This window comes from Dromiciops gliroides, chromosome 2 (assembly GCF_019393635.1).
Source record: "Dromiciops gliroides isolate mDroGli1 chromosome 2, mDroGli1.pri, whole genome shotgun sequence".
Taxonomy (NCBI): Eukaryota; Metazoa; Chordata; class Mammalia; order Microbiotheria; family Microbiotheriidae; genus Dromiciops; species Dromiciops gliroides.
In genome coordinates this window covers 50262429-50406607 of record NC_057862.1, presented here as the reverse complement: position 1 = coordinate 50406607, position 144179 = coordinate 50262429, and the positions used below count along the sequence as shown (strand labels likewise).

Here is a 144179-nt window from a genome sequence, read left to right as displayed (position 1 = left end):
AGAAGCCCTGATCTAGTCTAATTCTCTTATTTTTACAGAAGGGAAAACTGGGGTCCAGAGAAGTTAAGTCACTTGTCCATGGTTATATACAAGTAGTAAGTAGAAGAGCAGGGATTTGACCCTAGTACCTCTGACCCCTAATCCTCCATGTTGTGTGTCCTCATCTTGGCATTGGTTGGGAGGTCAAGTTCTACCACATGAGAAAGACAGGGAGTGTTCAGGGAGAAGGCACTCATTCTTCGAAATCACTATAGAAATGTGAGCTGTTGTTATTATCATGATTATTATTTAATAGTAAACAGCTCTAGCCTCCTTGGTAGCTGGGATGGGATGATCCCCAACCTCCTCAACTCCCTCATTGGAACCAAAGATCCAAACCTTTGAGCTCTCAACTACACCACCAGCTGGATGTGGGAGCAATAGAAGGTGGGGCAGCCTAATAACCTAGGCCTGCACTAATTATCTCCTCTGTAAACTCAAGATAATGATGGGATCTGGAATGCTGAAGGTGTGAGGAGAACTAATGAATGCTTGCCCAGAACATAAAGAACTCTGTAGATGAAAGAGCATTATTAACCACAAGGTGTTATTAAGAAAAGGGGATGAGAGGGTAGCCAACCATGGAAAACCTGATGACATAAGAAACAAGTATGGGAATCACCTCCCAAGCCCAGGACCATGTGACAGTTCAACATCACCAGAAGGCACAGCTTGACCCAAGGACTCATTTACCAAAGAGCCCCCACTTCTCTCTGCCCTTATGTCCTAAAACCCAGTTAAATTGACTGCATTTTGGCACATTTTCATTAAGAATCTTGGGGGGGGGCAGCTAGGTGGTACAGTGGATAAAGCACCAACCCTGGATTCAGGAGGACATGAGTTCAAATTCGACCTCAAACACTTGACACTTAGTAGCTGTGTGACTCTGGGCAAGTCACTTGACCCTCATGCCCACCCCCAAAAAAAAATCTCTGTGTGTCCAACACCTTTCTAGGTGCTGTGGATCACATGGAGTCAGAGAATCTGAGATATGGAAATTGAGTGCAGCCCAAAGATGAACAGGAATACCCAATAAATGGTCATCTCCAACAGGGTGACATGACAGCCCTAAGAGCTTCTCGTCTCTACTTGACAACCTCCAGGGATAAAAGGTCATCATCATCCCCAAGGCAGCCCATTCCGGTTTGAGGCAGCTCTAATTATCAAGACATTTTGCCTCCTATCGGGTTGAGATTTGCCTCTCTGAAACTTCTGCCCAATGCTCCTGGTTCTGACTTCTGGGGTCAAGCAGAACAGAACTAGTACCCCAACTTGTCAATGTTCCTAAAATATGGTGCTCAGAAGTGAACATGGTCATCTAGATGTGCTCTGCCTAGGTCAGAATGCCATAAGTCCCAGCACCCTCCCTCATTTGGGATTCTATGTATGCTCCAGTTACTATAGCTCAGAAGCCATCTTTGCATTGCCTTGTCCCATCATTGATTCACATTGAACTTCTAGGCAACTGAAACTCTAGATCTGATCACATGGACTGTCGTTCAGCCTCTCCTTTCCTACCCTGTACTTATGTGTTTGATTTTTTTTTAACCCTAGTGCAGGGTTTTACATTTATCACTCTTCAACTTTACCTCAATAGCTTCAGCTCCTTGTTCCAGCCAATGAAGATCTTTTGGGATCCCAGGTTTGCCAACCAAGGATCTTCCTTAAGGGAAGGTACATGGCACAGTGAATAGAGCCCTGGTCCTAGAGTCAGAAAGACCTGGTTTCAAATCTAGCCTCTGACACTAGCTGTGTGAACCTGGGCAAGTCACTTAACTCCTGTCTGTCTCCATTGCCTCAACTGTAAAATGGGGATAGTTACTGCACCAACCCCTCTGGGTTGTTGTGTGAATCAAATGAGATAATATTTGTAAAACACTTACAGTGCCTGGCACAGAGTAGGTGCTATATAAAAGCTTATCACCTTCACTCACCCTATCTAACAAATCTGATGAGCATTCCCTCTACCCCCTTCTCAAAGTCATTCATTTAAAAAAGGGTTTCAAGGAAGGCTCAAAGAATCCCAGAGTTGGAAGGTGCTTTATATATCAATCAACAAAACAGTCTACCAGAATGTATTAAGCACCTACTATGTGTCACTCCAGTGTTGTACACTGAAAATATGGAGACAAAAATTAAACAGTCCCTACCCTGAAGGGGCTTATATTCTATCAGAGAGATAGTATACACACATATATAAAATACTTAAGCACAGCCTTACAAACCCACATGTATTCAGATGACATAAAAATCTAATATTTTGCTAATAAAGATGTCTTCCAATAAAACCTACATATTAGGTATTCATGTGGTTATATTTGTATTTGAAGATCAAATTATCAGACTATTGCAAATTATATCTATATTCTGATTTAACACAGAAATATTTCATTTGTCCTGCTCATTTAATTTCTAAATAAAATGTGCAAAAGGGAAAATAATATCTACATATAAATTTTATAGAGAGTTCATCTGATCTAACCCCCTCATTTGAAGTGACTTGCCCAAGATTACAAAGGAATTACAGAGGTAAAGGAATCTCTGAAGACTCAACTGATAGCTGTGTATCCACCCCCACACTGCTCCTCTGGCCCCTCCACTGCCCTCCAGCTAGCACTGGTGTGTCCATTCCACTACTAAGGAGTCATTAGATTGGGTCTAGAATGATAAACCTTAGGCTATTAGCAACTAACGCCATGGTGGGAAAATGTATGCACTCCTACCTATTCTCATCAGTCTGGAGAGATAAGAAATACACACATGGAGAAGAGAAAACTTAAGATCACCTTCGGTTCATTGTTGAAACATGTTGTCAGGGATTATGGGAAACCCTGGGGTTGGGTCAGGGGGACTTCCTGGAAGTGGTGACATTTTATCTGGGTCGTGAAGGAAGACTGGTATTATGTAGGCAGAGATGTCAAGAAAAGGCATTCTAGGCTTTATAAATGACGGGAACAAAAATGCAAAGTCGGGAACATACTGTGTATGTTTGGGCCATAATGAAGACCCCCTAGTTGTGGAAGAGACTTTATATTCACTTCTCTCCTAATGGTTTTTTTTTTTTTTTTTAGTGAGGCAATTGGGGTTAAGTGACTTGCCCAGGGTCACACAGCTAGTAAGTGTTAAGTGTCTGAGGCCGGATTTGAACTCAGGTACTCCTGAATCCAGGGCTGGTGCTCGATCCACTGCACCATCTAGCTGCCCCTCTCCTAATGGTTTTGAAGTCAAAAGATCTGGGTTGAGCTTTGTCACTTTTCTGTGTGACCTTAAGCAAATCAATTAACTTCTCTAGGTCTCAATTTCTGAATTGGACTAATTGACATCTAAGGATGATCTTCTAGTCAGCCCCTGTCCAGGGTCCTGGCCACTCAGGAAGCTGGAGAGGGGGCCAAGTCTGAGCTCAGAGAAGGTGAGAGGGGCACTGCTGAAGAAGCGAGTCACTTTCCTTCTTTGACAGGGAAATTTGCAGCATAATTAAAATGAAATGTTGATGTCTGTGTTGCATGTTGCAATATTGATGTATGGGACGCATAAAACATCCCAGGAAGGCCTGGTTCCACTTGGTGATTTATGACTGCTCCCATCCCAGCACTGGCCGAGAAGCCCAGGAAACAGTGGGTGCTTATCAGGAGAAGGGATTGTGCTTCATCGTTATAAAATAAGGGGATGGAAATAGGCCGAATTAAGTGCAGCCAACGAAGAGACAGCCTCCTGCTTTATGGGCCGAGTGGGAGACTTCTGCTGATGGAGGCAAACAGAGGCTGGGATCCAGACTGACCCTCTACCTCCTCCCCTGCTTAAGACATATCCCATGGGAGATGCTTGAGGAGTAGGTGGGATCTGGTCATATCCGAGATGGACCAGCTCCAGCAGAACCAATCCCACCTAGGCTTTCCTTCCGCCACTCTCCTTTGTCTGCCTTAGCCTATCCTGATTTTTTTTAACTTTCCAGTCCCCTAAAATGGCTGGGGAAGTGGCTTCTTCTGTATATCTCCACCACTGCCACTGGTCTTTGTCCTAGCTCATCACTCATCACCAGTACCTCCCCCTTCCTTCCCGTGGGGCTTCTGAAACAGAGAGTGGCTTTGAAGAAAGGACTTTCTTTTCCTCAGAATTAAGGCAATTAGAATAAAATAAAAATATATCCCAGTGTTCAGAGTTGCCAAGATACAAAAGACATATAAACATATAAACACAAATATATGCACAATCATATGCATACATATGCCAGGAGAATAATATGGTGCCAACTATGTGCCAGGCACAAAGTGCTAAGCACTTTATTTCATTTGATCCTCACCAAGACCCAACCACCCCCTGAATGCATCATTCTTTGGTCACCATTTTGAAACAGCATAATCGTCTCCTTATCATTATGGCTTCTCCACGTGTGCGCTGGTCTATTTGTGGCACACAACCATAATCTCCACATGGGACAACACTGTCTCTTTGGGACTCCCCACCTCCATCCCTAAGCACCCTAAGTTAAAGTTAGAAGGAATATTAGAGATTGTCTGAGCCCAGAAAGAAAGGCCTGGAAAGTTTAGATGATTTGCCCAAAGAAACACAAATAATTGGGTTACAGTTGTGTTACAATTTTTGTATGTTGATGTTGTGTGACAAAGGAATTAGGTCCCCAAATTCAGCACACATTCCAAAGTACCACATTCTGAAATTCAGTTTTGTCATGTGTAAAATGGGGCTAATAATTTCCAGCCTTATTATTACTGGCCTTCTTTCTGTAGCTCACATATGACTCTCCTACACTCATCCCTACACCTGTGTACAGGTTGTCCCCCAAGCCTAAAAAATATCACCCCCTCTCAACCCACCCTCTTAGAATGACTAATTACCTTCAAAGATCAGTTTAAACCACCTCCCATGAGGCCTCTCTGATTGCTCCAAGCCTATTTCACAGAATTACTTCATATATCCAGGGCAGCTAGGTAGCTCAGTGGATAGAATGCTGGGCCTTAAAGTCAGGAAGCCCTGAGTTCAAATCCAATCTGACACTTACTAACTGTGTGAGCCTGGGCAAGTCACTTAACTCTGTTGTTCTCAGTTTCCTCATCTGTCAAATAAGCTAGAGAAGGAAATGGCAAACCACTCAATACTTTTACCAAGAAAACCCCAAATGGGGTCAAAAAGAGTCGAACACAACTGAAACAACTGAATGATGACAGTACCCAGACTTAAACTGGATGAAATAAAACATCTAAACTGGTCTGTGTCCCAGGCCTTGCTTGTTCCTCTGGCCCTGGAGCACTTGGCTCCCTCAGGATCCCAGAAGAGGCTCAAAGGGTTATAGACCTAAAGCTGGAAGGAACTTCAGTGTCTATCTATACCATCCCCCTGATTTTACAGGTGAGGAAACTGAGGCCCAGGGTCACACAAGAGTTAGAGGCAAGGTGGGATTTGAACCCAGGTGCCATGACTCTGGAGCTGGTGATCTTTCCACTCTAATGAGCTGTAGAGAATGGCCTTTTATACCCAAAGCTACTCCGGACAAAGTGACTGAAGTCTGTCTATTGGCCTATCCCACTGTGAGGGTTGGTGGAGGAGGTGGGAGAGGTGGGCCACAGAGAGAACAAGAGAAAAACAGCAGGCTAGATGGCAGAGGAGGGGCAGGGATGACCACCACCTCTCCTGGCTCAACTGTCCCCACAGTCAGACTGTCTCCTATGCCCCTCATGATCCTCCATCATTCTTTGTTCCATTGATGTTTCCATCATCCCCGCAGTGGCCTCCCCTACACACACACACACACACACACACACACATGTTTTTTTCCTAGGTGAAAACTAGTTTCAGCAGCTTAACACCTCTAGGTTAATATGGGATTTGCACACTCAGGGGCCCTGGATCAAGCCCCTTTACCTGTTAAAACATATGACACCCTTTCCCCAACCCCCTCTTCATTCCATCAGGAACTTTCCTGAGGGAAATACTGGCTTGAGGTGTTTTACCCATATTACTGTATAATTGCTGAACTAACCAGGTGTCTTCCTTCCTCCTACCCAAAGAAAAGATAAGGCAATACAAACAGATGTAGATTATATATACATATATGTGTGTGATATATAAATATAATAATAAATATGTATATATATTTAGGGAAAGAGAGAGAAAGACAAAGGGACAGAGGCAGAGAGAGAGAGGGAGAGAGAGGCAGAGGCAGAGAGCTTCAAAAACTGAATTTTGGCTACTCAAAAAATATGCAAAGACAAACCTTGCCTGCCTCCCCCCAACATAGACCATCATGCCTCTACTGGTTAGTAGGTGGTCTCCAAGAGTGGCCATAGCCAGGGAGCATCCGTCATCCTGGAGCATGCTTGGAAGTGAGCCCCTCTGAACTTATTGAGGTTGGGCCTCCAATCAAAGGCACATGGTTCACATCTGGGCTCATACCCAAAGATATTCTAGTTCAGGAGGAGACTCCAGATGTTGGCCCAACATCAGAGAGAAGAGGATCACGTGAGCACCAGTGAGGCATCAGAGGAGGATTTTAGTGGAAGAGGCACAATAATGGTTGACTCATAGTTGACAAATAGCGGTTTAAAGTTTCCAAAGCTTTTCTCAAACCTTAGCTCTTTGATTCTCCAATCAACCCAGTGCAGCAAGTAGTGCAGAGTCAACACCTGGTAAAATCCTACTTATCCCACCTATGTTGACAAGAGGTTAGGTGGTGCGGTGAGAGGAGAGCCAGGCCTTGAGTTCAAATCTGGTCTCAGATATGCTCTAGCTGTGTGACTAGGAAAGTCACTTAGCCATGTTGGCCTCAGTTTCTTTATCTGTAAAATGAGCTAGAGAAGGAAATGGAAAACCTCTCCAATATCTCTGCCAAGAAAACCTCAAATGGAGTCAGATACCACTGAGACAACTAACCTCAACAATGCTAAGATGATGATGATGGAGATACTAACAGCAATAACAATGACAGTGGCATCAAAGGTTCCAGATCACACATTGTCTTCCCATTCTATCAGCACCCACCCCCCAAGATGTGATAGTAACTAATAAACAAGTGAGGGTCACAGAAAGGAAAAACGTGGTGGGATGGTGGGAAGTGGGGTAGGCAGGGCAGGAGGATGGGGGGGGTGGGAAGAGAAGCAAAATAACAGGAAACTGAAGAAGTCTTTCATCTTATATCCCTATCTCTGTGGATGGGAGGTTGCCTCAGGTAATCTGCATGAAGTGACAATATATTTAAATATGTGCATATTCATTCATGTCTACGTATAGCATATAGGACATGCATATGTATGTGTTATTAGTTAATACATGCATATATATTTCAATATTTCAAAGCTCTGAAATTTCATCCATGTGGACAGCCTCTCCGTTTATGCAGATAACAACACCTCCAAGTACACTCAGTTCCCAGTTAACTGAGAAGTGAAGCAGTGTGGTACAATGGGAAGAGCATTGGATTCTGGGGTATAAGAACACCTGGGTTTTGAGTCCTGGCCCAATTACCTGCCAACTGAATGACCATGGGTACTTCTCTGGGCCTTGGTTTCTTTATCTATTAAAAAAGAAAAGGTTGGACTAGGTTCTGTCAAAGATGGCTTCTGTCTCTACATCTCTGACCCTATCTATGACCCATGTTGTACTTCTAAGATGGGGCCAGAGTAAGGAAAGGGCTTTGTGAGCCTTTAAACTCCATATCAATGTGAGTTACTACTTTAAAACCCAACACCTGGTGATCAAATTTTGCCCACAAGCCTCTTTGAACTCAAACAAACTGGTCATTGCTTGGATTCTACTCAAAGACTTTCCAACTTGGTAAGACCCAAGGTCACCTCTGTGACACCATAATCCAGCAGAGGACAGGTATGTAATCAACAAGTATTTGTGAAGCACCTGCTGTGAACAAGGCACCATATATGCTGTCATTTAAGGTAGATTGTGTGTGTGTGTATATTAACAGAAGACCCTTGAAGCAAAATGTTATGAACATATAGGCTTTGGGTAAGCAAAAGACCAGAGCAAGGGTCATGAATTCCCTTCTGAGGTCTATTGATAGATTTCAACAGATCCATGAACTTGGACAGAAAAAAATTGCATCTCTATTTTCACTACCCTCTTAATTGAAATTTACCTTTTCCTTCGATTATGAAGATGGGCAACAAAATGCTCTTCTGAGAATGGTTTGTAGGTTTCACCAGAAGGCCAGAGGAGTCCATGACACAGTCCTTGGACTGGAGTGATTAACCTCAGTCAGTCAGTCAACAAACCTTTATTAATCACTCACTATGTGCCAGATACTGTGCAAAGCACTAGGGATACAAATATGAAAAAGAAAACCAGTCCCTGACTTCAAGGAGCTTACAATTTAATAAGAGAACACAAGACAAAAAAGCAAGCTAAAAAGGGTGGGGGAGACTTTAGAGGTTCTTGCATAGTAGGTTAAATGCTAGAAAGACTAGGTAGACATATCGCCACAAGAACTGTTTTCAACAATTTTACTATGATTTACCATAATTTCTCCTAACTGTGCAAATGTACTTCAAATAAAAATAATTACAAGCAGAATTATAATTTTAGAGAAGCAGCTAGGCTGTTCAGTGGATAGAGTGCTGGGCCTAAAGTCAGGAAGACCTGAGTTCAAATGCAGCCTCATCTGTGTGACCCTGGACAAGTCACTTAACCCCATTGGCCTCAGTTCCCTCATCTGTAAAATAAGCTGGAGAAGGAAATGGCAAACCCCTCCAATACCTTTGCCAAGACCCCTTTGGGGTCACAAAAAACTCAGACAAGACTAAAACAATGACTAAACAACAATTTTAATTTTATTTTGAAATAAAAATGTCCATCCTTCTATCTCTGGTATGTGTAAATGCATGACAGTTGATAGATCTTGTTCCTCTGAGGTATTTTTAATTCCTGGTCTGACTTCAAGGGGATCTTAGACCCTCAATTCTCCCCCAGAGAACAAGGAGAAAAGGGGTTGTTGGTAAGGAGAGTTATTTAGAAGTAGAGAGACCTGTGGATTGGAAAGCATCTAAAGGGAGACCAAGACTGGTCGACTCACTTAGCAAAGTGCAAGGCCCAATGGGCAGAAGTTAGAGGAATTGATTTGGTCTGAGTATCCAGAAAACCTTCCTAACAGTTAGAGTAGTCCAAACATCTCATGGGCCGCTTGGGCAGGGAGAGGCTTCTCCCCTTCTCTGAGCAGGGCCATAAAGGCCAGATGAACACTTGTTGGGGATTTTGGAGGGCAGAGGACTCCAATGGGACCTGTGGGCTGCATCTGGCAGCAACACTACCGTGTACAGCTCAAACTGGATTAAAAGATAATTGGGGGGGGAGGCAGCTAAGTGGAGTCAAGAGGACCTGAGTTCAAATCCAGCCTCAGACACTTGACACTTACTAGCTGTGTGACCTTGGGCAAGTCACTTAACCCCAATTGCTTCACAAACAAAAAAAAACGGCTTGGAAGAGTTGTGAACTAAAAGATAATTGGGAAATATTTAATGAAATAAATTAAAATATGATTAAACATAGGTATTGTTACATTTTAAAATTAAGTGACTATGCAGTGACAGGGATCCTTCTGTATGGATTAGTGACTCTTGTTTCTAGGAAAGTTTGACACCATTTTTGTAGAGCTCATTCTTGTTCAAGTTCAAATTCGACTAACTGACCTCTCAAACCCCTTCAGATTCTAAGACTGAACAGTAATTGGGCATCTAATGACTGAGCTAGCTTCTCAGAGGCTGGGTTCAGCCCTGTTCAGTAAGTGCTTAAGATGGCTAGAGGAGGGTCAGGTGTTTCTAGCCAAGGCAAGTGAGCCCTGGAATAATCCCTGAGACCACAGGACAAGACTTCAGAAAATCTTCTTAAGGGACAGTACTGGTCCTTGCTGGCTGGATGCTACAGGGCCAAAGAAGATACCACCTGCTGGTAACTGTGGAGAGCTAGGGAAGTGATGGGAGATGCATCAACAACTGTCTGACATAGAGAAGATGGTGGGTATCACCTGCCTGGAGCTGCCAACATCTGCAGTCAGCAGCTCATGCTGAGTGAGAATCCCCAAGAAGCCATGCCTGCCAGCTACCCAACCTAGTACAGGGCTGTAAGTGGCCCTGGCTCCCCAAGTCTCTAAGGAGGGCCTGCTTTTGAAGGGTGCCAGTGTTTTCCATGTAAGATTTCTAATGTCTTTCTTAAACTTTGAAAAAAGAAAAAGGAAACCTTGTTTATTTGTTTTTGCTTGGAGCTTGGTGAACCTTGTGCTTGCAAGGGGATTTGGTGAATAATATCCTGGGAGATGCAGAGCAGTGCTTAGATTTTGGGGCGGAGGGAAGAAATCAGAAAAGTGAAAATCCCCCAAAGGTACTTGGGCCCTTCACATCATGTGAAAGGTGCTGATGCAAGAAATTTTTTTGTATGGTGGACTTAGAGTTTCCAGGGACTCCTTCTTCAGACCTGCCCCCCCACCCCTTCCAAGTGAGCTCTCTATGAGGCCAAAGTACAAGCTCAGTTACTTAGTTTAAACCAAAATTCACTGAGAGAACCATGACGGGGAGGGAAATGCCAACTGAACAGTGTGGCAGGCCAAATTTCTGGTAGACAAAAGGTGGGAAGGAAGGTGAGGATAGACAGTGTCTCACCCTTCCTCCTCCTTTCCCTCCGCTTCTTTCCCATCCTCTTCTTTTCTTCCTCCTCCTTTCGTCTCTTCTTCCCTCCTTTCTCTCCCCGTCCTCCTCATCTCCTCCCTTCCTCTTTTTGTCTTCCCTCCCCTTCCTCTTTCTTTCTCTTCCTCCTTCTCTTCCTCCTCCTTTACTCTCTTCTTCCCTCCTTTCTCTCCCCCTCCTCCTCATCTCCTCCCTTCCTCTTTTTGTCTTCCCTCCCCTTCCTCTTTCTTTCTCTTCCTCCTTCTCTTCCTCCTCCTTTATTCTCTTCTTCCCTCCTTTCTCTCCCCCTCCTCCTCATCTCCTCCCTTCCTCTTTTTGTCTTCCCTCCCCTTCCTCTTTCTTCCTCTTACTGTCTCTTCCTCCTTCTCATCTTCCTTTTCCCTTCCTCCCTCGATCTCTCCTGCCCTTATTGCCCCTCCTTTTCTTCTTTTCCCCTTCCCCCTCTTTTCCCTCTTCATCCTCCTGATCTTCCCTTTTCTCTCCTTCTCCTCTTCTCTCTCCTTCTCTCCTTCCTCCTCATCTTCCTCCTCCTCACTCCCTCCTTCCCTGTTGTTGTGCTGAGTTGGACAGAAGCCCCAGAGTGAGCCCCAGTCTGCCCCTCCACTCTGTTGATAATTTACTGCAAATGAGGAGCATTTCTATAATGGAAAAAGGCCTGCCCATCCCACTAGACCCCTGAGGGTGATTTGCTTGGGATCTCTCAATAATGGAAAAGAGAAGCTTCACTCATCAACATTTCCTTAAAGAGCTGCCTGGGGGAAGGGAGGGGAGGGGAAAGTAGGGATGGAGAGGAGAAGCAACAGAGAGGAAGGGAGGAGAGAAGAAACTATAGAAAAGGATCTTGGAAACATGGTGAGAAGGGAGAAGTAGGGAATGGAGAGAAGGGAAGGAACAAGGGGAGGAAACCAGAAAAGCAGGAAAGGGAGGAATGGGGAGGAGGGAGGAGGGGGGATGTAGGGAAGGGAGTGGAGGGGAGAAGAGAAAGGAGGAGAGGGAGGGAGGAGGTGGGAGGAGAGGGAAGGGTGGGGTGGGAAAAAGGAGAGGAGAGCAAAGGAGGAGAGAGACTGGAACATTCCAATGACCTGGGAAAAGAAAGTAAGACAATGAAAATGGGGGAGAAAGAAAATAACCACCAACCACCCCATAGCTAAGAGTTAAAAATAGATTTGTGGAGAAGACTGAATGAGAACAGTTGTCTTAAGAGAGAAAGGAATGGGGATGGAGACAGAGGAAGGAGTTACAGGATAGTTACAAAGGATGAAAAATGACAAAAGAATTTAGGCCGCCTCGTATGTGTCTTCAGGTACCTTAACCCAGGGCTAGAAATTTAATCCATCTGGTTTAGCAGCAATCATGTTTGGCAGACGGTGGGCCTGGCGTCCCTAGAGCCGACTGGGCCTTCCCTGGGACACCAATAGTCCCCCTGAGGTTCAAATAATGACCCCTTCCTGCTGACCCCAGAAACAGACTATCTGGGAAGTTTCCTTCAAAGGCCTCAAAGTTTCCTGAGAAGCAGGTAGTTGGTGGAGGGAGGAGGAGGGGCTTGGGTAGATCTGATTCCACTCATCTTAGCACCAAATCAGTTTCAAAACCAGCCTCCTGGGGCAGCTAGGTGGCACAGTGGGTAGAGCACCGGCCCTGGATTCAGGAGGACCTAAGTTCAAATCTGACCTCAAACACTTAACACTCACTAGCTGTGTGATCCTGGGCAAGGCACTTAACCCCAATTGCCTCACCAAAAAAAAAAAAAAAAAACACCAAAAAAAACCAAAAACGGCTCCTTACACGGGTCTCCACAGCTCAGACCCCACATCCACACTTCAAGGGTAGCTCATTCTAGAAACTTTGGTACCTGGAATTAAGACGTCTGGGTTTAAGTCCAGCCAAAATCACTAAGTCACTTGGTGGCCTTGGACAAGTCACTTCTCTGTAACATGGAAAAGGATGTTTTAAATGACCTCAACAGTCCCAGCTGGTTCTGATCTATCAATTTGAGCTAACGTAACAAACAGTGGCTGCTGGGGCTGAAATCAAGACTAGTTTGAGGATTTCAAAACTAGGAGACCATCCTGCTCTCTGTCTCAGAAGGGTTAAGTATTGTATTCCCCACGGACAGATGAAAAAACTGTTGAGACAATGCAGTGTAGTGGAAAGAGTCCTAGTTCTAGATTCTGAAGATCTGGGCTCAAACCTACCTTGGGAGGGAGCTTAGACCAAATGCAGCCTCACTTCTGACACTCAGCTTCCTCCTCTTTAAAATGAGGGGGTGGGGCTGGAGAATCTCTGAAGCAGTTTCCACTCTTTATACTATTAAGTCCATGGGACCCCAGAGGGAAAGAGACTCACTCAAGGTCACTCATCAGGTCAGGGGCAAAGCCAAGGACTCGCCCTCCTTCTCTTGACTCCTAATATTCGGCTCTAAGACAGGAGTGTCCAACCCAACCCAGGCAAGTATGGCCACAGAAGGAAAGTGCAACAGCCATCAGAAAACCTCAGCTCTCCAGTCTGGGGCATCATCTCCTTTTATAGGTTTAAGAGTCTTTCCTGGGCACCTCCTGAGAGTCTAGTCTCATCCTAAGTGTTGAGGGGGATTAGAAAGACATAGGAGTCACATTCAGTGACTTTGTTGTTCAGTCATTTTTCAATCATGTCCAAATCTTCTTGACCCCATTTGGGGTTTTCTTGGCAAGGATACTGGAGTACTTAGTTGTTTCCTTCTCCAGTTCATTTTACAGATGAGGAAACTGAGGCAAACAGGGCTAAAGTGACTTTACCAGGGTCACAGAGCTAGTAAATGTCTGAGGTCAAATTTGAACTCAGCTCTTCTTGACTCTAGCTCTACTGCACCACCTAGCTACTCAATACTCAGAAAGCCTATAATCCAGACAGACCAAGAAAGATTGAGACACAAATAATCTGCAGATCTATGTGGGATAACCTGATATCTTAGACCCATCCAAGGGTCAGAGGCAGGTTTATCTTTTTAACTATATCCACTGGCAACAGCAAGCATAGACTTCTGGGTGATGAGCTCAAAAATAAACATGGTGGGGGCATCTAAGTGGCACAGTGGATAGAGCACCAGCCCTGGATTCAGGAGTACCTGAGTTCAAATCTGGCCTCAGACACTTGACACTTATTAGCTATATGACCCTCGGCAAGTCACTTAACCCTCATTGCCCCACGAAAAAACAAACAAACAAATCTGGTCTCAGACACTTGCCACTTACTAGCTGTGTGACCCAGGGCAAGTCACTTAACCCCAATTGCCTCACCAAAAATAAATAAATAGACAGACAGATAGACAGACAGATAGATAAATGAATGAATGAATAGATAGATAGATAGATAGATAGATAGATAGATAGATAGATAGATAGATAGATAGATAGATAGATAGATAGATAGATAGATAAACAAACATGGTGTCCATTCCCCGGACCTTTCCCCTTATACAAACACATTAGAACCAGCAGAATTTACAAATAAAAGGAATCATAGAACCCAGATGAGTGGCACACCAGATAGAGCCCTGCACCTGAAGTCAGGAGACTTGAGTTCAAATGTGACCTCAGGCACTTGCTAGCTGTGTGACCCTGGGCAAGTCACTTAACCTTTATCTGTTTCCATTTTATCAACTGCAAAATGGGTGTCATAACAGCACCTACCTCCTAGAGTTATTGGGAGGATTCAATGAGATCATGTTCATAAAATATTTAGCACATAGCAGGCACTTTATACATTTTTGTTCCCTTTCCCCAACCCCTCAATTTTACACAGGATGAAACTTAGATGGAGGGGAAGCGACTTGCCCAGGATTTGCTTCAGTTCAGTTTAACAACCATTGACACAAGGAGGAAGAGACTGAGCCACTTTCAGAAGGCGAGAACTCCAAATCCAGGGTCTTTTCTACATACTGCCCGGCCCCCAAGAGCACAGTCTCTTTGCTCAGCCTGGTCCTGAGCTCTCACACCCTCAGCCTCATTGTGCGGCATCCTGGGAGGGCCACCCCTGCCACAGGCCCATTCGGGAGATTGACGGCTGGAGATCACCCAGAGCCAAGCAGCCGGCTCCGCTGAGCTGAGAAGCAGGAGAACATTCTGTTCCCAGCCGAGCTCCACCCTGAATCTGCTGTGTGGCCTTGTGGGGCTTTGGCCCTTCTCTGGGCCTCTGCTGCCTGGTTTCCAAAGAACCCCAAATGAGCCTGGGTTTCCTCCCCCCAAGCAAGCCTCTCTAATGAACTAATTAGTAGCGTCTCTGCATAGGCAAAGTCCCCCATAAATGCTTAGCGTCATTAGCAGCGGGAGCCTGGGAGTGTGACCAGCTAGCATCAGCAGCCCTGCTGACGGGGCTGGATTCAGTGCCCAGGCAAGGGATGTTATTATTTTTGTTAGGAGTGGGGAGTATTATTAATATTGGATGCTGTTCATAATGCTTTTGCAGAGCCTTGATTCCAGGGGCCTTGAAGTCCTTCAGTGATGAAGATTCCCTGGGAGGCCTGGGCAGGCTCTCTGCTGGGTGGGAAGTGATATACTGGCAAAAGAAAAGACTCCAGACACAGAAAACTTAATTCATTTGGGGAGTTAGAGAGTAAAGGACTGAGATCACAAGTCAGTCTCAGAGACACCCCACTTTTCCTGAATCCAGAAGGGGTCTTAAGGATTGATTCCAAGTCCCTCAGTTTTTTTAGATGTGGAAATTGAGAGGAGGGGAAATGATTTACCCAAAGTCACACAGTAAGGCTCCCATCTAGACTCTCACCCAACTCACCTGATCTCTCCCCGACCCATCCCTACCCCCTATAACTTGAAGGTTTGACATGGGTTTTTTGGGGGGAAAAGGGGACCTTGGGGGTGTTTTGTCAGGGCAATAAGGGTTAAGTGACTTGCCCAGGGTCACAATGCTAGTAAGTGTCAAGTGTCTGAGGCTGGATTTGAACTCAGGTCCTCCTGAAGCCAGGGCCAGTGCTTTAATCCACTGCACCACCTAGCTGCCCCCGATATATTTTATCTCATTTGATCTTCACAACAACCCTGGGAGGTAGACGCTATTATTAGATCCATTTTAGAGTCAATGGTCAACGAGAATTTATTGAGCATTTATTATGTGCCAGGCACCATGTTAAGGTTTTAGGAAAGCAGAAAGAAAGCCTGTCCCTGCCCTCATGGAGTTTATATTCTAATGGAGCAAGAAAATATATAAAAAGAAGCTGAAAAGCGGGAGGATGGTGGAAAAGCCCAGATGAGGAAACTGAGGCAGACAGAGGTTTTAGTGACTTGCTCAGGGTCACACAGCTAGTGAAAGTCTGAGGCAGGATTTGAACTGGGGTCTTCCTGACTCCACAGTGTTCTATCCACTGTGTCAGTAGTAAAAATAAAAACAAAAACAAAACCCAGCCTGGATTCTAGTTCCTCTGATTCCAAATTTCTTTCCACCAGCCCAGACAACTTCTCCCAGATTTAAGAGTAAGCATCAGCATCAGTATCATCAACGAACATTTATTAAGCTCTTGCTACATACCAAGCGCTGCACTGAGCCCTGGTGATACAAAGAAAGGGAATCAGGGAGAAGAACCAAAAGTCAAGATCCCTTTTCCTAGGACCAGCCTTGGTCTATGTAGATGAGGTCAGTGTGGTGAGGTGGAAAGAGCACTGCCCCCGGAGTCAGGAAACCTGAGTTCTCATCTCAGAAGGGCATCGCTTCCCCTCTCTGTGACTCGGTTTCTCCATATGTCAATTAAGGAGCTTGGACTCAGCACCCTCTAATGTTCCAGCTCTCTAAGATCATTTGGTTCTGAGTGGCTTACAGAGGAGGGGTCCTCCCTGTTCTGAGAGTGTTTGCAGTGTGTAGGAACTGGCTTCTGACATCGATAAATATTGATCTCCTGGGCTCTTCTGTTGGGCCTTAGATGAGGGCCATTAGGCATCTGCTTCACAAGGCATTTGTCTCCAAGGTCTCATCAAAGTCCTGGGGGGGGGGGGAAGAGCTCGGATAGACAAGCTCCCCACCCAGCTCAGAACAGGGTCCAGGTTGGAGGGAGCCAGACCCCTTCCACCAGCTCTGCCCAATGCCAGAGTCTGCTAATGAAGATGGACCTGGGGAGCCCAGGGATCCTGGGAACTAATGACAATTATTTAATAGTCAGGAGAAGTGGTGATTAATTAGCAAGAGGAGGAAGGTGATGGCATGGGTTGGCTTGAAAAGAGTGAGATATCTGACACTTTTGCCTGCTTGGTCCCACAGCTTCTCCAGCCATTGGGCTCTCCATGAGATCTCAAGCAGTGCCTGGTACTGTTCCTTCTCCAGGAGGTGCCCAAGCTGCAGCAAAGGAGGAAACACATTCATGATCCCTGTGTCCCTTCACTGGTGCCTCACCCTCCTCACCACTCTGGGACAGACCCGGCTCAGTAAAAGTATCTAAACTGATTTCATGTGTCCTTATATATGAGGACATGTCTCAGAATATAAGCTTCTTAACAGCAGACACCATTGCATTTGGGGCTCTGTATTCCCAACACCTAGCCCAGTGCCTTTCTTTCTTCCTTTCTTCCATCTTTCCTTCTTTCTTTCTTTCGCAGGGCAATTAGGGTTAAGGGACTTAACCAGGGTCACACAGCTAGTAAGTGTCAAGTGTCTGAGGCTGGATTTGAACTCAGGTTCTCCTGAATCCAGGGCTGGTGCTTTATCCATTGCACCACCTAGCTGCCGTGAACATGGTAGATTCTTAATAAATCCTGATTGAGTGAGTGATTGACTGAGGAGAAAAGAAGGATAAAGTAAGGGAGAGGACTGCTTTTGGGGGTAGACAGGGGTGATGATAGCACATAAGAGTCAGCTGATCTGTCAGCAGGCATTTAAAATTCAGTACTTACCTTGTGCCAAGCATTGTGCTAAACACTGTAGATGCAAAGTTTTTTTTTTTTTAATCTATGTGTTCCTCATGGAACTCACATAGTAATTGGGGAGACAACATGTAAATTACTAGGCATATATGAGATATATACAGAGGAGATGAGGTAATGAGAAAGAGGAATCACTAGCAGCTGGGGAGACCAGAAAGTCTTCCTTGGAGCTGTCTTAAAGGAAGCCAGAGAGACTGAACTGCTTAACTCTTAGTTGGCATTACTTTCCTCTTGTAAGGATTGGATTAGAAAGGACAGAATGAGCATGGCGAATAAAGAGCTGATTCCCAGTAGAAACAAGGAGAAATTAAGAGAACCCTGATCTACCCTTGATGAGTTCAAGTCACCAGACTCAGACAGACTCTATCCTCTGATACTGAAGTGGGCAGATGTGATTGCCAATCCACTGGCACCTGTAGAGAAGGGGGTGGTGGATGTTACCCACCTAGAGGAGGGCAAATGTTGTCCTGACTTTAAAGAAAGGTAAGAGAATAAAATCTACAAATATAGGCTCGTGCATGAGAGACACTTCAGCTCCTGGCAAAATACAAGAAGATGTTTATGGTTATAGGGATGAAGAGAGTATATCTAGAAAAGAAAGCAGTGATCCCAAAGAGATGGTTTGACTTCATCAAGGCACAGTCATGCCAATTTAGCCATATGGTCTTTTTTGACAGGGTTAAAAGTCTGGTAGAGCAGAGGAATGCTCCAGATATAGCACATCTAGATTTTAGCCAAACATTTGACAAGTCTTTTGTACTGTTCTTGTGAACATGGTGCATTTCATATGTGTCTTATAAGTAGCTATATATGTACTTGTCTCCATTGTTAGAACACAAACTACTTTTCCCAAAAGGTCACCAAATTGTTCATCTCCTTTGACCAAATGATATCTCTACTAAGCCTATACTCCAAAGAGAACCAGAGTGAGAGGAGGAGAGAGAGCGCGACAGAGACAGAAACAGAGACAGACAGAGATAGAGAGACAGGGAGAGACCAAGAGAGAGACAGACAGAGAAACAGAGATGGACAAGGAGACAGATAGAGACTGTCACTAACAGAGACAGAGACAGAGACAGAGAAAAGAGGCAAATATACAAAAGTATTTATAGCAGCTCTTTTGTAGTGGAAAAAACCCCTAGAAACTAAGTGGGGAGGGGATGCTTGAGCAAAATATACTATATTAATGTAATGAGAGGTCATTGTGCCATAAGAAATTATGAAAGGAAAGGTTCCAGAGAAACCTGCGAGATTTCTGATGTAAAGTGAAGTAAGCAGAAAGAATATAAGTTATATAATAACCACAACATTGTAAAGACAAAAAAAAGACTTAAGAAATGTGATCAATTCAATGACTGAGCATGATCCAAATGACCAAAGATGACTAAATCCTGGGATGATGGAATCAAGATGCAGAATGAGACAGAGATTTTTTTGATATGGCCAATGTAAAAAAATGTTTTGCTTGAATAAACATATTTGTTGCAAGAATTTTTTTCCTTTTTCCAATATGGGAGGAAGGTTGGATGGAGAGAGATTAGGGATAGAGTAGCAAAAAAGAGGATTATGAAACATTTTTCAAATACACAGAACAGAAGGAAACACATGCAGAACATCTATGAAAGTTACAATTAAAATTTATTATATACTTTAAAAGGAAATCAAGCTATATGTAACAGAGATTTGCAGTTTCATATGCAATCCTCTTTTGTGCTACTTTGTATGTAGAAATTCTGCTTTTATTTGATATCAGTTAAGTTCAGAATACATTTTCTTAAAACCTTAAAATAAAAGATTATACAGCTATGGAACAAGAATGTAAGCTTCTTGAAGGTAGTTATTGTTTTGCTTTTGCCTTTGTATCCCTAGCACTTAGTATAGTGTCTGTCACAGAGTAAGTGCTTAATAAATACTGATTGATTGATTGATTGATTGATTGATTGATTGGGGCCAAGCAACAGTACAATCAGGCAGATTCAAAAACAATGAATAGGCAGAGCCAGAAAGAGGATGCCCAGCCTCAGGTATCTGTCCTTGGTCCTACACTGTTCAACACATTTCATCAACAACTTGGATAAAGACACAGATGACATACTCATCAAATTTACAGATGACACAAGACTGAGAGGGATAGCTAACATGCTGTGTGACTGAGTCAGAATGCCAAAGGATCTTTTGATGAGGGTGCTAGGGAGTGGATAAAACACAGGGTGTGGAGTCAGGAAGACCTGAGTTTAAATCCAGGATCAGACACCAGCTGAGTGACCCTGGGAAAAATCACTTCACCTCAGTTTTCTCATCTGTAAAATGGGGATAATAGCACTTACCTCCCAGAGATGTTGTAAGGGTCAGATGAGATCATATTTGTAAAGGGATTAGCACATCGCCTGACACATAGAAAGCACTGTACAAATCTTAGCTGTCATTGTTGCTATTGTTCTTATATTAACAAGGTAGAACATTAGACCAACCAAAGAGGCTAATTCAATGTTGGGCCACACTGAGAGGCACCAAAGACTAAGGAGGTGACAGCCCTGGTCTATTCTGCTTTGGGCAGACCACTTCTGAAATAGTATATTTAATTCCAGGCACCACATTTAAGAAAGAACATTAATAAGCCAGCAGTGACAAGAGCCATAGAACATAGATTTAGAGATGTCATCCTCCCAAGTTCAAATCTGGCCTCAGACACTTACCAGCTGTGTGACCCTGGGCAAGTCATTTAACCCTGTTGGCTTCAGTTTTCCCATCTGTAAAATGAGCTGGAGAAGGAAATGGCAAACCACTCCAGTATCTTTGCCAAGAAAACCCCAAATGGGGTCACAAAGAGTCAGACACTGCTGAAAAATGACTGAACAAAGGTCCAAAACTGAGATCACAAAAGTAAAATGACTTCCCGAGACTCACAGAGGCAGCAAAAAGAGGGTTAGAACACAAATACTCTTCATTCTACCCATCATGTTAAGAGACCTTAAACTTGAACCACAGCAAGACTGATGGACAACACTGAGAATGTTTAACCTAGAAAGGAGCCTTAGTGAGGGAAAAAGCACTTGAAGGGATGTCACACCAAACAATGAACTTGTTCTGCTCTGCCCCACAGCCCAAAGTTAGAAGCAATGGTTAGAAGTTCCAAGAAGCAGGTTTAGGCTTGAGGCAAGGAAAAATTTCCTCATAATTAGAACTACCAAAAAAGTAGAACAGGCTCCCTTGAGAGGTGGTGGGTTCCCTCTCAAGAGAGCTCTTCACAAAAGGGCTGGCCACCCACTTGTCAGGAAGTTGGTCAAGAGTTCTTTTTCGGGTACTAGTTAGATTGGCCAATCCCTGAAGTCCCTTCCAAATCTGAAATTCCTGAATTCTCTTCTTTGATTTCTTCCTCTCCCATGGCTTCTGCCTCCACTTGGATGGCTCCCAAATTTGTATCTCCAGCCCCAACCTCTTCCCTGAGTGTCCATCTCCAACTACCTTCGACATCTCTCCACTTCAGGCTCTCCCAAAATGAACTAGTCATTTCCTCCCCAAACCTGTTCCTCCTCTCAACTCCCCTGCCTCTGTTAGTGCTATCATATCTTTTATCTGGGAGTCCTCCTTCTCCATCACCCTCCACATCAATCACTCACCAGGCCATCACTCTACCTTTGCAATCTCACTTCAAACTTCTTATCTACTTTCATTCCCATTCCCACGGCCCCTGCCACCCCCCTAGTCCAGGCCCCCATCACTTCCACCTCCACCAACAGAAAAGCTTCCTAACTGGCCTCTCTGACTCTAGTCTCTCCCTCTCTCTGATCTGTCCTGCACACTACTCCCCATCATCAACCAAAACACATGTATTAAATGCCTCTAGTATGCAGCTACTAGAGAAAGGAATACACAAGCGAGAGGATCCCAGACCTCAAGAAGAGGGATGTCCACCCATAATCTCGAGATTCATAATTATAAGGTCATATCTCTGATAAGGTCATGTCATAGAGATATCTCTCTCCAAAGTCATCAGCACCTACAGAATCACATCCAAACTCCTTAACCTGACCTTCAAAGCCCTCCATCCCCTTGTCCCAACCTATCTTTCAGACTTGCCTCCCACTATGCCCTTTCATACACTGTAACACTCCAGCCAACCTGGTCTACTTGCCATGCTGGCTCTTTCTGGCATTTGTATCTCTGCTCACACTTTCCCCTTCCCCTGGAATGCACTCATAAGGCAATGAGGTTGGAGTCAGAAAGACCTGGGTTCAAATTCTGCCTCAGACACTTACTAGTTATGTGACCCTGGGCAAGTCATTTAACCCCTAAAAGCTTCAGTTGCTTCATCTAAAAAAAAATGAAGATTTCCTCTAAGGTACCTTACAGCTCTAAATTTATGACTTTCCTAAAGAGGTAAGGTAAATATAATAATAATAATAATGATTAATAATATAATATAAATATGATAATAATAATAATGATTGCATTTATTATGTACCAAGTACTGTGCTAAGTGCTTTATAATTATTATCATCTCATTTCATCTTCAAAACAACCCTGCGAGGTAAGTGCTATTATTGTTCCCATTTTGTAGATGAAGAAACTGAGGCAAACAGCAGTTAAGTGATTTGCCCAAGGTCATGCAGCTAGAAAGCAGTTAAGCCAGGATTAGAACTCAGAGTTCTTCCTGACCCAAGGCCCAAAGCTCTCTATTGGAAGGAGACGAGAAAGCTCATCTAACCCGTTTAGCACTCATCTATCCCAACTCTCTCTTGTTTATAAATGGTGAAAATGAGGCCCGGAGAAGTCTTGTCCAGTGTAATACAATGAGCCAAGACTCAAATCTAAGACAGACAGTTTAGATGGGAGGTAAAGTCTAGGGAAGACAAGGTCGGAGAAATCACTGCATCTGTAATCAGAGAAGCTGAGTTTGAATCCCAGCTCCTAGACTGATGCACTCTGGGTGATGCACTTAACCCCTGCCTCAGTTTCCCCACCTATAAAATGAGAGGATGAGGTTAGATGACTTTTCAGGTCCTTTCCAGCTCTATATCTTATGGAGCAAAGAGTCCTAGTGAAACAAACCCATTAGCCTTCAGTGACCAAGACTGGACTGCGGGCTAGAGAGAAGAAAATGGGGGTCTCCCCAGATGTTGATTGTCTTTTCTCTGGCCCCTGGTGACTAAGATCTAGTCTTTCTGAAGGGAATCCTTCTTAAATTTCCTTGGCCAGCTGTGCCCCCTTGTGGTGAAAGATAAAAGTTGCAGGGCAGTAAGCCTAGTAAACCTTTGGGTGCTTTGTTAAGAAATGTCCGTTTGATTCCCACGTGTTCCATTAGTCAACACCATTGATTCAGCAGTCCCCATTTAGACCACTGAACTAGGCACATGACAGGGAAGAACAGGGAGAGAATAAAGGATCTTCCTCTTTAACTGGAAGAAAGGAAACAAGCATTCATTAGCCACCTAGTGTGTACAAAGCACTGTTCAGTGCTTTACAAATATTATTACTTCCTTTGATCCTCACAATAATCCCAAATGTATGTGCTATTATTCTCCCCATATGAGACACTATTTGAACCTGTCTTCCTGACTGAGTTCCAGCACTCTATACCTAGGGCTACCTACTTGAGGAAAATGATGCAGGGTTATATAGAATGTAGGGGGAACTGAACAGTTCTCAAGATAATTAGAATTTGAGGGCAGCTAGGTGGCGCAGTGGATAAACCACCAGCCCTGGATTCAGGAGAACCTCAGACACTTGACACTTACTAGCTATGTGACCCTGGTCAAGTCATTAAATCCTCATTGCCCCGACCAAAAAAAAAAAAGTAACTAGAATTTTGAAGTTAAAAAAGACCATAAGGTCAACTATTCCAACTTCCCACCCAGTACAAGAATCTTCTCTGCTTCATCATAGATATTTTGCCATTTTTGAGCACTTTCAGAGAGCCCAGTACCTGTCCTGGCAGTAAATTATTCATAGAATTTAAAGTTGGAAAGGTCCTCAGGAACCATTTTAGGCATCATATAGCTTTTCTAAAACCTGAAAGGGACCTTAAAGTTCATCTAGCCCAGCCTCTTCATTTTACTGATAAGGAAACCCAGACCCGGTGATTTGCCCAGGGTCACACATGTAGAGAGAGCAGTCAAATTGGGATTCCAACCACAGAGCTATTCAAGAAGGGACTGAGTGCTTGACCTCCAAAATCCTGTTCCATTTTCACTTTGCTATTCTCCAGGACTCAGTATTGGAAAGGCTTTCCAGTTACTGAGCCAAAATCTGCCCAATTGTAACTTCCGCCCACTGCTCCTCATTCTGTCTTCTGGTGCTACACAGAACAAATCTGACTTCCCTTCTATATCACACACACACACACACACACACACACGTGTATATATATACATATACATGCACATGCATACATACACACACACTATCTTCTTTTTTAAAAACATTTTTCCAATTACATGTAAAGATATCTCTTTGAGTTCCAATTTTTCTCCCACCCTCCCTTCCTGAAACCAGCAATCAATCTGATATAGATTATACATTACAGTCATGTTAAACATATGTCCACATTAATCATGTTGCAAGAATCAGAACAAAAGGAAAAAACAGAAGAAAGAATAAACAATAACAAAAGTGAAAATAGTCTGCTTCAATTTGCATTGAGACTCCATAGTTCTTTTTCTGGATGTGGAGAGCATTTTCCACCATGAATCTTTTCGCATTGTCTTGGATCATTGTATTGTTAAGAAGAGCTAAGTCTATTGCAGCTGATACTCACACACTCTCACAGATCTATGTACACACACTCACACACAATCTCACACATATGTACACATACACATTTCAAATTATCTGAATAGGGTTTTCATGTCTTCCCTGAGTCTTCTTTTCTCCAATAGAGAAAGAACCCCAGGGCCCTTCAGCTGGTCTCCCCCTGAAATGTTTTCTACCTTCTTTGCTCTCTCAGGAGGTCATGATCCTGTGGGCAAGCTCCAGCTTGTCCGTGTCCTTCCCAAAATGCTTCCACCAGAAGGTGGTCCGGCCAGAACAGAGGAGAGCAGCCCTCTGACCAACCTAGCTCCAGACACCATGCTTCCATGAATGCTCCATAAGAATCAAGACCACCTACATCATACCCACTGGGTGGGAGGTTGAACCTGTTCACCTGGGAAGTCCATTTTTATTTCAAATATTCTTGAATCAGCTCCACTCCCTCCTCCACCCCACATAAACTCGCATTGTCTCTGAGCCCAGCTAGGTGGCACCACAGTGTACAGAGTACTGGTCCTGCAGTCAAAAAGACCTGAGTTCAAATATCATCTCAGACACGTACTAGCTGTGTGACCCTGGGCAAGTCATTTATCCTGTGTCTGACTCAGAAAAAAGGAATGAAACTTTTCTGACTGCTCTGTCATACTTTTGGTTCTAATTGAATTTGTAGTACACTAAAACTCTAAGTTCTTTTTCATATAAATTATTATTTAGTCACATCTTCCCCATCTGGCATCAACAGCAGCAGCAGCAACAACAACACTAATATGTTGACATACCTCAAGTTTTACAATTTATAATTTTATAAATTATCTCATTGGATCCTTCATAATAACTCAGTCAAGTTAGATAGAGGGATGGATAGATAGATAGATAGATAGATAGATAGATAGATAGATAGATAGATAGATAGATAGATAGATAGAAGATAGAGACAAAGAGAGACAGAGATGGAGAGAATGTCCATTTTACAGATGAAGCTCAGAGAGATTGCTCCTGGTTACACAGCCAGCATGTGTCACCGGCTGGATTTGAACTCAGGGACCTACTAAACAGGATAAAAGTAGAGAAATCCAGTCTAGAGAGGAAAAGCAGAAAAAGGAGTGATCCCAGACAAGCTAGGTCAGTCTACTTAGACTTATTGAATGAGGTGAATTTTGAAGAAGGGCAGAGACCCCAAATGGTCCAAGGACAACAGTTTTAACAGCCTATTCCCATTCAGGGAAAAAGGCCAATTGGAAAAAAATCAAAAGCCTTGGGAAGTAGGTTAAACTCAGTACTTAAACCTATTTGGGAGAGTTTCATTTCATTAGCTGATGGAGAATGGATTAACAAATGACAAATTACGGAGACTTAAAAGTGAGATGAGAGGCAATGTGGGGCAGTAGGAGGAGCAGTGAGTGTAAAGTCAGGGGAGCCAGGACTGAATCCCAGCTTTGCTAGTTTCTGCCCATGTGACCCTGGACTTGTCATTTCACTTCTCTAGCCTCAGTTTACTCATCTTTAAAATGAGGGGAATTGGGCTATAGTTGACCTATAAGGTCCCCTTCAGCTCTAAAACAGTATTATTGGCCCCGAGGGTTTTAAACCTTCTCTGGAACACTTCAGTAATATCTCATCAAATAAAGGTCTAGGAAGTCAATGGATGGCAGGATTCTCTGGTGACCAAAATATGCACCATTTTTCAAAAGTCACATGAAAATATGCTCTTTATTCTTCCCCAACCCCATCCCAGTACTATACCCCAGACAGCTGACTACTTTGCTTACCCTTAGTCCCAGCTCCTGGCCCTGGGAAACTCTGTGCCTTGGCTCTCTGTGGTGCCCTGTAAGCTATTGATGAGTCCTCCTGGTTACACTATTGCAGGCAAAGGTAGAAGGTCAGTCCCTAGGGCTCAGGTTCCTAGGCACAAGGGTGATAATCCTAGCAGCTAGGTACCACCATGGATAGAGTGCTGGATCTGGAGTCAGAAAGGCCTGAATTCAGGGGGCAGCTAGGTGGCGCAGGGATAAAGCACCAGCCCTGGATTCAGGAGGACCTGAGTTCAAATCCAGCCTCAGACACTTGACATTTACTAGCTGTGTGACCCTGGGCAAGTCATTTAACCCTCATTGCCCTGCAAACAAAAAACAAAGCAAAGACCTGGGTTCAAATCCAACTTCATTTACTTACCTGCTGTATGGTCCTGGGCAAGTCATTTACTTTCTTAGCTGTAGATAGGGATAATAATAGCCCCTATTTCTCAGGGTAGTTGTGAGAATCAAATGAAATGATATTTGTAAAGCACTTTGAAAACCCTGAAGTATCATATAAATGCCAGCTATGATTCTTACTCATTATCACCATAAGGAGGAAGGAACTCAAGATCATTCCATGTGAGCATCCATTGAAGAAAATGGGGCTCTTTCTTCTGGAATGGAGTTGAAGAGAGGATGAAGCATGACAGCTGTCTTCAAGTATTTGCAGGGCTGTCATGTGGAGGAGGGGTCTTGGGTCCCCAGGGCAGCCCCAAGAGCAACAAGTGGAAAAAGGAAAGAGGATAGTTAAGTGTTGACCAGGAAGAGGATGAGAGCTGTCCATGGTGGAAGAGGTGTCATAACCACTCCCCTTCACTGAAAATTTTCAACCAGGGGGGCTAAAGGACCATTTTACAATGGGGATCCCTGTTGAGTGTGGGTTCCATGAAGTGGCCTCTGGGGACCCTTGTGGCTCCGAGATTCTGTGGTTCAGGGTTCCGATTCCAATTCAGTTGGGCCTCCGGAGTCTGATAGCACCATGCATACCCCCACACTCCCAACAGGCTTAGCTCCAGTCATGGATCAATGGAGGAGAAATTTTAAGTAGCTGATATTTGCAAAGCATGTCACAGTTGACAGAACACGTCCGAGTGCCCGGGGCTCCTTTGATCCTCACAGTCCTACGAGGAAAATAGAAGAGGTAAACACTCGTGTTTCACAAAGCTGTGACACTTTCCTCACAACATCCCATGAGGTGGAGGGAGAAGTAGGATTATTTTGTTTTACAGATGAGGGAACTGAAGTTCACAGAGCTTAAGTGACTTGTCCAAAGTCACACAGGTGTTAAGTATCTGGCATGGGATTGAAATCCAGAGAGAAGTGTCCTGTGTGTCCCATGCTGTCCTAGAATGAGCAGAAAGTCAGGGGACCTAGGTTTTTAGTAATAAAGAACCAGGCTAGGGGGCAACTAGGTGATGAAATGGATAAAGCACAGGCCCTGAATTCAGGAGGAACTGAGTTCAAATCCGACCTCAGACACAACACTTACTAGCTGTGTGGCCCTGGGCAAGTCATTTAACCCTCATTGCCCCACAAAAACAAAACAAAACAAAAAAAACAAGAACCAGGCTAGTTTGCTGTGTGACTTTGGACAAGCCCCCTTCCCTCTCTGAAATACAGTTTTATCATCTATATAAGGACAGAGTTGGTTGAAATGATTTGAGGCCCCTCCCAGCTCTAGGGTTGTGTGATTCACTATCTCTGGGCAAGAGTAGGGGTTGTAAATACAGACTGAGCCTCTACTAGGAGAGAGCCCTCCTCTGTTAAACATTAACCCAGGAGAGGGGAACAACCCTGCTCTGATTTCCTGGCCTGGCTCTCTTTTTCTTCCCTCATGCTCAGGTAGAAAAAGGGCTTTTCTGGAAGCTTTGATCAGGAAAGGAGGGGCCCGGGGAGGGCCAGAGAGAAGGAACCTCAGAGACCATCATCCTGCTTAGAAACCAGGGTGGGTCCCTGCAGGAGGGATAAAAGAAGGATAGAGATGGGGGAGCCCATGTTTACACCCAAGACTTTTCAACTGGAAAGAGTCAAGGTTTGAAGCTGGAAGCCCTGGAAAGCCTCGCCCCCTTCTCTGGCCAGGCCTAGTCCCCACCCCAAGGTCCCTCCCCTCCCCTCAGAGCTGGCCCTGGCTGGCTAGGGCAGGAGAGGAGCCAGACAGCTGTTGGCAGGGGGTGGGGTTAAGCCCTTTGCTCCGCCCTCTCCTAGCTGAGCAGCCGGGAGCTTTGGCCTCAAGCTGCTTGAGACTCCCTCCTGTCTCAGCCTTAGTCCTCCTGGGGAATCTCTGGTACACCCACTCCTGACATGGTAAGCAGGCCTCCTGCTGGGCAGGGCTGGCGGGGGGGGGGGGGGGCATTGGTGAAGGGGCTGCCCGAGCCACAGGATTGACTGAGACAAGAGACTCAAGTGTGCCCAGGGCAGAGACACTGAGGGCTGGGAGAGAAGGCAGAACAGCCTGGTCCCTCGGTTAATCAACAGCTCGCTCCCTGCCTGCAGACAGCTCCTGGGAAGGGGAAGGGGGAGGGGGAGAGGCTGGGAATGTCTCTCCACCTGGAGCCTGGCAGAGAACAACTGCTTTGAGGGGCCAGGGACCCTCACTAGGCCAGCTGGGAGGTGGAGAGAGCCGAGACTGAAGCCTCTCTCCTCCCTCACGTGGCGGTCAAAGGGGAATGATGGCAAACCATGCCAACAAAGTGACCTCTGAGACCCTTTCCCGCTCTAAATCCACATCCTAGTGACCACAGAATTGTCCCATATGACAGACAGAACGATAGGGAAGGGACTTCTTAAATGACCCTAAGGAGCGGAGTGATGCTGACAACCCAGAATAAGAATGAAAAAGGAAGAGGTCCTGGGTTCAAATCCAGACTCCACTACTTATAACCTTAAGTATCTCAACCTCTTCCAGGGTCTTAGTTTCCTCATCTATAAAATGGGAGGGATCAGACTAACACAAGGTCCCTTCCCCCTCTAAATGTGTGATCCCAAAGGATGTATTTGGGGAGATGGAGGAAAGCAGCAGACATTGGCCTCCCAAAAGCATGGGTTTCTGAGGGACAAAGGGTCAGTATTTCTGTAAACCTGGTGAGAAGGTGCAGCCCTTGATGCAGAAGGGGCAGCTGGGTAATGTTTGCCTGGATGGGTTTGTAGTGAAGCAGATTGATGGGGGATAGTGTTCCCACACTGGGATCAGTCTCACCCTCATCCATGCTGTGACTGGTGGGGTAAAATAGGGGGTGGGGGGACAGGAATGGACTTAGGAAGCCAGAGAGAGTTCTATACCTGCAGAGGGGGCCAGTGCTGCAAACGGGCATTTGCTGGCTCAAGTTTGAGCCAAAAGGTTTAATCAGAATGTTAGAACTGATATGAACCTTAGAGATAAGCTAGCAAAGCCTTGAAATGGGAGGGGAGAAGAAACAGGGCTAGACAGGGAGAGAGAGGGTCATCCCTACCCGATGAAAGTCTATGTCTAATTGGGAGGACTTGGGGAGGGGGAATCAAACAGGTGGCTGGCTGGTGGAGGGGAGGGGAGTCATTTTTCCTTCCAGCCTTTAACAGCTCAGGATGCTGGACTAAGGTGAATCTCCCTAATTCTCTTTGCAAATGTCGTCACTTCTCTATACTTTGACCTGGAGGTCAGAAAGGTGTTTGTGTCGGGAGGCTAGTGAATCTGGACATCTGGTGGGGGTGAGACAGAAGAGGTAGAGTGAACCTTTCTGAAGAGGAGAGATCACACCCCTTCCAGGGCCAACCCTGAGCCCTGCCTCCCCAACCCCCACTCCCATCCTTACCCTCCAGCTGCTAAAAGACCAGACAGCAGATATTAAGGCTCAGCCTGACGTCTGGTTGCCAAGATACTTGGATGGAGCTTATCAGGCAGCCTGAAAGGGCAGGGGTGACATTTTCTAGATCTGTGTTTACTCTGCATCTTTCCTCCCACCATGGTGTTCCACCATCTCAGCAGCCATCCAATAAGAAAAGGAGGAGGGGAGGGGAGGGGAGAGAAGGATAATTCAATTCAACAAACATTTACTGATCACCAGCTATGTGCAAGACACTGTAGGAGAAACAGAGACTGGTGAGGCACAATCCCTGTTGTGATAATGTTTACAGTCTAGTGGAGATGCTATGCCTTCCCCGTCTATTCGAATCCTGCAAGGTTCATCTCAAGCCCCATCTCCCTGAGGAAGTCTTCCCTGATAACATCAGCCATCACTGATCCCTCCTCTTCCTGAAGAACTCCCCCTCCCTACCTCCCCCCACCCCGTATATAGGATACATCTAGGTATGAGGGGTTTTTACCCCACTTAACACTATACTTCATTAGTGTACTCATTGATCTTCTCCTTCCTGTGTCCAATCGCATTATAAGCTCCTTGAAGGATGGGGCAGCCTCATATTCTTTCTTTGACGCCCACATGGTGCCAGTAACTGGGAGTCCACATGCCTGAAAATAACAGTAGGCTTGGAGACAGAGTAACTGGCTCTGATACTCACTTTGTCATTCAGTCTTGTCTGATTCTCCATGATCCCATTTGAGGTTTTCTTTGAAAAGATATAGGAGTAAAAAAAAAAAAAAAAGACACTGGAGTGGTTTGCCATTTCCCTCTCCAGCTCATTTTACAGATGAGGAAACTAAGACAAACAGGGTTAAGTGACGTGCCCAGGGTAGGTGCTGTTATAATCCCCATTTTACAGTTGAGGGAAACTGAGGCAGCGGTGAATTGACTTTCCCATGGTCACACAACTGGAGATTGGATTTGAACTCAGGTCTTACTGACTCTAGGCCCAGGGCTTTTTCCCCTGGCTTACCTAACTACTTCTAGCTTGTTTTAGACAAGTCTCTTAACCTCTGTGAGCCTCAGTTTCCTCATCTTAAAATAGGGGAGGTGAAAATTGACCTCTAAGGTCTAAACCTATGATCCTGTGATATAAGAGCCATCTATTGAACTATTCTGACTAACTGATTAGTGGGAGAGGAAGGCTGTGTGTGATCACAAGTAAGGCACTGTCCTCACTTGCTTTCTCCAGGCCTCAGTTTCCCTATCTGTAATGAGGGAGCAAACTAAATGGGCCCCAAGATTCTCATCAGCCTATTGTTCTAGGAAATGGGGGAAAGAATGAAGTGGAGCAGGGCAGATCCCTGCCACGGTGAACTATCCAGAGCTCCCTCCTTCTCTGAGCATTTGTGCTGTCTCTCATTTGTGTCTTGCTTCCCCCTGGCTTCTTAGAAGAAGAGCCCTTTCATTTTTGGAGTGTGTGAAGGGTACATTGCAGTAGGAGTTCTGATTTAGCTAGGATTTTTACTACTGTCCTGAGAAGGAAACTGAGGCAGGCCTGGAGGTAGAAAAAAACGGGGACCCAGATGCTGAAGAGACCTCAAGTCATGCTACAAGAGGATCTGGTTAAAGGTGACATGACAACCGGCTCCAAACTGTATGAAAGACTGCCGGGTAGACCTCCGAAGGCTGAAGGACAGCAATAGGAAGAAGCCTAATGTGGAGAGCCAATGTCAGCTCAATGTAAAAAAAAAAAAAAAAAGATCAGGGCAGTCTCAAAGTAGAAGGGGAGTGAGGTAGTGAGCTCCCCATCACTTCCCAGCTCCCCGTTAAGCATTATCTTCCACTCTTAGCATGTAAGCTCCCTAAGGCAGGGCTGTCTTTGATACAGGCTCTCTATCCACCACACCACACCACACCACACCAACATCTATACTAGGGATCATGGTGCCTGGTTGTTGGTTTTTTTCTCTCAGGCAGGAAAAGTCCATAGGCTGAGCGCTGAGGAGAGAGACCAGCTGCTCCCCAACCTTCGGGCCGTGGGCTGGAATGAACTCGAGGGCCGAGATGCCATCTTCAAGCAGTTCCACTTCAAGGATTTCAACCGGGTATGGATGCAGGGGTCTGGTCAGAGAGGGCATCTAGGGTGACGTCTCAAATTCCTCCCGAGGAGCTGCCCAGCTCCGGGAACACACGCCTCTCATCTGGACCCTTTGTGGGAGGGCTCTCTCGGGGGTCTTTGCTAATCCACTTGGATGAGGAAGGTGCTCCCCACACGAGGCTGATAGGGGGAAAACAGGGCGGCTGTGCCTTGCCCCAACAAGGGATCCTGGGCCATCTAGCCTCTAATAAGAATAGCAGCTGACATTTAGATAGCCCCTTGTGGTTTGCAAAACACTTAGCTCATCCTCACAACTTTGTGAAGCAGGTTCTATTATTATCATCTCCATTTAACAGACTGGGAAACTGAGGTAGGCAGCACTTGTGACTCACCCAGGGTCACACAGCTCATAAATGTCTGAAGTCTGATTCCAATTCATCTTCCCGCCCCCAAGCCCAACACTCCATCCACTGCACCAGCCATCACAGAGGGGGATGGTGTACTCTGGGTCCTACCCAGACTGGGGTTTTTAGCCATCCCTTCACCCTAGTCTTCCTGGGGTTTGCACCTCAGGTGGCCAGGTTTGAGAATGTTTCCTCTTCAGGAGATAAGAGGGAAGCTAACATGCTCCTGGGTTATCCAGCCCAAGTCCCTGACTCTGGGGAGGGAATCTTTATCTGACCAGCTCTGTATCCATTCCCATGCCATGGCGACAAGGCTAGCTGGGCTCTCTTCCTTCCTCCCTTAGGCCTTTGGGTTTATGACCAGAGTCGCCCTGCAGGCTGAAAAACTGGATCATCACCCTGAATGGTTCAACGTGTACAACAAGGTGAGCCGTGCTCTTCCTACCCCCTCTGCACCCCCAGCCCAAACCTGGAGCACCTTGGGGCCCTGGCACTCAGGGTCTTCCTCAAGGGACTCTCCCCTCCCTCACAGGCCATTTTACTCAGAATTTGATGTCACTGTCTTTGTATTGCTTCCTGTGTCTTTTCTTCCTAACTAGACTGAACTCTGAAAACCCAGCTCTGTCATCTTTAAAAACTGATCTCCCAGTGCTAGGCACATAGTAGGTCCTCAAGATTTTAAAAAATCTAGGCATGATTTCACAGGAATGTAGGAAACTTCAGGTGTGGAAAAGCCTTCCACTAATTCAGATCAGCAACTTGTCTTCTATATATCAGGTGGCCGACTGACCTATAATCAGTCACGCAGCACAGCGCCACTCGTATGTGTCATTCTTGTGTTTCCAGCATCCTGCACAATGCCTGGCACAGAGTAGCTGCTAAATACTTATTAACCCAGACTGAGAACTTGACTCCAAAGCTAGCATCCCAAGATGTATTTCCCTCAAGGTTGATTGGTTGACAAAATGAGACCCAAAATCACCCTAGGGAGTAAGCCATAGGAATGAAATTCAGCCCAGCGATAGGTCTTCATACAGGCCAAACACCATCAGAGTTGGCTGCTATTTTTCACTTCTCAGCTCCTTCCTCTCCCCCACCCCTTCCAGGTCTCCAACATAAGCTATTTGCATCCATTCTTTGTTTGGATGTTATCTTCCCGTAGATGATTAGCAGCCACGTTAGGGAAAAGGTATGGGTCTCTGTCTGGCACTTGCCCTGTGGGCTCAATGCTAACCGTGGTGGTACTGGGTGCCCAGCATCTAAGGAGCCCTCAGTGGTGTTCATCATAGTGGGAAGAATGGCAAAAACAGCACGATGTTCATTAAAAGTCAGAGAGAAGATATCACAAAGAAGTTGTTAGTTCTATTTTTTTTTACAGGCTTAAGAACAGCCGCCAGTCCCAAAGTAGCAGATGTTCCTGAGCCCCAGGGGTGGGTTGTGGGCTACCACCTTTTACAATGAGTTTAGTTGAGGCCCAAAGAACTCTGGACGCATACACATCTCTTGTGCTCAGAAAGGTTGTGCATGCTGTAACTCTGGCCCAGAGTCAATCAGCCTTCATTCTCTGCTTTTGTTTTTTCAGGTCCACATCACCCTGAGTACCCATGAGTGTGCAGGCCTGTCTGAGAGGGATATTAACCTGGCCAGTTTCATTGAACAAGTGGCCGTGTCTCTGGCTTAGACCTTCTCCCTGTCCCTTCCTCCACCGTCCCTAACATTGGTTGCACTGAGGATGGGGGGAAGGGCAGGGGGGGACACAGGAAACCCTAGACAACGAATGGATAAGACTCAGTGGTTGTAGGAGATGGGTGGGGAATGGACACGGGGGCAATATGTGCAATGTGCAATATTCCCTTGTTCTCAGCCCCAGACCCTGTCATCTTTGTCCCCTCCCTAGCCTTGCCCTATGCTGTGTGCAGAAATCGTGTCAAGTCCAATGGAAAGCAGCTAGATAGTTGGGTCCAGAGGCAACCAAGTTTCTTCCTTTCTCATATCCCATGAGTGCAACAGTGAAGCTGCTTGGCCTGTTTAACATTTCACCATAAGCTACTGGAGTATAACTAGGAGTCAGCTAACAGTGTCCAATCCACTAACATGGAGAGGGGACCCAATTGGAATAGACAAACGTGCCCTCATGCCTCAAATAAAAGCTACCTGTAATGTGCCTGGCCCTGAGCTGTCATCTGCTTTTCTGGAGGTGGAGCCCAAAGCCCCTTGAAGAATCTCTGCCGGGTTGAGGGTGCAGCATTCGGTCCATCATTTTCAGCAGAAGTGAGCTACGAAAGGCCCAGCTTGAAAGCAGGGCCTTTGAGAAGAAACTTGATAAATCCCCTGTATCAGGACCAACTGCTACAGGCACTATTCTTCCTGGGGATGCTGGGATATTAGGGGTCTGTGACAGGTCTTACCCGCATGGCTTCCCCAGGCATAGCGGCTCCCTGTGCCAAATCCCCAGTCCCAATTGCTCACCCTGATCTGCCCTCTGCCAGGCAGGCTGTGAGGAGCAGGGGCTCTGGGTTAGCGTCCTTCTGCTCCACTAACTGGGGGAGCAGAGACAACTCGCTTCACAAGGCAGGGCCTCAGATTGCTCATCTGTAAAGCAAGGTCAGGGCACTGGCTGGGGATTGAGGTCCCTTTCAGCTCAGACTTTCTGTGACCTTCCAAAGGTCTGGTCTCAGGTCGCTCAATTTATCTGGAGATGATGCGGTGGGAAAAGGGTCTAGGGCCAAGGGAGGAAACAGCAATAAACTGGAGGCAGGGGTAGGACCATTTTTTCCACCTGAACAGCCAGTGATGTCGGTTTCCACTGGTCAGTTTCTCTGCTGGTGCCCTTTCTCTAGACAGTGCTATTCATGTACCATTCTCCTGAACACTAACCAGCCTTTTCCAAAGTCTGGCGGGACTCACAAACGCCAAGTGCCCTGACAGGGTTCTCTCTTCCAAGGATGAAGGGGAGAGAGGAGAGATGGTACAAAAGAAGGAGGGCAAGGATGCTGCTAGGCTCTACACCCATAGCTTCCACTCTGCCCTCAGCCCCTAGCATTGTGTTAGCTGAAAATCATTCGCATGTCAGGGAAGCTAGAGAGTGCCCAGGCCTGGGGTCAGGGAAACTCATCTTCCCAAGTTCAAATCTGGAGTGACACTAGCTGTAGGGCCCTGGGAAAGTCATTTAACCCTGTTTGCTTCAGTTTTCTCCTTTGTAAAAGGAGGTGGACAAGGGAATGGCCAACCACTCCAATATCTTTGCCAAAAAAAAAAAAAAAGACAACAACCCATATTGTCATGAAAAGTTGGAACAACATGACTGACAATGACTGGAAAACAACAAAATTCCCAAGTCAGTCAAAAAGGAAAACAGGAACCTCAGTAGTCACTCTATGCTCCCTGATCTCACTTCAGATTGTGAACACCTTCCCAAGACTATGGTCTGCTAAGGGCCATTTCCTGACTGTAAAGTGGAGCTGGATCATACATGCTTCACCAAAGCCCCACCTGAAACCTGTTCTCCTGAGAAATAAGCCCCAGGTCTTTGATAAGGGCGGTGGGAAATGCCCAGTGAGAGGGCACTGGAGTGTGTGGTATAGACTGTGGCATTAAAAGATTCTGTTTCTAGAAAGGTAACTGATAAAAGACAACAGGATTTAAAACTAAAGTTTATTCTACAATTAATCCAAACAGGGATGACAGGGCTGGAGAGACTTTGGGGGATGGGGGGAGGGGGGATAGAGGAAGCCTTTAAAAGAGGAAATACAACAGTGAAGTATTCTAATCAAGGTGAGGACATGGAAACCTATGCACTACTTACAGAGGCTAGGGCTGGTGGATAAGGAGGCCAAAAGGTGTCTCCCAAGGCTCTGCCCATTTTTTCTCCCTCTATCCTAGTCCCCTAGGTGATGGCTCCAGCTCCCATGGATTCATTTGCCATCTCTACACTGAGAATTCTTTGTTTATCCAGTCCTAACCTCTCTGCCAACCTCCAGTGCTATACCTCTAACTGGATGAGCAGACATCCTACACTCAACATGTCCCAAACTCACCTTATTCTCTTCTCTCCCGTCCACCCCTAAACCCTCCCCAAATCTCTAAATTCCCTGTTACTATCAAGGGTTAAAATCCAATTTCCTAGGCCCATAATGGAGGTATCATCATTCTTGAGTCCACTCTCACACAACCCCTCCCACTCCCCATAGCCAATCTGTGCCAAGGCCTGTCGATTTTACCTTCATATCTCTTGCACCTGCTTCCTCTTCTCCCTTGACTCTGCCCCCTCTGTAGCCCGGGCTTTTATCAACTCATACCTGGACTCTATTAACAGCCTGCTGGTGGATCTACCTACCTTACTACCTCCACCCCAGGAGTATGAGGTAGTCAGGAGAACAAGCACCTCTGGTGAAAGGCTTGCAAGCCCTTTTCAAGGCTACTCATCTGCCTTTGGTGTCCACCTATCACCCAGCTCTCACCTGTGTCTCCAAGAAGCTGTAGCATGTGCAGTGGCCACAACCTGGTAAACTGTCTCAGCAGACAGACTAAACCAGGTTGAGAGTAGCCAACAATGGGGGCAGCTAGGTGGTGCAGTGGATAAAGCACGAGCCCTGGATTCAGGAGGACCTGAGTTCAAATCCAACCTCAGATACTTGACACTTACTAGCTGTGTGACCCTGGGCAAGTCACATTGCCCCACAAATAAAAAGGAAAAGAAAAAGAAAGAAAAGGACAAACAATAACCTACCTTAAATCTCTCTCCAAGTCAGCCTCCTAAAGCACAGGTCTATGCCCCGCCCCCCACTCAATAAACCCGTGTCTCCCTATCACCTCCAGGATAAAACATAATACCCCATTTGTCCCTGCTGTCCCCCACCTCTTGGATTCTCTTATTTACGCCTTACACAATAGTAGCAATGGTCCCTTCACAAGATGTTTCCACTGGCCATCCCCCAGGCCTAGAATTCTCTCTCCCCTTCCTGGCTCCTTCGAGTCCCAGCTAAAACCTCTTTTTCTACAAGGAACCTTTCTTGATTCCCCCTTTCAGTGCTCGTGCTTCCCCTCTCCTATTTATCCCAAATATCTTGTTTGTACAGAGCTATTAGCATGCTGTCCAACCCAAGGGACTATGGGCTCCTGGAGAACACACAGTCTTCTGCCTTGCTTTGCAGTCCTACTTCCTGGGCATACCAAGCACTTAATACGTGTTCACTAATTGTACTGTTTTGTCAGGTAAGTCCTTGACATTAGCTTGCTACCACTAGGGGAGGCTATTTCCCTTCCTCTTAGCTTTGGAGAATCATGACAAAGAGCAAAGTATTCATCTTTGAATAGAAAGAGAAGCTCCCCAAATCTACTAAGCCTCAAAGAAGTGGGTCTTCTGAATCCTCCCACTTTGGGGGCGCTATCCCCAAACAAGGTTGTGTATCATCAAGGGAGCAGCCTTAGCCTCCCTTAGCATGTTCTGAGGCCAAGCCAACGAGAGCCCAGAGGACCGCAAAGGAAAACCCAAATAACAAAAGATGGTTGGCCCGAGTTGGCTTGGCTCTTGGGTGCCCAGTTTTTACTTCTCATTCCTAATTCATGCCTGGAACATTAGGTGGCACCATACCCAAAGCTCTACCCTCATGCCCTTTTCCTAGACCAGAGTCCCATCACTGATCCAGCCAGAGAGCCAAGGGGAGATGGCTTCATCTTGCCAAAGGCTTAAGCTAAAGAGATATTTCGGACTCTGATGACACAAGTAGCAGGGACCTGTCTGGCAACTAGGATTGGGTTCTCATCCTCTCTAAAACAGGCACCTCCAACATCTCTGCCCTTGCTTCACAGGGTGTGAAAATGAGAACCAAAGCACTGGTTAAAGTGCCTGGGAATACATGACATGGCGGGGGAGGGGCATAGTTATTGTTCATCATGAGTGAGAGGGTTCAATTCGGCCCCGGTGCTCCTCCACAGCAATGGTGGCCCCCCCTTGGACAACCAACCCCTGGGTTGTGTTTTTGTTTGTTGTTTTTGCCAAGATCCAGTGTTGACAATCAACTACACTACTTCCTAAGAGAAGATCGCCCACTTTTAGTCCCATCAAGGGGTGACACCTCCCACCCTGGAATCCCCTGACACCCATGTCAGGGGTTCTATAAATGACTCCAATCTTCCACAGTGATGAAAGTTTTAGAAGTTTAATTGCTTTTCAAGGTTACTACTGCAGCTTGGTAGAGAGGTCAGAGAGGAGAAGGGAGAGGGAAGGGTAATAGAGAAAAGTACCGTCAATTTTCTGATTATGAGGCTGAAAACAGTATTAAGAGTAAGTTGATAGTACATTTCTCACATGGCTACTTCTCTACCAGCAAGGGAAAGAAGAAACGAGAGAGTAAACCAAGGGCAGAGCCAACTTGATTTTCCCTGGGCTGCTAACCAGCTCACATACACCATCACAGTACAGTTACATATAAGTTGGAAGAGAGAAGGGAAAAGACTTGAAAAAAGAATGAAACCTAGAATTAAGAATGAACCAGGGGGCAGCTAGGTAGTACAGTGGATAGAGCACTGGCCCTGGAGTCAGGAGGACCTGAGTTCAAATCTGGCCTCAGACACTTGACGCTTACTAGTTGTATGACCCTGGGCAAGTTACTTAACCCCAATTGCCTCACCAAAAAAAAAAAAAAAAAAAAAAAGAATGAACCAGGACCAGCGACTACTGTGGCCCTCAATCCCTTGGGAGAGAGTTGTGAGGGAAAGAGACTTAGGGGCTTGGTCTGCAGAAAGACTGCCAAAGCTCCAGAGCACAGTGACGAGTGAGGACCTCTTCTCCATTCTTGTGGCCAACAGTAAAGCAGGGATGCCTGTGGCTGGTTCCAGGGCTCTGAATCCCCTCTAACACTTGAGACCCAGAGTATGGTTCTTGTAATTTCCAGACTATTGGTACCATCACAAACAGGTGCCTTACACTGAGTAATTTAATGGGTGAGAGGGATGGTTGGTGAAGAAAATGAAGTGTGTGATTCTCGGCTCCAAGGGACCTCCCCCCGCTCCTTGCTCCAAATCCCTTGGGGCCAAACATACAGGAAATAGGGCAAAACAAATACCAGGAGTCAGACATAATCACCGACAGCTGGCAATTCCATGACTCTGGTGCTTCAAACAAGACAAAAAATGTGACCCCACCCCCACCCCTCCACTGGCAGTGTGGAACTACAAATTCACAGCATTGAGAGGTCACGGCTCTGCCAAGCTTACACCAATGGATAAGCTGGGTATTCCCCAAATCCCTGAAGACGGGGATGGCCCACAGGAAAACTTCACAAAAATTCCCATGCCCAAGACTGGTATTAAAAGAAGTCAGTAGAGATATTTCGCCAAGGGCCTGGGGTCTGCAGTGGCTGCTTGCTGGGGCAGAGAAAGGCACGCTACTGAGAAATCAGAAAGTGGGACAGCTCCAGCAGAGAGGGGCACTAAAGAGAGGAAGAACAGGGATGGGACGTGGGGTCTGTGCACTTGCCCCACTCGCCGCCCGAGAACACAGCCTACTGAGGAGTTGCAGGCACCGGGACAGGTCCTTATTTCTAATAAAGATGTTGTCCTGAGCCTGCTCCTTTTCAGCCAGTATGAAAGACAGCCAGGCCTCTAACTACCTGAGGCTCGGCTGCCACAAGTACCATGGGGAATTGAGCAAGGTTTGGGGCATGAACTAGACCTGTCATGGGGACCCCACAACCTCCTCAAAAACAGCTAGAATAAGTCAAGGCAAATTGGTGAATGCCCTTTAAAATGTGCCTTCAAGTAGCCAGGATCACAACTCATTTACCAGTCTTATGCTACAGAATGGCTTGAGAAAAACAGATGAAGGTAGGAATGGAGAACAAATTTCAGTGCTTTGCCCACCCCCCACCCCACCCCCCCACCCCCACCCCCAGGTCCCCATCCCCCTCCAATACCGTGATTGCAGCAACATCTCAGGAGGGAGGGGAGGGGAGGGGGACAGAGATGCCATAGTACCTTGGGGAGCATTTTCCTTAGCCAACCTATGGAGCACCCCGACCCCACCAGAAGAAAAGGACTGTGAGGAGCAGTCCCAGGAACGAGAGGAAAAACAGAATCCAGAGGGGATTTGTAATGTATTAGCAGGCAAGTCCAGTCCAATCTTCCCTTTGGTGGGACGGCAGGACTGAGCTGAGCCACTTTCTGTGGAAAGAAATGGACTGATCCAACATGATCCCACCAGAAACAATGGCTCAGAGCAGCCGGCCTCCCACGAAATAAGAAGCCATCATGCACGAGTGGGTCCAGGGGCCTCCTCCTGGTGCTTGCTGGTAACAGGAGCCCAGATCAGTGCAGAGGAGGCAGAGTGATGGCTCCTCCTTAGGAGAGCCACACAAACCCTCCGCTGAGGGCGACAAAGACAGACACGCGGAGGCTGCTCAGAGGGAGGGCAGAGAGGCTATCCTCCTGCTCCACTTCCCTAAGGAAGCAGGAGAGGTCGGAACAGCAACACAATGATTACGGGAGGGTGAAACTGCTAATAAATGGATAACAAAGGGACAGAACAGGGACATGATCACTAAATGAGGAAATCCTCTGGTTATCTTCCAATCAATAGTAACGCTGGGAGTTGGAGAGGACAGGGAGAAGAGTGCCTCAGATCCAGACGTCTCCAGGTGACACATGCAGTGGGATGTGAACCACCACCACCACAGCTCAGAGCGGCAGGCTTCCTCTGAAGATGGGCCCAGGACCATGGCCGGAAGGCATCCCCAGGCACAGGCTCAGTGGGGTTTGGGGGAACCGTTCTTTTGACTGCCCTGATAGGTGTCTGTGGTGTAAAGACTGTCCAAGAAGGCCTCTGTCAATTCTGCCACCATCTTCCTGTCGGGGACAGTCTGGGACATCCCATAAATGGCGCCCTACAAATCCAAGCAAGAACAGACATTACTGATGCTGCAAAGGAAAGGAAAAGTCCAAAGTTCTGGCGTAAATCCCAGCTCCCCACTGCCCTCTCCCATTCCCCCACCAGCCCTTGGAGTTTTCCGCTCTTACTTGAAGCCTTCACGATCCCCCAGGCTGCCGCAGAAATTTTCAGAATGATCATTTCAGCCCCTCCCTTCCCTGCTTCACTCAGACACTTACTGACCATGTAACCAGGAGCAAAGTCACAGATGAGGCTGCTCTAGATGAGACTTGAGGACTCTCTGGAACACTAGTGCCCCATGTTACCCATCGCCCTCCTCGCTTCCAAATAATGGAGAAAAGGGGCTCCCTACCATGCCCGTTGTCCTGGCCTTAGGATTCTTCATGATCTGTGTGACCGATTCCCGGACATCCTTCAGAAACAGCATGGAAACCTTGGGACGAGTGTGAATCAGGGTAATGCAGATGTGGATACTGGGGGAGCAGGGGGGCAGGGAAGACACACAACAGGAAGAGAATTAGAAAGTGATCCACTCCTCTCTTCCTGGCATTTTTTTTTTTTAAGTCATTCATGGAGTCAGTCAAGTTATTCATGTCACTGGTCTCATAAGTATTAATGCACAAACTGGGACTGGGACTCCCTGGCAGGGCCAAGAAACATCTAGGATAAGGAGAGAATGTCACCCCCCCAAAATGCTCTGTCCCCTTAATCCAGGTTAGTTTGGGTTCTTCACATCTAGAACCACCAGGAGCCATGCCACATTTATCTGTGAAGCACCTGAGAGACATTCCAAAGAGGCAGGAGTTAATCAAGAATTTTAAAATATGGCTACACACTAGCACCCACAACTTGCTTTAGAAGAGCCAAAGCATCTATAAGCCGTTGAAATCCAGACCTTCTAAGTCAGTTTGGGTGTGAGGAGAAAAAACCTCGGACTCGGACACCTGACTGTGAACTTCAATTTGGGTGATTATGAGCTACACCGTAAGTCAAGGAGAACCTCTCAAAACCTCAGTTTCTCATCTGTAAAAAGAAGAGAACAGACTAGATAATCTCCCCGGACTCTCTGGCCCTGGAGTGAGCTGACCTTTACATTCTCCCATGCAACAAAATGGACTCTAGGAGATCCTAGAAATACTCCCGGGGTTGGCTCTCCAGGCCCACAGCCAAACTCCCATGACTGCCCTGGACCCAGATGCTCTGTGTTGCGCCATCTTGGAGAGGATCCCTAACCAGCAGGAAACTTACCTTGATGGGAACTGCAAAACATTCAAGTTCCAACCCTTGGCAGTCATGAGATTAGAGAGCCGAAAGATGTCGAAGTCATGTGACCCTAAGGCAATGACCGACACCTGAGGATTCCCCAAAACAAAGATGCCTTTGATTTTTTCTAGCCTTAAAAAAAAGCAAAAGAAAAAAAGCTATTTAGTCACACATGGTCCTTTTATCATTGGCATCAATGTCTTACACATAGGAAATACTCAAAAAAACTTGGGGCTTCTGAGGTCTGAGCCCTGGGGCCTACGTGGAAGGAAAGCCTTCAACGAAACATTCAATACAAGAGCCACCACCCCTAAAACCTAGAATATTCTGGGCTTTCTCCTCTCCTCCTCCATTAGGCTTAAGCCGAAGCTATGAACAGATATTTATACTAAGCCTTGAAAATTCAAAAGCCTCTATCTAGATCAGCCTCCAAGGGGGATAAGATAGAAGTTAGCCCCTTATCCCGACCAGTACGGTGCTCTGAGTCTCCTCCACTCCCACCAAGGCCTGGCAGCAGGAGTCACTGCTGCCATCGATGGCATCTGGTCTGGGGCAGATCATGAGGAAACCCAAGTATCCAGCATCCCCCAACGGATGGCTTCCTCCTAGGTGAAAGGTCAGAGGCCTTGGCTCTTGGGGAAGGAAGGGAGGAAGAACAGAAAGCTGTTCAACCAAGTATCCAAAACACATACTCTGACTTGAGGAAGCGGGCGGTTCTGATGATATTCTTGGTGGCCTCAACATAGCCATTTTCTCCCATGTGCATTAAGGTGGCCCAGCAGGCTGCGATGATACCGCCAGGCCGCGATCCTGCTATATTAGGAGAAGCGTAGATGCCTCCGGGCCAGTCGGGGGCAATGAAGAACTGGTAGCGCCTATATTCCTTGCTGCTGTACATCAGCACAGACGAGCCCTTGGGAGCATAGCCGTACTAGGAGGAGAGAAGGCAGAGAGACACAGTCAATGATCCCATGAGGCCCCTTTCCTGGCTGACACAACAGTGCAGCAGCGCACTCTAGCTGGTGCCACTTCTTCACTGGCCTAACCCATTTCCCTTTAGCCAGCCAGCCCCCGCGCCCCCCCCCCCCGCCCCCCAATCAAATGCTCCATCTAACTAACGAGACTCCAGCCATTTCATGCTGCCATGACTGCAATCCATATTCCATAAGAATTCAGCCAGACCATGCAGATGGTCGGTCTTTCTTTCTTTCTTTCTTTCTTTCTCTTTCTCTTCCTTCCTTCCTTCCTTCCCTTTTTAAAAAAATGTCAATATGTAGTCAAAATAATAGGTCAAAATGGGAAGAGAAAAGGACTTGAAGTCAGAAATCTCATGTGTGACTCAAGTGTCCTCATTTGTGAAATAAAGGGGTTGGACTAAAAATTACAATAAATTTCTATGAGGAAGCAGGGAAGTGTGGAGTCCAAATGCTAGGAACAAAAGCTTATAGCTCGTTCCATGCACACTTTTCCTTCCTGCCAAGAAGTTGACTTTTTAGTTTAGTATTTCATCTGTGAAGGAATGATCCCGATCTCAATCACTGGAGAGAGGAAAGCCACAGAGCAAAAAAAAATCCCATAATCACTTAGGTTTGGCTGAGGATCCATATAATTTCCTTAGAGCAAATCTGCTTTCCTAATTTGATTGGTCCCCCGAGCAGACCCTGGCTGGGTGGTGGAGAAAATCTATAAAAGCCTTCTAAGTGGTGAGAAGGCAGCAGAGGCTGGGATCAAAAATTTACTGTTAAGCATTTCACACATCAAAAAACACAACTTGGCTGTTAAGCTGACATTCTGAAAATGCAACTGAACCTAATACCAGCAAGGCAAATAGTACACAGTCCCACCTTTGGCTTGCCCAAGGGTCCCAAAGTGGTTATCATGATATCTACCCAGTCTATTTCAAGGTACATTTCAAATGATGAGGGAAAGCATGGCTTCCAAGTTCTGGCTCCACCCACTTCTTTATATTCTCCTACTCCCATGATCCCAAGATCTCAGGGAAATAAGAAATGTCTTTTTCCTACAAAAAGCATGGCAAAGACTACTATGATAGAATGCTCAGATTACAGACATTAAACCAAGATTCCTATAGTCACAAAGAGGCAAACAAAGATCAGCAGAGGAATGGCCTCTAATTGGCTACTTCCAGCCATTTCATTTAACCATGCAATGAACTCCTCCTATCTGGACCAGGATCTATTGCCTTGATGGGAGCTAAGACCAAGAGTCAGATTTCCAGAACAGGAGACTGCTCAGAGATAAGAAATATTGGCTAGAAGTACAGTAGGTCACATTTGCTTCTAGTCACAGCAGATGTCAACTAAGAATCAAGTGGCTGTTATAGGGGTCATTTTTCTCTCAATCATGTCTTACCTTATGAGTATCTGCTGAAATGCTAGTCACGCCTTTTACCCGGAAATCAAATTGCTGATCCAGTGGGTATCCTGCTTGCTGCATGAAGACAATGAGGAAGCCCCCCAAACAGGCATCTACATGGAGAGGGATTTTATACTTGACAGCTAGCTATACCAAGAGAACAGAGAACAGAAGAAATCACTAATGACACCATGGCAAATTCAACAATGCAACACAACAGGAAAGGCGGACTCAACACAAAGTTATTCTGCATTTATGTCTTGTACAAAAAGAAACACAAATTGGAGGTGCCCCCAGGATCTCTCCATTGTTTCACACAAAGGCATGTTATTTTAGAAAACAAAAATCTTCCTTCTTAATATACCTAATTTATCCTTTAATTCTATTCAACCACAAAATAATATTTTCAGTAGCTAACTTCTTTTTAATATTTTTCAAAATTCAATTTTATTTTATTTTCCATTCCAAATTCTCTCCCTCTCACCACCTATTGAGAAAGCAAGAAAAATAAAACCCCTTACAAATGTGTATAACCAAGCAAAACAAATTCCCACATTAAGCATGTCTAAAAAAATCTATACATATACATACATGTGCATATATGTACATGCGTTTATGTACATACATGCTTCAATTGACACTCTAAGCCCACCAGCTCTCTATCTGGAAGAGGACAGCATATTTCATCATGAGCCATCTGAACTGTGGTTGATCAAAGATACTAAGTCTCTGATTCTCTTTTCAATATTATTACTGTACAAATTGTACTTATGGTTCTGCTCACTTCATTTTGTACCAGTTCGTACAAGTTTTCCCAAGTTTCTTTGAAACTGCACCCTTCATCATTTCTTATAGCAAAGTAGTATTTCCTTACCTTCATACACAAACTTGTTCAACCATTCCCCAATTAATGGGCAACCCCTCAGTTTCCAATTCTTTGCCACCACAAAAAGCTTCTATAAATATTTTGTACATATGGGTCCTTTTCCTCTTTTGTTTTTATCTCTTTGGGTATAGCCCTACTAGCAATATTAATAGATCCAAGGGTCTTCATGGCTTAATAACCATTTTTTGGGCATAGTTCCAAATTGCTTTCCAGTTCGCAGCTCTATCAACAGGACATTAGTGTACTTATTTTCCCACTTCTCCAGCATTTGTAATTTTCCTTTTTTGTCAACTTTGCCAATTTGATGGGTGTGAAGTGATATCTCAGTTGTTTTAATTTGCATTTCTCTAATAATTAGTGATTTAGGGCATTTTTCATATGGCTATTTTTAGGTGCTCTTTCTTCTTCTGAAAAGTGCCTGTTCACATCCTTTGACCATTTATCAATTCGGAAATGGCTCTAATTTTATTAAGTTGTCTCACTTCCCTACATATTTGAAAAATGAAGCTTTTTATCAGAGAAACTTTTAAAAAAAATTCCCACTTTCCCACTTCTCTTATTTTAGGTGCACTGGTTTTATTTGTGCAAAAAAAATTTTAATTTTTATGTAATCAAAACTGTCCACCGTGTCTCCTGCGAACCTCGTTTGGTCATGAATTCTTCCTCTAAATCAGAAATATGACAAGCAATTTCTTCCACGCTCCTCTATTTTGTAGTGTCAGCCTTTATGTGTAAATCATATACCCGTTTAGAATTTGGCTCGGTATATACAATGTAAGATGTTGGCCTATCCCGGGTTTCTGCCCCATTGCTTTCTGTTTTCCCAACAGTTTTTGTCAAATAGTGAATTCTTGCCCAAGAGCTGGGATCTCTGGGTTTTTTCAACACTTGACCAAAGCTTCTTAAACTGTGGGTAGCAACCCCATATGAGGTCACATAACTGAATGTGGAGGTCATGAAAAGTTTGGCAACAGAAAAAGATTATGTATGCCTATTTTATGTACCTATATATACCCAAGGTTGAGTAAAAATTTCTTGGGCAAAAAGGGGTTGCAAGTAGAAATGTTTAAGAAGTCAGTTTCTGTAAAACAATAACAACAACAACTAACATTTATATAGTGTTTATGATGTGTCAGGCACTGTGCTAAGCACTCTACAATTATGATCTCATTTTATCCTCACACAATCCTGGGAGGTAGATGCTATTATTATCCCCATTTTACAGATGAGGAAACTGAGGCAGACAGAAATTAAGTGACTTGCCCAGGATCCTACAGGTAGTGTCTGAGACCAGATTTGAACTCAGGTCCTCCTGACTCTAGGCCCAGTGCTCTGTCCGCTGCAGCGCCACCTGGCTGCCCATATAAACATTATTGTGCACCTAATCTGTTCCATGGATGAACCTATTTCTTACTCAGTACCAAACTGTTTTGATGGTTATGGTTATGTAATAGAGTGTAATATCTGATATTACTAGGTCCCCTTCTCCTTCAGATTTTTTATGCATTCCTCTATTTTTCACCTTTTAATCCTCCACATGAATTTTATAATTTTTTCTAGTTGCACAAAGTAATCCTCTGTAGTCTGATTGGTATGGCACTGAATAAGTACATTAATTTAGGTAGTTTGTTATTTTTGTTATATTGGTTTAGCCTGCCCATGAGCAATTAATATTTCAACCAATCATTTTGAGCTATCTTTATTGTGTTGATATAGTTCCTCTGGGTGTCTTGTCGTCATTTTAAATGGAATTTCTCTTTCTATCTCTTCCTGCTGGAGTTTGTTGGTAATATGCAGAAATGCTGATGACTTTTTGGATTTCTTTTATATCCTCAAACTTTGCTGAAGTTGTTCATTTTTTCAATTCGTTTTTAAGCTCTCTAGGGTTCTCCAAGTAAAATATCATGTCATCTGCAAAAAGTAACACCTGTTTCTTCTTTGCCTGTGCTTATTCTTCCAATTTCTAGTCCGTGTCTCATTGCTATAGCCAGCATTTCTAGCACTGGATGGAATCATAATGATGATAATGAGCAGCCTTGCTTTACTCTTGGTCTTACTCAAAAGGACTCCGGCTTATCCCCATTACAGATAATGCTGCCTCTTGGTATTGCACAGGGAGAGCTTTTCATTTTAAGGAAGGCTCCATTTGCTCCTATGCTTTCTAGGGTATTGTGTTGTTCAAGTTGGTTTTTTTTAATTTATTTTTTGGTTTGTTTGTTTGTTTGTTTTAGTGAGGCAATTGGGGTTAAGTGACTTGCCCAGGGTCACACAGCTAGTAAGTGTTAAGTGTCTGAGGTCGGATTTGAACTCAGGTCCTCCTGACTCCAGGGCCGGTGCTCCATCCACTGCGCCATCTAGCTGCCCCTTTTAAAAAATTTTTTTAAAGCAGGAATTGGTGCTTTATCTTGTCAAAAGCTTTTTTCTCCTGCATCTTTTTTTTTGTCTGCTTCCTAATTGTTTTTTGTTGTTGTTTAGAATTTTATTTTCCAAATGACATGTAAAAGCAAATTTTGACATCAATTTTTTAAAACTTTGTGTTCCAACTTCTCTTCTTCTCTCCATTCCCACCCCCCACCCCAAGGACTCAAGCAATTCAATGTTCTCCTGCATCTTTTGATGTAATCATATGGTTTTTGCTGCTTTTGTTATTAATATGGTACTAATGCTTATAGTTTTCCTAATAATGAACCAGCTCTGCATTCCTGGTATAAATCCAGCTTAATCATAGTGTATAATTCTTTATGATGTGTTACAATAATCTTCCTTGCTAAAAGTTTATTTAAATTTTTGTATCAATATTCATTAGGGATATTGGTCTATAGTTTTCTTTCTGTTTGAATTCTCTCTGGTTTAAATATCAAGACCATATTTGTCTCAGAAGGAATGTGGCAGGACTCCTTTTCCTATTTTTTTAAGACAGTTTATATAATAGTAGAATTAATTATGTTTTAAATGCTTTGTAGAACTCACTTGTAAATCCGACTGGTCCTGGAAGATTTTTCTTTGGGATTTTATATATAGCTTATTCAATTTCTTTTCCTAAAATAGTGTTACTTAATAAGTACTCTATTTCCTTTTTCATTAATCTGGACAGTTTATATTTCTGTAAACATTCATCTATTTCATTCAGACTATCAGCTCTATTGGCATATAGGTGGGTAAAATAATTCCTATTAATCTATTTCTTCTTCACTGGTTGTGAATTTACTTTTTTTGTGTGTTTGTTTGTTTGTTTTGCGGGGCAATGGGGGTTAAGTGACTTGCCCAGGGTCATACAGCTAGTAAGTGTCAAGTGTCTGAGCCCGGATTTGAACTCAGGTCCTCCTAAATCCAAGGCTGGTGCTTTATCCATTGTGCCACCTGGCTGCCCCCTGTGAATTTACTTTTATATCTTTTTTCATTTTTGACGCTGTTCATTTGCTTTCCTTCTTTTCTTTTTTAAAATCAAGTTAGCTAATGGCTTATTATCACTCACACACACACACACACACACACACACACACAATGTCCCCTCCAGAAAAAAAAAAAGAGCTAAAAGTTTTATTAAATCAGTGGGGTTTTTTGCTTTTAATTTTGTTCATCTGTTCTTTGGTTTTCAGGATTTCTATTTTGGTGCTTAAGCAGTTTTTTTAAATCTGTTGGTTTTCTAATTTTTTTTTAGTTGCATACCCAATTCATTGGTCTTTTCTTTCTCTCTTTTATTGATGAATTATTTAGAGAAATAAATTTTCTCCTAAGAATTTTGGCTGCATCACCCAAATTTTTGTATGTTGTCTTGTTGTTATTACTTTTAATGAAATCATTAAATGTTTCTATGATTTGTTCATTGACCCACCCATTATTTAGGATTAAGATATTTAATTCCAATGAATTTTTTATCTTTCCTTCAATGTACTTTTATTCAATGTAATTTTAATGCATTATGTTTGGTAAAAGAAGCATTTAACATTTCTGCATTTGTGAGATTTTTTTATGCCCTTATACATAGCTATTTCTGTGAAGGTGTCATGCACACCTGATAAATAGGTCTCCTCCTTTCTACTGCCATTTAACATTCTCCAGATATCCATCAAAATTAGATTTTCTAAAATTCTATTCAGGTCCTTCATTTTTGTTATTTTATGGTTAGATTTATCTAGGTTTAAGAGGGGTAAATTGTCTATTTCTCCCTGTAACTTTTCCTTTAAGAATTTTGATGCTATGCTGTGTCATTTGGTGAATATGTTTAATATTCATTCCTTATCTATGATACCTTTTAGAAAAATATTATTTCTCTATCTCTTAAGTAGGTCTATTTTTGCTATTGCTTTATCTGAAATCATATTTGCCACCCTTGCTTTTTATTTTTTTTATCTGCTGAAGCATCATAGATTCTACTCTAGCATCTTGTATATCTTTCTTGTTTGAGTATGTTTCTTGTATTCAACATATTGCTGGGTTCTGCTATCCTTTTCTGTTTTATGGGTGAGTTCATGACATTCAGTCATGATTGTTAATTATGAATTTCCTTCCATCCTATTCTCTTACACTTTTCCTTCTCCTTGCTTCTCACTTGCTCTTTAAGAGTCTGTTTTGCTTCTGACTAATCCTTCCCTTAATCTACCTTCTCTCTTATTGCCCCTCTTTCCCTTAATCCTTCTCACTCCTGTTTCCCTCTTGGGTAAAATGCATTTCTGCATCTAACAATGTGTTTATGTGTATTCTGTCTTTTAACCAGTTCAAATGAGAATAAGGTTCAAGTGTCCCCCAATCCTCAACTCCCTCTTCTTTGTTGTACAGACATCTGCTTGAACACCCTTTTTTGTGATCTGATTTTCTCCATTCTTCCTATCCCTACTTCCTCTTCTTGCAATGTCTTCCTTTTCCCCATCCTTTCCATTCTTCTTTTAATACAATCAGAACATAACAAAATCACTCCCCATGTCCTCTAACAAAACTTTCTCTGGGGCCCCTCATGATGATAGAGTTTTGAGGGGCTACCTGTATCTTACCCCCATCTAAGAATATAAACAGCTTAACCTTGTTTAGTCTCTCATGATTATTCATTCATTCATGCTTATCATTTTATGCTTCTCTGGAGATCTCTATGTCAAATTTTCTACTCCATTCTGGTCTTTTTATTGAGAATACTTGGAAATCCTCTATTTTATTACAGGTCCACTTTTTTTCGCCTATAAAATTATATTCAGTTTTTTAAGGTAAGTAATTCTTGGTTGTAAGCCTAGTTCTTTTGCCTTCTGGAATATCATATTCTAGTCTCTCCACTCCTTTACAGTGGCAGCTGCTAAATCTTGTGTGATCCTAACTGTGACTCCTTATCACTTGAATATTTTCTGTCTGCTTGTATTTTTCTTTCTTTAGCCTAAGAGCTTTAGATTTGGGGTTTAACATTCCTAAGAATTTTAATTTTGAAGTTTCTTTAAGGAATACACCATGACTGGTGTATTCTTTCAACTTCAATTTTGCTCTCTGCCTCAGGTAGTCCAAAAATTCCTAAATTAGCTCAACTTGATCTGTTTTCCATATCAGTCATTTTTGCTATGAAATACCTAACATTTTCTTCTATTTTTTTTGTTATTTAACTTAATTTTAATATTTCTGGATGTCTTATGTAGTCATTAGCTTCTGTTTGGTTAATTCCAGTTTTTAAGGAGTTATTTTCTTAGATATGGTTTTATACCCCTTTGTCCAAGTTATTAATTCCCTTTCTATACCTTTCTTCTATAGTTCTCATTTCTTTTCCCATTTTTTTCTCCATCATTCTCATTTGGTTTTTTAAATTATTTTTAGTTATTTTTTTAAAATACTTTAACTATTCTAAGGATTCTCTTTGGACTTGAGTCCAAGTTGCATTTTTCTTTGAAGTTTTGTTTATAATTGTTTTGCAGTCATTGCCTTTTTCTGGATTTGTGTCTTGAGATCCCCTGTCACTGTAATAGCTCCTTATGGTGGAATTCTTTTTCTGTTTCTTCATTCTTCCATCCTGCTTCTTGATTTTGGACTTTATCTTAGTGCTAGTCTCTGTACATTTCTGAGGGAAATGTCTGACATGAGTTTCTGTCCTCTTACTTCTGCTATTTTCACAGCTCAGACTAGGGGCCTACAAGCTTTCAGTGCCCTTAAAAGTGATGTGATCCAGGATAAAGTCTGCTCACTGCTCTCTTGGTCTGGGCTTTTCCAGCTCCTAACCTGGGGTTGGGTCTGTCAGCTTATCCCTAGTCAAGAGTTTCCATAAACTGCTACTAGACTCAACCAGTAGTCCCCTGGGAGGTTCTGCAAGTTTTGGGGCTGAGATTCCTGTCCTGGTTATTCCACTGCCATTTCCACTCTGGGCTGTAGGCTAGCACTGAGTCCCTACTCTGCTCCTATTGGCTTCAGAACTTGTTTCTTCCTCAGGACACAACCAGAGCCGGCCACTCTTCTGTGGTTTCTCTCCATCCTGGATCTGTGGCCCAGGACTGGGTAGGGGTGACAAAACTGCCCTCATTCAGGGACCTCCCAGGTTTCTTTCTACCCTGTGACCCTGGCTTGGCTCCCTTTCAGTCTCTGGACACTGGAATGCTTCTCTCACAGCACATTCCTGGCCAGACTTTGTCCTCAGAATCAGCAGACCTCTCTATCTTCCCAAGCCATGCTGAACTAGAAAAATGACTCTCTCTGACTCTTTCCTGAATTTCAGAATTCATTTTGGTGTGCTTTCCTTATCTTGGTGGAAAGGTTTGGGGAGGGAATTAGGCTGTATTTCTTCCTACCACTACAACCCCGCCCCCCCATAGCCAATTTCTGATATGAAAGTTGTTTAATTAATGAAATAAGCACAATATATGCATGTCACTGCAACATTATTTGGGAGGAAAAGAGAAACTCTGGTTCAGACTGGAAACAAAAGTCATGTGTCTTAGAGAGACAAACTTTGTAAACTAGCTACAAGTTTTTATACAAGGATGATAGAATCCTATACCCACCCACCGTTCCCAAAATGCTGCTGATGTCCCCTTCCCACTACCTACTTGGAGCACGTCTAGGGACTTCCTTAGAATGCAAACAGATCCCATGAAGCTTTGAAATCCTCTAGCTAACTCCTCAGAAGCCATATCTCCCTGGCATGGGCATGGTTGAATCCCAAACAGTGACTGCTTTTATCCATCATGTCCAACCAAACAAAGCTGACTTTCATTCCGATGAAGAACCCTTCATGTCACTCATAACAGCCCACTGCTCCCACTGGTACCTTGGCCACTTCGGGGACAGGATCTATCACCCCATGGGGGAACTGAGGCGCTGAACAGACAAGCATTGCAGTGTTACCGGAAATGGCTCTTCTCATTGCCTGGAGATTTAAAGAGAAGGAAGGAAGATGAGAACCCTATGATGTGGCCACAAAGGATCCAAGGCCAGCAGATCATCATTCCAATTTCCCTGCTCTTAACTCCAGCTTGCCTACCTGGGAGAAGAGTGCTTGTAGATTCTGGTAGAATACAAGCAAGACGAGATGACTAAGGACTAAGCCACAGCCTATCAGTGTGGAGGGAAAAAAAAATGAAAACCATTCCCACAATGCTCTCAGGACCCTAAGGTAAATGTGGTGCTCCTCATTTTCAGGGAGGGACTCTAAGTATCAGGGGCTTGCTTGAGGTCACTTGAGAGAGAATCGGACCCACATTTCTACACACCTCATCAAAAATTCATTTCGAGAAGAGACTATAATCTGAGTAATATTTTGTAGCCAGAGTTTTCATTATTCTAGCTATTTTCACCGAAAAATAATATTATAAAGCACCCATTTAAACAGGGAGAGGGACTGGACCTGTGATAGAAGTTAAAGGACTTGTCTAGGACCACATAGCTAGTAAGTATATGAGGGTGGATTTGAACTCAGGTCTTCCTGACTCCAGACCCAGGGCTCTATCCAATGAGTGACCTTCTTCTGCAGCTTATAGTCTTAGAGAGTTGCCTACAACACTGAGAGGGGAAGCCGACTTGCCCAGGATCTCAAAGTCAGCATGTGTCAGAAGCAGGACTTGAACACAGGTCCTTCCTGGCTCTATTCCCCATGACCCACCACTTCTCATGTGAATGTGGCAATGGATAAAATGAGTCACATGAATGCAATACTCATCCTCCTACAAGGCAAGATGGTAGACAAGAGCTCTGACGAGGAATCTTACCTTGACGTCCACCTCCATCTTCTTATTCAGTGGAACACGTACCAGCTTCATCCCAAAATAATGGGCTGCCTTCTCAAAGGCTGCGTGGACACTGACGGGGGCCACACTAGAAGACAGAAGTACACACTTAGAACTGGACAGGGTCTTAGAAGTCAGCCCAACCCCTCATTTACACATTAGGCAACTGAGACCCAGAAAAAGTCCGTGCTTTGCCCAGAGTCACACAACTAATGCATTTCTGAGGCAGGATTAAAAACCCAGGTTTTCTTGACTCCAACACCGGAGTTCCATCCGCTACATCAAAGGAGAAAGGAAGATCAAGTGAAGGCAAGGCAAAGGCAAGAGAGTGAACTGAACAGCAGAACCAACAACCCACTGGAACAAATCTATTTTTTTAATCCCCTTCCTCATTATTCTGGAAATACCACACTGGTGGCACGGTCAAAAGAACTAAAAAGTAAACCCATCATAGGTGATCCATGAACACAAGTCTAGTAAAGAAGTAAAATGAGGAACTAAGAGTCTCCTTTGCTTAAAAAAAAATTCTGCCAGATGGAATCAGAGTTTCACAGACTTATCTGAATTAACTCTCAGAATCCCCTACCTTAGAAACAATGAGTTTCCCTCCATACAAGACACCCAACTACAACTCTTAAGCATCCAAGGCCATTAGATGCACATGTACCCAGTGAAGGGAAGGGATGGTACCAATGACCCTCAAGCACCACTGGTGAGGGGGGAATCATGTGTAACACTATCTCCTGGTCACAGGTTCTGCTTCAGATACTAGCAGGTGGGGAAAAACAAATGCTAAAAAATGTTAATTCAATCCACCGGGTGGCAGCAGGTCAAGGCTCCAAGAAAAGGCCAAAGAACAAAAGGATAGATTGTTCTGGGGCAAGCAGAGCTGGAATGGTCTGTCCTGAGACAAAACGAGAAGGAAAAAAGCTTACTCAATCGACCAAAAGCTTATAGTCCAACAGGAAGAGCCCAAACATATCCCAAAACCACATCTCGCCATTTCACTTGTGACACCCAGGCCAGTAAAAGCCTGGGGCACAAGATGGAGTAGCTCTTCAATTTCCAAGTGTGTATCAAGCATTGTCAGGCCAGGTCTCTGACCCGCTGGGAGCAAAGGCTCAAGGATGAGAAGGGTCCCAGGGACCAGAAGAGGTCACCAGGCCCACTTTACAGGTTCTTCCTACCTGCCACTCTGGCAGAGGAAAAATACCATGGATGGGAAGGAAATACATACATTTCTGGAAATTTGATGCCCTTTTCATAAGCTAGGTCTCGATAGGCTTTGCAGGCCATCAGGATGCTCTCTGTCCCCCCTGAAGTCACCTAAAAGGAAGAGTAGACATTAGCCAGGGAAGCAGCCATGAGGAGCTTCCAGAATGCATTGGATGTTCTGACCCATCAGTCAAAGCCAACCTTCCTACAAAAAGGCAAAGGTTATTGAGACACTGGGTTTTCCTTTTATGTTTCAACAGCTTATGCCTGTCACAGGAAGTTTCTCTTTCTTCCTGCATGGAAGTCGGATGTGGCCAAGAAACCTAATCCAAAGCCAGCCATTTTTCCACCCCCTCCCCTCCCCATAGTGAAGATCAGGAGACTTAGCTTAAAATCCTGGCTCACAGAAGTACCAACTATGTGCCTGGGGCCAATCTCTCTGCTTTCTCACTCTCTGAGCCTCAGTTTTCTCATTTGTACAGTAAGGATAATATCTGCACTATATGTCACAGAATACTACAAAAAAATGTTTTATAAATGTCAAATGGCTACCAAAGAGTGGATCACAATCACAAACACTCACCTTACAGACTATGTGCATGTATGCATGTATTTCCAGGTAGATGGATAGTGATCAGTGTGGGAAACTATTAGTAATTTCTGATAAATCTAAGAAAAATGACCCCTTAGAAGCTGGTGTTACAGATAATCTAGAATGTCTGGTTAGAGCTTAAACAGGAGAAAGGACAACAGTAGAGCCCACTTAGGAAGGCAGTTGTATATCCTGTTTATCTGCAATAGCAACCAGGAGTCATGATTATGAAAGACCCTAAATATTTCTCTGTAATTCTACCATATAGAGCCTGGAAAGAACCTGATTCAAGAACTCCCTGGGCTCCAGACACTATTGTCATCCAGCCACACCAAGGAATGACCATCTATCCTGAAGGTCCAGTGATTCTTTGATCATCAGCAGAGCAGTACCGAGGTAAATTTCACAAATTTGTGGCCCTCTTTTGACAATGCCCCAATATATTCAGCAGATATTTGGGGACGTATAATTTCTAGGCATACTTTCCCTTCAGATCATGTCATCTATGCATAGATGACATGGATTATATGCATGTTACATATCATATACACACGTTATATATTAATGGAAACAACCTATTTTATACATTGATGGAAAACTCCATCACCCTGGGGTATTCAGCATTTCTGGCTAGCCTCCAAGAGAAGGTCACCTTACCAAGAAAAGACCACTAAACCCTGCTGTGGTGAGGGGCTATTCTGAAGATCTTCTGAGAAAAGTTAGTCACTCTGACTTGGGAAGTCCTTATGAAACATGTGATTCTCATACAAGGGTATAGAGCAGGGGAGTAACTAGGAGAGTTCCCTTATTTTGTAAATGATGAGTCATGGAATGCCTACACCAAAGGGAAAACAAAGTACTTGCAAATGGGGTCACAAATAAAGCCCTGATTCTTGGGGCAAGTCCTCAGGGCGTAGCTGTGGCCTAGTGAAATCTCAGAATGTCATTTTAGGAGTCAAACAGGTTCTGAAGTAAACAATAGGATGAGTAAGGCACCAGCAATGGCTCTGCCTTCACTGATTCAATCGCTGTACAAAGGTCCAGGACATGAGCTAAGCAAAGACACTTCCCCAAATCACTGGTCACCAGAATCACATGCCCAACCTGGTCCTATAAAAAGAAAACTGACGCTGGTATCTCAAGCCAGCATCTGTGCAGAGAGATAAGCTCCTAATGGATGAAAGGACTTGGGATAACAGAGAAGAGCTACAAGGCTTATAGGGGTGTGTACGTATGAAGATAACTGCTGAGACTTTAGAATAAGCTCCGGGGTCAGCGAAGCAGGAACATGCTCCTAAAATGAGGGACGCTAGCCGACGCCACTTGGAGTACTGAAGGGCACCCGCACCAACCTCAGACTTTCTGATGACAATTCAATCTCTCCCTCCCCATGTGGGCATCTCAGCTGTTCAAATGAGATCACCTCAGGCCTGGACTGATCTCCATCTCTGGGTCACCTAGATAGCTGGGGCAGAGAACCAGAGAAGGCATTGCAGGAAGGGCCCTCTGAGAACCTTCCTCCTTACAGCAACATGGTGCAAAGCAGATCTGGAGATCTACAAAGCCCGGTGCACTGGGATCTTGATCTTTTCTTAGCAGTGTGAAACATCATCTTTGTCATGAAAAGTCTCGTGTCTACACACATGTATATATATGAATGTATTTAGATACCACTGTAATTTTTAAAATGCACTTCCTGAATTCTTATTAACTTGTCATCACAAATTTACCAAATCACTAAACATGTGGTGATATGTTCAATGTTCAATGAGAAGGGCTTTCGTTCCCATCTGAAACCAGAACGCTGAGGGCCTCGGATACCGGGAGAAAGGGCCTGCCTTCCTAGATGTGTCAGGGAGGCCTCTGAGGCAAGGAAATGACGAGGTCATGCCTATCTAGGTCTTAGAAATATGATTTGGGGAGCTGGGTAGAAGATAGATGAGAAAAGGAAGACACCAGATGTGAGGAGACTGGGTGGCCATGGCAATAGTCCGGGAGAGGAAATTAGGACTACCTTAGGCCCTGGCCTTGTAAATGGAAGAAAAGGAGGGACTAGGAGATGTGATGAAGGGAGAATCAAAAGGTCTCGAGGTAAAGAGGTGGAGAGGAAGCATCAAGGATGATTCTGAGTTTACCAGCTAGGGACTCAGGAAGAATGGTGGTGATGAAAGTGTCACTTTTAGATGTGCTGAGTGTGAGACTTTCATGTGCTGGGATGTCTAACAGAAATTATAGACATGAGTCTAGTGTATAAGAGAGAAATTAAGGCTGGCTGTACAGGTGTGGGAAGGATGGGAATACCAAAGAGTCTAGTGAGGAAGGCCCAGGACACAACTTTGGAAGACACTTGGTCTTAGGAGGCAGGTGATGAGCCAGCAAAGGAAACTGAGAATTCATCAGTCAAAAAGTATTTCTGGACTAAGTTCTCAAACTCACTACACAATTGCTCCCAAAAACATCCAAATAATGCCAAAGGACAATTCCTGGAGCAGCAAAATGCACAGAAGAATGTGCTGAGATCATTTTCCAACCAAGGATAGCTTGGAAGGTCAGAAAGAAGGAGCTGCTGTGCTGAGACAGGAGTGAAGCCCAACCCTACAGTCACGCTGACACAGATCCAGTCCCAGGAAGGCCTCACCAGAGAAAAAGACCCCCAGAGCCTCTGAATCAGCTGAAGCACCAGTGTTGTCTGGAACTAAGCTCACAGTCTGGTGAGTGGGCTGAGCCCTTGGCAGGGGGAGATTACAGGGGTCTCTGCTGGTGCTGAGGCAGAAGTTGGGTTTTTCACTCCTACTGGGAACCAGGAGGTAGGCTTGAGTAGCAGTGGCCCAGGTAGGGGAGGGGCATAGGCTCGCTGGAGTTGACAACCATAGCACACAAAACTGGTTGATTAGCAAGTTGATCTGGGGTCATCTACAGACCAGGGAACAGGCCAGGTAAGTAAAGAATCTGCTCCTCCTTAAATCATACCACCTGGGACCTCCTAAAGCTTGAGATAGTGCAGCCTGGAAACAGTGCCCCACTTTAAGGAGCTGAAAGGCAAGATGGGGGCAGCTAGGTGGTGCAGTGGATAAAGGACCAGCCCTGGATTCAGGAGGACCTGAGTTCAAATCTAGCTTCAGAGACTTGACACTTCCTAACTGTGTGACCCTGGGCAAGTCACTTGACCCTCATTGCCCCACAAAAAGAGAAAAGAAATAAAGAAAGGCAAGATGAACAGAGGAAAATGAGGACCATAGAAAATTTCTTTAGTGACAAGGAAGATTATGGTGCACCCTCAGAGGAAGATGTCAACATCAGGGCCCCTATATCTAAAGCTTCCAAGAAAAAGTATTTCTAAAGCTACTACTGCTCTGTTCTAGGCACCATGCTGCATCCTTGGAATACAAAGACAAAAAGGAAACTCCCTGCTCTCAAAAAACTCTCATCCCATCAGGGGAGAAGATGCATACATGAGTCCATACAGAATAAATACGAGGTAGTTGAAGGAAGAATCTAGAAAGGTTTCATGTAGCAAGCAGGACTTGAACTGAATCTTGAGGAGTCTCTATGAAGCAAAAGGGAGCGAGTGCCTTCCAAGCACTGGGCACAACCAGTGAAAAAGTACGGAGATAGGAGATGGAATACAGACTAAGGCTTGTTAAGCCACCATTAGAAAGCAGGAAAGTCAATAGAGGGGGAAAGAGAGACCCAGGACAGAGCCTCAGGCTCTGCTCAGGGTTCAGGGAAGGGATGTGGGGCATGAGCAGCAGAGGAGATTAAAAAGAAAGGCATGGGGGCAACTAGGTGGCGCAGTAGATAGAGCACTGGCCCTGGATTCAGGAGGACCTGAGTTCAAATCCAGCCTCAGACACTTAACACTTACTAGCTGTGTGAACCTGGGCAAGTCACTGAACCCCAATTGCCTCACCCCCCCCAAAAAAAAAAGATGAATGAGGAAGTGTAAAGAATAAAACAAATTTGGTATAATAGATGATGTGAAGGGTTTTTTTAAGGGTGCAAGAGACTTGGACATGTTCATAGGCATCAGGAAAGAAGCCGTTACACAAGAAATGGGCATCACAAAACCCAAGGGAACTCGTTTGGGTTTAATAGTATACACATTTTAAACAGTTAGGAAATAACTCCTAACCTGGGTGAGAACACTTTCAGTTGAATGGTGGGGTCAGTGCCGGAATACAAGGAGGTCAGAAGCAAGGAGGTGAGGAGGTGAAGGCAGCAAGTAGAGACCTTTCTAGGAGTGAGGCCAGGAAAGGCAGGAGCAGAAAAGGAGAAGAGTTCAAAGGAAAGACAGGTGAGATCCAATCCCATTTGTAGGTAACTCAGAAGAAGCCAATGGATAGGGAGAGACAGATGATGAGAAAGGAATGATTGACAAGACAATCTCCTAGAGAAAACAAAGAGAGGTACATCAAAGACACAAGTAGAGGAGTTAGCTGTGATGAGGAGAGGGGGCCCCCTTCTTTGCAGAATGGACAAAAGGAGGAAAGGAGAGGAGAAGCTCAAGAAGAAAGGCTCATCGAGTAGTTGGGGGAATATACTTGGAAATATGATGTTAAAACAAAGACAAAATAAAAAGATAAGATGCAGTGGTATTCTGAGGAGCAGGTAAGAGGAAATGAGGGCACTGATAACGAATGTTTTCAATTTTTCAGTGAAGTGAGAAGCAAGACCATCTGCTGAAAGCGAAACAAGTGGAAGTAACTGGAGAGACTCAATGAAAGACAAAGTTTGGAAGCACCAATGCAGAGAGCTTATGAGTGAATCAATCAGTGATTAATAAAGGGAATTCTGTGTAACAGTAAAAGCCCAGTTCAGACTAGAGAACGGGACTCCCTCCACCTCATTCCTCTCCCAGACTTTATCATCTGCTCTTTCCATCCACCAAAGAACTTCTCAGTCTCCTTTTCTCCCAGATCCTGTTATGGTCACCTCTTCATCCTCACTCCCTTTCTTCATGTTGATTATGAATTAAGCAGAAATTGACTACATAGTTTCACCTGAACATTCTGACCCTGCATACTCTGAATCAAGGATTATAACTTCCCAATTAGCCAATGCAGAATGAGTCCAGACCAGCTGACTGGCTCCCCTTCAAGTTGCTGATAATGGCATTTTCAAGAAGGCCCAACCTACAGAGGGCAAGCTGGTTTTATAAAAGATAGAAAAGGGTTGAAGGAGGAAATACACTTAGCTATTCATATTTTGTCCAACTCACTACACCAGTTTTCAAAATCAAGAATCATACATATAGAAACCTTCTCCAGTCTGGCTTTGTAAGAGATTGCACAGTTGAGTGTGCTGTAAGAGTAAGAATGACCTTGTATGCTCCCTCAAAATCAATCCTCCCAGTCAAAGGATATGAACAGGCAGTTTTCAGATGAAGAAATTAAAGCTATCTACAATCTTATGAAAAAAAATATTCTCAATCACTACTGATTAGAGAAATGCATATTAAAACTACTTTGAGGGGCAGCTAGGTGGTGCAGTGGATAGAGCACCGGCCCTGGAGTCAGGAGTACCTGAGTTCAAATCCAGCCTCAGACACTTAACATGTACTAGCTGTGTGACCCTGGGCAAGTCGCTTAACCCCAATTGCCTCACTTAAAAAAAAAAAACTACTCTGAGGTACTACCTCACACCTATCCAATTGGCTAATATGACAAAAAAGGAAAATGATGAATGTTGGAGATGTGGGAAAATTGGAACACTAATGCACTGTTGGTGGAGTTGTGAACTGATCCAACCACTCCAGGGAGCAATTTGGAACCATGCCCAGATGATTATAAAACCGTGCATACCCTTTGACCCAGCAATACCACTATATCCCAAAGGGATCATAAAAAATGGAAAAGGGCCCACATATACAAAAATATTTATAGCTGCACTTTTTGTGATGGCAAAGAATTGGAAATTGAGGGGATGCCCATCAATTGAGGGATGACTAAACAAGTTGTGGTATATGAATATAATGCGAAACTATGGTGCTGTAAGAAATGATAAGCTGATGAATTTCAGAAAAACCTGGAAAGGCTTATGAATTGATGCTGAGTGAAATGAGCAGAACCAAGAAAACAGTATCAACAACATTGTGTGATGATTAGCTGTGATATCGACTTAACTCTTCTCAGCAATACAATGTTACAAGACAATGCCAAAAGACTCATAGTGGAAAATACTCTCCAAATTCAGAAATAGAACTATGGAGCCTGAAAGCAAATTGAAGCGTACTACGTTCACTTCTGTTGTTGTTGTTTTGTTGTTGTTGTTTATTCTTTCTTGCGTCTTATTTTCCTTTTGTTCTTACAACATGCCTAATGTGGAAATATGTTTAACATGATTGTAATGTATAACCTATATCAGATTGCTTGCTGGCTTCAGGAGGGGGGAGGGAAGAGAGGTGGGAGAAAAATTTGGAACTAAAAAAAAAAATATATATATATATATATATATATATCTTTACATATAATTGGAAAAAAAATTTTAATTAAATTAAATTTTTTTAATCCTCCCACTTCTATCTATCACAGTTACAAACCAGCACAAAATGTAGAAACAAATGCACAATTCCAGCTAACATCTATTCATTCCACTTTGAAGTGTTATGAGGGAAAAGAACCCCACCTACAAAAACTGCCTGGCACATCTACAAGGTATGCTAATGTTATTTTCTCCTGGTTACCAGAAAAAAAAAACCCACTGGAACCAATTGTCTCAAATATAAAATCCGTCTGTGTCCTCTGTTCTCTGGATGACACAACTACAAAAGTCTAAAGAGTCTGTCTTGTTTTGCTACCTAATCTGAAACATCTTTTCTTCTTGACTGATTCCTAACAGCAGGGTTTGTCCACGGCTGGCAGGCACCAAATACTGGCAAGGGAATTCAAAACAACAAGTATGTTCAGAAATTCCTGCAACCGGGTACAACTAGTTCTTAAGCTCACCAAACAGAAACTGCATACCTGCCAGCATTAGGCTACCCCAGCTTTACAAGCTAGGCTCATATGCACATCAACGAGTCCCTACAAGCTTCCTTGGTCAGGTTTACAGGCCCTGGACTCCTATCAGAGAAATCTAACAATCCACACACTGAAATACCAGCAATGATCACTGGCCCCAGACACAACACTACCTGAAGTACTAGTTCATTTCTTTCCGTTGTTACACAGAAGAAGTTCAAAACATAAGTAGCAGCATTTATGAAAAATGGGAAATGAAAGAAAATACATTAAAGTCACTGGCAACCATTTCCTAAAATCAAAGAATTGGAGATTGGAGAAGTATTTAAAAAATTAAATTGATTTGACCACAACCAGGAAGCCAAGAATCTAGAAACTACCTCATCTAGCAACTACTACTCCCTGGCCCAGCAGAGACAGATCAACTAAGGGTAACACTAATTTAGAATATGAAATCGTTTGTAAAATCATCTGAAGGAGGAAGATGATGAGAAATTATCCATACTAATAAGAAGAAACAGTAGAGGGGAAAATAAGTTTATTATGAAAGCATAGCAAGAAATTCAATGATCTTGAGAGTAGTTAAGGATGAATTAAGGACAGGAAATAAATGACAAATGAAAAATATCTGGAAAATTTCTGTAAAAAGTTATTTTTTCCAACAACGAGAATGAAGCCACCATATTGTACTATATTATTGTATGAGGAAGTAGAAACTTCACTCAAGACAGGAAGGACAGTGGGACCAGACCAAAGTACCCAAGAGAGGTTCGTGCTAGAGGGCACTGAAGAATCAGTTCTCAAAATATATGAGTTGGGGGAAAGATGATCAAACTCTTGGGAAAAAATCAAGGACATTAATACTACTGAAAACACATCCAAAACTACGAACCTACTTACTCCTCACTACAAAATCCTCATGAAAGTGATCTTCACATGTGGAGACAACTAACAAAAGAAGTCTAAGAAAGAAACAGGCAGGCTTTCACAAGCACCATTCTACAAGTGGGCCTCACCTTCATATGACACAGTTCACTGAGAAGTTCAAATGAGACAAGACTTCACTATGTTTGTTCAACGATACGAACAGGTTGGAGTTGATAGGGCAAGATGCCTTATAGGCTCTCCTCCAAGTTGCTCTCTATGGATAGGATAAAATTATATAAGATTCCTTAAAAGCTGGATGAATGAAAAAGCACAAATTAGGTGCTGACTCTGTACCAAGGTCTGTGGATACAAATACAGAAGCAAAGACCATCCCTGCCTTCAATGAGCTCACATTCTAATGAGGGGGATTGGTGGCCAAGAAAGGATTCTTTGGTCCAGAAAGTTGCAAGATGGTGAAATGAAATAAAATATGGAATGCCCAAACTTTGACTAACCTACAGAGGCAGCTTGGTAACACAGGAGATAGGTGACAAGAAGACCTGAGTTCAAATGCAGACTCAGATACTTACTAGCTGTATGACCCTGGGAGAGTCGCTTAACCTCTGTTTGCCTCAGTTTCTTCAGCTATAAAATGGGAACAATAATGGCACCTATTTCCCAGGGTTGTTGAGAATCAAATGAGATATTTGTAAAATGAATAGTGCAGCACCTAACACATAGTAAGGACTGAGTAAGTGCTTGTTTCCTTCCTTCCTCCATTACTAAGTCTGAATACAGAATATCCATAAAGTAGACAATATTCTTGTTCATGTTCCTAAAGTCAAATCTTCTGAAACTGTGCCTATACTGACCTTCATTACCGACAACCCAGCCCAGAGGCATACCTCTGACTGTTCTATGAACAGATGTTTCAGTAGCACATCGCTCAGTTTCTGTAGTAGGGTAAAAGTAGAGAGGCAGTGGCTGCCTAGCCAAACCAAATTTCAAAAGTTAACATTCAGCATGGCCTCTGTAAGGCTCACTGATCCTTTTCCCAACCAGGGTTGTGAACTGGGCCGGCTGGAAGAGGCACAGCCTATACTGAGCATTAGCTCTTGCCTACTCCCAAATGACAGCTTCTGCTGGTAAGAAATAGCATAAGAAGAGCCAAGAGTTCAAGGCTTCCAAAGAGCCCTTATGAGGTAGGCAGTGAAATATCATTCCCCACACCTGAAAGGATCCACAGTGAGTGACCAACACAGGAATCCATGCCCAGTATCCCAATCCCAAGAGTAGCACACTCTCCACAACCTCAGAAACATTGCAACCAAACAATCCCCGTCTTGGGGTGAAGGACACTCCCCCTTCCACTGCCCTAAAACCTAAGGAATTCCTCTATGCAATCCTAAAAGGAAATTCCAGGCCAAGAAATGGGAGACAAGTCAAGAGGGGCAGTTACTTACAGAACCACAAGACTCTGGTCCACCATTAAAGAGAGTGCAAACTATCCTCACAATCTCCGCCTCCATCTTCCGAGTCCCTGGAAAGACATCTGGGTGTAACGGATTGCTCCATGCAAAATCTCCATAAACCTGCAAAGAAATGTAACTCAGTGCATAAAGCAAAAGAGGACCATTTGAGGAAGGACACTGACCCGTGTCAAGGCATGACCAAGCAGGCCCAACCGTCCATCTGGTTACTCAAGAGGCCCCAAAGGTCATGCACAAAGGAGGAAGAGGGGTATTCATTCTGAATCACATTTTCCAACTTGTGCACAACAGAATCTGGGCTGTCACACCTTTTCAATCTTCTTCAAACCTCTCACTTTCAAGTTCAAGTTAACACAAAACATGCCCCCTACTCCCTAATATCCATCACAGAATTAACCCTCTCTTCCTTCCTAAGCCACTAATCTCTAAACTAATCATTACCAACTCTGACAAATAATTCCCAGGATTTAGAAGTTCAGCGTTGACTATTTCCAAAATTCTTCTGTCTTTGAAATGGAATATGCAGCACATAATCTCTGGATCTCTGGTGTCAACGTTTCCCCTAAAGTAGACGTCATTTACCTTCACGAGAAGTTCCGTGAGTTTCTCATCACCACTGTACACTGTCCCTGAGACTTTCCCATCTTCCCAATGTGAATTTCCTGAAAAAATAACCCCCAGACACAAGTCAGTCATTGGGTGCCTCATCAAGCACTGATGCAATACATAAGGAAGAGGGTTGATTTCCCATAAAAGCAAAAACAGAACAAAAAAGCACCCTATTCAGCCTATGTAAGAGCCAAATTTAGTATGGGAAGAGTTCATTGGATGGCTCGCCTTAATATTGGGTAATAAAAGAAACAGCCTCTTCCTTACACCCAGTACAAGGAAAGAACAGCCATGAACTGAATGGCAGGTCCACATTGAATTAAAAGGTAAAATATTTCAACAGAAATCTATCAACCAATCAGTGCTAAGCACATACTAAGTGCCAGGTCATGTGCTAAGCACCGGAGATAGAAAGCAAAAAGTCAAACAGTCCCTGCATTCAGGGAGCTTACAATCTAAAGGAGGAGACATGCACACACAAGTGCATACAAAATAGACACCAAATGGATACAGGGTAGTTTGAGCTGAGGGAGAGGAAGAAAGATTTCATAAAGAGAGTGGAGTTTGAGCTGAGCCTTAGGCAGAACGAGGTAGGCCAGAGGTAGATGTGAGGAGGGAGTGTATTTGGGGCACTGGGGGCAGTTAGTGCAAAGGCCCTGACATGGGTGATGGAGCATCATGTCTGTGAAATGCAGGCAGACCAGGAGGGCTGGATCCCAGAGGGGGAAGGGGACACAACTGCGAGGAGGGGCCATGTTGTGAAGAGTTGTGAGTGTCAAACAGAAGTGTTTCTTTTTTATTCTCAAGGCAATAGGGAGCCCTGGATTCTGTTAGGGGAGGTGGGTGGGAGGTGACACAATCATCCTTGGCCTTTAGGAAAGTCTCTTTGACAGCTGCAGGCAGGGGGAGTGCGGTTAATCAGGGAGGACGACCTTCATCAGGATGGCGGCTGTGGGAATGATGTATCCTGGAGATGCCATGGAAACAGATGACAAGATGTGGCATCTCAGCAGATATGGGAGGTGGGTAAAAGCAGGGTCAAGGGTGACCGTGAGATTGTGGACCTGGGTGAGTGGAAGGATGGTGGTACCCTCAGGAGTAATGGGAAACTTAGGAAGAGGGGCGAGTTTGGTGGAATGATAATGGGCTCTGTTTTGGACTTTCCAAGTCTGCAACACCTCTGGGACATCCAGTTGGAGGCATCTACTAGGCAGTTAGATGGGATAACAGACCCACAGGGGCTGAAGAGGTCACCAAGAGTAAAAGAAAAAGAGCAGAGCTCTGAGCATACCCAGAATTAGTGGGCATGGCAGAAAAGTAGGCAAGAGAAAGAAGTGTCTGGGAGAACCAGAAGAGCAAGTAGCCAGGAGAAGTTGGTCAGCAGTTTCAAATGCAACCGAACATTCAAGGAAGAGTAAGGGCTGAGATGAGGCCATTCGATTTGGCAATGGGGCAATCGATGGTAGCTCTGGAGAGAGCAGGGTTGGTTGGTTGGTTGGTTGGTTGGTTGTTTATAATTGGATCTCCCTCATGACCAAGCTAGAAGGGCAGGGGCTACATATCTGGGCCAGTCCTAGGCACTAACCCTTCTCCCTCACATGCAGCAAACCGGAAAATGAAAAAAAAAAAAGATGCCAATAGTGGGTCCTGGAGGGGATGCACTCAACAATCATTCTGGAAAGTGAGGTGCAAGTCTGTTTAAACATGTGATGGGGTGTTACTGCACTGTAAGAAAGCGTGAACGGGATGGCCATCAAGAAGCATGGACGGGACCATGCACAGGGAAGTCAGCAGGATAAGATGGTGGTGGACACAACAACTAAAGCAATACAACTAGAAAGGACAAAAAGAAGTATTAAAAGCTACATCATGGTGACCCAGCTTGGCCCGGATGAGACAGAAGAATATGCCACCTCCCTCCGGCTGAGGTGGAGTGCTGCAGTTTAGAACAGTGCACTGACTAGCCGACTCAGCTGACAGGTCGGGTTGAACGGCCTTCTCCCCCTCCCCCTTTTGTTTGTTCTTGTTTCTAATATGGGATGCTCCTTGGGTAGGGCAGGGAGCAGGGAGAGATTTGAAAGTGAAGGGGATATAAAAATGTAAAAACAATAGATAGATGAATAACAATTTTTTTTTTTGCAGAGCAATGAGGGTTAAGTGACTTGCCCAGGGTCACACAGCTAATATGTATCAAGTATCTGAGGCCAGATTTGAACTCAGGTCCTCCTAAATCCAAGATCAGTACTTTAATCCACTGGTCCACCTAGCTGCCCCTGATGAATAACAATTTTTAAAGGAAAAAGAAAAGGATACAGATCCACCTAGACATCAGATCTGCCATCCCAATAAACAAGACCCGTTTGCAGCTAATGTCTTTGTGGAGACTGCCTGGGCAGACAGATGGAAGGACCTTTGCTTCTTCTCATAATCACTGCCAAATAGCAGTGGGAGAGCTCTCTTCCTCCTACAGTACACTGCTTTTGTGCTATGCCAATCTTTATACGAGGGTTCGGTAATATTCCGAGTGAGGTGGTTCAGGTTCTGACCCCCATTCTTCTGACCTGCTTAAGGTCTGCAGGGTGGGGAGGAGGGGAGCAGGGAGTATGAATGCACTGGCCCTTGTAAGGGGTGATGCGGCACCAAGCAGTAACTCGAGAAAGCAAGTCCCATGCCACTGAAAATCCTTCTTATTTCTTGGGCCATTACACCCTGCTTTATAAGCATGTGGAGGCTGGCATGTGCCTAATTTTATACTCTGTGATGTGTACTAGCAAATCTTCTCAAGATAGATCCATTTAAAATTTTTATATTAATTTTTTAAACTTGTAATTTACACATGCCCACATGAATGTTAATGACCCATAAGATCTTAAGTTCTGACTGTTTGTCGTTGGAGTCCAAATTTAGATGGGGGAAGATGCAACTTGGAAATGTTTCACCCAGGCTTTGAGAAAAAGGAAACTCAGATTGTATTTTATGATTGGTTTCTAATACGTATCATTAGATTATCTATTAGTTTCTACTGTCTCTTAGCTTACATGATCCAGTAGTTTATATTCCAAAGTACCTATTAGTTTATTACAAATGGCTCTTGATAACACAGGCTCAGCTCTGTGGGTCTCTTTGATCTGTGACCACTGGCAGCTCTCATTTAGAGGAAGTGGGTATTAGGCATACGCACAGACTCCTACCCAGGGAGCTGTAGTCCTTGAGCCTCTCCAGAAGGTCAGATGTGCTTAAACCTTCAGCGGGTAGGTTTTTCACATACTCTTGGTCCACTTTCAGAAATGACAGGTGCTTGACAATGTCTTCCCTGGTCTTGTTAAATTTCTCCCGGATCTGCCAAGAAGGAAAAGACACACAATCAACTAATTGTTGATTGAATAGAAAAAAGAGAGTTTAGTGTCAGCATCAAAACACTTAGCCTGGGGCCGGGCCCATGTTTTCACAAAAGAAAGGGAAGTGGCCAAGCTGTCAGACTCTGCTTCCGGCATGTACAACAACCATTCAGAAGTCTGAAAAAGCAACTTTCTGGCGCCAGAGAGATTTAAGGACAAAGGTGCTCTCATACACTCACATCAGCACTGGTGAGTTTAGCTTATCTGCTGAGGTCAGCACTTCTTGAGGGGTAACAATTTCACCACAGCCTTGCAGAAGGATCAGTGACAGAATTACAAAGAACATCCAGGAAATGGGTTTAAATTGTCATGAGGTCTCAACTTAAGCAACAGTTTTCCTCCTATGACAGCAGTGGAAGTCTTTAGCAAGAGCATCAAAGTGATTGGGGAGTTTTTGCTTTGTTCTGTGAGAGCGAATGCTTCGCCTCCATTGAGGGGCTGGGTTTGAAGGCTCCTTCCCCACAGAGAAAACCTGCCCTGCGGTCTGTAGCAAATCTGAGCTGAGTCACCACAACTGTGCGACAACCCTCTATTTCCACCAAGCATCCTTTGCAAACGCTGGCTACGAGCCTAGTTCTACTACCATGTGAGGAGGCACTACTCAGTCCCCACTTCAAACAATAAGAACCGAGGCTTGCAGAAGTAAGGCCCCCAGACGTTAAGGGCTGTGGTTCCAATCAGAAGCCCAGCACATGTTGAACATATGGAATATCTGACTATGTATAATCAGCTGCCACCTTGAGAAGTGATAAAGGAATTGGTGATGATGGTGAATTCTGTCAGACCCCAAGCACTCCAATCGTCAGGCATTTACTAACCCAGAAAGCAGGCCTGACTTCTTTTCTTAGGCACCTTGGGATCACTTACAAATCAACAGGGTCTTCAATAAACAAGGTCATTGACTCCAAACCCTTCGTTTTGGGGATCACACCCTCAGAAGATCGAAGATGCCAAGAGGTATGTCTAAGGTCATGCTAGTAAGTAAAGAGCAGAGCCAGAATTTGAACCCAGGGCCCAATCCAGTGCTCTTTTCATTATCACCACACTGCTTCTGCCTCTCTAGTGTTTGCAAGAAAGCATGTCAATACCAACCTGCATCAGCCCAGGATCACTTAGAGGGGGAATCCCAGTCAAATGGTACTTTCCTATCATATGACTAACAAACTCTCACAACTCCTTTTCCTAACCCTTGATTCAGAATGGGCAGCTGCCTACAAGTTCCGTTAGCCTGCTGCCTCTACCCACCCTCTCATTCCCACTCCACCCAGTCATAAGCACCAATTCCCTTCTGATATCATGCCCTTGGCAAGTCCCATTCTCATATTACTAACGTTCTCTTCATCTTAAATCCGCCCTCGGATACCCAAGGATGTTGAGTCAGAAGAGACTGTAGAAACCAGATCCCTTTCTCTTCTCTCCCTCCCTCCTTCTTCCTTCAACCATAACTTCTTCCTATTCACTGAGGGTGAAAAATCCATTTTGCTTGTTCCTTCTCCCCAGTCCTGTACTGTACCCGTGTGATGGGATAAAAGCATTTGGAGGTAAAAGGGTCCTCAGAAATCATCTAGTCCAATCCCTTCATTTTACACACATCAAACTGAGGCCCAATCAATCAGCAAGATTAATCAAGTATCTCTGCACTCGGCACTAAGAATACAAAGACAAATGCCCCAAGAAGCTCACCCTCTATCAAGGAAGGCAAAAAGGGTATGTAGGAGCACACACAAAAGGAAAGGAAATCGGGGGTAGCCAGGTGGCGCAGCGGATAAAGCACCAGCCCCGCATTCAGGAGGACCTGAGTTCAAATCTGGTCTCAGACATTTGACACTTACTAGCTGTGTGACTCTGGGCAAGTCACTTAACCCTCATTACCCCACAAAAAAAAAAAAAGGAAAGGGAATCTTATTGGGGGAAAGGCAGTAGCAGCTGGGGACAATCGAAAAAGGCTTCTCCCAAGAGGTTGCACTTGAGCTGCCTGGGCTTCTAAGAGACAAAGATGAGGAAGAAGCAAATTTCTGGCACGGGGGACAGCCTGTGCAAGAACCTGCAGGCAGAAGCAAAGGGGGCATGAAGAGAAATGAGGTTTAAGTCTGGAAAGACAGAGTGGAACCAAGTGGCAAAGGGACTGAAATGCCAAGCGGAGCAGTTTAGGGAGGTTTTGTAAGCAGGGGAGTGGCATTTTGGAAGCTGCGTGGTGAATAGAATAGAGAGAGGAGAGACCTAAGCAAGGATGTCCACTAGGGAACAAGAACAATATAGCCCAGCAAGAGGCGAAGAGGCTCTGAAGTAGGATGGTGGCCAGCTGAGTGCAGGGAAGATGAGAGAGGCTAAGGAGAGAGATTAAATGACTTGGCTAAAGTCACAAGGTGGGCAAGCTGGCCAAGGCAGCCTGCCCAAATCTTCAGAAAACCCAAGTGGCTCCTACCAGTCTAAAACACCTCTGTCAGAGTCCAAGGCAGGCACTCAACCCGGTTGGCTTGCCTGAGGCTCCACCCCAGAATCCACGAGCTCCCATCTATCACTGCTGTGGGATCTCAGGCAGATCATGATCCTCTCTGGGCCACCATCCTATGAACTCCTTGGCTCCACTAGGGTCTTCCCAAAGGCAACTGGCGATTCTCTAATTAGAATCCTAGAAGGTTAGAGCTAAAAGTAGCCACAGAATTGACTGATCTAGTCAGTCTAGGGGAGAAAGGAGTTAAAAAGTAAGCGAGCCACTGGGTACCTCAAAGTCAAGAAGTGATCTCTCCCTGTGGAAGAAAGGGAAGGCTGCAAACAGAGAAGACAAGCTTTTTTCCCTAGGATGGATCCTGTTTATCTTTATCTGTAAAAAAGAAATGCCATACAAAGGTACAAAGGTCGGCATCTCCACGTTACTGGCCATGGACCAGAGAGCAAAGAGCAGAGTTCCTTATCTTCTTGATTATCTAAGCCAAGCAAGCAGCCTGCTGTAGTGCAGAAAAATACCTTTAGGCCCAGACTGGATCCAAGAAGCTCTCCATGCACTGGTCATGCCCCTTTCTTAGAGCCCTCTGTATCTGGAACCTTCTTTACATGGAACCTCACCAAGCTACAAACTGCCAGGTTCTTGGCCAATTTGAGCCTCTCTGCTGGGACTCCAGGAATGGAAAAGCATCCTGATCCTTCTGACTGGAACCCTGCCCACACCCAACCAAATTACTCAGAACCCATGAAACTAAATGAGAGGCAGGCAGGTGGGAGGCAGGGAGGCAGGGAGGCAGGGAGGGAGGCAGGGAGGGAAGGAAGGAAGGAAGGAAGGAAGGAAGGAAGGAAGGAAGGAAGGAAGGAAGGAAGGAAGGAAGGAAGGAAGGAAGGAAGGAAGGAAGGAAGGAAGGAAGGAAGGAAGGAAGGAAGGAAGGAAGGAAGGAAGGAAGGAAGGAAGGAAGGAAGGAAGGAAGGAAGGAAGGAAGGAAGGAAGGAAGGAAGGAAGGAAGGAAGGAAGGAAGGAGGAAAGGAAGGAGGAAAGGAAGAAGGAAAGGAAGGAGGAAAGGAAGGAGGAAAGGAAGGAGGGGACAAACCTGCTTCACCTACTGGACTAGCTAAACCACAGGAGCTCTGAACAATACCCAACTCCACCCCCAGGTCTCCCGTCTCCCCTCGTTCTTTCCAGTGGAAATCTCAGCTCCAGGCTGAGGAATAGGAAGAGAAGAGAGGGAGGCAGGGAGGAAATCTCTGCAGGAAAACCAGGAACAGAGGGAAAGGGGCAGAACACGAAGGCTTTTGTGGTTGTTCAGTTGTGTCTGGTTCTTCCTCAACCCCATCTGGGGTTTTCTTGCCATTTCCTTCTCCAGCTCAATTTACAGATGAGGAAACTGAGGCAAACATGGTTTAAGTGACCTGCCCACAGTCACACAGCTAGTCAGTGTCTGAGGCCAGACTTGAACTCAGGAAGATGAGTCTTCCTGACTCCAGGCCTGGCACTCTATTCACTATGGCACCACCTAGCTGCCCCAAGATAGTTCTGAGGCTTCTATAAAGGAAGGCTTTGGGATAAGAAACTATGATGGCATCAACAAAAACTTAAAAAAAAAAAAAGGTAGAAGCATTTCTAGAAATAAAAGCAAGGGACAGCTAGGTGGCACAGTGGATAGAGCACTGGCCCTGGATTCTGGAGGACCTGAGTTCAAATCCAGCCTCAGACACTTAATACTAGCTGTGTGACCCTGGGCAAGTCACTTAACCCCAATTGCCCAGCAAAAAAAGAAAGAAAGAAAGAAAGAAAGAAGGAAGGAAGGAAGGAAGGAAGGAAGGAAGGAAGGAAGGAAGGAAGGAAGGAAGGAAGGAAGGAAGGAAGGAAGGAAGGAAGGAAGGAAGGAAGGAAGGAAGGAAGGAAGAAAGAAAGAAAGAAAGAAAGAAAGAAAGAAAGAAAGAAAGAAAGAAAGAAAGAAAGAAAGAAAGAAAGAAAGAAAGAAAGAAAGAAAAGCAGATTTGAACTAATGATCTGCTTACCAGACACAGAAATATAAGGCTAAACAAACACAGCCACCAAGAACAATTCTAAAAGTACTCAAGGAGCTTTCTCCTACAAAATGACCAATATGGAAGGAAATGTGTTACATGATTGCACATGTATAACCTATATCAGATTGCTTACTGTCTCAGGGAGAGGGGAGGGAAGGGATGGAAGGATAGAATTTAGATCTCAAAACTTAAAAAGAAACAAATATTAAAAATTACTTTATATACAATTAAGAAAAAATAGATATCATTAAAGCTCACATCTTCCCTAATACTTTGGGAGCTTCTAAGTAATGGGTTGCTTATGTTTCAAAGAAAGAGAAAACTCATTCTGGCTTTATAGTGTCTAAGGTCTTCTAACACATTAAGATCAACAATGGAGGGGGGTATAAAACCCTCAACAAGTTTACAAGCATATCATTAACTGCATTTTGGATCACTTTACACGAGACTGATATTTTCAATTTGCACTAAATCAAATTCTGCATTATTCAAACTCCCATTAAATAAGACTAACTATGAACAACCACCATGATGTAAATGAAGAAAATCAACCACAAAAAAAGTCAAAAGTTAGTGTTTTGAAATGATAAAAAATAAGCACAGCTGGAAGAAAGAGAAGACGCCCTCACCCCACTCCTTTCTAGAAGTGAGGCTCACAAGCATTGCACCATGCACATATCTTTAGACTGTCTTTAATTCACTGATCTGTTATGCTGATTTTTTTACCTTTTTTTTCTTTAGATGGGAAAGCTCCCTCGGGAAAATTATGGTGATTTTTTTAAAAAGACAATAAAAACTTATTTTTTATAAAAGGACATAGAAAGATTCTCCTTACCTTAGTACCAATAATAGGGACTCTTCTGATGACTCTAAAAAACTTCTTTTTGGCCCTTGAAAATAAGCCTGAAAGAAGCACAAAGACAAGCCGTTACTCAGCAGCTTCCGAGCCTCCTCCATTCAGGTATCCAACTCATAGCAGCACAAAACTCCGAGGCAGACAGAACCAGATTAAAATAGGGTTTGTAGGGGCAGCTAGGTGGTACAGTGGATAAAGCACCGGCCCTGGATTCAGGAGGACCTGAGTTCAAATCCAGCCTCAGACACTTGACACTTACTAGCTGTGTGACCCTGGATAAGTCACTTAACCCTCAATCCACCCCCCCCCATGGGGTTGGGAAATCTTTAACAACCCTTTAAAAATACAACATAGATAACGTGAATTTGTGGCTTTCTAAATCCATAACCCACCCACAGTTTGCTTCTTGTGGATTCCCTTGCCCTCCAGCCCTACTACCAGAGTTTTACTTCCCAGTATCTCCAAACATCCACCCATTCTCCACTTACTCCAACAAGAAACATCCAATACATGATGTCTTTTGACAGAATTTATCCTCCTGTACTTTTTCGGTGATAGTTTGGCAGTGGTTTCTGAGTACTCCTTAATAATCAAAGGAGCCTGCCAAATCCCATGGAGGACATTACAGAAAATATGTCTCTCTGCTTTCTCACATCAGTGTCCTCCAGATCATCAAGTGCAATGGGTTTTTTCAGTCATATACCACAACTTGTTTAGCCACTCCCCAATGGATAGACATCCCCTTGATCGCCAATTCTTTGCTACCACAGAAAGAGCTGCCATAATTATTTTTGTATAAATAGTCCCTAGCATTAGCAGGGCTGGGTCAGTGAATATGGGCATAATTCTGAATTGTTCTCCAGAATGGAGAGTCTAATTTACAACTCCACCAACTATGTATTAGTGTCCCAAGTTTTCCACTTCTCCAGTGCTTGTCCTCCTCCTTTTCTGTCACATTAGCCAATCTGACAGGCATGAGGCAGTACCTGAGAGCTGTTCTAATTTGCATTTTCCAATCAATAATGATTTAGAACATTTTTTTATGTGACCATTGATAGCCTTAATTTCCTCTTCTGAAAACTTCCTGTTTATATCCTGTTTTATTCCTATTTTATCAACCAGGAATGGCTCTTATTTTTACAAATTTGACTCAGTTCCCTATATATTTGAGAAATAAGGCCTTTATCAGAGAAATTCATTGCAAAATTTTTCCCAAGTTTCCTGTTTTCCTTCTAATTTTGGCTGCATTAGTTTTGTCTGTACAAAAGCTTTCTAATTTCATGTAATCAAAAGCAGTCATTTTACTTCCCATGATCCTCACCATCTTCTGTTTGGTCATAAGCTCTTCCCTTAACCATAGATCTAACAGGTACATTTTCCATGTTCCCCTAATATACCTATTATATCACCTTTTATCTCTAAACTATGTACCCATTTTGATCTTATTTGGCATACAGCGTGAGATATTGGGCTATGCTTATTTTCTGCCAAACAGCTTTCTAGCTTTCCCATCAATTTTTGTCTAATGATAAGTTCTTACCCTAAAAAACTTACATCTTTGGGTTCATCAAATACTACATTAATATGATCATTTGCTATAGTTTATGATGTGCCTAATCTATTCCAATGAACCACCACTCTATTTTGTAGCCAGTTCCAGATTGCTTGGAGGGGAGGGGAGGGAGGGGATGGGCATTACCTCAATTTCCAATTCTTTGCCACCACAAAGAGAGCTGCTATAAATATTTTTGTCCATGTGGGTCCTTTTGCCTTTTTTATGATCTCTTTGGGAAAAAGACTTAATGGTGGTTTTGCTGGGTCAAAGGGTATGTACAACTTTATAGCCCTTTGGGCAAAGTTCCAAATTGCTCTCCAGAATGGTTGGATCAGTTCACAGCTCCACCAACAATACATTAGTGTTCCAATTTTTCCACTGCTTCTCCAACATGTATTATTTTCCTTTTTTGTCATATTAGCCAATCTGATAGGTGTCAGGTGGTACCTCAGAGTTGTTTTAATTTGCATTTCTCTAATAGTGATTTAGAGCTTTTTTCATATGGCAATAGATAGTTTTGATTTCTTCATCAGAAAACTGCCTGTTTATATCCTTTGACCATTTCTCAATTGGGGAATGACTTGGATTCTTATAAATTTGATTTAGTTCCCGATATATTTTAGAAATGAGGCCTTTATCAGAAATACTGACTGTAAAAATTGTTTCCCAGCTTTCTGCCTCCCGTCTAATTTTGGATGTATTGCTTCTGCTTGTACAAAAAAATTTTAATTTAATGTAATCAAAATCATCCATTTTGCATTTCATAATATTCTCTATCTTTTGTTTGGTCATAAACTGTTCTCCTTTCCATAAATCTGAGAGGTAAACTATTCCTTCCTCTCCTAATTTACCTATGGAATCACCTTTTATGTCTAAATCATGTCCCCATTTTGACCTTATTTTAGTATAAGGTGTAAGATGTTGGTCTATGCCTAGTTTCTGCCATACTATCTTCCAGTTTTCCCAGCAGTTTTTGTCAAATACTGAGTTCCTATCCCAGGAGCTGGAGTCTTTGGGGTTTATCACACAGTACATTACTAAAAGCATTTACTACTTTGTCTCCTGTGACTAACCTATTTCATTGATCCCCCACTCTATTTCTTTTTTTGTTTGTTTGGTTTGGTTTGGTTTTTGTTTGGTTGGGTTTTTTTTTGGGGGGGGGGGGTGTTGCAGGGCAATGGGGATTAAGTGACTTGCCCAGGGTCACAGAGCTAGTAAGTGTCTAAGGTTGGATTTGAACTCAAGTACTCCTGAATCCAGGGCCGGTGCTTTATCCATTGTGCCACCTAGGTGCCCCCCACCACTCTATTTCTTAGCCAGTACCAAATAGTTTTGATGACTGCTGCTTTATTGTAAAGCTTCAGATTTGGTACAGCTAGCCTACCTTCCTGCACATTTTTTTTTCAATAGTTCCCTTGAGGAGCAGCTAGATGGCGCAGTGGATAGAGCACCGGCCCTGGATTCAGGAGTACCCGAGTTCAAATCTAGCCTCAGACACTTAACACTTACTAGCTGTGTGACCCTGGGCAAGTCACTTAACCCCAATTGCCCCACAAAAAAAAATAGTTCCCTTGATATTCTTGACCTTTTGTTCTTCCAGATGAATTTTGTTATTATTTTTTCTAGCTCTATAAAATAACTTTTAGGTAGTCTGATTGGTATGGCACTGAATAAGTAAATTAATTTAGGTAGAATTGTCATTTTTATTATATTAGCTTGGCCTATCCATGAGCAATTGATATTTTTCCAATTATTTATATCTGATTTGATTTGTGTGAAAAGTGTTTTATAATTGTGTTCATAGAGTTCCTGGGTTTGTCTTGGCAAGTAGACAGACTCCCAAGTATTTTATATTTTCTACCTTTACTTTAAATGGAATTTCTCTTTCTATCTCTTGGGGCTGGACTTTGTTGGTCATGTATAGAAATGCTGGTGATTTATGTGGATTTATTTTATATCCTGCAATTCTGCTAAAGTTAATTGTTTCAAGTAGTTTTTTAGTTGATTCTCTAGGATTCTCTAAGTATGCCATCATCATCTGCAAAGAGTAATGGTTTTGTTTCCTCCTTGCCTATTCTAATTCCTTTTTCTTCTCTGATTGCTAAAGCTAACATTCCTAGTACAATGTTAAATAATAGAGGTGATAATGGGCATCCCTGTTTCACCCCTGATCTTACTGGGAAGGCCTCTGACTTATCCCCATTACATGTAATGTTTGCTGATGGTTTTAGATACTGCTTATTATTTTAAGGAAAGCTCCACCTATTCCTATGCTCTCTAGTGTTTTTATTAGTAAAGAGTGCTGTATTTTATACAACTAAGTTTTTAGTTGATTCTCTAGGATGAGTATGACATCATATTATCTGTAAGAAGTGATAGTTTAGTTTCCTCAGGACCCATTTCCATTTCTTCAATTTCTTTTTCTTGCCTTATTGCTATGGCTAACATGTCTACATCCAAAAACAGTGGTGATATGGACATCCTTGCTTCATCCCTGATCCCAGTGGAAAGACCTCAAGTCTATCCCAGCTACAGACAATGCTTGCTCTTGACTTTAGATAGATTTTATTGTTATTCAGTTGATTCAGTAATGTCTCCAACTCTTTATGATCCCCGTTTGGGGTTTTCTTGGCAGAAATATTGGAGTGGTTTGCCATTTTCTTCTCCAGCTCATTTTACAGATGAGGAAACTGAGACAAACAGGGTTAAGTGACTTTCCTAGGGTCTCACAGTCATTAAATGTCTGAGGCCAGATATGAATTCAGGTTTTCCTGATTCCAGGCCTGGCATTCTACCCAATGCACCACCTAGCTACCCAAATAGATACTACCATTTTTTTAAAGGCTCTATTTATTCCAATGGTTTCTGATGTTTTCAAGAGGAATGGGAGTTGTATTTTGTCAAAGGCTTTTTCTGCATCTATTCATAAAATCATGTTGTTTTTGTTATTGATATGATCGGTTATGTTGATAGTTTTTCTAATACTGAGCCAGCCTTGCATTCCTGATATAAACCCCACCTGGTCATAATGTGTGATCTTTGTGACATATTGCTATAATCTCCTTGCTAATATCTTATCTAAAATTTTTGCACTGATATTCATTAAGGAAACTGGTCTATAATTTTCTGTTTTTGCTCTCCCTGATATAGGCATCAAAACCATATTTGTGTCATAAAAAAATTTGGTAGGATTCCTTCTTTACCAATTTTTTTTCAGTTGGTTTATATAGTATTGGGATTAACTGTTCCTTAAATGTCTAGTAGAATTTATTTATGAATCTATCTGGTCCTGAAGATTTTTACCTAGGGAGCTCACTTATGGCTTGTTCAACTTCTTTTTCTAAGATAAAGTGATTGAAGCATTCTATTTCCTTTTCTATCAATCTGGGCAATTTATATTTTTTGTAAATATTCATCCATTTCACTTAGATTACCAGTTTGTTTCACAACATAACTAACATGGAAATGTTTTACATGACTGCACATATATAACCTATATGGGAAGAGGGGAGACAGAGAATTTGGAACTCAAAAGGTTTTTTTTAATGTTAAAAAAATTTGTTTTTACATGTAATTGGGGGAAAAATAAATATTACATTTGAAAAAAATTAAAGCTATGCTATTGGGTGCATCTATGTTTATAGTACTGATTTTACTTCATTGTCTATGGTGCCTTTTAACAAGCTGTAGTTTCCCTGCTTATCCCTTTTAAATAGATCTATTTTTACTTTGTCTGATATCATGATTGCTACCCCTGCCTTTTTAACTTGAGCTGAAACATAATAGATTCTGCTCCAGCCTTTAATTTTAACTTTGTATGTGTGTCTCTCTATTTAAAATGTGTTTCTTTTAAACAACATATTGTTGGATTCTGGGTTCTAATCCACTCAACTATCTGCTTCAGCTTTAAGGGGGAGCTCATCCCATTCATATACACTCTTATGATTACTAACAGAGAGTTTTCCTCCATCCTATTTTTTTCTGTTTATCCTGTCCCTGCTCTAAAGTCTGTTTTGCTTCTTTTTTATCATAAAAGTATTTTATTATTTTTCAGTTATATGTAAGGATAGTTTTCAACATTTGTTTTCATAGGATTTTTAGTTCCATATTTTTTTCCCACCCTCCCTTCCCTCCCCCCTCCCAAGACAGAAAGAAATCTGATATAGTTCATATATGTACAATCACATTAAACATATTTCTGTTATAGTCATATTGTGAAAGAAAAATCAGAAGACAAAGAGAAAACCTCAAAAAAGAAAAAAAGAAAAAAAAAGAGCCAAAAAGTAGAAACAGTATGGTTCAATCTGCATTCAGAATCCACAGTTCTTTTTTCTGGATGTAGAGAACCTTTTCTATCATAAGTTCTTTGAAATTGTTTTGGATCATTGCACTGCTGAGAAGAGCCAAGTCTATCGCCATTGTTCATCACACAATGTTGCTGTTACTGTGTACAATGTTCTCCTGGCTCTGCTCATCTCACTCAGCATCAGTTCATTTAAGTCCTTCCAGGTTTCTCTGAAATCCTCCTGCCCATCATTTCTTACAGCACAATAGTATTCCATTACATTCATATACCACAACTTGTTTAGCCATTCCCCAATTGATGGTCATTCCCTCAATTTCCAATTCTTTGCCACCACCAAGAGAGCTGCTATAAATATTTTTGTACATGTGGGTCCCTTTCCCTCTACTATGATCTCTTTGGGATGTCTATTTTACTTTTGACCACTGCCTCTCTTAAGCTGTCCTCCCTTCTACGACCCCTTCCTTTTTCTTATCTTCTTCCCCTCCTACTTCCCTGTTGGGTAAGATAGATTTCTATTATCAATTAAGTATGTATATTTTTTCCCATCTTTGAACCAATTTAGACGTGAGATTCAAGAATTCCCTGCTCCATTTCTACCATTTTCCCCTCCACTATAAAAGCTCTCCCTTGTGCACCTTTTATGTAAAATAATTTTCCCCTTTCTTCCTCTCCCTTCCCTCTTCTCATAGGATATCCCTTTTTCACCTATCCATTGTTTACATCTTTTCAACATAATAGACTCACACCTGTGTCTTCCTTCTATATAGAAGCCTTCTAACTGCCATAATACTGATAGAGTTCTAAGAAGTTAAATAGAAAGGTAAACAGTTTGACCTTATTCAATTCCTCAGGATTTCTCTTTCATGTTTACCTTTTTATGATTCTCTTGAGCCTTTCATTTGAAAGTTAAATTTTCTATTCAGCTCTGGTCTTCTCATCAGGAATGCCTGAAAATCTTCTATCATTATATTCATTTTTTCCCTTGAAGGATTATACTCAATTTTACTGGGTAGATTATTCTTAATTATAATTCCAGTTCTTTTGCCTTCCAGAACAACATATTCTAAGCCCTCTGCTCCTTTAATGTGTTAGCTGCTAAATATTGTGTGACCCTGACTATGGCTCCATGGTATTTGAAGGGTTTCTTTCTGGCTGCTTGTTTCTCTTTGACTTGAAAACTCTGTAATGTGTCTATGGTATTCCTGGGAATTTTCATTTTTAGATCTCTTTCAGGTAATGATCAGTGAATTCTTCTAATTTCTATTTTACCACTTGGTTCTAGAATACTGGGGTAATTTTCCTTGATAATTCTTTGAAATATGATATTTAAGCTCTGTTTTTTATCATGGCTTCAGGCAGTCCAAAAATTCTTAAATTCCCCAATCCGTTTTCCAAGTCAGTTATTTTTCTGATGAGATATTTCACAGTCTCTTCTATTTTTCTTTCTTTTGACTTTGTTTTATTGTTTCTTGATGTCTCATAGAAGCATAAACTTCCACTTGACCAATTCCAATTTCTAAGAAATCATTTTCTTTTCCTTTTCTGACAGAAAAGGAAAAGGATAAACGGAGATGTGGGAAAATTGGAACACTAATGCATTGTTGGTCGAGTTGTGAACTAATCCAACCATGCTGGAGAACAATTTGGAACTATGCCCAAAGGGAAACCAAACTGTACATACCCTTCAACCCAGCAATAACACTACCAGGTCCATATCCCAAAGAGATAATAAAAAAGGCAAAAGGACCCACATGTACAAAAATACTTACAGCAACTCTTTTTTTGGTGCCAAAAAAACTGGAAATTGAGGAGATGCCCATTAATTGGAGAATGGCTGAACAGGTTGTGACATATAAACATAATGGAATACTATTGTGCTATAAGAAATGATGAAGAGGTGGATTTCAGAAAAACCTGGAAAGACTTTCATGAACTGATTCTGAGTGAAATGAGTAGAACCAGGAGAACATTGTACATAATAACAACAATATTGTGTAATGATCAACTATGATAGACTTAGCTCTTCTCAGCAATATAATGATCTAAAACAATTCCAAAACACTTATAATGGAAAATGCTATCCACATCCAGAGAAAGAACTATAGAGTCTGAATATAGATCAAAGCATATGATTTTCACTTTTTTTTCTTTTTCTTTCTTGTAGTTTTTCTTTTTCTGATTTTTCTTACACAACATGACAAATGTGAAAATGTGTTTAACATGATTGTACATGTATAACCTATATCAGATTGCTTGCTGCCTTGGGAGGGGAGAGGTAAAGGAAGGAGGGAGAAAAATTTCAAACCCAAAATCTTATAAAAATGAATGTTGAAAACTATCTTTACATGTAATTGGGAAAAAATAAAATACTATTAAGTGCAAAAAAAAAAAGAAAAAAAGAAATCATTTTCTTCAGTGAGTTTGTTGTACCTCTTTTTCCATTTGGCCAATTCTGATTTTCAAAGAGTCATTTTCATCAGTCAAGTTTTATAGTTCTTTTTGCATTTGACCCATACTATTTTTCTTTTAAGGTATTATTTTCTTCAGTATTTTTTGTGCCTCTTTTGCCAAACTGTTATCTTTTTATAATCTTCCTTTGCTCTCATTTCTTTATGTAATTTTTCTACTACTCTTATTTTTTTTTTTAAACTTTTTTCCAGGCATTCTTATTGGACTTGTATCCAACTCACTTTTTTTTTTTTGAGACTTTGCTTGTGGCTATTTTGACTTCATTGTCTTCTGAGTTTGTGTCTTGTTGTTCCTTGTCACTATAGTAGCTTTCTATGGTCAGGTTCTTTTTGGTTGTTCTTTGCTCATTTTTTTCTACACTATTTCTTGATTTGAACTTTATGTTAAAGTTGGGCTCTGTTCCCAGTGTGGGAAGGGAGTAGGGCACTATCTCAAGCTTCAGGCTTTTTTTTCCACTACTCTTTTTAGAGCAAGTTCTGGGAGTTTGGAAGTATTTGGTGCTTCCAAGGTGTTGTGATCTGGGGAGGGATGTATTATGGTTCTTACCCAGGAAGGGCCCCTGATCCCTTGGGGGTGCAATTGATCCTGCTCCTCAGGGGCCCTGCTCCCTTGAGGTCATAATATTGTTCCTCAGGATTCCTGGACCCTGGGGACCAAAAGCAATACTGCTCATCAAGACTCCCACTTCCTTTTGACTGAAACTGCTCTTCTCTGCCCTTGAACTGTGACCCAAAAGTCAGTATAGGCAATAGATTTGCCAAACAGTATCTGGTCCTGGGTCCAGTGCTGGCAGAGAAGTGCCCTGTAATCTCTGACCACTTGCCAGGTCTCCACACCATCTCTAGCTTGAAAGCTCTTCAAGCCACAACTGCTTCTGTCACTACCACCTAGTCCCATCACCAGTGTCCCAAAGGGCCGGTGAGAAGAGAGAAGGCCCCTCCCAGAAGTGATAACACATTGAGTTGATCACCTGAGAAGCACAAAAATACCTTTAGTTAAGGGCATGACCCAAGTATGAAGTTTTCTGCTGAATGCTTAGGAGAAAATCATTCTAATAACAGCTAATATTTTATTAAGTGCCCTGGCCACCTCAACTCACAAAGATCTCTTCCTTCTCTACTCTCACAGAATTTGTGGTTTCTAGCACTTACTGGGCACTTAATATACCACCTGCTGTTATCGTTACCTTTTCAGAAGCACTAGCCCCCAGCACCAGTCCCAGAGCATAGCAGTGCTCAAGAATATTTGATTGATTACTTACTTTAGGGAGCACAAAACATGAACAGCAGGTGTCGCTGTAATTTATTCATTTCCGTAAACCATTTATCAAACAGTACAAAAACAAAAAGCTGCTTTTTCATTCTTTCCCCTCTTTAAAACTTACAAGTTGGACAGAGGAAAGGCAGTGAGCTCCCGAACTCATGACACAATCGCTCCAAAAAACATCCAAATAACACTATAGGAAAATGCCTGGAGCAGCAAAACTCACAGAAGAATGTGCTGAAACCATCTTCTAACCAAGAACAGCTTGGAAGGTCAGAAGGAGGGAGCTGCTGTGCTGATACAGGAGTCAGGCCCAACCCCAGTCACCCTGACACAGATCCAGTCCCAGGAAGGCCTCACCAGAGAAGCAGACCCCCACAGCCTCTGAATCAGCTGAAGCACCAGTGTCGTCTGGAACTATGCTCACAGTCTGGTGAGAGGGCTGAGCCTTGGGCAGAGGGGAGACTACAGGGGTCTATGCTGGTGCTAAGGCAGAACTTGGATTTTACACCCCTGCTGAGAACCAGGAGGTAGGCTCGAGTAGCAAGGGCCCAGGTGGGGGAGGGGCCCAGGCTCTTCGGAGCTAACAACCACAACACACAAAGCTGGTTGATTAGCAAGTTGGTCTGGGGTCATCTAGGACCAGGAAACAGGCTGGGCAAGGGAAGAACCTGATTCTCCTTAAATCATACCACCTGGGACTTCTTAAGCTTGGGATACTGCAGCCTGGAAACAGTGCCCCACTTTAAGGAGCTAAAAGTCTAGTAAAAGAAAAGCAAGATGAGCTGACAGAGAAAGGTGGGGACCATAAAAAATTTCTTCAGTAACAAGGAAGACCGAGGGGCACCCTCAGAGGAAGATCAACATCAGGGCCCCTGTATCTAAAGCTTCCAAGAAAAATACGAATTGGTCTCAGGCCATAGAGGTGCTCAAAAAGGACTTTGAAGATAAAGTTAGAGAGGTAGAGGAAAAAATGGAAAGAGAAATGGGGGGGGGATGCAGGAAAGACATGAGAAAAAAGTCAACAGCTTGAAAAGTCAAATGGAAAAGGAGGTACAAAAGCTCTCTGATGAAAATAATCGCCTAAGAATTAGGATTGAACAAATGGAAGCCAATGACTTTATGAGAAACCAAAACACAATAAAGCAAATCCAAATGAATAAAAAAATAGAGGGCAATGTGAAATATCTTCTGGGGAAAACTGCCAAACTGGAAAATAGGTCCAGGAGAGATAATTTGAAAATTATTGGTCTACCCGAAAACCATGATCAAGGAAAGAGCTTAGACACCATCTTCCAAGATATTCTCAGGGAAAATTGCCCTGAAATTCTAGAAGAAGCAGCTAAAATAAAAATTGAAAGAATCCACCAATCACCTCCAGAAAGAGATCCCAAAAAGAAAACTCCTAGGAATATTATAGCCATGAAAGTAACAGGAAAAGGCTTATGGAGTGGGGGAAGAGATGGGAGAGGAGCAGGGAAGTAAATGAATTTTACACTCATCAGAAAAGGCTCAAAGATCTTAAACTCATCAGAGCTGCCTCAAGGAGGGACTAACAGACACACCCAACTAGGTGGAGTAACCTATTTAATTGGGGCAGTAAATGAGCCTAACACTCTTCAAAATAGGCTCAAAGACCTCAATCTCATTAGAATTGGCTCAAGGAGGGAATAATGTACACACTCAATTGGGTGGAGGAATCTCTCTAACCCTGCAGGAAAATAGGAGGGGAAGGGGATAAAGAGAGAGGGGCAAAAGAAGGAAGGGCAGAGTGGGAGAGGGGAGAGACAGAAGCAAATCCCTTTTGAAGAGTGATAGGATGGAAGAAGATGGATAATAGAATAAATATCATGGGGAAGGCAATAGGATGGGAGGGAAACAGTTAACAATAGTAATCATGAAAAAGAGAAAAGGGGGGAAAATTGCACAAAAAATATTTATAGCAACTCTTGGTGGAGGCTAAGAATTGAGAATCAAGGGAATGTCCATCAATTGAGGAATGATGGAAAAAGCTGTGTTATATGATTGTAGTGGAATGGTCTTGTGCTACAGGAAATGACAAACAGGATGATCCCGAAAAACCTTGAAAAACTAATGAACATCGATGTATAGTGAAGTGAGCAGAGCTGAGAGGACATTGTGCGTAGTGACAGCAGTATTGTTCAATGAGCAATTGTGAATGACTTAACTACTCTCAGCAGTGCAATGATCCAAGACAATCCCAAGGAACTAATGAGGAAACTTACTATGCACCCCTATAGAAAGAACTGATAAAAAGAACACTTGTGGATTGTACATATATAACCTGCTTGCGATCTTGTGGAGGGGGGAGGAAAGGGAGGGCGGGAGGGAGAAAAATTTGGAACTCTAAATCTTATAAAAATGAATGTTGAAAACTACCCTTACATGTAAATGGAAAATAAAATAAATGTTTGTTGCTAAAAAATTAAATTTAATTTAAAAATAATAATAAAATTTAAAAAAAATTACAAGTTATAGTTTCATACCTACAACCAAGACCAAAAACAGAAAAATGGGGAAAGGTAGAATTAGTTTGCATTGAAGAGTGTTAGAGCTGGAAGAGTTAATGACTATGAATCTAGTCAAATTTCCGACTTTACCAATAAGCAAGCTGCCTCTCCAGAATAAACTAGAGCTAGAGAAGCCTAAAATTTAGAAGAGTATATTGGAAAACCCCCCAAAAGAACAGAGCTATAAAGAGGTAGAAGTAGGAAAAAAAGATAAGAGCAATGTTTATCAAGGAAAGCAAGGAAAGAAAAGAAGGGAGTGAGAAAAACCAAAGATGTATTACATTATGAAAACCAAAGCATGTCAGCTGGAAGGTACCTTAAATATCCAGTCCCAAACGATACTTGTTTGCTTCCAAGTGTAGTTCATGAATTTGGTTTTTTTTTTACCAAAATTTGCTCTTACCTACGCCAGTAGCATTGAGTCTGCTATCACTGTATAACTCTCATGACAATAGGCCTGGGTCAACTAGTAATCGTAATTAAAAGTGAATAGTAATTAAATTTATGCTACACAGTTTTATTCATGTGACATCAGTTTTCCTCTCCACTCAAAAAATTAGGATGTCCTAATTTAGTCTACTCTCTCATTTCACAGATGAAGTAAGGCCCTGAGGAGAGAAGGATCTTAGGATGATAAAATTAGACCTAAAAGGGACTTTGAAGAGTCCATCAAGTCCAAAGCCCTCATTTTAAAGATAAGGAAGTGTGTGTGTGTGTGTGTGTCTGTCTGTCTGTCTGTCTGTCTGTCGTGTGCGCGCACACACACACACACACACACACACACACACACACCTGCCTTTCCTGCTTCTCTCCACCTCCCCCAAAGCATACAATACCCCTCCCCTCCCCAAACCCCCTTGCACTTGGTCCATTCTGTCTATATTTACCTGTGTGCACATGGTCTCCTCAGGCTAGCACCTGGGATCTTTAAAGGCAGACCTTCTTTCACTTCTGTCATTGTATCCTCAGGCAAGGTTCCCAGCACATCACCAACACACGAATAAGTGCTTATGGATTGATTGGTAAGACACTGATTCTCTCTTGTTAATGGAAGCAAAGGCTCCTACCCTACCAACTCCCAGTTCTTCTGAAAGCCCACATGGAATAGTGGAGTGAACACAAGGGCCCTGGATTGAAACCTGTTCCAGCACTGACTCTCTAAAGCCTCAGACTTCTAATGTAGAAAATAGGGGGAAGTACAGCAAAGACCCTTGTAAGCCTGGAACCACTACAGAAATACCAGGCTAATACACAGACCGACAGGAGCCTTCTGAGCTATGGGGGAGAAGTGATCATCTCGTGCAGAGACAAGAGCTCCGGCAGCCAAGCCGGTCCTGACTGCAGACTCTGAGCAGAAAATGGAAAAGCAAAGTGGTTGGCCCTGCACCTTGGTGGGCAGGCACCCAAGAGGCTTATTGGCTTGCCGTTGTAATCAGACACTGGGATAGCTGCACAGGCTGGACCGGCCTGGTGACTCGGCTCTTCCTTCCAGGTCTCTCTACTCCTTAATACCTGCATTGTGGGAAAGGCTCCCATTGTCCATGAGTACCTAATAATGCTGGGACTCTTAGAAATAAATTACAGGGTGGGCAGGCAGTCATCCAGAGCTAACCTAAGTCATGGCTGATATGTCAGTCCCGTGGAAATCATTCCCAAACATAATCATGTCAAAAGTTACCTTTTTAAAAATTAATTTCCCCCATAGAAGAAAACTGTAAAGCCCTACCTATGTAATATAAGACACTTTACATAAGTGTGACAGGAGTATTTACTTAATAAATGTTCATTAATGTTTATTATTAGGTACAATGCCCAAGGAGGGTACAAAGATAATGATGACAGGGACCCTGTGCTAATGATGCTTACAGTCTAGGATGATGGTCATGCTGCTAACATGCTGAATGACGGAATCCAGGTGCACAAGGACTTTGGCAGTCTAGGACACCAAGTGGAATCCAATAGGTTGAGATTTAATTAGGGATAACCAGAATCACAGACTACTAGATCCAGTGCTGGAAGAAACCTCAAAGACCATCTATGGCAACCCTTCATTTCACAAATGAGGAAACTGAGGCTCATATATGGTGTGACTTGTCCACAATAACACAAAGAATACGCCAGGCCCCCTGACTCCAGCGCCAATCCCCTCTCCTCAGCCCCTATCATGCTTCATCCCAAATGCAAAGTCTAACTGCTGGGTTAGAAATACTTCAAGATAAGGAAGAAATAGCTGGATAGCAGTTCATCAGGAAAAGATCTGGGGGCTTTAGTGGACTCCAAGTTGAATGTCATATATGGGATACAGTAGCCAAGAAAGCCACGTAATCTCAGTGAGAAAGGAATCGTGTTCAGCATGAGGGAAGTGGCAGTCTTGCCAGGTCAGACCACATTTAGAGAATTGTGTCCATTCTGGATGCCACATGTTAGGAAGGATTGCAAGATGGTGAGTTTGTACCATATAACAACTCAGTGAAGAAACTGGAGAGGTTTAGCCTGGAAAAGAGAGAGGTCAGTGTGGCCATGAGAGTTGTCTCCAGTGACGCAAAAAGATTTTGCAGGAACAAGAGATGAGATTTATTCTGCTCAATCCTGGGGGATAGTATAACTGGGAGAACCTCCCCCTCATCGGAAGGCATAAGAAGGTTCCTAGTAACCAGAGCTCTCCAAGTCTGACCACTGATACTGAAAAGGGCTCTGAAACATGAGGCAGCTGATCATCCCAATGAGGCTGCAGTGTGACGAGGGCCCAAGATGAGAAGGCCGGTGACTGGCACACACCGTGGAAGGAACATTTACAGGAAGACAAATCTGAGTGGATGGGCACCAAGAGACTGAAAGTAAGGCCAAAGCCCGCAGACTCAGAGGGACAGAGTTAAGGCTCCTTGGCCAATAGTCACTGACAGAGACAGAAAAGAATGACTGATAGATTTGTTATGGACATGCTAACCCAGGATGCTTTCATCTGTCTGAAAATGCACGGCCAAATAAACTGAAATCATCCCCCACATTCTCAAACTAAGGCTATCCCAGCTGCAAGGGTTTTCCACCTGGGGTCCATGAACTTGTTATATTAACATTCTGACAACTGTATTTCTCTGTACTTGGTTTCCTCTGTAATTCTATGCACCTGGTTTGATTTCATGCATTTAAAAACATTATTCTGGGAAGGGGTCCATGGGTTTCATAAGACACTGCCCAAGGGCTCCAAGACACATAAAACAAACAGAGTTAATTCTAGAATAAACAAACAAAATCTTCTTCTTGTTGTTTCTCTACCAGGATAATTTGATAGTTATGAACAGTTTTAGACAAAAGAGAGAAATAATAAGTGATCCTTCTCACTTATTCAACATCTAATGAGATTATTTGTTATGCACCTACTATGCACAACATCCTGAGGCCAAGCTTTGGGGACAAGAAGTTAAGATGAAAAACATTCCTGTGCTCCAAGACCTTAAGACATTTAAACTTCACAGAACACCGAAGTAATCTAAGGCTTTGAAAAGCAGAGGGGAGGAGAGATGGGATTTTGGACCTCGGAAGATGGAATGCAGAGTTTGGGTAAAGCAAGTAGACCAGAGTGATTGAGATGAGGAGTGCATGAGTTATGGAAAACACATCAGGAGCAGCTAGGTGGCACAGTGGATAAAGCACCGACCCTGAATTCAGGAGGACCTGAATTCAAATCTGGTCCCAGACACTTGACACTTACTAGCTGTGTGACCCCTGAGCAAGTCACTTAATCCTCATTGCCTCACCAAAAAAAAAAAAGAAAGAAAGAAACATCAGGAAAGGTGGGCTGGATGAAGTTTGTGAAGGGCTTTAAATGCCAACCTAAGGAATCTGCATTTTAGCCTAATGATCCTAGGGAAGATCTTTGAGCAGGGGACTGACCTGTGCTTCAGGAAGATTATTTTGACAGGCATGTGGCAGAAGGCCTGGAGAGGAGACATTGGAAGAAGGGTCACCAGTCAGTAGGCTATTGCAGTAAATCCAGGCAAGAGGCCATGAGTGCCTGAACTTCGAGGATGTATGTGCGAGAAGCAAGAAAAAGATGGAGTCGAGAGAGGCTGTGGAAATGGAATTGAAAAGCTACGGCAGTTGATCAGATGTAAAGGTAAGGGAAAGTTAGGCGGTGAAGATGACTGAGACTGCATACCTGGGTGCCATCTTCAATAGAGACAGAAGAGTTTGGAGGGGTGGGTTTAAGGCTGGTGAGATTCATATGAGACACATTGGGCTTGGGATGCTTGGAGACATGGAGGTGGAGATGTCTAGTGGGAAGTCAGTAACCTGGGATGAAAGCTTGGGAGCAATATCCGGACCAGTAATCTAAATGAGTGATGGGAGGTAACCTGATGGCCAAGACAGGAGTGGGCCTACAGAGAAAAAAGGCCTGAGACAAAGGTGGGCTTTCAGCGGAGGCTGGAAGGAAGTCAAGAAAGCCAAGGGGCAAAGATGAGGAAGGCGCTCCAGGCACTGGGGACAGGCAGAGAATGGCCACAGCTGAGAGGCACGGAGGCCGCCATTACTAGATCACTGAGGTACAAGAAGGCTCTGAAGGCCAAACAACAGATTTTACACTGGATCCCGGAGGTGATGAGGTGCCCCTGAAGTTTAGTGACTAGTGGGATGGCATGATCACATCTTCACGTAGGATTAAGAAGATTAATCTAACAGCTGAATGAAGAGAGGCCTGCGGCAGGGAGACCAACCAGCGAGTACGAGGTGATGAGGGCCTGTACCACACTGGTGGCAGTGTCAGAAGAGAGAAGGGATCGTGGGGCACATACAAAAGATGTAAAACTGACAGGCCTTGGCAACAAATTGGATATGAGGGGTGAGAGCGAATGAGATGCTGAGGATGGCCCCTAGGCTGTGAGCCTGGGGGCTGGGATGATGGTGGTGCCCTTGACAGTAGTAGGGAGGTTCAGAACAGGGGTCCTGTGGCATGAGCAGAAAGAAGGCCGGTTTGGAAGGGTCTCCAATGGCAGGAGTGAAATACGATCCAACAAAGCTGGAAAGATCGGCTGGAGCCGAGTTGTAAGCTAAACAGACTTGTTTACACTCTATCCTACATCAGTGGGAAGCTGCCACTGAAGCTGACTGAATAGAGAAGTGACTCACTGACAACAATGTGTAGGGTGCACACAAATGAGGGAAGACTTGAGGCAGGGATGCTGCAATAATCTTAGCAAGAGGTTATGAGGGTCTGAACTAAGGTTATTACAGAGTACAGGAGGGGTCTGATGCAAGAGATGCCGAGGATCAGAGAGACAACTGAGCAAAGATGGTGGGTAGGGGAGAGTAAGGAGGCCAGGATAATACTCAGGTTATTAGCCTCTGGCAACACTGAGAAGCTTGGAAGACAGAAGGATTGGGGGGAATTTCTGACTTGGACGTGTTGAGCATGAGATGTCTCTCATTGTCTGAAATGCCTAACAAGCAACTGGTAATGCTTCAGAAGCTCAGGAGCAAGGTCTGGATAGCAACAACGTGAGTCATTTACACAGAGATGATGGTTAAGCCCATGAGAGTGGGTCAGGTTACCAAGGGAGAAGGTGTAGAGAGAGAAGAGAGCTTGGAGGTAGATGCTTGGGGGACCCCCAGAGCGACACGAGTACTGAGCAAGAAAAGAAAACTGAGGTAAAATGATCAGATAGGGAAGAGAAGAATAAGGAGAGAATGATGTCCAAAAAGAGAACATGGAGGGAAAAGTTCATTTTTAAAAGGTTCAACAACCCTTTTCAGGAGGAGCTGGGGATAGGTGGGAGTGAGAGGTAGGGCATGTAAAGATGGAAACACTTTGGCTGAATCATAGTGCAGCATTTCAGAGAAAAAAGGAACTGCAGAGGTCCAAGGTATTCATCTGACAAAGAAAGTCAGGCTCAGACAGGGCTGGAAAGCAGATGACATGTCCTGAGCGTGTTCAGCACCAGGCTTTCCAGACAGCTGCTGGGGAAGGGGCTATGGGCAGTGGGCCTCAGGGCCTTCTTGGGCATACCCTGGGAGGCCAAGAGCTGGCCCCCACTTTCTCTGGCCACCCCTCCCTAAATTCCCATCAACTACAAGGGCTCTATTTTTATGTCATGTTCACAATAGGAACAGCAGTGTTTACAGCAGAGCACCAGCCTTAAAGCCAGGGTGACCTGAGTTTAAGTGCTGCCCCTGCCAGATATGGGCTGTGTGACCCTGGCCAACTCTCTTTACCTCTCACTGCTCTAGGGAATTCTCTAGGATTCTAAATTATATAGGAGATACTGAACTATATTGGTTAACTAATAAAAATTTAAAATTTTATCACTATCCCTTCACATAAGAAAGTATAATAATGATAATAACTAGCATTTAAATTATTCTTTACGGTTTACAAATCACTTTACAAATATTATTTCATTTCATCTTCACAATAACTCAAGACATAGGTACTATTATTATCCCCATTCTGCCGTTGAGGAAACTGAGGCAGACAAGTTAGAAGACTTGTCCAGGGTCACCCAGCTACTAAGTGTCTAAGGTCACATTTGAACTCCTGACTCCAGGTGCTAGCACAGTATCCACTTTGCCATGAGCTGCCTAAATTAACAGCCATGAGCAGCCATTCCAGAATAATTCAGTTTGCAGAGGTCATCCAATTTGCGAATTACTCCTTAGGCTTGAATCTGTACAAGTTCACAATGACTTACTTTGATTTCTGAGAAGTTAAGAAAATGATATAAAAAGAGGTAGGCCATAAAAACTCCACTAAAACCCTCAAGAGATATGCTAGATTCCACAAAGTTCAGTGATCAAGAAGGGCTAGCACCAGTGGGAGGCCAGTCCTTCCCAGTCCTGGAGTGGACCACAGAAATGCCTTTCCTCATCCCAAGGCCATTGGGCACACTTACTCTCAGACTGGAAGATAAACCCATAGAGCCACACCACCAGCAAGGTCCACAGCACACTCCATGCAATCAACTGCCAGGGTTCATATTTGGTGCAGTGTCCATTTACATAGTTCTTGGCATTGATCAAATATACCTCCAGGATTTCTTGATAGGGCTCAATGGCCTTCTAGAAATAAAACACAAGAAAAAGAAATGTTATGAAAAAGAAAAAGCAAATTCAGTTTTTCCCTGAAGCATTTACTTTAAGTATTCTTGGTCTATTTCATTTCCCAAATACCATTTTCATCTCCACTCTTACTCCAAAATACCAAATTATTTCCCCTTCCCCCCAAAAAAAACGCAACCCAATTCCAGCCAGACTGGCCTCCTACCTTGACTCTTTCGCTCACATCTATTTTGCTTAGGGATTATACTTCCCCAAAAGTGAGAACACAAAGTGTTATACCCAAAGAAATACAAGGTAACTAAAGGAAGGAAGGAGGGTAAACTAACAGCTGAGAATCTAAAGAAGGTCCCTGAGCACCAAAGCTGAATCTTAAAGGAAGATAAAAATTCAGAAAGGCTGATACAGAAGCACAATCCAGTCACTGAGGCTTGCTAGTCTTAGCCCTCCTCTGTCAGTCATCATTTCCCATGACGTCTTAGCTGCCTAACTGGCCTACAAGTTAGAGAAGGGAAGGTATCATGACCATCAGACGATATCAGAGTTAGAAAGAACTTCAAGGGTCGTCTGGCTGAAACCCAAATGAGAACTTTTTCTACACCATATTCAACAAATGGTTCCTGCTCAAAGTCTTCCAGTTACAGGAAAGGCACTAGATTTGGGGGAACAGCTCGTCTGGATGTCAGCCCAGGTAACTTCCAAGCCCACTCCAAGGCCAAAACCTCAGATGCTATGAATTAAAAGCTCTCCTTTAAAGCAATCACAAGCTGCCTCTTTGCAATCTCCTCTCCCACCACCTGTAAGGCTTCTCCTGTCCTCGGTTTGCCCTCCGGGGCCAAGCAGAACAAGCCAAATCCCATTCCCACCTGATGACCCTCCCTGTGCATGATACAGAAACAACAAGCACCACACTAGTGTATGGGGCAACAAGTACATTTAGTCATATAGACGCTGCTGCCACCGTTGCAATGGCAGCATTTCGGAAGGATCTCAGCAATATTCTTCAAAATGAGACTGGGGAGGAAAGAACAAGATCTGTAGCATTTTCAATTGCTACCACTCGAAAAAGGAATCAAAACAAGAGTTCTTTAAATTCATAAAACAGAAGGGGAAAATGACTCCGTTTTGTTTGAGGGCTCTGATCTAGCAAAGGAAGGCGTAATTAGCACATCGCAAGCAGGAGGCATTCTCCATAGAACACAGCAGCTCCTCCTGAGACTGCTTTCTATCCTGGGCCATTCCCCAGGGCCCTACTATTGCTGCCACCAAACACAACCACGTATGTACAACGGTGGCCGTTACCAGAGGCCATGTTTAGACAGAAAGTGCTCTCAGGCTCCAAGAGCTAAAAAGAGGCTTCAGATCCAAGAAGTCAAGTTTGTGACTGATGAGACATGGAAAGTCATTCAGAGAGAATTCATTCAGAAGAAGAAGGTGGTTTCTAACTAATCACCAGCCATTGTTCTCCAACAATCAGGGCAAAGGGCAGGGAGCAATAAACGTTTCAGCCAGAGAGAAGTAAATCAAATGCTTGGGTGCTCAAATATACAAGGAACTCAGAAGCCAAAGTTTATAACTTTTTTCCAATTAAACTCAGTTTTATCAACAGAAGACACTCCACAGACAGTAAGACACCAATAAAAAGCCTCAGAGAGGTTACGAGATTAGCCCAGGCCACAAGGTAAACACTGGTCCTCACACACCCCCATCTCTTCACTCCAAATCCACTACTCTTTCAACTGCCTCACAAAGGCACCCTCTGATTCCTCACAGCCCACAGGTAAGAGACAGACTTGATTGCTAAGAAACAGCCCCCATCCTGAAAACTCAAAATGTGACAGGACTAAAGGCAAATAGCCATTTCAAGAGGCCATCTCCTCTTAGTCACAGAACCACAGAGCATATGGTTCATCCAGTCTAAATCCCTCGTTTCTCAAAGGAAATTCAGGCCCAGAAAAATGTGACTTTGCCATGGTTGCACAATAAGTCAGTAAACACAACATCCTCCCTTTTCTCACCCTCAGGCCCAAATCCTGGCCTCATTGATAGTGAGCATCACTGCGGGTGCTAATTTAGCATAAACAAACAGCCTTAGTCCTGGGGGATGAAGAGCCTGGCAGCACTGCTGGGCTTCCTTACATTATTGGGCTCTGTGGACCATGGAGGACACTCTCACTGGGAAGACAGAGGAGGCCGCTCTCTGGTGCTCTGGGTATAGGTATAAGCCCCAGGGAGAATCCTGATGTAACCCAGCCTTAAGGAATCTTTTAACCCCTTTTAAACCACAGGCATCCCAAGAGTTACTTTCTCTGTTTTCAAGTTCCTGAATGATTTCACCTTAATCAGTAAAAACCATTGACATGGGGGCAATTTGTATAATAACAAATGGGAAGGCTGCCTCTATAATGTTCGGTAGAACAAGCTTAAATGAGTCATATCGTGACTTACAGACTGTTACTGGAATTGAGGACATATGGTAGGGAAGCTCAGTGGTCTGGTCAGTAAAAATGACAGGTACAATAGAACAATCACAAGATGGTAACATTCTGCTAAGTGCACTTCCCAGATGCAAGAGAAATTTGTCCTTAGCCTCCCTGTGCAAAGAACAAGGCCCATGAGGGTGGGCAAAGAGAAAAGGAGACCTAGCGGCAGCGCCCCCTGCCCAACACCCCACAAGCAAAGCTGGCACCAGAACCTAACTAGCCCTAACGATGCCCTGACCCTTGCTGATGTTCAGGGACGTTTTCAGCTCCCACCACCAACCAAAACAATCCCACCATCATTTGGGGCAGCAAAACTGCTTCTGGCAAAACACCAACTCGGAATTCTTTTTTAAACTAAGTTTTAAAGTGAATGACTTATTCCAGAAACTAAAGTCCAAACAGCCACATTTTGAAAATTAATACTTTGAGAGACAACTCAGTGTCTTGGGTGAACCTTCCCATTTTTTTGGTGTGTTACTAAGTTTTGCTAAACTGGCTTTTTTCCCCTCTTTTTTATTATCTGTTTCAAAAGATCATTTTCTGGGGGAAAGAGGGAGAAGGACTATATTGGGAAATCTAGGTGAATCAAAAGCCAAAGATGGTAATAATAGGTTTTTTTAAATTACTGACAAACTGGAATACATCTAGAGGAAGGTGAACAGGATGATGAGAGGCCCATATTAGGATCAAGTGAATGAACTGGAGAGATTTTATCTGAAGAAAAAAAACTGGGGAGGGTGGGAAATGGGACAGACACATTTGAAGCATCTGTAAATACCTGAAAGGATGTGCCACAGCAAGGAAGGATAACGTTTATCCAGTGTGGCTCCCAAGGGCAGACTACAATGGACAGAGAGAAATTGTGAGGTAGATTTCAGCATTATCTAAGAAAAACTTTTAATGATTAGAACTGTCCAAACCTAGACTAGGCTACCTCATGAGATATTAATGCAAGTGTCAGATATGCAGGGGTGATTCCCGTTTGGGCCCAAGTCACACTGAAAGACCTCTGAGGGCCCCTCTAACTTTAAAATTTTATCATTTCGACCCCAAAAACAGAAATAAAACAAGCCCTGGAGCTTCAAAACCCACAAAAAGACAGGCTGAAATTATTTTCCAGACAAAGACAGATTAAAGGGGCCCATGATGGGCTGCAAGAAGAGTCCAACACCACGATCATGCCAACATAGACCCCAGACATGCTGCACCAGAGGAACTTACCCCCAAGCTTCCGAATCAGATGCAGTACCAGCATCTTCTAGAGCTAAGCTTATGGTTGAGTGAGAGGGCTGAATGGCTGACTGGGGGGGGGGGGGGGGAATACAGGGGTGTCAGCAGGACTTAAGGAGGAATTTGGCTATCCCACCCCAGAAGGGAACCAGGAAGAAATCCTGAGCGGCAGGAGGCCCAGGTGGGTGAAGGGCGCAGGCTTGTTAGAGTTAAGATCCACAGCACACATGGTTCTACTGGCTGGTTAATTAGCAAGTTGGCTTGAGGTTGTCTTCAGACCAGAGAACAGACTAGGTAAGAGAAAAACCTGCCCTCTCTCAAACCGAAACAACTGGGACCCTCTGAAGCTTGGGACACTGTGGCTTGGAAGTAGGGCCACACTATAAGAGGGAGTTAAAAGTCAAGTAAAAGACTGCAAGATGAGCAAGCAAAGAAAGTTGAGAACTATAGAAAGTTTCTTTAGCTACAAGGAAAATCAAGGTGCACCCTCAGAAGAGGACAGCAACCTCAGGGCCCCTACATCCAAAGCTTCCAAGAAAAATATGAACTGGTCTCAGGCCATGGAAGCGCTCAAAAGGGACTTTGAAGAGAAAGTAGGAGAGATAGAAGGAATATTTAAAGAGGTGGAGGAAAGAATGGAAAGAGAAATGAGAGGGGCAGCTAGGTGGCACAGTGGATAGAGCACCAGCCCTGGATTCAGGAGGACCCAAGTTTAAATCCAGCCTCAGACATTTGACACTTACTAGCTGTGTGACCCTGGGCAAATCAGTTAACCCCAACTGCCTCACCAAAAGAAAAAGAAAAATGAGAACAATGCAGCAGAGTCATGAGAAAAAAGTCAACAGCTTAAAAAGCCAAATGGAAAAGGAGATACAAAAGCTCTCTGAAGAAAATTATTGCCTAAGAATTAGGATTGAACAAATGGAAACTAGTGACTTTATGAGAAACCAAGACACAGTAAAGCAAGTCCAAATGAACAAAAAAATAGAGGGCAATATGAAATCTCTCCTTGGAAAAACAGCTGACATAGAAAATAGATCCAGGAGAGATAATTTGAAAATCATTGGACTATCTGAAAACCATGAGCAAAATAGGAGTTTAGACAGCATCTTCCAAGAGATTGTGAGGGGAAATTGCCCTGAAATTCTAGAAGCAGAAGGTAAAATAGAAATTGAAAGAATCCACTGATCACCTCCTGAAAGAGATCCCAAAAGGAAAACCTCCAGGAATATTATAGCCAAATTCCAGAGCTCCCAGGTCAAGGAAAAAATATTGCAAGCAGCTAGAAAAAAGGAATTCAAATACTGTGGAACTAGCAGCATCTATATTAAAGGACCAGAGGACATGGAATATGATATTCCAGAGGGCAAAGGAACTGGGACTACACCCAAGAACCACATATCAAGCAAAACTGATTATAATCTTTCAGAGGAAAAAAAATGGGACTTCAATGAAAAAGAGGACCTTCAGGCATTTGTGATGAAAAGACCTGAACTGAATAGAAAATTTGACTTTCAAATACAAGACCCTAGAGAAGCATAAAAAGGTAAACAAGAAAAAGTAATCATGAGGGATATTAACAGATTAAACTGTTTACATTCTTACATGGGAAGACAATACTTCTAACTCATAAGAATTTTCTCAGGGGCAGCTAGGTGGTGTAGTGGATAGAGCACCAGCCCTGGATTCAGGAGGACCTGAGTTCAAATCCAGACTCAGACACTTGACACTTACTAGCTGTGTGACCCTGAGCTAGTCACTTAACCCCAATTGCCTCACCAAAAAACAAAAACAAAAAAGAATTTTCTCAGTATTAGGGTAGCTAAAAGGAATACACTTAGACAGAAGACACAGGTCTGAACTGAATATGGAGGGATGCTATCTATAAAGCACTTTTTGTTTATTCTTGTTCTTTGTGGGGCAAACAGGGTGGGGTATCTTATGTCTGGGGCCAGATTTGAGCTCGGGGCCTCCTGGGTCTAGGGCTAGTGCTTTGTCCACTGTACCACGTAGCTAACCCATGAAGACATCTTTAAAATAGGGCTGAGGGGTAAGAAGAATGCACTGGGGGACGAAGAAGAGGAGAAGTGGACTGGGGAGAGGTAGCTCACATGAAGGAAACAAAAAAAAAGCTTATGGAGGGGAGGGGAAGAGGGGGAAGGAATGGGGAAGTGAGTGAACCTTACTATCATGAGAATTGGCTCAAAGAGAGAATAACATACATACTCAAGTGGGTATAGTAACATATTTTTGCCCGGAGGGAAAATGGGGTGGGGGGAGGAGGGGAAGGAGGGAAGGACAGATTGGGAGAGGGAACAGTAAAAAGCAAAACACTTTCGAGGAAGGTGAAGATGTTCTGCATAACTGCACATGTATGACTTATATTGAATTGCTTCATTTCATAGGGAGGGTTGAGGAAGGAGGGAAGAAGAAAAATTTAGAACACAGAATTAGCTCAAAGACCTTAATCTCATCAGAGTGGGCTTAAGGAGGGAATAACATTCACACCCAATTAGAGGGAGTAATCTATTTAACCCTATAGGAAAGTAGATGGGGAAGAGGATAAGGAGGTGTAAGAATATTTTTGCTAACTAGCAGGGCCTAATCTCACTGGGGATCTAATCTGATTGCAGGAGTAATCCGGGGACTTTTGACTGGCTGGCTATCTGACTGCTATTAATTTAATATAGGCTTTAATATGGGTTTATAAAATTTCCCCCACTGCTCTGCTCCCAAATTGATAAGCAAAAGATTAAGAAGCCTCTTAATTAAATAATCAAAGCAGAATTTATTTACAAAAATCAATGTAAACGATAAGGTTTAAGAAATGCAAATTATACAACCTGTCTGCTTTTAATATAATAAGGGCCTTTGCTGCCTTTTGCCTTAGGGTATGCTCCAGCTTTCTCCAACTTTCACTCTTTTTCTCTTTCACTCCAGCTTCCCTGTGCTTTCACTGCTCAGTTGCTGAATAGCCCCCTGCTTCACTGTTTAACTTCTCCCTCACTACCGTAGCAATGAACCCCTGAAAAAGCCCCTTACTCCTTACCGCTCCTTCCTCTGTCTGTCTCCTCTCTTACTGTCTTCTCCAACCTCCTTGTACTGTCTCCCCCTTGTTCTCTTAATCTTCTGGCCTCCCTGCGTCCTCCTAGTCCTCCAGTGTCCCCCCTTCACTGTCTCACTAGCTCCTCTTTCTCACTGACCTCTCAGCATCTTTGGAGTCCCCCTCTTCTCCTAATCTTCCAGCCTCCCCTGTGCTGACTTCTCCCCTGTATATATGTTCCTTCTCTGCTCCCAAACCTCGGGCTCCCTGTGCCCCCCCACACACCAAGCTAATCTGTCCACCACACTAGCTCTGAAGCCAGGGGGGACACTGGAGTGTCCCATGTGTAGCACACCCAGGGCTCCAGGGGCCCATGCCCCCTGCTGTGCGCCTGGGACGGGATATGCTAGGGCCTGGCAGGACAAGCCTGGGATCTCCAGGGAAGCTCCCCTCAGGGCATAGGGAGCTGGGAATTTTTTTTCCCCCAGCCGTGTGACCTGGCATCCTGAAAAGCCCACGGGGCTTTTTTGGCTCAGCTAAAGTGGAGGGGGAAGGGCACCAGCCCCTCACACAGAAAAAACCCCTGAGGGCTTAAGGCTTTTTAATCTCATCCCTAAGGCAGGGTCCCCAAATCAAAATAAATTCCCACAGAGGGAAGGGTGAAAGAAGGGAGGGCAGAGCCAGGGAGGGGGTAGTCAGAAGTAAAAGAAGATAGAAAATAGAGTAAATATCATGGGAAGGGAAGATGTGGGGAAATAGTTGTGATGACTGGCAAAACATGCATATGGTACCTACTTTGCTCGGCTATTGTACAGAAAATTCTTTGTCAAGTTTAAGGCACTTTATAAAAGTTATGGTGAACAGGATGCTATCAGAAAAACCTGGAAAGACCTACATGAACTGAAGCAGAGTGAAATGTACTGTATACAAAATAATATCAATAGTGTAAGATAATCTGCTGGAAAGCATGTGGTTATTTTCAGCAAGGCAATGATCCAATATAACTCAGAAGGACTTATAAAAATTGCAACCCATCTACAGAGAAAGAATTGATGGTATCTGAAAACTGAAACACTTTTTTTTGATAATTCCTTAATCTGAAGTTCTATTTTTATCTGCCTTTTTTCTCACAACATAGCTAATGTGGGGATGTTTTCCATGACTACTCATGTATAACTTATATTGAATTGTTTGAGTTCTTGGGCGAGGTGGGTGGGAAGGGAGGGAGGAAGAGAAGTTGGAAAACAAAGTTTTTAAAAATTGATGTCAAAATTTGATTTTATGTGTATTTTGGAAAATAAAATTCTAAACAGAAAAAAAAGTTTGTCATTTGGTTAACTGACTGAAGGAACTGGAAATGGGAGGGGGAAGGACATGAAAAACCTAGGCAACTGTCATTATCATATTATTATAATAATTATGCTAAGTAATCATTTATATAACTCTTTGAGGTTTACAAAACACTTGGCTCTCAAGTAATCCTGTGTAATGTAAATATACCCACTTCACAGATGAAGAAACCAAGGCTCAGACAGGTTAAGTAACTTGCTAAAAAGTTGGCTGGGGTTACACAGCCAATAAACATCAGAGCTAAGATTCGAGCCTTGCATTCGGGATGAAAATTCTAGCACACTTCACACTACACTGAACTGCCCTCTCAGAAGCAAAGCAAAGATACTGCTGAGAAGAAGGGCTCCTTTGGCATTCTTTCTTCCAACTCCACACATTCGCAAAATAAAGCAAAGAACCTAAGAAAAACACTTCCCTTGTCCAGTTTGGTCATTCCCGTGGAGGACCCCAAGGAGTCACAGAGACCAATCTCCTAGTAAATAGGCAGACTATTTCATCTAGGGCCCATTCTCCTCCAGTGATCTTAACATGGTGTCAGTGAAGTCAAGATGGCAGGTTCAAGAGCAAAGGTTCACAGGTGCTTCCTTCTGCTTTCTGGCCAAGCCTCCCCTCCTATCCTTGGCCTGCTACCTGATGAGGTTGTTGGTCACAAAAGAGATAGATCCTGGGAAAGGAATGCAAATGCATACCCCCAAATGAAGAAGCAACTCCAAAGTAGATGGCTCTAATCACAGGGTTATCAGAGAAAGTGCTTTGGACTCCACAGAATCAGGATCTTAAAAAGCTACTCTCTGTCCTACTGAACGGTCACTTTTGGACCAGAGGCACAATAGATTTCTTGGCATTTGAAAGGTCCCAATAAGCTAGGTTTACCTCACTTATTCCTTTTTTTTTTAATAATCCCATATGGATTCAATCTCATTTGATAGCAAAATTAGCTCTCAGGTAGCCAAGAAGAAACTACCCCCCCCCCAAGAGTTTCTTATAACCCAGAATGCACTGAAGATAATGAGTGTTCAATAACTAGCCAATAACTGGATAGATACTGGAGAGAGTGAATCCACCCCATCCATTCATACTGTGAAACTCTCTTAGAGCCTCACTCGCTACCCCACGCAGAGGAAGATAGATAGTACATTGAAATCTTATCAAAACATGCCCTTGGACTCAGCTGATATACTTGTTAAATTTTTCAGAGCCCAGTTTTCAGTGACAGTTCAAAAGACCCAGAGGGGGGGCGGCTAGGTGGCACAGTGGATAGAGCACCGGCCCTGGAGTCAGGAGTACCTGGGTTCAAATCCGGCCTCAGACACTTAACACTTACTAGCTGTGTGACCCTGGGCAAGTCACTTAACCCCAATTGCCTCACTAAAAAAAAAAAAAAAAAAAGACCCAGAGGTCTAAGGGATGTGCGATCACAAGAAAATTGACCTAACTCATTCCAAGTGCCCTAAAAAGGGTCTTCTAGCTCTCTGACTTTTTTTTCAGACCCAGGGAAGATGATGGCCTGAATACTGGCCTGAAGGCAGGCTCCTTTTCCTGTCTGATTTCGAGTGAACTGCCTGCACAAGTCCCGTGTTGATTCACTATCATCTGAAAGAGGAACACAACATTACATGTCAATGTGTGTGAGTTCCAAAAGGGGGTGATCATCCACAGTGATATGAGGTTAAAAGATACAAAAAGAGTTGCCTTGTTTCAAAAGTAGATGATTAATCCAGTTTTTCTGTGACCCTTTGAATCTAGCAATGGACTGATTGACCTGCCATTCAGGTGGGGCACCAAGGCCACTGAGTTTATAGGGGGAAATTGAAAGAACACCCTCACTGTTCTCCTGAGAAATACAAAAGTCAGTGCCAATCCTGATGTATCAGCACTGCACATAAAAGTCCACTGATAGCTTACAATGGATAACTAATCTTTAGCAAGATATTACCCAAGATCAAAACCTTCCACCCTGAAATCATGTTATCAGGGAATAGGTTTTGCTCTCCTCCGCTTTTCCCTTTCTTGTCCTCTATCACTATTGCACAATACAGGTCCCAAGAGCTTTTCAAGAAGAGCTGGAAACTCTGGCTTTGCTGCCTATAACACAGTGGAAGGCAGAAACATGTTCCACCCAGCTTCTCACAGACTGCTCTGGGAACTGGTCTGCATGATTGACCAGGATAAGCCACCAAAAACTACGCAGCTTAAGAAGAATTACATTTCAAGGTAAGGAATAAGGTTGCCTAACGAAGTGAGAAATTCTTCAGAAAAACAGCAAGGGAGCTAAGCCTCTGTCTTTCTCCATCGTGACTCTAGAAGAGAGAGCCAAAGGAAGAGCATTTCATCCTCTTTCATCAAGTCACAAAACTTTGTTGTTTCAAAATTCAAAATAAAACTGGGAAGAAAATTGATTCTAATGAGCGGGACTAGTGAATTCCTCCCTTCCCTCCATCTCAGATGACCCTCATCGAATGAATAGAAGGAACCAAGTGCTTGGAGAAGTGTTAGAATGGAGTTCATTTGACAATCTATGCTCTTTTATCTAATATGAAGACACTGATGATCAGGGCATCTTTATTAAGTTGTGTGCCTGTTGTGTGCTGAGAACAATGATAACCAAGTAAGGCTCTCTTCACTGAGTCAATCATTGTAGCAACACAGAAACTCACTTCCATGTTCACAAAGCAATAAGAAAAGTACACCCCTCCAAACCCCAACTCCTCCACCCCGCCCTAAAAAAAACCCAAAAAACAAAAAAACACCCTATATAACTACTTCTCTTCCCCCATGACGAATCCCAATGGGTGAAAAAACCCTTGAAACAAATCAAAACTCACCTGCAACTAAAGAACTACATTCCTGGAAAAGATGACCAAAAAAAAAAAAAGATCAAAAAAACACAATTTCCCATAGAACCTTACTTTCTCTCAGAAAGAAAAGGCAGACAGGGCTGGGGGACAAGATCTTCAAGACCCGCATGTTATTCAGACACCAGATGAGTAATAGGTGGGGAGGGAGTAAAAAGGCTTTTGCTTCTAAGCATCCATGCCTTGCCCTCTGCCATTCATTTTCCCATTTTCCAGTGGGTAATGCCAGATCAGTGGCTCTGAAATGCTCCCCCATTTTCTCTCTGGATATCACTTCCCAACCCAGAAATGCTGCCACTGTCACTATAACTCCACTGTCACAAATATTTTTTTTTTGGCTGGGCAATTGGGGTTAAGTGACTTGCCCAGGGTCACACAGCTAGTAAGTGTCCAGTGTCTGAGGCCGGATTTGAACTCAGGTCCTCCTGAATCCAGGGCCGGTGCTCCTCCACCTAGCTGCCCCCACTGTCACAAATATAACTATACATACTTTATATTCTGCCTATATTGCCAAGGGACTGAACAGGAGAGGATGCTAAAAGTATACTGAAAATAATAACAAAGAAGGATAAGAATGAAGAGCCATATCTTATGGAAGGTTGGGAAATAGATACCTAGACACACCTCAGGAAAGAAAGCCTCAAATAGTACTAGGTTTTGTAATATAGAAGCTCAATTTACATGTTTGTTGATTGAATGAAAAGGTGCAAAGCTATAGCGCAAAAAAACCAGGCACTATGCAAACATAGCTGATAAAGTTGCCAAGGACTCCTACTTATTGATTAATTGGCCAAGAAAATCAATGTGAAGCGAATTTTGTAAAAAAAAAAAAAATTTAATGCAAGGGTTATCTGAGATTCTTTGACAAAATCTGGGCTAAAACAATTATCTGAATTACCAACATTTCACAGGCCTTTCCCACATGAAGGACAGAAATACGATAAAAGGAACCCCAACGTGTCCCTTGTGGGGAAGAAATGATCTGGGCTCCTCTTTCCCCCAGTCTCTCAGCTCCTAGACAGGACTGGGTATTTCCAACATTGAAAATGAATTCGCTTTTCTAAAAACTGAAACCCATTGCAAAATTTCCCTCAAAAATTTTACTCTTTCTGAGGATGACAGGGATTGACAACGTCCTGGGAAGTGTTGCCAAAGAAGGCTGTAAAGACCACATTTCCAATGATTTTTTTAACAAAAAGTCATGGTTTGAATACAGTCCAATTCAGAGGAAAATGGACTTCCACTGGACCCCTTAGCTTCCTGCCAGTCCTAGGTGTTTGGCTCACCTTCATAGTCACAAAGTTTTCCTTCCAATTCCAAAGTTATATCCTTTAGAAAGCAATTCTATGCAAAGTCTACTCATCCATTGGTCACTTTTAAATGAAAATCAGATCCTTTTTCTAAGGAGATGCCAGGTTTCCTAAAAAATACCACAACAAACACAAATAGCTCAGTAAGTGCTTGCTACTCTAATACAACCTTCAAAGTAGGAGTTAATTCTCTTCTCAACTTCAGAAAGGAGCATGACTCTTATCAAAATGGGGGAAAGAGGAGAGGGGACTGATGGAGGAAGAGAAATAAGGGCAAAGAATACAATCATTCTAGATCTACTTTGCCTATGATCCTCAGATAAAGCTCCACCCAGATCAGGAACAAAGGTCTTACTCAAGTCATGTCTCCTAAAATCTGGCTGACCCAAAGTTTTTTAGAGATAAAAGCTTCTCATGGAAAGATTGCAAAATTAGCAAGAAGCTTGGAGAAACACCAGACACTGGGAGACAGCCTGCCCTGTCCCAAATAAAGGTCAAGAATATGCTAAGAGATGCGGGGTCACTTATCTACCTAAGTATTCCATTAAGAGAGTTACTGATTAAAGAAGCTGTTTCTAAACAAATGATCCATAAGCTTGCCCCAGGAGTGATTTTTACTGTAATCTTCATGAGTGAGCAAACAAATCTTACCCCTGCTCCTATGTATGCTCGGAAGGAGAAAGTCATGACCAGGTCATGGCAGCCCTCAAATATCAGGAAATAGATGGGAACACATGGAACTAGTCCAATCCAACTACTGGATGGTCAAAGAGAGAGTTAACCGGCACAAGAATACTTGCATCACTCTTCCTCTGTCCCCTTCAGGATGGAGCAGGGGCCTTGCCCCAGTGGAGCACAAGAACAAGAGGATCACAGTCTCTCAGTGAAAGGAAGCTCTGAGACAGAGGTCATCATGGTTAACCCGCACATGAACAAGCACTCCCTCCCCAGCGGTTCACAGATTTGGTTAAAGTGAACTGCAACACTAAGCAGAAACCAAAGCTCAATGCAGCTTTCCTTTGACAAGTCTCTGGAGCAGACAACAGGGCAAGCGTACCCAGTATCTACTCCGAGTGGATGGATGTGGTTCAAAGCACTGGTCCGCCTGTCACAAACTGCCAAGTTAGGCTGGCGGTGCTTGACCCATATTTTCTTTGGGATAGCTCAGATCATTAGCAAAGTCATCCTTACAGCAAGCCCAAATCTGCCTCTCGGCAACTGCCATCACCACTCCTCCTCATTCTTCTCTACAGAAATAGAGAATGAAGGAAAAAACCAAACCTGGAGGAGCGCAGGGGCACAAAAGGAGAGCAATGTCACAAAAACTGAAAAGGCTGGGAACAGACCCTGAAGGTGTCCCTTGTGGGGAGGCAATGAGTGGTCAGGGAGTATCTCCCAAGCACTGAGAACTAGATGCTATAGTTCTTCCCAGAACTATAACTCAGCTGACAACACACGCCTGGGCTTTCTGGAATTGTAGAGATTCTAGCAGAGTTCCAAGTACTGTACCCTCTTCGATACTTCAAATGCAGCAGTAAGTATTCAATCAAGCCCAGCATGTTGACAGGCCATAAATAAGAGTCTGAGCTCTACAACACACAGATAAAGAAACAGACCAGCCCCAGAATCCCCTTTACTAGGAAAGTCTCAGAGACATTTGTGTCATCTACAGGGATGAGGTCTAAGAGCCCCCTAGATGCCCTGCTCCCCTGCCCTCCTCCCTCCCCTATACATCCAGGCCCAGCACAAGCGCACAAAGGCGATGCCAAGGTATCAGGCCTCTAGTCTACTCCTCTTACAAACTAAAAGTGAGTATTTCCTTTTGCCTAAATCCTCCCCTCCCCCCAAATCTGGTACTACCAAAACAACTCATTGCTATCTCAAAAAGTAATTAATCTAGGGGCAGCTAGGTGGCGCAGTGGATAAAGCACCAGCCCTGGATTCCGGAGGACCTGAGTTCAAATTTGACCTCAGACACTTGACACTTATTAGCTGTGTGACCCTGGGCAAGTCACTTAACCCTCATTGCTCTGCCAAAAAAAAACAAACAAAAAAAGTAATTAATTTATTCCTTTTAAGTTACGTTGCGGAAATGACTTTCAATGTGAGGGAAGTAAAGAAACAAACTCAAATGCTTTTTTTAATTTTTAATTCCCCAAAGAAGCATCTCCTCCCAGCACTGAGCATACCTGTAGCAGTCTAGACCCTCAGATTCCCACAGTCCTTCAAGAAGTGATTTTTGTCCTAAGATCACCAACCAGAAAACAGGTTTTAAACTCTGAACTCTGACCTACTGGGGTAATTCCAAGACAGATTACTCTGTCCCTACATCAGCACTATCAGTTTTTATCTCTAAGATAAACTTAGAAGAGTAAAAGTATCTTGACCAAAACCTGATGTGCTCAAGAGTTCCCCAGTGGACGAAGTCTCTTTGTGAGCCATGAGAGGGAGGGGAGCTCACCTAGAGTTGGGCAATCATTCTGCTTTGCCCTGCAGTCATGTCTTCATACTCCGAGGATGCTGGTGACAAAGCGTGTGAGGGCCTTTCCCAGGAGCAAGCCAGTCTTCGTGGGGCAGACCCCCAGATGGTGGCACCTGGCAGCCCTTGCTCTGTACTGACACGGCCTTGAGAACGCAGGGTTACCTCCATGTCACAGTACAGCATCAGGACACACAAACCAAACTCTTCTCCAAGTCTTCCCTGAGAGCCAGCCAAGTGAAGTGCTACCTCTTAGGAGCTATCCCTCTTCCCAAGCTATTGCCATACCTTAGAAGCAAATCTTTCTGGCATCTCACTTCAGAAGGAAAGTGGATCTATTTTTTAAAATGTCAATGCAACTATTCTTATGTGCTGCCACATCTGCAAAAGGAAAAACTCCTAGAGGTTGTGTTGGACACCGTGCTGGTGAAACTCTCCTTCCCAAAAGGAAAGAAGTCTTGGCTATTGGGGTTCGAAAGGAGGCAAATGAAGAAGAGATGAGGGACAGGAGATCAAGGAGACACAATGTTGGGCTGTTCTTTCCAACAAGACTGGAGAGACAAGTCATAGTAATCATTCACCTTCCCCTTGTGCCAAGCTAATGTCAAAATGTGATGGATAAAAATCCCAACCAACCACAATAGGACACGCTGTGGAATCTAACAATTAAGAGTTGGCCAGTAATTGGAAGTATTCAAACAGTGGGCAGAGGAGACCACTCCAGCACGTTCAAGGGATTTCTGAATGGGTAAGACGTTGAAAGAAGTAAGTCTAAGGCCCTTTCCAATGATGTGATGTTATAGTCCCAGAGAATAACACTAGGTACCCCTTTCCACACCCAAAGGAAGAACTCTCAGGAGCCTATGGGCCCGCCCTACCCTCTTTTTTTTTTTTTTTTTTTGGTGGGGCAATGGGGGTTAAGTGACTTGCCCAGTGTCACACAGCTAGTAAGTGTCAAGTGTCTGAGGCCAGATTTGAACTCAGGTACTCCTGAATCCAGGGCCAGTGCTTTATCCACTGTGCCACCTAGCTGCCCCCCCGCCCTACCCTCTTAATGCAGAAGCCTACCCAACTGGATGGAGCACTGTACTTGAAGTGAGAAAGACCAGAGTTCAAATCCAGCCTAGGACCCTAGGCAAGTCATTTCACCTCTACGAGCCCCAATTTCTTCACATATAAAACAAGGGAGGATGAGAAAGCCTCTAAAGTCTCCTCCAACATTAAATCTATGATCTCAGGATCTTTTTATCAAAAAGAACCATCTCCCTTTCTTCCAACCCATCTCCCTCCTTATTATATTGTCCTCAAAGATGACATCCTCCATATAGGCTTTCCAAACTAACTAGTCCCCAGCCCAGCCACTTCCACGGAACTAATGTCCTGTACTCTGAACACAACATGAGTTCCTGGAGGGCATAGACACATCCCTAGGCCCAGCACAGCACCTTACACATAGAAGAGAGTTGAATAAATATTTGCTCAGTTGATTCCAATAAACTACCCTCACCTCCACCCTTCTGTTCCCTCCCAATTAATCTGTTGCACTGCCATAACAGTTTATCATTTTACTCTAGTCTGCCATGAAGTTCCATGTATACTGCTATAACTCCAATTTCTATGTTTACACACTTTGACAATTGGACTTATATCCATGAAAATCAACTCCCTGGGGCAAATGTTTAATCCCAGCCTGATTAGCCCACTGTCAATTAGTATATTCTGAGGGAGTACAAACTATATATAACATGAGCCTAGAAAAAACACAATTAGGAAGGCAAATGTTACGAAAAGCTCCCAGTATATTACAAAGCCAAATTTATTCTGTTTTGGGAATATATCACTACTCTATATGTTATTTATATATAATTTTATTTGGGGAATACACTACTGCTTCTGTCCATTATCAAAACTTCTAGGAAAATGATTGTACTTGTTTTATTTTCTTCTTACTGCTCCCATTAGATTGAGACAATAATATCAAGTACAGTTACCTGCCTAGAATGTACATTCAAATACAGACTATTAAGAGTCCCTACTTTCTGGGGGCCCTTCCCACCATCTTGAAAAAGTCTCATCAAAAAAAAAAAAAGGAGTCAAGTCTTAGGAATAGAAATAATTATAGAACTGGTTTTTCAGTGTATAAATATTCAATTCAATAAACATTTATTAAATATCTACCATGTGCCACACATTGCACTAAGTACAGGCAATACAAAGAAGAAAAGAAAGACAATCTCTGCCCTCAAGGAGCTTACAATCTAAAAAGGGAAGATAACACACAAAAGGCAATTGGGGATAGTGGGGAGGGGGAACAGGAAGAGATGATGGTCTTTGGAGTCAAAACCAAGTTGAGTGGCTGATGGAGAATAGAGAGTTAAATGGAAAGTTCTGAAAGTTCACAGCCCTCTGTAAAGAAAGGTTTTGGAAGGAGTTTACTGCTCCACCCTCTAGGCCTCCAATCAGGAAAAGCAACTCAGGGAGTGGACAAGGTGTTGAGTATCAAAAACTGGGTATTCACAGAAAGAAACTGGGGCCTCAGGAGCCCCCTGGCCCACCCTGTGTCTGAATACAAATAAATCCCCACTGGGATATACCCAACAAGTGGTTCACCAGCCTTTCCATGAAGCCCTGGAGGTCTGAGAGAGAGGCCAGCTAGTGACCAAAAGGCAATCCATTCTACCTCACACAGAACCTAAATCCACATGCCTGCCCACTTATCACCCACCATTCCTAGGCCTGCTGTTTGTGACCACGGCTTACCCAATCTGCAAAGGATCTAGTCAAGAGAGAATTCCTAAAAGTAAAATTTTTAAAAGTCAGCAAAACTTGGGCTTTCAAAGTGAGGCTTTAAGCCCAGAATGAAAAAGGCTTTATTATAGTGATGCTTCTAGGCCAGGAAAGGCGTCTGTGATGCACTATATCTCCTGAATAACTCTCTAGGTAATATAATTCTCAATAACGACTGTTTTTGTCTGATGAGGCCAATCAACTTTTACAAGAGGCCAGTGTGACTCAGACATTGGACTTGGAGTCTGAGGATCTCAGATAAAATTTTAGCTCTGATATTTACTACTTGTGCAATTTGGGACAAAAATTTTAGGTCATTTCCTATGCAGAATATCATCAGAGCTGAAGAACAGCTACTCATGTTTCCTCTATTACATTTAGTCCTGTCGATTAATTTTGACTCCGCTTCACCACTTCCAGCCCGACATCTGCATTATAATGGCAGAAACAGTGATTAATAGAAGTTCCAGCAGAAAATAATCAGAAATCTGGTCACCCAAGTTTTTACCCCTTCTGTCCGGCTAACTACATAAATCCCAATGCTAGAAACCATTGAGTTTTTCCCATCTACAGCCCACCATTGTTCCATGAGAGCAGGGGGCCCAACCAGCCAATCGCAAAAGGCCAGGTCTACTGTGGGGGATTAGAAGGCAGAAGCACTCTCTCTGAAATCTGAGGTCATTTCTAATACCAAAGGCCCAGACCACAGCTGGAGGGTCCCTACAGTCAGTCCTCTAGTCTCCTCCCTATCTGCAAATGAAAGCACCACCACCACCCCTGCCTTCTGAGCCAAGACTTCGGAGAAAGGAAATGTTAGGAGCCCTGAGTCCAGGTTTGGCAGCTCTCAAACTCTGTCATCTCGAGACCTCTTTCCACTCTCTTCCTTATGTTTCTGCAGGGTATATACTGGGTATGGGGGGCCTAAATGATGACAAGAGTCTGGCGATGACTTCATTCCCTGAGCCTCCTACTGAGTTTATCAGCATGTTTATAAAGCAAAACAGGGGCATGCTACTAAATGTTTAACAACTGGGCTCTCTGGGGAAAAAAGAATGTATGCACACGCATTTTTGAGTTGAATTTGCATCATTATCATTTTCTTCATTGCCTTCCTAAGTCTAGACAATCAACAAAACAACAATAAAGTCCTGATTTGTAACTTTCAATCGGGTTAGAACTTGTTCCAGCACAATCCTAGTTACATCAATATTTCTGTATTAGAAATTAAAACGGATAAATTTTTAACCCATTACATAGTAACAGAAATAATATTTTAATGAAAAATAGCTATATTTTCCTAAACAAAAAAACTGAATGAGAACAGTGGAATTGTTTTACACATTTTTGCAAATCTCTTTAATGTCTGGCTTAACAAAAGACAGCTGGATTCTCCTATCTGCTTTCGAATTCAATCTGAAGTCCAGAAGATCTAAATTCAAAATCTAGTCTCAGACATTTACTAGCTGTGTGATTTTGGGCAAGTCACTTAACTTTTATCTGCCTCAGTTTCCTCATGGTATAATAATAACACCTACCTCATAGGGTTGTTGTGAGGATCAAATGAGATAATTTTCACGAAGCACCATATTTTATTGTTCAGTCTTTTGGGTTGTGACCCCATATGGATTTTCTTGACAGATACTGGAGTGCTTTGTCTTTTCCTTCTCCAGATCATATTACAGAGAAGGAAGCTGAGGCAAACAGGGTTAGGTGACTTGCTCACAGTCATACAGAGAATAAGTGTCTGAGACTGGACTTGAACTCAGGCAGCCTGACTCCAGGCCTGATGGTCTATCCACTATGCCACCTAGCATTGCTAGATGTTTTGGTTAAAGAAAATTTGGCCTCACAAAAATATGAAGTTGGAAAATGGAGGCATATTTAAATAGGAAAATAACCTCGGAGTGCTACTTTGAAAACCGTTTTGACCTCAAGAAGCCCACTTGGAGGACCACTCACTATGCCACTACCTGCACTTAAGAGCCTTTCCTCTCCAGTGAGGATCTGTTGATCCTGAGTCAGCTGATGACCCCATCTGGTCACTGGTTAGGAAGAGAAGAATCCCCATGAATGAATATATTAAGGAAGCCCCTTTCTCTTTAGAAGCTGAAAGGGTGTGCCAATCACCAATGTGGTGCCACACTCCCGGTCCTTAGTGTTAGTCCATGAGGGAGTAAAGAGGAGGGTTGCCAGGCTGCAGCAAGGATGCTAGAAAACCGCCTATCAACTGTCCTCTGATGAAAACAAGGACAAGCAAGCAACCTTCACGAGGACCCGTAGCCCTGAGGGTTGGTCCCATCTCAGTTGTTTCTGTCCTCACCACTCCCACCACCTCCACCCCTCCAGAGTGATCTGTCCCATCAGCAAAAGTCCCCACTCTGTGTCTAGTCCTGTGCTAAGGGGAAAGACCAAGAAGCAGAAGATGTGCTTCCTGTCCTGCAGGAACTTAGGATGTAGCAGCAGAGACAATACAAGTGTATGTGGAAAAAACAGCTGCAACTAGAGATCCCCATGTTATCAGTGATACAAAAAAAGAGCTAGAGGCTATGGCAATATCTAATTGTTTTAAGTGCATTTTTTTTCCATTAACAAGCACTTTATCTTTTATCCCTTCTACTTCCCCCCACCACTGGGGGGGAAAAAAAAGGATGGAACAAAACCCTTCTAACAATCATGAATGTTTAAGCAAAACAAGCTTCCCTATCAGCCACTTCCCAAATAATGTGTCTTCATTCTACAGCAATCATCTTAACTCCTCACCATCTCCTCCAACTCCCACCATCCTCCAGATCCCCCCTGACCCTTCCTAATGGACAGCCCTGATCAGAGGCAGCTGGGCCTCATGGAGGCACTGGAAGTCAGTAAGACCAGGCTCAACCCTGCCTCGGACCCTTACTAATGAAATCATAATGATGTCTACAAAGGGCTCAGGAGACACCACAGATCAAGAGGGGCAAAGGACCCCAGAGGCCAAGTAGCCCGACTTGCTCATTTTACAGATGAGGAGCCTGACACTGAGGGGAAAAGCAAGAGACCTGCCCCAGTTGGTACAGATGGTGTCAGAGACAAGGTCCCCAGACTGCAGAGCCGGTAACTGTCTCTATTCAAAAATCTTTCTATGGCCCTTTGTCCCCTCCCATATATAGTGGGCTAGTCTTAGCCTGACATTCAAGGACCTTCTCAATCAGACTACAAACTACTTTTCCAGACCAATATTACCTTGCAGTCATACTAGACCTTTGCTGTATGCCACCCCTAAACCCATCCTTTCCTATCCCTGGACCTAAGACTAAATGCAGGTGTACCCCAGCCAGCCAATCTCTGCCCCTCAAAATCTCCTCCATTCTTTAAGATGCCCTCAGATGCCCCAGGCTTCCTGAAGCCTCTGCCCCTCCAGCTAAGCATGAGGCTTCACCTCTTCCTGTGAGCTCACAGTATTTTATCTGTGCTCCTCATACACTTAGCATGCTCTCTCACTGCTCCCCCAGATTCTAAGTTACTTGAGGCCAAAGGCCATGTTTTCAAGGCCCAGATTGGCTTTCAATCTCTGAGAAGCCCTCGAGGACTACCTACAGCACTTGTCTACTTCATTCATCATGTATTGCCTTATAGTCTATTTTTTTCCCCACAAACTCCTATCTTACATACACTCCTGGAAGGTGAGAATCATGTCTTCTACCTCTTTGCTGCTCACAAAACACCTAAGCTTGCAGGACCACACACACAACAGGCAATCAAACTCTTCAAGTGAACCAAGCCCTGGGCTCTAACAGATGTGCCACCCCAAACAGCCCCCGTTTGGCACTGGCTACGGATTCTCTACCATTCTACCTCAAACAAGAATTCAAGAAAGGAACAGCTATTCTTTCCAGTGAGATTGCCTCATCTAGTAATCGCACTAACTTTTAGGTACACCTGTGTGAATCCACACCAGGAGGAGCGCTGAAACATTTCCACCACCAAAACACAGTCAGTATTACGCAGTGCTGGAGAGAGAGCCATCACTGACTGTTCCCAAACCAACTTTGGCTGATCATCCTTCTAAAGAGTCCCTATTCTGAAAGTAATCATACTAATGATTAGTCTATGGACCAGAACCTAAGAATCCAAGAAATAGTATGTTCATTCATGTACGTAGCACTCAGCTGAATCTTATATGCAGGAACTTAGCGAGGAGCAAGAAAATCAAGTGGGAAAGAGACAGAGTTAAATCAGATCTCTTCTGGGAGCTGAGCCACAGAGGGGGAAAAGTGTCTATGATTTATACTCTTTTAAAAAATAATAATAAAACAAAGACCTCTTCAAGCCTACAGCAAATATATATGTACATGTATCTATACATCTGTGTGTTAACATATGTGTATATAAATCTGTGTGTACATGTGTACATAGCTACAGATACACACAAATATGTGTATATGTATGTGTTGTGTGTGTATACATAAACATATACACATGTGTATTAAAGTAAGAGTTCTGACAACTGACAAGACCTACTGAAAATGCCCAAAATTTCACTACGATCATCATTGGTGACCAAAGTCTTAAACAGGGTCTGTGAAGAACCCAAGCCTAGACATGAATCACAGCGTTACTAAAATCACCCATAATTCCCAACTACAATCCAGATCTGATTACCAGTTTACCTTCATCTATCTATTTGTTTTGCCACTGGAAGAAATAACCATTCAAAGAAGGAAAATTTCAGGACTAGATCCTGCCCGTTTCCCAAGATGACAACCAATTCTACTAAACCAGAAAAAAAAGAAAAGGAAAAAAAAAAGAAATGAGGAAATAAAAACACTGATCAAAATAAAGAGGCAATAAAGAAGAAAACTATTCAACAAAACCAACACCAGCAAGGAAGCTAAAAGTTCCCTACACCTAAGCCAAAGACAATGAGAAAGGAAAGCAACAAATATGAAGTCAAAATGTCCTTGTTCTCTGTTTCTGTCCCTCTCTGTGTCTCTGTCTGTCTCTGTGTCTTTCTGCATCTATCTCCCCATGATCCTCCATTCTCCAGACATAACTTAAGCCATAAGGAAAGGTTTAAATGCTCTCCTGTCCCTGAAAAAGACACCAGAGGTGGCATCTATACACCCAAGTGTCCTGATTCATGCTGCCGATCTGTTTTTGCAAATTTGTAAATTTCCATTTCAGCCACGAAAAACTGCATCTGAAAAAGACTCACCATCTTTAGAAGGTCCCAGTCTAACATCTTCCTCCTCTTGCTCTTCCGTCTGTGCCTTCTTGCTGTGAGGAAAAAAAAAAAAAAAAGGAAACAAGTGGTTTAATTGCAAGGCTGATGAACACCACCAGTCAGCCTGAGCAGTCAAAAAAGATTTCGCTTCCTCCTTTGAAAGCTCAGGTTTCACTCCTAGGGACTCAATCGGGCCCCGCCCCTAGTCTCTGGCTGAGCGAATCAGGAGCAGGCTCCCTCAGGCTCCACCCAGAAGATCCCTCCCAAACTGGACACCCGGGTACCTGCCCCTAGTCAATTTCAGGGAATCAGTTTCTTTCCCCCTACCACAGCTCAACTTCTCAAGGGGGGTGGGGAGGGGGTCACCCTCAATTCGACTTTCCCCCACTAAACCTTTCCTGTGCTGGATCTGATCCATCTCTGAACAACCCCACATCCCGTAAGACCTGGGTCTGGCACCTCCACCCAGGTCCCTGCCGAGATGAGGATCAGGGTCCCATTGTACTCCACCCAGTGCCCTCTGAAGAGCTTCGCCCATTTGCGACCCCCCCCCAGGAATACTCCCTCCCCCCCGACCCTTCGAGAATGGGATTCTTGATCCCTCAGGGACCCGCAGATTCCCCAAAAAGCCCTTGGAGGGGCACCCCTCAGAACCCTGAAACCACTTAGAATCAGTTGCGTTCAATCCCCCCCAACCACTCAGGGAGAACTCACCCAGAAAGAGCCCTGACCCTTGCCGAGATCCCCGACCCCAGGACCCTTAAGCCCTCTGAGGGGCAAAAGAATCCTCCATCTCTCAGATCGGGGATCTCCGACCTCCCAGATGGACCCCCAAATCAGAGAAACCACTGACCCCTCAAAGAAACCCCCAAACCCTAAAAACTGGGACCTGCGACCTCCCGGAGGAACCCTCAAACCAGAGGATCCCTGACCCCTCAGAGCTGGGACCTCCGACCTCCTCGAGGGACCTTCAAACCAGAGGGACCCAGACCTCTCAGAGGGACCCCGAAACTCCTCCGATCTGGGACCTCTGACCTCCAGGAGGTACCCTCAAAGCAGAGGGAACCCCAATCCCTCAGAACTGGGATCCCCGACCTCCCGGAGCCACCCTCAAACCAGAGGGACCCAGACCCCTCAAAGGGGCTCCCCCAACCCATGAAAGCTAGGACCTCCGACCTTACAGAGGGACCCCAAAACCCAAGGGAACCCCAGATGACTCCTTAGGACAGGCTCGCCTCAGCCCCCTCCCTCCTTCTCCCTTCTCCTCACCCCGCAGCAGGCTCCCTCTCCCCTCCTTCGGAGGCCCGACCCGGACCCGGACCCGGACCCAGACCGGACCGCCGCAGCCGCCGCCGAGATTGGAGCCGAGGCTGCTCCGCCCCCTCCCTCCCCTCGTAGGGCCCCTCCCCCTCCCGCCGCCGCTCGCGCCGGCTCCGCGCCCGGAAGTGGCTCCATGGGCCCGCCTAGCACTCGCTTATCACTTAGGCCCAGAGCTGCCATTGCCGCGCATGCTCGGGAAGCGACGCTGACGGCTGCACAGGGAGACCGGAGACAGAGCGCCCCCTCCAGCCCGGAGAACCGAGAAAGCTCAGAGTCTCTATCTGGTGGCCAAGCGGAAGAATTGCACCCTCCACCTACTGGGAACGTCCTCCCGGGAAGACAGGTTCAAAGTGAACTCACTCCATCAACAAGCATTTATTAAACTCCACTTATGTGCTGGGCTCTCTGCTGGGCGTGAGGACAGTCAAAGGATCCTAGATCTAGAGCTGCAAGAGCCCTCAGAGGCCATCCGGTCCAACCCCAGGTGTTACAGGTGAAGAAACCTACCAGTCACCCAAGTAGAAGCATCATCGGTGGAATTTGAACCCAAATTCCCAGACTGAAGAGCCAGCGTCCTTCCCACTGTACCAGGATACATAGAGTAGGCACATAATAACTATGTTTGAGCGACTAAACGATAGCACACACCCCATCCCCATCAGAGTGCATCTTTAGTTAGCATAACTGCAAGAGTCGCTATGAGGCTCTGAACCAGGCGTGGGCACCAAAGATGAAGGACAGCAGGGTCCCTTCCTTAAAATGATGTATAATCAAGCAGCAGAGAGATGACTAACGACCATAATACAAATTATAATACATTTAAGGGCATGGGGGGGGTAGAAGAGCCATCAGAGAATAGAGGGGGTGCAGAGCATTTCCAGAGAAGGAAATGAAGAAACTGAGAGAGGAGGTCAGCTGGGCTTCCTTGTCCCTTCATGCTCCACCTCGCTCTTAAAAACACACCTGTAGGCCTTTTAGTGAAATCATTATAAGCCCTACCAGGTAGTGGGACAAAGGAGGTGGTCACTTAACCCCGACTGCCTCCACCACCATCCATCTCCCTTGTGATCCCTGCTATTTAGATGCTTCCCTGCTCTGGGTCTCAGTTTCCAAAACTATAAAAATGGGGGAAAAAAGAATGCCCTGGGAGCAGCTAGGTGGTGCAGTAGATAAAGCACCGGCCCTGGATTCAGGAGGACCTGAGTTCAAATCCAGCCTCAGACACTTGACAATTTGCTAGCTGTGTGACCCTGGGCAAGTCACTTAACCCTCATTGCCCCACCAAAAAAAAAAAAAAAAAAGAATGCCCTACCCCACCTTTTCCCCTCACAGGTACATAGGCAACAACTTTAAGAACAGCCTCTGAGATGTTCAAGACATCAATCAAAAAGAGAAACCAGTAAAAAAAAAAAAGCAATTCTAGAGGGATGGGACATTAGAAGGGTCTTGGATAGAAACACTGAAATTGCAGTTATGCTTTCCTGCTTAATAAAGAACTTGAGAACTGGGGGAGACCTTAATTACCATTAAGACCAGCTATTGGACAGATGAAGAAACTGATGGCTAGAGAAAGGAAATGAGCCAGTCAATGTTATCTATCAGGATGCAAATGCCTGGAAAGTAGAAAACACGTTTTGTTTTTTTTTTTAATGTGTGTCCCAGGCTCCAGTGTCTGGCAAATGGTAAATATTTGTAAATGCTTCTTGACTGACTGACCTGTGAGGTCCCTTCAAGCTCTAAATTTATGGTTAAGGGATATTGCCATAAGGCGTTATAAACAGACTAAAACTCGAGTCTCCTGACCACACGCACGCATATTTTTTGAGTAAAAAAAGAAAACTATTCTAATTGGTCAAAAGGAGAAATGTTACATTAGAAGACATCATGATTGTCCCAGTATATTGTACACTTTTAAGGAAGTGGCTTTTGTTTTGGTGCTTCCAAGGAAACGCATTTTTTTTAATTATTAGCACCCCATCCTTCCAGTCACCCACATTCAAAACCTCAGGATCATCCTCAGGTCTGCCTCTCCTTTATATCCCATCAGTCACCAAATCTTGTAGCTTCAATCTCCACAGTATCTCTCTTATCTGTCCCCTCCTCCCCACTCAACTGACCCTCATTTTTATTTCCTCAATGCTTCTTTTTTTTTCTTTTTTTTTTTTTTTAGTGAGGCAATTGGGGTTACGTGACTTGCCCAGGGTCACACAGCTAGTAAGTGTTAAGTGTCTGAGGCTGGATTTGAACTCAGGTACTCCTGACTCCAGGGCCGGTGCTCTATCCACTGCACCATCTAGCTGCCCCTACTCATTGCTTCTTACCCTGACAATGGCTCTATCTTCCTAATTGGCCTCTCTTGTCCCCTCTCTACTCTAGCCTCCACACAGCCAAACCAAAAACAAAGGTCTGCCCCTGTCACCTCAAGAACCTTTGGTGGTTAGGGGCAGCTAGGTGGCGCAGTGGATAGAGCATCGGCCCTGGAGTCAGGAGTACCTGAGTTCAAATTCAGCCTCAGACACTTAACACTTACTAGCTGTGTGACCCTGGGCAAGTCACTTAACCCCAATTGCCTCACTAAAAAAAAAAGGAACTTTGGTGGCTCCCACCTTCCTGGAGAACAAAATTCAAGGACCTAGGGCATGTCTTGGAAAGCCCTGCTTTCCAGGCATGTTACATGCTCCTTAGTGAATGCCACATTCCAATCAAACTGGCCTGGTTGCTGTTAACCTCAATCCAGCATTCCTCCTCCCACTTCATGCCTCAGTGTGGACAATCCCTCGAACCTGGAATGAGCTCCCTCCTACTCCCCACTTGTTTGGAATTCCTAGTTTCCATCAAGGCTCAGCTTATGAGACATCTACTCGGGTTCTTCCCAGATCCATCCCTAATCCCCCAACACAAACACAGACAAACTCCCTTCCTCCTAAAATTACTTTACATTTATTTTGTATTCCTCAGATTGACTATAAACTCCTTGAGGGCAGGGACCAATTTTTCACTTTGGGCTTTGTATCTCTAGCACCTAGGATAGAGCCTCGCTTATAAAAAATGTTTGTTGAGTTAAGTTTAAATAACAGAGCCCAGAGGAAATAATTTGACTCCTTTGTAAAGATGTTTTAGGTGATAGAACACTAATTTATGAAGATTGTGTAGCTGTCCCTATTTGGCTCTCAGGACAAGCTGCTTATCTCTCTCCTTTTATCTAAGACCTTTAAGATCTCATTTCAGATCTTACTTACCTAGATTAGCTTATTATCCCAGGTGTCCTACACTCCCATCTTTCTATCATCTATGTTCCCAGTCCTTGGAACTGAAGGTGCTATAACAAATCACTAAATTTCACAGGGCCTTGTTTCACCCAGAGATGATCCCACACCTCTGTCACATCCATAGGGCTTCATTCTCAACCCCATCAGTGAGGAAGTAAAGAGCTGCCCTGCTGGCTCACTTCAAGTCCCTTCTTGTTCCTAAGCCCCAGAAGTAACCAAGTACCACCAAAGCTAGTGGGACAGAAGTTGCAACACTTTATCTTGGCTACCATTTTGTTGCTGTTCCCATCGACAGTATACCATCACCTACCTCTGGACCTGTGTACAGACTAATCTCCATATTTGGAGCGTTCTTCCTCCTCATCTTTCCCTCTTGTGATCCCTACCTCCTTCAGTACCTCCTACACCTTACCTAAACCACCCCGTTATTATCATTCCTCCCCACAATTACCTTGTATTTACTTAGCTGTATCTATCCTGTTTCTCCCCAGTAGAATTACTCCTTGAGGACCAGAAATGGTTTGTTTTTGACTTGGTTTCCCCAGCACCCAGCTCATACCAAATAAGTGCTCATTAAAATAAAGACAACGGACCAACCATCAGATACCTCAATATCTTCTATTCCAGTCTCTCCTCTGAAGAATTATTGCCTTTGTGACCCAGGACAAGTCACTTAACCCTCTCGATGCCCCCTGAAACTCTTTAGACTTGACATTGCAGAACAGGTACCCTCTCTGTTTGGGGACTGGGAGTTTCTCAAGTAGGAAGGGCTTTTCTAAAATCACTATCTGATCTTTCTTCAAAATATATATTTATTAGTGTGCCAGGTTTGGTAAGAAGCAATGATCTCTTCTAAAAGTTACCGTGGGATAGAGCAAAAGACAAAATAGAAAAGCCAAGAGGTCAAGATGCAACAGGCTCCACTTTATTCAATGGATTCTCCCCAGGTGGAAATCCTGAGTTAAAGGAAAAGTAACTTCCGTGTAACTATACACCAAGTAGAAGAAGAACTAAGAATAGAAGCCCCATCTTTATACTTTGTGCCCCTGCCCCCACCCAGTAAGCTGTTCTCCCGAGTCCTCCCTCAGGGGCTTTCCGAAAGTAGTTTGAGAAGCACCGATGGCTCTCCAAAGTCATCGCCAGGCTACACTACAGTCTATTGGGCTCAATGCCACAAACATTTATTAAGCCCCTCACTACTGGCCAGGCATTGTAGATGCAAAGGGAAGAAAAGGTACTAGCCTCTACCCCCTAGGAGCTTATATTCTCTATTAGGTTGTCTTTATTTTTTTTAAATCCTAATGTAGATTTTTTTTTAAGAGCTGGAAAGGACCATGGGGATGTAATCCAGCCCCTGAAATTTGTAGATAAGAAAGCCAAAGCCCAGGAAGAGAGGACTTTTTTTGCTCAAGGTCACCCAGCTAGCTAGCAGCAGGACCTAGACTCGAACCCAGGTCTCCTGCTCTTGGAAAGACACAAGGCCCTTTCCATTATCCTACATCAATGCTCCACAGGTGAGCCTCTCCCATGAGGCAACCAGACATTACAATGGCTGTTTACTCTCAGGCAAATCCTAATTCTTTTTTGCTATCTTGGTGATAAGACAAAGCAAACAGAAAATGTATCCTTTCGCAGGCATCTTTCACCACAATAAACTATTTTTCAGGCTACAAACCTGCAGCTTTCCCTCGGTTACATTCTTAAAGACAAACAACCCAACTGAAAGGAACCAGTAGAAGCTCTACAGAAAATTCAGAAAGGAGAGAAAGTTTCACACACACACACACACACACACACACACACACACACACACACACACAGAGGAGTGGGCTCTCTGCACTAACTCACCTGGAGCATGAGGAGGATCATCTAAGGTTGGAGCACAGAGATATGCTGGCCCTACCGAGGCTCTCCCACTTGTGACTCGCTTCTGGTACCCGTTGCCAGGCAGGATGTATCCCTAGAGTGACCATTGCACAAAGAGACAAATTGTTGAGAAGGTTCCTGTTCCCTGAGGGGAGCCAGGAAGTGCGTTAAGAAGCAAAAGCTACAATCAGGAAAGATGCCAGTGCTACTGGTCCCTGGCTGGGGAAGATGGAAAGGATGTGTCTCTGGAAGTAGAGATGGTAGGGGGCCAGGGGATAGGGGAGGGCAGGCGTGGAAGAAGGCTGCCCCCACCCTAGAATGGGGATCCAAAGCTTTATGGGATTCTGAGGGCTTGGCTGGGGGCTTCTCAGAGGAGCCAGGGGGATAAGCAGCAACACACCCATTGCTTCAAACACAAACAACAGTGACCATATCCTTAGGGAACTGAGTTCTTTCCAAAGGAAGTCCCCTCGTTCCTCTAGGACTTCAAAAGGTCCACTAGCAGACATCAAAAGAAGTCCAAAAGAGAGACAGTTTCTCACTAATAAACAAAAACAAACAGCTCAGGAGGGAAGGAACTCCCAGAGAAAGCGAAGCCAGGACAGTCATCAAACACTGACTGGTAGAGGAGGGAAGGAAGCCCACACTCACCTGGCAGGGAGTTCGAGCAGAGACCCCGGGGAACCAAGCCTTGAAGTTAAGACCTTTTCATCTCCAGACTAGTTGCATTTAAATTCCCAATCCATGAGCTGTGGGATTGGCTGAATCCAGCCCAACCCCTCTTGACTTACTGGTCTAGGCCTGAGAAGAAACACCCACCACAATTCAAGCTGTCCCGGCAGGTTGATTGGTGCCTTTTAAATGTGTCTTCCCTAACTCCCTTTCTGCTGAATCCAAAGCCTTTGTGAGGCTGCTCTAGTTGGCTGCAGTCCCGTGGGGGTCCAACCCCCCCCCCCCGCCCCGCGCACCCCCCTTCCCCAGAGGTTGTTGTTAGGACACCAGCAACAGGTGTGGACCACACCTAGCCTGAGCTCCTACACTACTGACTTCTCATTCTAATTTTCCTGGGCCCCAGGCTGACTTTAGGACATTTTTTTTTTTGGAGTGGAGGAAGCAGGGAGCTAGGGGGTGGGAGAGACGTCTTTGCAGACCTGAGGCTTTTCAAAAGAAAGAATTGAACTTCTTGGGTCTCATTATTAATTATTTCAATTCAGATGGGCAAATCTCTAAGAAAAATTGCAGTACATTATGATGGGAGATCCTTGCCCCTGATTGTTCTGCGGCTGCCTAGCCTAAAACTCCCTTCCCTAGGGGCAGCTAGGTGGCGCAGTGGATAAAGCACTGGCCTTGGATTCAGGAGTACCTGAGTTCAAATCTGGCCTCAGACACTTGACACTTACTAGCTGTGTGACCCTGGGCAAGTCACTTAACCCCCATTGGCCCACAAAAATAAACAAACAAAAAAACTCCCTTCCCTAATTGTACCCTTCAACCTCATTCCCACCCATGCCAGCCCCATCCCACCAACATGCCTACCCAACTCTTCAAGGTCCCACAGCCAGAGCCTTCTGCAAGCTCTCTCCTACTTATAAAAATCTGCCCCTTGGAAATTACTTCATATAGATTTTCTATTTGTGTCTCTCCCCCCCCCCCAAGAAAATATAAGCTCCTTGAAGCAGGAGTTGTTTCATTTTGTCTTTGTAGCCCAGGATATAGCACATAACAGGTATTCAATAAAGGCTTGAATTGAATGAATGAGTTGGACTCCCTGGTTTCTGAGGTCCCTTAAATAGAATTTAACTATAAACCTAAAGAATTTCATCTTGGTTTTAAGTAACTACTGGCTGGCTGTAATTTGCTGAGTGAGCACAAGATATAACAATGTATATGTGAAGAAACATCCTGAACCTTCTATTCTTTTCCTATAGATACTTCTTTCCTACAGTTACATGTAACTGTACCATCTATCCCCTCTAGTCAGTATCTGCAGATGTGTGGTTAGATGTAGTTAGTTCATTTTCTCTATCACAAATCTCATATATCTTTTTTAAAGCATATCTTCTTAATGGTGAGTTTTTCTGTACTCCCATGTATTCCTGTACCTTGTTTGTATAGCCAGTCAGAATAGAAAAATCATTTCCTTTGATTTTTATTGCTTTACTATATAAAAGAAACCTTAGAGTAAATCTAATTGAGTTTGTACTCAGATCTCCCTCCCTCCTTCTCTCTCCTCCCCATCTCCCTCTCTGTATCTCTCTTACATTTCAAATTTTTAACAATCTGTTGACTCTTGACTGTGTTTTTTCTTTCAGGTACCACAACAGTAGGCACCAAAAAAAAAAAAAATTGAACTGGCCCAACCTAAAGCAGGCTAGCAGTTTCACCAGAAATGAAGCAACTATTTTTTCCTTTCAAAGCCTTTGATGGCCAGGGCTATGTTAAATAGGAGACCCTAGGGGTCATGTCTACGGTAAGCTATGCCATGCCATGCTTTGCTATGCTATGCTACCTTAAACTAACCTATCCTACCTAACCTACCCTATTCTGCTCAGCATATATTAAGTATTCACTATGTCCTAAGTGCCAAGACTACAAAGACAAAACAAAATAGTCCAGATCCTAGATTGGAAGAATTGCCATTCTACTCTTCTATGGGTAGAGCTTAACTTTTCTTTTGTGGCTAATTTTTTTTTAATTTTGATTTTTCTGTCCCAAATTCTCTAGCCCTGCCCTCTAATTCCTCCTTCTAGCCCTTCCCCCTCCCATTGAGAAGGCAAGAAATAAGATACCCATGATATATATTAGCCATGTCGCAAAGGGAAAAAAGCTAGAAAAAGAAAATGAAAGAAAATCTGCTTCCATCTGCACTCAGAGTTCATTGGCGCTCTCTCTCTCTCTCTCTCTCTCTCTCTCTCTCTCTCTCTCTCTCTCTCTCTCTCTGGGGGTGGATGTGACATTTTTCCTCATGAGTCATTTGGAATTGTCTTGGATCATTGTATTGATCAGAGTAGCCAAGTCTTTCACAGCTGCTTATCATTACAATATTGCTGTTACTGTGTACAGTGATCTCCAAGTTCTGTAGAGCTTAACTTTTTAATAAATTTCTGTCTACTCAGTCAACTCCAGTGGCTTCCTAGGATGGGAAGGATAAAGTATAAAGTCTCAATTTGACATTAAGGCTTTTTACAAGTCAGCCTCAACCCACCTTTCAAAGACTTATTTTACCTTCCTCCCCTCTCCACACCCTATGGTCCAGCCAAACTGGACCTGAGGATTTCCTATATTTCACAGAGATATTCCATCTCCTGTCTCAATGCCTCAGTGCCCCTGTGCCTAAAATTCAGGCCCTCCTTATCTCTGCCTCTTAAGGTCCCTTATATCTTTCTTTCTTTCTTTCTTTCTTTCTTTCTTTCTTTCTTTCTTTCTTTCTTTCTTTCTTTCTTTCTTTCTTTTTAAAGGAGTTAATTTTGTTGTTGTTGTTTTGTTTTTTGCGGGGCAATGGGGGTTAAGTGACTTGCCCAGGGTCACACAGCTAGTAAGTGTTGAGTGTCTGAGGTCGGATTTGAACTCAGGTACTTCTGAATCCAGGGCCTGTGCTTTATCCACTGTGCCACCTAGCTGCCCCCCTTATATCTTTCAAGGCAGTTTAAGAGCCACCCTCTACATTAAGCTTTTCTTGATCCTACCTGTTACTTCCTTCCCCCTCCAAAAAAAAATGTTCCCTTATTTTTAGTTTGCATATACTGATTTATAAATCAGTACTACCCCCAACAGAATATAAACTCTTTGAGAACAAGTACTATTTTCCTTTTTGTCTTCAAATCTCCAGTGCCTGACACCAAGTATATGCTTCATAAACACATGATTGATTATTGATTAAGTGAACATCTGGTGCAGAGGAATTGCCTAGCAGGTGAGAAGTTGTCTTAGAGGATGCAGCTATAAACAAGACGATATGGATTTGCTTGGTTAAATGGAATTTATTTTAAAGAGAACTATAAAACATCCAGGTGAGAAAATAAAATAAGATACTACCAAGAAAAAAAAAACTATGTAATAAGTGCTATAAATTATTTTCACTTTAAAAAAAACCATCTAGGTGGCACAGTGGATAGAGTGCTGGGTTTGGAATCAAGAAGACTCATCTTCCTGAGTTCAAATCATGCCTCGAATACTTACTAGCTGTGTGACCTTGGGCAAATTACTTAACCCTGTTTGCCTCAGTTTCCTGATCTGTAAAATGAGTTGGAGAAGGAAATAGCAAATCACTCCAATATTTTTGCCAAGAAAACCCCAGATGGAGTCAAGAAGACTCAGACATGACTAAAAGGACTGAACAACAACATAAGGCTGAGACAAATGGCCTCTCCTGGTTCCCAAGTCCCAGTGAGAATCACTGACCTGGGTTTTCCAGAGGGCATTATTTCAATAACCTCCCTGCAGGACATTTGGTAGGGATGTTGTGTGTATTGATGGGGGTGGGGAAGGGAAGGTTCAGGGTACCTGCTCTGGCCTCATCTTGAGGGGAGTCCATCTTTGTAGGATCCCCCCTCTCTTTAAATATCTGTGTTTATTCACATAGAATATAGCTAGCAGGCCTAAGGTAACATGAGACCTCAGTAAACAAAGTTGGTAATTACTACCCCATTAGCCCAGAGATTATCTTGACCAGGCCTGGGGAAACAGGTTTCTCGACAACAACTAGGGCTGAATCAAATAGGTCAGCCTCCCTGACAGCAGGGCAGAGAGCCCAAGCTCCCGGACGGGAGGTGTAGCTCCCTCTCTCTGATCCCCAGAAATGCTGGCTTTTCTGACTTTTCAGACTTTGGCTTTCACCTGGCTAAAAAAACAAAACAACCCTTCCCTCCCCACCCCCACCCACCTCCGCAAAAAACCCTTCAGAAATCGGAATGGCTCTCCCATGGGCAGATGGTCATCAATAGGTGAATGACTGGTATGCCTCCTTTATTGATGTAGTCCTTTCTTTAAAAGGAGCACCAGGGCAGCTAGGTGGCGCAGTGGATAAAGCGCCAGCTTTGGATTCAGGAGGACCTGAGTTAAAATCTGGCCTCAGACACTTGACACTTACTAGCTGTGTGACCTTGGGCAAGTCACTTAGCCCTCATTGCCCCACCAAAAACAAACAAATAAAACAAAACAAAACAAAAAAAGGAGCACCAAACACTTTGAACATGTTAGCTAGCTCCCCTTCACAGTGCTCCTCTACATGGAGACACGAAAAATACTACAGATTTAGAGGATCCCAGTCTTAGAATCAAAAAGAGATCTTTACAATCCTCTATCCCAACCCCAGGGTTCCATCTTTTAGTTGATTGGTTGACGCTTTTTATTTTCAGCACTGCAATAACATCCCAATTTTACCAACTCCATGGAATCCACCCTTAGAACCAAGAAAAAGACAATCAAGCAAAACCCACCAATACAGCAACACCAACAGACAGTGCGGGGATTGGTCCCTTCCCAGAATCTGCCCCTTCTCTATTGAGGGGGAGTATGTTTCATTCTTTGTCTTCTGAAGCCAAGAGGTGTCATTACAATTAGTCATAGTTCAGACTTGTTTCTGTGTCCTTTTAATTTGTACTATTGCAATCATTGTATGCTGCTCTCCTGGTTCACTTTACTTCCCTCTGCATTCATTCACCTAAGGTGTTCCCAGGTGTCTCTGAATTCCTCATACTTTTTTTTTTTTCCCAGAATCACAAGATCACAGAATTTTAGGGTTGGAAGGAACATCAACAAGCATCTAGTCCAACCCATACCTGAAAAGGAATCTCCCAGTACAAGAAATCGGAAAAAAGGCATCAGACCTCTATTTGAAGGGGCAAGCCATTGAAAAGAGTTATCACGCTACACGTGGCGTCTTCCCTTCTCCCCACTAAACACCCTCAATTCCTTCAACAACTCCTTATGGGCTATGGACTCAAATCCTTTCATCAGATGGTGATTGCCCTTTCTCTGTTCCCTCCAGCTTTTTTTTTTTTTCTGGTGAGGCAATTGGGGTTAAGTGACTTGCCCAGGGTCACACAGCTAGTAAGTGTTAAGTGTCTGAGGCCGGATTTGAACTCAGGTCCTCCTGAATCCAGGGCTGGTGCTCTATCCACTATGCCATCTAACTGCCCCTTCCAGCTTGTCATAACCCAAACTGAAAATAATACTTGAAATGTGGTCTCTGGAGGACAGCAGGACTCTCACCTCCTTATTTCTGGAAGGTAAGCCTCTCATAATGCATACCAAGAGGGCATTAGGTTTTTAACTTCCATGTCACAATGCTGACTCATACTGAATTTACAATCCATTAAAACCCATGTTGCCATGAGATTCCATTACAGGTATACACAACATTTTGTTCGTACATATCCTCCTCTTTAATGGATACCCACTATGCTTCTAGCTTTTTTGCTGTTACCAAAAAAAAAAAAAAAAGCTCCTGTGGCAATTTTGGCATAGGTATATGAGGGCCTTCTTTTGTTTTCTTTTTGTTTTTGTTTTCTTTTTCTTTTTCCTTTCTTTTCTTTTCTTTTTTTGCAGGGCAATGAGGGTTAAGTGACTTGCCCAGGATCACACAGCTGGTAACTATCAAGTGTCTGAGACTGGATTTGAACTCAGGTCCTCCTGAATCCAGGGCCGGTGCTTTATCCACTGTGCCACCTAGCTGCCCAGGGGCCTTCTTTTCTGTTATTGAGCTCCTTAAAATATATGCCCAGTAGTGGGGGAAGTGGAGGTGATCACTGAATCAAAGGGAATGAACAGTTTAATAATTTTTCTGATATAATTCCAAATTTTTCTCCAGAATAGTTGAGCCAATTCACAGTTTAATCATTAGGACCTGACTTCCCACAGTCCTCATCCTCTTTTTCCTTTTTATCAGTGCAATGTAAACCAACTCCACATTGGTTCAATTTTAATATCTCTGAGTATTAATGATTTGTAGTTTTTAAGAATCAATATTGATCATTTGCATTTCTTCTTTTGAATGCTGTTCAGAGCCACTGACAATCCCCTCATTTTATAGATGGGGAAAGTGAGGCCAAGCAATCAATAATCATCTTTAAAATGAGATGATCAAACTCCTTTGTTTCTCTGGACCTCTAAGTGACCAAATTTTAAGTCATATAAGTATTTAAGTTTTGTTAAAAATTTCAATTTATATAAAATGTTAAGGCTTTGCAAGCCTTAAAAGTTATATAAATGCTAACTATATATATAAAACTATATATAACTCTAACTATATATAACTCTCTCTATATATATATATACACATACACATGTAAATATATATATACATATATACAATGACTTTTTTGTGGGGCAATGGGGGTTAAGTGACTTGCCCAGGGTCACACAGCTAATAAGTGTCAAGTGTCTGAGGCTAGATTTGAACTCAGGTCCTCCTGAATCCAGGGTTGGTGCTTTATCCACTGCTCCACCTAGCTGCCCCTATATATATACATATATAAAACTATGTGCAAAATAAGTACCAGGTAAGGGAAGAAGGGGCAATAGCAAGTGGGGGGAATTTGGTCACTTAAAGGTCCAGAGAGATGAAGGAGTTTGTTCGTCTTATTTTAAAGATTTAGAAAAGTAAGACATACAGGGATGAAGAAAGTTACTCAGGGCAACACAGCAAGTCAGCAGATCTGCCAGGATGAGAACCCCCATTGCCCCTTCTCTGGTATAGCTCCAGCTATCTCCAGCTATGATTCCAAGATATGTTGACTTCTCTGAGATGGAGAGGGACAATCCAAGCAAAAGGATGAATGCAGAGCAGGACTACTGATCTGAATGTGGGACTCTAGCTCAGACTAACTAAGGAATGAGAAATTACTTGCTTCCCATGTTTACTCCAGTGGGTTGGAAGATAGGGTGAGAGGAGCCAAGGACATGAGTTTGACATGCACATGAACCAGCTGCTTTTCACATGAGTCTGCAGGGTGAGCTGGCATCAAAATAGCTCATGGAAATTTAGTCTGCTTTAATAGCGCGTCCAGGAAGAAAGAGGCAATAGCCCCACCAAACTCTTGTCTCAGTCAAACCACTACAGAAATGTGATATCCATTTCTGAACAGCAAAATTTATGAAGGCAATGACAAAGCAGGACAAGTCTACAAGATGGCAAAGGGCCCAGAGACCATGCCATTCTAATAGCATAATAGCTATCTTTAGAAACAGGATTAAGCTTGTTCTGCTTGGCCCCAGAGGGCAGAACTAGGAGCCATGGGTAGAAGTAGATAAGGTAGAGTTAGGCTCCATATAAGGGAAAATGGCCTCCCAGTTAGTTATCCCATATTGGAATGTGCTTCCTGGGTCAATAATGGTTTTCCTTCATAGGAGGCTTATGAGCAGAAGCCAGATGACCCCTTTTGGAGGTATATTTATAAGCAATTCATACTTAAATACAGCTTTTTTAAATGGCCTCTGAGATACCGTGATTCCATGATTGATGTGTGGCCCCTAATCTGCCTAAGGAAGTATGTAATTATATAATAAGCAGTAGACAAGCAACAGAGCCCAGAAAAATCTCCCCCAATTAACAATGGGCTTTTTTGGCCTAGACATTGTGTAAAATAAAGTCCTAGGAACCTTTCTCCTAGGTCATTCCCAACACCTATTTTTTGCGGGGGAGGTGGGCGGGCAATGAGGGTTAAGTGACTTGCCCAGGGTCACACAGCTAGTGTCAAGTGTCTGAGGCTGGATTTGAACTCAGATCCTCCTGAATCCAGGGCCAGTGCTTTATCCACTGTGCCACCTAGCTGCCCCACCACCTATTTAAAAAAAAAAAAAAAGCATTTTTATTTAAAGTTTGGAGTTCCAATTTCTATCCCTTTTTTCCTTTCTCTCTTTCCCCCTCCCTGAGGCAGTAAGCAATCAGATATAGGTTACACATGTGCAGTTATGTAAAACATGACCATATTAGTCATTTTGTATAAAAAAACTTGAATAAAAGAAAAAAATAAAGCATAAAATAGCATGCTTCAGTCTGTGTTCAATTGATATCAGTTCTTTCTCTGGAGGTGGATAGTATGCTTCATCATTAGTCCTTTGGAATTGTCTTGGATCATTGTACTCCTGAGATTAGTTAAGTCATTCACAGTTCTTCATCAAACAATATTGTTGTCTCTATGTACAACATTCTCTTGGTTCTGCTCATTTTATTATACATGAGTTCATATAAGTCTTTCCAGGCCTTTCTGAAATCATCCTGCTTGTCATTTCTTATAGCACAATAATATTCCATCACAATCATATACCAGAGCTTGTTTAGCCATTCTCCAATTGATGGGGAATTCCTTTGATTTCCAATTCTTAGCCACCACAAAAAGAGTTGTCATAAATATTTTTATACAAATAGGCCCTTTTCTCTTTTTTGGGATGTCTTTGGGATATAAACCTAGCAGTGGAATTTCCAGATCAAAGCCCACCACCTATTTTATTAACATTTTATACAACATAGTTTAATTTGTGGGGGCTGCCCCGTGTTTTGTTTTGACTGGGTAATCGATAAGTCAAGTCAACAAACATTTATTAGAGAAAAGTATCCACTGAAATCTTTCTCCCTTCCTTCCTTCTTTCTCATGATGCTTCTTGAGGATTGCTATATACTGCTAGAAGCACGATCTCCACTTTGACTAGCCTGGAAATAAGTAGAGATTATTGACAGCCTTGAGCTATCTTAATAATACTGGCCAAGACTCTTTCAAAATGCCAGTTGTTAAGTAATTAAGCTACTACATCAGCAGTTCCTAAACAGAAGGGAGAAGTAACTCAGGATTCTAAAGTACCATTCCAGAACCTGGAGTTTGAGTAGAAAAACCAGTAGCAGGCCTTGCTCATGGACAACCAGCTTTTCGGCCAATAGTCCCCAGAAAGAACTGTGATTTCTGCCACAAGAGGAGAACTCTGGAGGCAAAGACCAAAGACCATGTCAGTACTTGCCTCCACAAAAAAGGTTGTTCTGATTCACCCTGCCCAAGGACATGGGCTCCAAAGCTAAAAGAAGCCCCACCTGTGGCTCCTACTGGGAGCAACCAGGAATTCTAAAAGGACTCCCCACCCCCAAACAGAGAGCAACACCTTGGCAGCAGAGCCACCAGAGAGCAGCAGCAACGTGAAGCACTGATTAATTGCCTACTATGTGCAAGGTACCATGTCATGCACTGGGAATACATAAACAAGCCTACCCTCAAGGAACTTACATTTTATTGGAGCAGACAGTCCCCAGTGAGCTGAGAAAAACTAATTATCACCAAACCATCTAAATAACAAAAGTAAGGGGGGAAGGGGAGAGGGAAATAGCCCTATCTCTCCTCCTCAGGGCTACGGGGGAGATAGGAACTGTACTATACTGCTGTTGGTGGGACCATAGTTTAGCTCAGACATTTTGGAGAGCAGCTGGGGCCATATACAATAAGAGTTGTAACATCGGCCATACCTCCGGGCCCAGTAATTCCTTTACTAGAACTTTACCCTGAAAACATCATTTAAAATGAAAAGAACATGTTGATACAAAGTTATTCATAGCAATACAAAAATATTCTTATTTATTTGTGATTGAAAGAAAGAAAACTAGACATAACAGATGCATACTCTGGCTATTTCCAGCCAGCGGTGGGGGGGGGGGGGGTAGGGGTTAAGGTACAGACTTAAATAGAATAGGAATGGGGAGTTGTGATTTCCCCTATGTGCCCAGTGATTGATAAATTGATACGGATAAACTACATTATATTAATGTAGTAGAATAATGTGATGTTCAAAATAAAAAATGTAAATATAAGGAAATGTAGAGATGTGTTTTAGTGATAAAAAAAAAAGAGATCAGCAGCACCAGAATTGTTCCCACATTGACTACAATTATCTGCTAAAAAAAAAAAAGTAAAATGAATGAACTTTAGAGGGGCTTGGAAACAAACACAATAAATGTATTTCTTATTTGTTTTATGGCCATTTCTTTAGTTCTATTATCCTAAAGGATACAGTGGGTTATATGAGATTTAATTTCTTCTCTTTTGTGTTTATTTGGTTGTCATTATTGGTCATCGAAATACAGTAAAAATGAAGATGGAAAATGAGCCTAACTCACATTGGCAGAATGCTAGGAAGATGAGAACATTGCTGTTGGGACCATGGATTAGCTCAAACGTTTTGGAGAGCAATTGGGCAACAGACAAGAAGAGTCACCAAATTTACGATAATATAAATAGATACATGCTTTGGGAAGAAAGGTCAAATAATAGTGGCAGAGCAGGTGACCAGGAATAGATGCTAAATACCAGGAGGGAGTAATTTATAACTAAGTTTTGGAACTAAAGGCTGAATATTGGAAATGAAAGTGAACAGTAGGACCAGGGTCTGAGTGTAACAGCTTCAGGGCTGCATGACAGAATCCCAGACCCTCAGAGTTAAGAAGTCAGTATTGGGGAAGCTAGGTGGCACAGTGGATAAAGCACCGGCCCCGGACTCAGGAGGACCTGAGTTCAAAACCTGCCTCAGACACATGACACTTACTAGCTGTGTGACCCTGGGCAAGTCACTTAACCCTCATTGCCCTACAAAAAAAAAAAAGAGGCCAGTATTTCAGAGGCCATCTAGTTCAACCTGTCACTAAATAATAGTCCCTAGTCAATAAGTCGTCATAGCCATATACCAAGGAGTTATCATCTTCTAGCCTTTGCCAGAAGACCTCCAGGGAGGGGGTACCCGCCACCTCCTGAGACTACCTATTCCACCTACGAGATGGCTTGAAGTGTCCTTACATGGTGGAAAAATCTACTTCTCTGCAACTGCTGCCCACAACTCATGCCCTCTCTGCCCAGGCAGAACAATCTGATCACTCTTCCATGTGACAGCCCTTTAGATATTTAAAGATGGCTGGTGTATCCCTTCAGATCTCTTCTTCAGGCTGAATATCCCCATTCTTTCAACTAATCCTTGTATGACATAGTGTTCAATCCCCTCATCATCAAGATAAAAATGATGTCCAGAACTGAACATAATGCTCTGGGTTGATTCTGCCCAGGGCCAACTGCAGCAGAACGATCAATCAGAAATAGAAGGTACAATGATCCAAGATAATTCCAAAGGACTCATGATGAAAAATGCTCTCCACATCCAGAAAAAAGAACTGTGGAATCTGAATGCAAATACTCTCTCTACTTTTTTTGTTTTTTTGTTTTTGAGGTTTTTCCCTTTTGTTCTGATTCTTCCTTTGCAACATGACTAATGCAGAAATATGTTTAATGTGATTGTACATATATAGCCTATATCAGATTGCTTGCTGTCTTGGGAGGGGGCAGGGGAGGAAGGGAGAAAAATTTGGAACTAGAAATCTTATAAAGATAAATGTTGGGGCAGCTAGAAGGTATGGTGGATAAAGCACTGGCCCTGGATTCAGGAGGACCTGAGTTCAAATCCTGCCTCAGACACTTGACACTTGCTAGCTATGTGATCCTGGGCAAGTCACTTAACCCTCATTGCCCCGCCAAAAAAAAAAAAAAAAAAAGACAAATGTTGAAAACTATCTCTACATGTAATGGGAACATAATAAAATACTTTTATGATTTAAAAAAAATAGATTAAGGGCTAAATACTGTTAAAGCTAAAATTCTAGCTAGTCTGTCTAAAATATCTAATGAGTGGTCTCCAATAAATTATAAGCTTTAGCAAGAGTTAGACTTTTAAGCATTTATTAAGGAGAATAAGAATTTGGTAAAGAGAGAGAGAAAGGCCTACATTCATCTATCTATTAAAGGGAGAGCACATTTCTAGCTCCGCTCTCCGCCAGAGTCCCCAGAAAAAGAGCCCCAGTCAGAGCACCAGGTTCCCCTTTCTTCCTCTCACGTCACTTCCTGACACCAGAGAAAAGACGCATGGTCTTGTCCTCAAAGACCTTCACCTCATGGGTGGAGCTCTTCTACAGTAAGTCTCCAGCAGGTGGCATCATTCCAATCGTTACAATACCAAGGGTGGAGGTTAATATCAGGAATGGGAAATGAGGCCCAGGAATGAAACATGATTATCAAAGATAATATGAGAACATGAGGGGCAGGAATATTAGAGATGGAGGATCTGGGAATTAGGAATGGAGCTGGCCAGTGATGGAGAGTTCAATGTCGGGGATAGTGGTGAGTGACAAGGATACAGATTGAGAACCAGTAGTGAGAAGGAGTATCAGAGATGGGCAAGTATCAGGAATTGGGACTGAATCCCAGGAATTAGAGGAGGAGAGTATCAGTGAGAAGAGAATATCATGAGCAGGGGCCAAGTACCAGGAAATGGGATGATATTCAGATTTAGGGACTGAATATAGTAAAAAAAAAAAAAATCAAATTTATTAATGTGTATGAAGCATATAATGAAAAGGACATTGACGGACACAGGGACACTGAAAACCTAAAAGACAAAGATACAAAAAGGTCAGGGAGAGAGCAAGAGTGTGGGATTTGAGAAGTATTGGGGCTGGTATCCTGCATCTGGTACAATGCATCACTCAGAGCCAGAAAGTTTAAACAAATAGTCCTTTTACTAAAATTGTATTCCAATACCCTCAGCTAGAAGCAATTCATAAGGAAGTTTACAAGCAGTTCAGAGGATAAAAACAAATAAAATCCAGCTGGTCAGAAGGTTAAAAAGCAGCAAGCCACGAGGTTCAGGAACTCCCTGGCAAAATCTCCCAAACTTCTTTTATTCTCTTCCTCTAAGTCAATCTACTTAAGGACAAAGTTAACCCCAGCTGCCCCAGGTCTGCACCACAATTTCCATGCACATACAGTGCTACCTGGCATTGTGGGAGTGTGAAGAGTTCACTTACCCCCCCACCCCCAGTTCCACCAATACCCTGGCCCATAATAGGGAAAAACAAACTGAAAAAGAGATGAAAAGTGCCTTATCTCCAAGTGAGAGGATAGGCTTTCAGTCACATGTGAAATAAATGGAAGTTTAAGCTTCCTCTCTGTTCTCTTCCTCCTCTTGCCCAACCATCATCTGACTCCCAAGGTCACATAGGCACCATGGACCTCCCAAAAAAGATCACTGCAAGGGAATAGAATAGACCCATTAGTGTCTTCTTTTTTTTGTCAGGGCAATGAGGGTTAAGTGACTTGCCCAGGGTCACACAGCTAGTAGGTGTCAAGTGTCTGAGGCCAGATTTGAACTCAGATCCTCCTGAATCAAGGGCCAGTGTTTTATCCACTGTGCCACCTAGCTGCCCTGACCCATTAGTGTCTTGACCCCCATCCTCCTCATTTGTTGCTTGGGCTTCTTGAGTTTCAGGGGATGGGAAGGGAGGGAGTCAGTGCCTGTAAAATTGAGTTTCAAAATGTCAATTTCTAGTGGGGAAATCAAAAGAAAAACTTCTGGAAGAACAAAAGTTCAAGAACATAAAAGGAAATAAAGGGAAAAAATAGGAAGGGGACCTTGTGGTACCAGATCTCAAACTATGATACAAAGTTGTAATCATCAAAAACAATGTGGTACTAGGTAAGAAATGGAGATTGTTCAGTAGAATATGTAAATGATCATAGCAACTCAGTGTTTGATTAACCCAAAGATCCCAGCTATTGGTGCAAGAACTCACTATTTAACAAAAAAAATTGGAAAAACTGGAAAGACTTGTATGAACTGATACCAAGTGAAATGAGCAGAAACAGGAAAACATTGTACACAGTAATTAGCAACATTGTATGATGATCAACTATGAATGACTTAGCTCTTCTCAGCAATACAATGATCCAAGTTAATTACAAAAGACTCATGATGGAAAATTGCTATCCACATTCAGGAAAAGAACTGATGGGCTCTAAATGCAGATCAAAGCATACTATTTTAACTTTATTTTTTCATGTTTTTCCCCCTTTTGGTCTGTTTCTTCTTTCACAACTATGACTAATATGGAAATATATTTTACATAATTGCACATCTATAACCTATATCAAATTGTTTACCATTTTAGGAAATGGGGAGGAAATGCAATGAGGGGGAAAAATTGGAACTCAAAATCTTATAAAAATGAATGCTAAATAATTGCACATGTATAACCTATATCTGATTGCTTACTGCCTCAGGGAAGGGAGAGGGGAGGGAGAGAAAGAAGGATGGAATTTGGAACTCAAAACTTTAAATAAAAATGTTTATTATTTTAAAAATGAATGCTAGAATTGTCTTTACATATGATTAGAAAAAATAATATTTTAAAAAATTATGAAGGGGTTTTCAGAAAAGCCTAGGAAGACTTGTATGACTGGATTCAGATTAAAGTGAACAAAAAACAGTAACAGCAATATTGTAAACATAATCAACCCTGAAAAACTTAGTACCTTTGATTAACATAATGAACAACTACAATTTCAATACTCATGAGGAAGTATGCTTTCCACTTCCAGAAAGAGTACAGATTAAAGCATATTTTCTTCCATTTCTTTCTTTTTTATTTTTTGGAACATGGCTAATGAGAAAATTTATTTTGTATGTCTATAGATATTTGTAAAGGTTTTTTTTCTTGCCTTCTCAATGGAACAGGGATAGAATTTGGAACTGAAAATAAATTTGAATTTTTAAAAGTCAGTTTTTCAAGAAAATATAGTGTCAATCTAGTCCAATAACCTAATTAACAAATGAGAAAACTGGGTCTCACAGGAAGGAAAATGACTTGTCCAAGTTCACACAGCTAGCCCATTCAACTTTCTGTAGCTCTGTGCTTCCCATACAAACCAGTGGTAGGGCAAAGATGCTATTGTTGGGATTAGAGTCCTAATCTTTCTTTTAAAAAAAAAATTTTAGAGTCCTAATCTTTCATGTAAACTCAAATATTCATGGGCTTGAGAAAGGTTTTTATCACCTCTTATCCTTCCTCAGACCCTAATCAAAGATATCAAATCCTCTTCTTCTCAGGTTCCTTCTAAGGATGGAAGGAGAGTGCCAAAAATGGAGACAGAAAATTAAGAAAAAGAAAGAAAAGGGGGCAGCTAGGTGGCGCAGTGGATAAAGCACCGTCCTGGGATTCAGGAGTACCTGAGTTCAAATCTGGCCTCAGACACTTGACACTTACTAGCTGTGTGACCCTGGGCAAGTCACTTAACCCCCATTGCCCTGCCAAAAAAAAAAAAAGAAAAGAAAAAGAAAGAAAAGAAAGAATGGGGGAGAGAGACAGAGACAGAGAGAGACAGAGACAAGAGACAAACAAAAAAGGGTGAAGCAAAGTCAGAGAAAAAGAAACATACAAGAAACAACGATATCTCCAGAGAAAGAGAAGTGAATGAGCAAGAGGGCCAGAAATAATCAGAAAAAGAAAACAAAAAACTTTAAAAGGGGAAAAGGGAATCAACATTTATTAAGTGACTACTATGTACCAGACATTGTGCTGAACACACACTTTACAAATATTTTCTCATTTGGTGCTCATAACAACCCTCAGAGATAGGTGCTATTATTATTATCCCCATTTTGTAGACGAGGAAACCAAGCAGACTGAGATTAAGTGACTTTCCCAGAGGGTCTGAAATCAGAATTTAATTCAGGTCTTTCTGCCTCCAGGTTCAGTGCCCTAGACATTGAGCCACCAGCTGCCTAGCAATGAGGAAAAGGAAAGTGTGTGGGGATGGGGAACAGAAGTGGAAGGAACTGGTGAGGCTCTCCATACTGGTATAGCATGGGACTTTGTGCATGGCTCACAAGGAGGCAATAATAGACATCTCCAGCCTCTTCTCCCCAACCCCCATACTCTTCTCCAAGGAAGAATTTATTTCCTTTCTGAAGGGGAAGCTGAGGGTTGGAGCCAGAAACTTGACCACTCTGCTTTCCTCAGAGAGAGGGCATAGCAACTTAGAATTATATCTATATGCTCCCTTAAATATTATTCATCTAGAGGATATGATTTTGGGGTTCAAGCTAAACTGATCACTCTTTATTCATGTGGAAAGGACTCTCCCCTTCCTACCAAACACCAGTTCCACAATGAATACACATAATGAGTAGCAAAGAAACCCATTTATCAAAGTCGATAGCAAAACAGGAATCAGAGAAGGTTTACATAAAATATATGGCAGACTCTCTTATTGGGAACAAGTTAACTCAGCTCAAGCAATAGAATGAGGCCCAGATCTCTCCCAAAGGGAAATTCTCCCAAGTCTCAGTGTAGTGAGCTGGGGGTAGGGACATGATGGAGACTCCTGGCTTCTTTCATGCCAGCTTCTTCCCAGTCTTACTCTCCCTTTAAGCAACCTGAATTAGGATTGGAACCATCCATCTCCTCCCTCAAAGCTGGAAGCCAGAAATACTCAAAGCAACTGTCAAGACCCAAAGAGACTGGTAAAACTCAAAGAATATCAAGAGTCTGATTCTCCCATGTCTCCAACTCCATCCCACCCATCATTCTGGTGCAGGGCATTGATCTCAACCAATGAGGAGAGAGTCCTTTAATAATGGGCTTTGGGACCCAGGCTACACTGTCATGAAGAATGAAACTAACACTTCTTGGGGAAAAATTAGCATACCCGGTGGTTCTCATAGACAGTGCCAGGCCCTGGTTCTTGCAACACAAGCCAAGTTTGCCAACCTGGCCCATGAGGCCAAGGACAGTTGTATATGTTGAGGAAAGTCATGGTGGGACAGGCAAGGCTGGCCCCCAGAAGCCCTGTGAAAAAGCCTTAGGAAGTCCCAAAATACCCCACTACAATGCACCAGTTACCCCTCCTCACAATCCCCCATCAGAATTTTCTCCCTCTGGGATCAGCCCTGCCCTCTCCAGGATCCCAGATCCCAAAACCTGCCCTGGGAAGTGGAAATTAATTGGGTGTCATCATGGGAACTAGGACCTAGGTAGTTCCTCTCTCAAGTGGAAGAAGCTTATAAGATACTTTTTTTTTTTCAGACAAGAGGCCCATAAGGGAGAATGAAGGGGAGAGGGGATTCAAAGTGGTAAAACAAGAACAGGACTTCACAACTTTGTCCCAGGCTAGCCCTTGAGACCTACACATGTGCAGGCTCACACTTAATATACCATATGCAAATGCACATACATGCACATGCATTCACCTCTCCCTCATGTGCACATACACAGACCTCTACAAATACACACGTTTCTGCAAAGGTCCCCATGTGGCCCCATAGCTCTGGCCTGGGTGCCCAACATGTACTTCAATCTCACTCTGACAATAAGCCCCCAGGATCCCAACTCCCAGTGCTTTCTTTTCAATTGAATTGGGTTCAGGCCAATGTAATCAATGAGAGGGGAGACACAAGAAGGAGATTCATCACGTATCGAACCCTGGCATGAAATCCTTGGCCTTACTTAAATTCGTCCACTCATCTCCTCCATCCCTTCACTCATTCATTCACTTACACAAATATTCACTCACCTGTTCATTTAGTCACTCTTTCATTCCTTCCTTCATTCATTCAGCTAATCTTTATTTAGGATCTTCTGTATGCTAAACACTCAAATGAGACCATTTCTGCCACTGTACCAAGGTCAATTTTATTTAAGAAAAAAAAATACATACGTTTTAGTGGGGAAAAGCTATCCTAATGGGGGGGGGCAGTTATTAGGCAGGGGTTACAACTTGAGAGATGCCCCACAGACTATAACATCCTGAGCAAAGAAACTAAGCTCACCTCCAGAGGCCCCTTCTACTCCTGCTCTATACTCACGAGGAGGAGAGAGGAAAGGACTTTTGGTGGGGTGGGAAAGAGGAAGAGCAGGATCAATCCTTCACATCCACAACCAGTGGAGTGAGGTGAGGTGAATGCTTGATGCCAAAGGAGAAGGAAGGTGGCCGGGGCTTGTGCATGGTGACTGTTTGCACCTCGTGGGAACCAGGACCTGGGTAGTTTGTCTGGTCACGGGGGTACCCAAAGAGCTTGCCCATGGAGTAGATGGGGCTCCGGTTCTGGTAAACTGATGGCTCAGGCCTGGCATGCATGGCTGGGCCAGGGCCTTGGTAGACTTCCTTGTTGAAATACCATGGATCAGACAGGGAAGCAAAGCTATAACATGGGGCAGAGTGGTTGACAGGGGTGCCATACCCCAGCCGTCGGGGCTGTGGGTACTGGTTAGGGGCTGGGTTAGGGTCGGATACACGATACGGACAGCGGTAGCCCATAGTGTACTGGGGTGCGTGGCGTTCACCGGGGGGATGAACCTTCTCCCAGAAGTAGGTAGGGGGCGCTGGTGTAGACCACACACCTACAAGTCAAAGGGGACATCATTCAGGCAGGGTTAGCAGTAGGGTTAGAGATGGGAAAGAAAGCATAGGCCCAAGGCATGGATTTCCAGTTTGGCTTTGTCGTATCCCTAGTTCCCAGCAGGGCAGCCCTCTTAGGAGGAAGGTGTGGTCTCAGCTGGATACACATCTCAGGCCCTTCCCTGGGTGTAACATGCCTGGCTCCAGGGGGGTGGAATGACATGGGCACTGCCACAGACTGACATGATCCCAAGGAACACCAAGGCCACGCTCCCCACCCCTCCCACCATTCACAGAAGGGAGGGGGATCAGCCAAACACAGACCAAAGGAATGCCCGGAGGATGGCTAAGGCTTCTCAGCTTAATGAGAGGGTCCTCACTGACTTCTCTGCTAATCATAGCACTCCTCCAACTGCTCCTGAGATCGTTCTAAGACACCCCTCTATGGGAGACATTTAAAAAAGAGAATCACTGGGCTTTGGAGAAGGACACCAGAGAGATGCCAGAGACCAGTGAGAGGAGACACTGAGATGATGTCTCACCTCTGGTGACCTGTCTATGAAAGACTCTTCAGGGCCTCATCTCTCTGGTCACATGAAGCACCCTGAAGAACTCAAGATGGCATCAAGGGGCAGGGCAGTCGTTACAGGAGCAGATGGCTGTAAGAAGGAGACCACCTCATGCCCATTACCTTTAAGACAAAATGCCTTGTGGAGGGGAGGGGAGGGAGGAGTGGTGGTCATGATCCCCTCCCAAGAGAATCTGTGGTAATGTCTGAGGAACAACACAGGCAGAAAACTGGGTAGGAGAAACTAATGTCCAACCTTCCTGGGAACAAGAGATGCCCCTCTTCTCTGAAGTTTTAGAGTTGCTGCTGTTGATTTCTTCTTCACTGTGACAGAGTCCATTTCAACTAGATGTGAATGAGTAACCCTTTCAGGGCTCATGCAAAATGGGGGAAAGATTTGGATCTCAATGGAAAAGGGCCTGAGCCATGAGATAGTTATAAGTTATTATATTTATGTCCCAATTTGATAGCCAAGAAAAGCCCTGGGGAAAATCAAGGCATTGGGAAATGGTCATTTCATGAAGGCAAGATTATAACAGCCCAAGTTTTGAGCCCTGCTCAGTACTTTGACCAGATAATTTGACTCAGCAATCTACCCAGCTTCTGAAATGGCTACTTCATTTAGGGATGTCCCATGACCATGCTGGGGCACCTTGAAAGTACAGTAGCCATCTCAAGCTATCCCTCCCAGTGTTTATACATGAAACACTATTCCTCCTTGCATCAAAATAAAGATATTATCTCCAATCCAAGACATGATGGTCCTCACAATTCTTCATGCAACCCCACACAAATGGGAGCTTGTCATTCCTCTTGTTGTGATACAAAGATTGACTTAGGACAGGAGATGTGAAACAATAAATAGACATTCAATGCTTAAATGCTTGGCGATCATTAATGAGCCCAAGGACCAATTGTTCATACTCTGTGAGGATCTCCATACTAGGATGTGGACCTGGGCTCCAGGGACCAAGAAGAGGGTTTTTATTCTTTACCCGTTCCTTTGCTTTTTCTCCGGTCTCATGATTGCCACATAATGCTCTGGATTTGGAGCCATAGAATATGCATTTCTCCTTCACCAAAGCAATCACTAGGGCTTCAGAACATTGACAAGACAAAGTTATGGGGTTTTCCCTAAGGCCCACCTGAAATGTGAACTTCCCTGGGCCAAAGAGAATGACATCCTTCTTTTAAGAAACTATCAAATAGGTATATATTAAATTTCTTTGCAAACGCTACATAGAAAAGCAACAAGGGGCAGCTAGGTGGTGCAGTAGATAGAGCACCAGCCCTGGATTCAGGAGGACCTGAGTTCAAATCAGACACTTGACACTTACTAGCTGTGTGAGCCTGGGCAAGTCTCTTAACCTTCATTGCCCCGCAAAAAGAAAAAGAAAAGTAACAAAGCCAGACTTCCTCCACATTTGGTTTGCCCCTGGCCTACTAAGTGGTAAATTGTTGTAAGGAACATCCACATTTCTAACAGCACCTAGAGGGCCTTCCAAAACTTAGCCGTGAAATGAAAACTCTAATTGGAAACAACCTCTGCCAAGAAAAATCACAGCCAGATTTATTCCTTCA

General features: G+C 43.5%; 3 protein-coding genes across 3 annotated transcripts in view; 1 reads left to right on the top strand and 2 right to left on the bottom strand.

Moving 5' to 3' along the window:
* Positions 1 to 28036: 28036 nt before the first annotated feature.
* Positions 28037 to 34569, top strand: PCBD1 (pterin-4 alpha-carbinolamine dehydratase 1). The gene is made up of 4 exons (XM_043980168.1): positions 28037 to 28428; positions 31877 to 32008; positions 32750 to 32830; positions 33988 to 34569. Exons 1-4 carry the CDS (start codon positions 28426 to 28428, stop codon positions 34084 to 34086), a joined length of 315 nt encoding a protein of 104 aa, XP_043836103.1. The 5' UTR covers positions 28037 to 28425; the 3' UTR covers positions 34087 to 34569.
* A 5913-nt stretch (positions 34570 to 40482) lies between these two features.
* Positions 40483 to 117761, bottom strand: SGPL1 (sphingosine-1-phosphate lyase 1). Its single transcript, XM_043985413.1, has 15 exons — positions 117652 to 117761; positions 116374 to 116435; positions 93483 to 93648; positions 74451 to 74518; positions 68927 to 69074; positions 65709 to 65788; positions 65100 to 65228; positions 55241 to 55329; positions 53986 to 54091; positions 53049 to 53147; positions 44929 to 45078; positions 43248 to 43486; positions 42541 to 42687; positions 41645 to 41765; positions 40483 to 41287 (listed from the first exon to the last, which is right to left on the bottom strand). Exons 2-15 carry the CDS (start codon positions 116398 to 116400, stop codon positions 41150 to 41152), a joined length of 1707 nt encoding a protein of 568 aa, XP_043841348.1. The 5' UTR covers positions 116401 to 116435; positions 117652 to 117761; the 3' UTR covers positions 40483 to 41149.
* A 23789-nt stretch (positions 117762 to 141550) lies between these two features.
* The window catches only part of ODF3L1 (outer dense fiber of sperm tails 3 like 1), an 11513-nt gene continuing 8884 nt past the window's right edge, over positions 141551 to 144179 (bottom strand). Inside the window, exon 4 of the mRNA XM_043980258.1 lies at positions 141551 to 142032. Within this exon, the coding sequence (XP_043836193.1) occupies positions 141551 to 142032 (482 nt within the window). The remainder of the gene's footprint in view (positions 142033 to 144179) is intronic.

What these genes read in the sequence shown, in the direction of transcription:
- PCBD1 (XM_043980168.1), top strand. An exon ending in ACTTCAAGGATTTCAACCGG is followed by an intron (nt 32,009 to 32,749) that starts GTATGGATGCAG and finishes TTCCTCCCTTAG; the next exon opens with GCCTTTGGGTTTATGACCAG. An exon ending in GGTTCAACGTGTACAACAAG is followed by an intron (nt 32,831 to 33,987) that starts GTGAGCCGTGCT and finishes TTGTTTTTTCAG; the next exon opens with GTCCACATCACCCTGAGTAC.
- SGPL1 (XM_043985413.1), bottom strand. Translation starts at nt 116,400, where the DNA reads ATGTTAGACTGGGACCTTCTAAAGATG. An exon ending in GCCCGCTTCCTCAAGTCAGA is followed by an intron (nt 42,688 to 43,247) that starts GTATGTGTTTTG and finishes CTTTTTTTTAAG; the next exon opens with GCTAGAAAAAATCAAAGGCA. An exon ending in GTTTTGCAGTTCCCATCAAG is followed by an intron (nt 41,766 to 42,540) that starts GTAAGTTTCCTG and finishes CTGCTCCCCCAG; the next exon opens with TATCCACATCTGCATTACCC.